Source organism: Pelophylax lessonae (genome assembly GCF_965119305.1).
Source record: "Pelophylax lessonae genome assembly, chromosome: 2".
In the NCBI taxonomy this organism is placed as follows: domain Eukaryota; kingdom Metazoa; phylum Chordata; class Amphibia; order Anura; family Ranidae; genus Pelophylax; species Pelophylax lessonae.
In genome coordinates this window covers 355,802,336-355,946,514 of record NC_138769.1, presented here as the reverse complement: position 1 = coordinate 355,946,514, position 144,179 = coordinate 355,802,336, and the positions used below count along the sequence as shown (strand labels likewise).

The 144,179-nt window shown below is 43.8% G+C and overlaps 2 protein-coding genes across 3 annotated transcripts in view; both read right to left on the bottom strand.

The window, feature by feature from the left end:
* The window catches only part of RCAN3 (RCAN family member 3), a 57,727-nt gene extending 8,180 nt beyond the window's left edge, over positions 1–49,547 (bottom strand). The window contains exons 1-4 of the mRNA XM_082244546.1: positions 49,434–49,547; positions 37,101–37,342; positions 34,063–34,236; positions 9,335–9,506 (exon numbers count right to left, since the gene is read on the bottom strand). Coding sequence (XP_082100672.1) covers positions 9,335–9,506; positions 34,063–34,236; positions 37,101–37,295 — 541 coding nt within the window. The 5' untranslated portion in view covers positions 37,296–37,342; positions 49,434–49,547. The remainder of the gene's footprint in view (positions 1–9,334; positions 9,507–34,062; positions 34,237–37,100; positions 37,343–49,433) is intronic.
* A 23,405-nt stretch (positions 49,548–72,952) lies between these two features.
* Positions 72,953–139,152, bottom strand: NIPAL3 (NIPA like domain containing 3). Of its 2 annotated transcripts, none has more exons than XM_082246519.1 (11): positions 138,928–139,152; positions 128,704–128,772; positions 122,825–122,996; positions 106,383–106,442; positions 104,518–104,663; positions 103,114–103,210; positions 98,241–98,376; positions 96,575–96,663; positions 91,736–91,799; positions 83,286–83,380; positions 72,953–73,209 (listed from the first exon to the last, which is right to left on the bottom strand). In XM_082246519.1, exons 1-11 carry the CDS (start codon positions 139,015–139,017, stop codon positions 73,016–73,018), a joined length of 1,212 nt encoding a protein of 403 aa, XP_082102645.1. In that variant the 5' UTR covers positions 139,018–139,152; the 3' UTR covers positions 72,953–73,015. The 2 variants fall into 2 exon arrangements, with proteins under 2 accessions (XP_082102645.1, XP_082102646.1); XM_082246520.1 differs by having other exon boundaries at positions 104,518–104,639.
* Between the last annotated feature and the right edge of the window lie 5,027 nt (positions 139,153–144,179).

Here is a 144,179-nt window from a genome sequence, read left to right as displayed (position 1 = left end):
GGTTTCATATCACTTTTAGCATTGTAGGAAACTTTAGGTCACTGCTCGAGGGCCCCACTAGCCCAGAAAAACTACAAGGTGGTAATCAAATCTCTACTTTACCAAAACAGTCAGAGATGGCCAATTACTGTACTTTACCACTGCCTGTATCTCTCAATTGACAGGGGGGGGGGGGGGGGGCAACTTACTGTGATAAAGCTATCATTGCACATGGCAAAGGGTTGGTGCCAACAAGTTAAGTTTGACTTTATCAACATAAGTCAAGATTAACATATTAGGAAGTCATGGATTTTAAGGCTCCAAGGTTACTCAATCAACTAAACATAATTAAAGGGGTTGCAAATTTCAGAAATGAAAAATAAACAAAGCACATCCCACTATTGTGTGTACAACCTGATGCCAAAGCACCGAATCTGGTTCCTCTCTGAACTCTCCTCTCTCTGCTATCTGAATGAATCATTCTACCTGTAAATAGATTAAGTTGGAAATACAGCCTCCTGGGAAACAGCGCAAACAGCTCCAGCACAAAGCAGATGGCTTATACCCTCACCTCTAGGTTTCTCTGAGCTTGTGAAGAGGGGTGTGTGTCACTTTCCTCTAATCAGCTCTCAGATTACATTCAGCTCTGTGCTCTAGGTCTGCAGTTTGTGTAAAGTCAGATCCCATGTCCTGTTTTCTGCTGCTGAAAAAATCCTTTCATCTATGTGTTGTAGAAAGCTTTACATGACCGATGACTGCAGATAAACAGGTACAACTTATGAAGGAGGATTTGTTTCATAAAATATATTTACTTACCTTAAAATCATCTATCTGTAATAAGATCCAAGAATGCAACTATAAGATATTCACAAGGTGGTACAGAACTCCACGCCAGAGCCATAAGTTTACACCCTTTATAACCGATAACCGACAAACATCTTAAAAGTTTGCCCAAGGCCTGCACCCCCCACCTGTTGGCAAAAAGATCTCCCTATCCATTCAGATGTGGCTTATTAAGGTAGAAAACATAAGGAGGTTGAAGGAATGACTCCACTCACAAAGAAACACCTTGCATACCTTTCATAAAACATGGCGACCAAGGCACATGTTCATATTCTCAGAGGAAGGGAAAGCTGGGGCTGAACGAGCAGGGATTGCCCATCCCAACAGCTGTCATAACCCTCCTATTATACTGTTATCAGCTAACGCTTACTCCTAATGTGAAAAAATGGGATCTTTGACTTACCGTAAAATCCATTTCTCTGATGTTCATTGACGGACATAGCTCCTAAATCTTCTTAAACATTGGGTTATACTGCCCCCTACAGGAGTAGGACACTTGGCAGGAAAAAGTTTGACTACGCCTTTGGGCAGTCCCAGAGGATATACACCCACTCTCATCTATAGGCATTCAGTTTTGTTACAAGCAGCGTCAGAAGAAAGCCAACTCCACAGATGGGTGGGTGCTGTATCCGTCAATGAACATCAGAGAAATGGATTTTACAGAAAGTCAAAAATCTAATTTTCTCTTTCGTTCATTGACGGACACAGCTCCTGATACTTCTTAACCATTGGGACATTCCAAAGTGTTAAGCATGAGGGTGGAGAAAAAAATTGGGAAAAAAAGCAGAAAAAAATTCCCAAGGCTAACCATAGCCAACCAGGTAACATAGGGCTCAACCATAAACCACTGGAGCTCACCTGAATAAAACAACACACCCTCAAAGAGGACCAGGTCCTCTAAAGAGCAGACAGCAAAACCTTGCAGCCAATAGAAGCATTTGTAGATGCGAACACATCCACTTTATGAAAATTTTGTAAAAGTGTGCACACACGACCAGGTGGCTGCCTTGCAAAATTGCATCACTGAAGCCGTAAGGAGAAGCCCAGGAGACACTAAGCGCCCTATTAGAGTGCTCCTTGACAGGGAAAGGAGGAACCTGACCCTTAATGCAATTGGCCTGAATGACCGTCTGTCTAAAACATCTGGAAATGGTCACAGAAGAAGCTCACAACCCGCTGCGAGGTTCGTCTGTGAGCACAAATAGAGAGTCTGACTTCCCAAAAGACTCGTAGCTGCCAGGTACACCCTAATTGCCCGGACCACATTCAAGGCAAGCAAGGTAATTTTCTTCAGATGTTTAGCCTGGGACACAGGTAAGGCAACACAATGTCTTCATTCAAATGACAGTCAGAGAACACCTTAGGAAGGAATGACCGACAGAAGCGAAGCACCACCTTATCCTTGTGAATCACCAATAAGGTGAACAACAGGATAACACCCTGCACGCAGGGCTAATAGCCACCAAAAAAAGGCCACCTTCCGGGCAGCGCAAGCAGGCAAACCTTCCGAATATTTTCAAAGGAAAGCTTCTGTAGAACTGAAAGCACCACATTAAGATCCCAGGGTGGCAACCGAGCCCGCACTGAAAGAACCAAATGTTAGACACCCTGAAGAAAGACACGCACCAGGGAGTGTGAGGACAAAGTTCGTTGGAAAAAGACCGCTAAAGCGGATACCTGGCCCTTGATGGTACTCAAGGACAATTTTTGTTCAACCCCCCTATTAAAGGAAGGTTAAAATCCGATCCACCGAGAAGGAGTGAGGATGAACCCCAAGAGACTCACACCACACAATTTACGTCTTCCATGTAATAAGGCAGATCTTCCTAGAAGTAGATTCCCTAGCTTTTAACAGCGTAGGAATCACCGACTCAGACAAACCTCCATCCTTCAGCACCTGGCGTTCAAAAGCCAAGCCGTCAAACCAGGCGACTGTAAATCAGAATAAAAGATCGGTCCTTGGGACCGCAGATCCTCCCCTGAGAGGAAGCCCCCAAGGAGCATCGGTGACTAGCTATACCTGATCAGCGTACCAAGACCGGAGAGGTCAGTCTGGACTGAATCCTTTCTGCTTTGATCCTGCACAGGAGTCGTGGCAGAAACTTGAGAGGGCTGGAACTAATTGGTCAGCCCACCTTAGAATGCCGTCTACTTACCGAGCCGCCAGGACACTACTTGTGACCCCTTGGTGACTGACATAGACTAAGGCCGTGGCATTGTCCAAATTAAATCATACTGGACACCCCTGAAGATGAATTGTCCAATGAGCCAGAAAAACCTTGATCGCTCTGAGTTCCAGGACATTAATCGTCCGTCTGGACTCTGCCAGAGTCCAGACCCCCTGAGCACATCTGTGCTGAGGACGTCCCCTGACCCGGACAGGCTGGCATCCATGGTGACAACTGTCCAGTACAGGGGGAGAAAGGATTCTCCCTATCGAAGTACCAGAGTACGAAGCCACCTCTAGAGACCATAGATTCTTGTCCCATTTCACCAGAATCTCTTTAGCAGAGATCTTGTGTGGAACTGTGCAAACAGACCACCTCGAGGGTGAACACCATTAAGCCCAGCACCCGCATGCAAGCCCCGGAGGGATGACTGTCTGCTGAACAATAGAAGCTGAATTGCCTCCTGCAATGTCTGGTGTTTTTCCAGAGGAAGAAACACTCTGGCCGAGTCCAGACTCAGACCCAGATAGTCCAGTTTTTATGGACAGAACCTAGGCAGACTCCTGAAGGTTCAGAATCCAACCGAACTCCCTCAGAAATCGCAGAGCAATCTCCAGTTGTCCATCAGAGTAGTCGGAGACTCCACTCGCAGAAGATCGTCCAGGTATCCCAGTACCGCAATCCCCGCTAACTCAAACAATGCAAGCACCGGGGGTCAACACTTTTGTGAAGACCTGAAAAGCGGAGGCGAGACCAAAGGTCCACACCACAAACCGATAATACTCCTCGCCCACCACAAAACGGAAGAAGGAAGCGTTGGTGATCGACACATTTTAGAATGTGCAGGTAGGCATCCTTGATGTCGACAGAAGCAAGAAGAAATCCCCCTGACATAGTGACGCCACTACCATGTGAATGGACTCCACGCGGAACTTCTGTACTCACACCAGCAGTTTAGCACCTTGAGGTCCAGAATTGCCTTCCTTCCTGGGAACTGTAAAGAGGTTTGAGTAAAAACCTCTGAAAATGTTCCAAAATCGGAACCGGCCCCTGAAGGCACAAGTCTTGCATTACCCCAAAGAGACTCATAAGTGATTTGGGGAACAGTGCTCCACTAGTGTAATAACGTTTGACTCCCTTTATTTCAGCACATAAAACAGATATTGCATACGTGATACAGTTACGCCGGGCGTGACCAGGCGGCATAACCTCAATCTTGTGTACGAGGAGTTTGGACACCCGGAAGGCGCGCGGTCCACGGCGTGGATTCTGGACACGAGTTCCGAAGGGTGAACACCTCCCCATTTTATGCGGATGTCTAATTGCGGATGTCTAACTGGATACATGTGAGTGCAATATCTGTTTTATGTGCTGAAATAAAGTGAGTCAAACGTTATTACACTAGTGGAGCACTGTTCTTTCCCCTACATGTTGCTGAGCCTGACCGATCATATACCAGTGTTCCTGTCTTGGATTCCTGAGTGGATGTGGTTTACATTTGGCTTGCTTGCTCAGTCACGAGAGTGACTGAGCCATTGGAGCTGGTGAGTGTGCATTGCTTCTCCCCCCTTCGAGCACGGTGGTGGCGGTCGTGGTGATCCAGTATATCTGCACATGCAATTTTCCCAGGAATTATCACTGTGGACTATTGATATTATTCCTGCTGCTTTGGTGGAATTTATATTGATTGCATTTAAACTGTCTATATATTAGCAATCACGATTATACTGATTGCACTCAGACTGTTTCTACATTAGCAGTCATGTTTACTGTTTGTTAGGTGGTGAGAGCTTGTCACCTCCTTTTGCGCTACTGGAAGATTTTATCATATGTTTTTGATTTACATGTATTTCGGTATTTACTATTGCTCTGGTGTCGCTAGCTCTGACCGAGTGGGGGTAAACTTTTATGTCAGGACCTGGAGGGGAAACGGCTTCCCCCTGTCTTTGCAGGGCTGGCCGATAAGTTGGTCCAGAGGCTACAGTTTATCTGTGATGCCTCTTGGATGCGGCTCCTTTGATTTCTAGGCTGTCTGTATCTGCAGCGGTCCTTCTGCGTATTATCTGTCTGAAATACTGGTCTGCAGACCAGACTTCTAAGAAGGCCTTATCTGATTTCCCCCTTGTAGGGGTTTGCCTGTTTTGAGCTTCCTTGGATGACATTGTTAAGGGTCTCACAGGGGGGTAGAGAACTCTTCTTCTGCAGGCTACCAAGGACAAGGAGCTCCGTCATAGACGTGGGCCATTCTCCTCAGCTCAGAAGAGTTTTTTTCGTCCCGCAGGGTTTCAAGACAAGGGATCAAAAGTCAGGGCCTCCACCGGAGGTTCCAAGAGGACCTGGTCTTGCAAGTCACGAGCGAGCTCCTCCAGACCTGTGGACAAGGCTGCCTCTACATCAAGGGGGGCCCCCATCCGTATCTGGGTGGGGGGACACCTTCGCTGGTTTCCGGATCCATGGACCTTCCTGGTATAGGACACTTGGGTCCACAAAGTTATTCTGTCAGGCTACGAGATCGAGTTTGGTCTTATCCTCCATAAAGATTCTTCCCTTCCAACCTGTTTCTACATTAGCAGTCATGTTTACTGTTTGTTAGGTGGTGAGAGGTTGTCACCTCCTTTTGCGCTACTGGAATATTTTATCATATGTTTTTGATTTACATGTATTTTGTTTTTTATATCATTACTTTTAAGTAGCAGCATTGTATATTATACAGCATTAGATACGTGTCCTCATTGAGCGCTTGGGTGCTTACTCTGGGTATCGCGCGTTTGTGTAAGCAGTTTATAAATAGTAAATACCGGTCTAAATGTCGAACCAGCCACAGCGAACATATGGCGGGCCAGGGCCTTCTCCCTCCTATCAGCTGGATATTTAAAGGCCGGGGACTCCTCAATCGGAATGAAGGTAGCTTTATTTAACCTGGAACCGGCGAGTCCACTACAGGTGGGACTGTCTACCTTTAACGCAGTTAATCCTCATAAGAACACTACAAGCAAAAAGTGATTAGGAACCACTATGTTTCGGACAACCCCACTGTTTTGTGACAATGTTGTCAAAGTAAGCAGAAAAGGCAACACCTCGCCGCTTTGGAGAGCCTGTGGGTGCCAAAAGGGACCGGCGCCTCCGATGTAGCATCAGCCGCAACCTCCATTTTTAAAGCGTCACGCACTGACACAAATTGGTAAATACAAACTAGGTCCACGCTGAATCAAAGTAGCATCAAAACGTATAACATCATGTGCTGTGGGGAATGCATTGTAAATTGCCATTTTACAATAGAGGGTAGTAGGAAGGGAAGGTAGGGGAGGGACATTAGATGGGAGCTTATACAAAACCCGCATTAATCCAATTCTTGAGATTAAAACCACAATAATGGTGAAGCAATAACATTTGAGTCGACAGAAAACAAACGGAAAAAAAAAAAAAAAAAGGGACACAAAAGAGAAGAGATCAAAAACAAAAATCTATTTTAAATTTCTGATTAACGTTGATTGGAGTTTGTACAGCAATGCGTCAGCTAGTTCAAGCAGCCACTAAACCCCGCTAATGACAGATTGCTTTGTAAAATCAAAAACAATAAACAACTATTCTATAGATGGATTTTTGAGTGAAGGGGCAGAGAAACCGTCTGATGAAGGACCTCTTACCTAGATGATGACTCTGGTCACCACTGACCATAGAGAGATGGAGCCAGGTACAAGCTCTACTTGATGCTATCAGCAACCCCCCACTATATACCTGACCTCCACCATAAAAATGTATCTACTCATCCTGTTTAGCTCTTAGGGGTACCATTTTCTCTATCATTCAACCTAGTATTTTGTGTTCTACCCACTGTTTATTATCATTTAAGACTGAGATCTGCTTAAGATTGTATTTAAAATGTATATAAAAAAAAAACGAAGAACTTATGTTCCACAGTATCACTTAGGAGTATGTCATGTACAGGATCTCACAAAAGCGGGCACGCCCTCACATTTTTGAAAATTTTGTATTATATCTTTTCATGTGACAACACTGAAGAAATGACACTTTGCTACAATGTAAAGTAGTGAGTGTACAGCTTGTATTACAGTGTAAATTTGCTGTCCCCTCAAAATAACTCAACACACAGCCATTAATGTCTAAACCGCTGGCAACAAAAGTGAGTACAGCCCTAAGATAACATTTATAAATTGGGTCCAAAGTGTCAATATTTTGTGTGGCCACCATTATTTTCCAGCACTACCTTAACCCTCTTGGGCATGGAGTTCACCAGAGCTTCACAGGTTGCCACTGGAGTCCTCTTCCACACCTCCATGGCAACATCACGGAGCTGGTGGATGTTAGAGACCTTGCGCTCCTCCACCTTCCATTTGAGGATGCCCCACAGATGCTCAATAGGGTTTAGGTCTGGGGACATGCTTGGCCAGTCCATCACCTTTACACTCAGCTTCTTTAGCAAGGCAGTGGTCGTCTTGGAGGTGTGTTTGGGGTCATTATCATGTTGGAATACTGCCCTGCGGCCCAGTCTCTGAAGGGAGGGGATCATGCTCTGCTTCAGTATGTCACAATATATGTTGGCATTCATGGTTCCCTCAATGAACTGTAACTCCCCAGTGCCGACAGCACTCATGCAGCCCCAGACCATGACACAGCCTTCACAATGCTTAACTGTAGCAAGACACACTGGTCTTTGTACTCCTCACCTGGTTGCCGCCACACACGCTTGACACCACCTGAACCAAATAAGTTTATCTTGGTCTCATCAGAGCACAGGACATGGTTCCAGTAAGCCATGTCCTTCGTCTGCTTGTCTTCAGCAAATAGTTTTCGGCTTTCTTGTGCATCAACTTTAGAAAAGGCTTCCTTCTGAGACGACAGCCATGTAGACCAATTTGATGCAGTGTGTGGCGTATGGTCTGAGCACTGACGGGCTGACCCCCCACCCCTTCAACCTCTGCAGCAATGCTGGAAGCATTCATACATGTATTTCCCAAAGACAAACTCTGGATATGACGCTGGGCACGTGCACCCAACTTCTTTGGTCCACCATGGCGAGGCCTGTTCTGAGTGGAACCTGTCCTGTTAAACCGCTGTATGGTCTTGGCCACCAAGCTGCAGGTCAGTTTCAGGGTCCTGGCAATCTTCTTATAGCCTAGGCTATCTTAATGTAGAGCAACAATTCTTTTTTTCAGATCCTCGGAGAGTTCTTTGCCATGAGGTGCCATGTTGAACTTCCAGTGATCAGTATGAGAGAGTGAGAGCGATAACAGCACATTTAACACACCTGCTCCCCATTTACACCTGAGACCTTGTAACACTAATGAGTCACATGACACCGGGGGGGGGGGATGGTTAAATGGGCCCAATTTGGACAGTTTCACTTAGGGGTGTACTCACTTCTGTTGCCTGCAATTTAGACATTAAAGCGGAGTTCCGGGCACAAAAACGATATTTTTTTTTTGTGCCCGTCCGCTAGTTCAGCCTAACCTGAAAAGGAATTGGATAGTTAGATTTTTTTTTTTTAAAAACTCACCTTGTAATTGACGATCGTAAATACTCACCTATGACAGCTTCCTCCTCCAGCGCCGAGGCTCACCCCGTCACTTCCTGCCTCGCAATGATTCCTGGGAGCTAAACGTCATAGCTCCCAGGAATCAATGCGCCGCACCGGCCCCGCTCGTCATTTCCTGGCGACGCCGCATTCCCCTGCTAAACAGCTTCTGGGCATGCCCAGAAGCTGTTTAGGAATGCGGCGCCGCACCGGAAGTGACGAGAGGGGCCGGTGCAGCGCATTCTGGGACACGAAGACGCGGAAGAAGACAGAGAAGAGGACCGCGCCGGCTTCAGCTGCCCACAACCGAGATGGAAACGCTGTGGAAGAAAACTTCTAAGTAAGTATTTCTTCTAAAAGGTAAGTGCGAACCGGGACAGATCAGAGGCTAGCCATTGTGGAATGTGCTAGCCCTGACTGTCCCGGGGGGTATGTTAAAAAAAAAAACGTTTCTCTGCCCGGAACTCCGCTTTAATGGCTGTGTGTTGAGTTATTTTGAGGGGATAACAAATTTACACTGTTATACACATTGTAGAAAAGTGTCATTTCTTCAGTGTTGTTACATGAAAAGATATAATAAAATATTTACAAAAATGTGAGGGGCGTACTCACTTTTGTGAGACACTGTATGTGCATACCCCTTCTACCTCTTTGAGGTATGTTTTTCAGTACCTTTACAATGTGAACATTTCCTTCAATAAAAAAAAAAATATGAAAGAAAAAATAAATAAATAAACAAACAAACAGCCACGCAGACCCCCAAAGTCTATGGATTGGTTTATATGTATTTTTTTCTAGAATGACTTACCTGGGCCCAACTTTGATACAGCACACAGAAGATCATAGTTGACCACTGGCGTTGGGTCTTCACTTTGCTTCCATCCTACTGGTGGAGATGCTGGAGGGGAGATTAGAAACTGCTTCACTGGCTGTGGAGGCAACAGATAAGACTTCTCTCCTTCCTCATTAGACACATGGGCCTGAAGGAAGGAAAAAAGAGTTGCTGACACATGAAATAATAATAATACAAGTTTATAATTAGTAAGCTTTTAAAGTGCATGCATAGTCAAAACTATTAGTTTTGGATAGTGAAGGGAAGGTTAAAACCCCTTTCATTTAAATTTTTGCTCGTGTCCCAGTGGGGAGATTCCCCTTTAGTTTCTGTCCTATACTGTAAATGCAACAGGATATTAGAGAGAATCTCCCAAAGTAAGGGGAATTCCCATCTTGGACAGTTGTCACCACTGGACGAATTACCCTCACCTTGTGCTGGGGACAACTGTAAAATTTTGAATTTCCCCTCACTTTCTATTCCTATGATAGAGGTCAGCAGGAGTGAATCTCCCCAATGGAGACACAGCATTAAAAACTTGACAAAGGGTCTAAACCTACTCTACCCTATCTAAAACTAAAAAAGGGTCTAAAAATATACTTTAAATTATTTTTTGCCCTTTGGGGCACTAAATTACAGAGTTTGAGCAGTTACCATTAACATTTTTATGTTTAAAAAATACCATTCTTATTGAAAAGATGGGTCAAAAGGGTTTTTATGGCATATACTCAACTTTGTTGTAATAGCTTGAAAGGTCTTTCAGTACTGGACTAGAGCATACTCTCCTCTTTGACAATGCCTGCATGTTAGGCAATGTTTTTTTCTGATGCATCTATGTACAATAAGGCAGCCGCGAACAGCTTCATTTATATATAATAGGCTACAGAGAATAGCATGGTATCTTAAAGCAAATTTGAGCTTTGACTAGGCAGGGTAAAGCAAAAGGCTTGCTTTAATGCTCCCCTTCCCAGCAAGAGGTGTCTACAGTATTCCTTTACTACAGAACCTTCAGGAAAAAAATACTTCGTACTTCCAGGTATGGAAGTAAATTAGCCCACTGCTTTTACATTGGGGGAGACATGGATAAGCTTTGACTGGAGAGACAGAGTGGAGGGACGAGGAGAAAATGAAAAGGGAGTATGTGCAGCTGGGGAGAGGAGCATTAAAGTGAACCTGTGCTTTTGAAAGACCAGTTTAATGTTTGCAAAAATTTCAATGCTGCTTTCCATTTGGCAAAATCAATGCATAGATTTTATCCAAATAAAATTCAACATGCAAAGCAATTTGTAGAAAATAAACATGCATACTTTTCCAGAATACATTTGCCAAACTGAAATTTCACATGTGGGTGGATGTTGGTGGCTCAAGAACTCACTGACGTTTACTTCTCCTCTGGCTTCCCCCCATGATACTTAGGAGAGGGTGGCATCCTTCTTCCGATGAGATCTGGGGAATGTAGAGTAGCCCAAATATTTCTGAGAAGATGCTACAAACACTGTGCTGCAGGATCATCTCACAAGGCTTGGAGTACTCACCATTCCCTGTAGAAAAAAGGAGTAATATATTTTTCTCTCCATACAGGAGTCTTTATTACAGTTACAGCCAGCACTTCTGCAATAGGGTTTACTTTTATTTTGACTTGGCCAGAAATCGAGGCTGCAGGCTGGGCCTAGGAATTCAAAGAGTAAAGGCTTTGGTTTAAAGACCAACACAAATACTTGCAGGGCACTGTTGGAAAGAATTTTGGCTAAGTCAAGTTCACTTTTAAAGGCAATTTCATGCTAATCGATTTAAAACTAGAAAAAGTAATAAAAAATAATACTTTTCCATTGTTTTTACAACATGAAAGAATTCACTCCAAGAAAAATAGCCAATACTTTAATATTGTGGCAGCCTCAGCAGTTGAATTGCTAATAAAGATTTTACAAGGTATACATGATCTATTTCCTGACAGACCCCATGGCAGCATACGGGTAACTCTGCTCCTACTGCATACAACATCACTCCCGTAAATTATAAGCCTGAGCCCTAGGCCATATTCCTTTTTTGTCCTCCACATAGGACCTGTATTATTGGTAGCGAATCCTGTGACATTTAAGAGGATTGAAGCTTCCAGGACGGCCCATTTGGTTAACGTAATCCCCAGCTATCAGCCGGGTGGTGGTTGGCACATACATGAAGAGAATTGTCACTGAAAGATCGGGCTCTGCCATTGGTGGGCTTTGTGCAGCTGGCCCGACGCCCTGCTATCAGCGAGTGGCCTTGAAAGTGCCCAGTTATAGATGCTGCAGCTGTATTGTAATGCTCACAGACCCTGGGTCGCATTACAATGAAGGAACCTGCTCAATTGCCATTCCATTGCCTCCACTTCCTGGGTCATGACCGATGCCAGCTTTACAGGATGGGCTGCTCATTGCCTTTCAGAGATAGCCCAGGGCAACTGTAGCTTTCCCGCTAGCAGGATTGTGTTGAACGTCCTGGAGTTGCGGGCGGCCTTCTGCGCTCTGCGGGCCTTTCATCATCTAAAGAGGGGAGCATCAATGCTCCTGAAGCTAGAGAACACCTACATAAGAAGGGAAGGAGAGAATTGCAGTCTTTCCTTCAGAAGGTGGAACCAATCATGTCATGGGCTCAAAAGAACCTAGCTAAAATCTTGGCAGTTTATGTACTCTGAGTTCTGAACATCCAAGCAGACTTCTTGTTTTGCTTCCAGTTGCACAATAACTAGTGGCTCTCCACTCGGAGGTCTTAAGGAGGATTCTCTCCTTGGGAGTCACCCTAGAAGTAGATCGATTTGCTTCCCTGCGCAACTACAAGCTGGAGAAGTATTACATGAGTGGCCTTTTATCCCCAGACCTTTGGGATAGATGCACTCAGTGGAAGATTTTCGCAGAGCTTATGCTTTTTCTCCAGTCTCGCACATAATCATATTCCTCCAGAGACTCAGATCAAAAGAAGTGAAGGTAGCGGCATTAATCCTGTACTGGTAGAACAGGCCATGGTTCCCTATAGTGGTGCAGCTCAGCTACCGGGACCCCGTATGCCTGCCTCTCAGGCCAGACCTTCTGTCACAGGGCATCCATGCCCGGCATGTCTCCTCCTGAGGGTCTGGTTTTTAAGAGAGAGAGGCTGGTTGCCTCGACTGCTCCTCTAGGGTTGTCTTCACCTTGATGAGTGCCAGAAGAATCAGCACTAACAGAGTCTATGGGAGGATCTGGTCGAAGTTTGCAGAGTATATGTCCGCTTCCGATGGATCGTGCAGTAATCCAAACATTCAAGATATTTTGGGCTTCCTCCAAACAGGCTTGGATCTCGTGATCAGCTCCCTCGGAGTACAGGAATCATCTTTGTCAGCTTTCACCAGTGTATGCTGGGCTAGACATCCTCTGGTTTGGCAGTTCTTGAAAGAAGCAGTCAGGCTTGGGCCTCAAAGAAAGTCGAGAATTCCTAGGTGAGATTTACCTCTTGTCCTTGACTTCCTTTCGAATACTGGACTGGAGTCTTCTCGGTCAGTCTCCATTAAACTTCTGTCAAGTCCTCATTCCTTGTTGCTGTCACATCAGCTAAGAGGGTCTCCGAGATTGGAGCCCTCAGGCATAAGGCGCCCTTCCTGACCTTTTTTTTTTTTTTTTTTTTTAGATCGAGTGGTTATGATACTAATGCTTGACTCCAATCCGAAGGTGACATCGGCCTTCCATGAGAACAAGGAGATTGTCCTGCCAAACTTTTTGACTGAGAATGACAGTATACTTTCTCTGGTTGTAGAGGAGACTCTGAAGATGTTCCTGCAAGCCAGGGCTTCATTCAGGCCCTCCGACTGCCTGTCTGACTGTTTGCTGGGAAGAACAGAGGGAAACGAGCTTCATCCTTACCCATTGCTTAAGTGTTCGGGCCATCTAACAAGCTTACATGGCTAAGGGCTTGTCCCCTCCGGAGGCGGTGAATGCACACTCAACCAGAAGTGTGTTTATATCTTGGTGGTTTCATGATCCTCGATCAAGACCTTCATGGCTCACTATTGTGTAGAAACTGCCTCTTTATCTTCTGTTAATTTTGGCCAAAAATCCTGTGTTAATGGTTCAAAATAGAGTATTTTTTTTTTTTTCTTATCCATGTCTTGTATGGCTAGTGTTTTCCCATATGTATGCTGCCATGGAATCTGTCAAGAAAACAGAACATTTTCTCTCAAATACTTACCATAATTTTCTTTTCCTGATGGATTCCATGGCAGAAGGAGTACCCACCCAGTGTCAAAATTTAAGAGAGTGGGGTCCTTTGGGGTAGGAGAGGAGGCGGAGTTACCCAAAACATATGCTGCCATGGAGTCCATCTGGAAAGGAAAATTAAAGGAGGTATGAGGTATTTGATAGGAAATTTTTGTTATTCACACTACTAAAACACACTAATCAATGAGCAAACATATACATTTACAGTTATAATCCAGCGGGTTCACAGTCAGATCTGCTGATAGGGGCATATCAATCCAGCAGTCCCCTACCCCCTTCTTTATGTTATTTCGCACTTAAGCATTTTATGCAATCTTAAATAAAAACACATTTTCAGTTTATGCTTCATAAGAGAATGATGATGCAACAATACTATGTCAATTTAAATTTGTAATCAATGTCATACAAATATGGAGCATTTTTCATGCAGTCAGAAATATCAAAAGGCTGAAAAAAAATATAACGGAAACTATGTTGAGTTCATGCCACAGTATAATTATCTAGGACAGTACATGCTGATCTGTGCCACAGCTTTGTGCATTATACATGATATGTAGACCACCTATAGTAAAACATTGCTCTATTTACATCACTGAATACAAAGCTAGTCAAATAAATATACAATCTTTCCTTTGTATAATTTTCTCACCATCACAAATCACTTCAAACAGTCAACATTTCCTAGTCATAGGCTGAATTTTACTACATATGTCCACCACATTGCACAGGTTATTAATACAAATGTACGTAAAGTAAAGCTGCAGTATAGGAGTAATTATAGGTAACAAGATCAATCTTCAATACCTACAATCACCACTTTTAGGCAAATGAAAAGACCCAAAAGCAAAGCCAAGCAATTTTCTGCTGCCATTGTTTTTGAAAAGTTCATAGCAAATGTCTGCCCAGCAAAGCTTTGATTTGTTTTGTGTGGTATTAGGGCTTTATGAATAGGCTCTAGCACATTAATGACATCCAGGTTCTGTTTGCTTGACATATGATGTAAGATTTACGTGCATTTATGTGTCTTACCTATCAGCTGTTTCTGTCCTCCCTGCAAGTAAAAATACACTAAAATGTTTACTGTATGTGCATGATGAGGTCACACATGTGCATGAAGATGTAGTTGTGCTTGCATGATTATAGAAGTTCAATCTATGATCAGACGGAGATTAGTCCCCTTAATTGTGTAGATGTAGTGCTGGATGCACTTGATCTAGCTTCATATTTTATCTAATGCCAATGTCTTTAACAGAGGTGAAAGATTTTTATTGCAGGCCATGTCCCGAATGGAACAATTCATTTGTCCTGGTGATCATTCCCATGTAATGGGAATTCCAAAATATTTTCATCAGAACAGAAGAAAAAGGAAAATCTTCCAATTGGGACATGTGTTCCAGTGACAACTAGTAGAGATTTTCTCACTTAAAGTGGAAGTAAACCATTCTGTAATTTTCAGCCAAGGAAGCTGCTATCTTGACCTTTTAATGTTCAACTTCAATGATGCTGCACATGTGATCAGTTATGACACCAGCTAGAGCTGCATGATTAATCGTAACAGAATCGAGATCGCGATTCACTCCCCCTGACGATCTTAACATGACACTTGCTCGATTCTTTATATAGCTGTGAGGGAGCGGCTGTCAAAAAAAAATAGCCTCCCGCAAAAGCCTATCAGCCTTAGTCTCCCACTGAACTGTAAACACAAATGATTACATTGTATCTTTTCTTTCCCTCTGCCGGAGGAAGGAAGTTTAACCTCTTAAAGACTATACTTGTTGCTTGCAAGTTAAATCAGTTTATTTTTCCTAGAAAAGTAGTTAGAACCCCCAAACATTTATATATTTTTTTTTTTTAGCAGAGACCCTGCAGAATAAAATGGTGATTGTTGTAAATTTGTATGTCACACTGTATTTGCGCAGCAGTCTTTCAAACGCAATTAATACACTTTAATGAATAAAAAATAAAACAAAACCGTAAAGTTATCCTAATTTTTTTTATAATGTAAAAGATGTTACACAGAGAATCGTGGTCTTTATTCCAAGCAAAAAAAATTGTGATTCTCATTTTGGCCAGAATCGTGCAGCTCTAACACCAGCCATTGGATAGTTTGACAGTTTGGTTGAGAGCACAACCAATGTGAAAGTTACATCCCCAGTACATGCCAGAGATGTAACTGTTTTTTGAAACTGTTAATTGATGGGTTTACTTCCACTTTAAAGCAATTTACTCTTACTTTGTGCACAGTCTAAGGGACTGGAAGTGAAGGGGAACCTCTCCAGATGGAAGAGATAAGTTCATTTTTAAAAATAAATACATAAATGCACACTTTTTTTGCAAGTAAAAAAAAAATGTGCATTTATTTTGGGGGCTTGTAAAGCATTGATCGCTGGTGCCATGCAGGTCTCCTGCAGAGCTGTCAGCGTATCTGTGTGAGCCCTTACATCCTGTACAAACAATCAGATACACTGACAGGAAGAATCAATGAACTACCATGGCATTCCAGTGCTGTGGTAGTTCATTAAGAGCTACAAGCCAACAGCCCCAAAGGATGTTGGGGCTTGTAGTTCATACACACATAGAGCCGTGTGAATAACGTGGCCGCGTGGACAAAGTCCTGCACGGCCACGCTGATTTCAAAAAGTGACAGCTTGTGACTGCAGCATTAGGAACATGTTACATGTTCCACCCTAAAAACCTCTGGAACATGTAATGTGTTCTCAAAGGTGATCTTATCCATTAAAGCAATTTTAACCCTTCACAATTCTACCAAAAATTAATAACCTGATATTCCACAAAAGCATCCCGATTTTATTCACTTAAAGTGGTTGTAAACCCTTACATATACCCAATGAAGTGACTGGCTTTAGGTGATACACAGAGATGAAACAAATCCTCCTATGCAAATTGTACCTGTGTATCTGCTGTCTTCTCTACATCTGCACAAAGTTCAGAATTTAAAAAGCTAGTCTACGCTGTCAGAAAAAGGGTGCAGAAAGCTGAAATTACACTCTGCAGAGTTTATGGACACACTTCCCTTTACACAGCACACATTAACAGAATTACTGTCAATTAGCTGGAGCTCCCTCCCTTGTCACCTTTTTTCCCTTGGTGTCAGGAAAACTTGTCAGAAGTGACCCCGCAGACAGCAGAGGAATGAAGCAGCAGACAGAAAGGACATATAGTGCTCTTAATTGAGACAAGTACACACTATACAAGGATATGCTTTGTTTATATTTCATGTCTGAGGTTTACAACCACCTTAAGATAAATTATTTTTTACAGAACACAAATTGGATTCCAGTGAGTATAATGTTGTAAAGAAGAAGCAAAGTGGCTCCTCTAGTGTGGAAGGACTTAGGATATATTAAGGGCATTTTTAAGTCCTGAGTGTCATGCCTTTACCTGTTACCATGGCAGCATTTGGAGCTTAGGATGAGTGACAATTGGGTATTACAAGTATAGCCATTATTTATCATCATACAGCTATGTTACAAGTGGCACCAATCTTTCAAACAATCTGTCCACCTCAGAGCTGCCACAAGAACATGGGGAAAGTAAAAAAAAAAATCCTCCTTTATGTTACAATGGGAAGGAACTAATATCACCTCACCTAAATATACTACTGCAAATACGTTGCTACATTCCTCAAGCGCACATCCACAGACTCTGAAAAAGAGTATACCTTATGGACAATATCTTAGACTTAAGAGAAATTGTAGCAAAGAGGAGGACTATCATCGCCAAGCTAAACTATTACAGCAACGCTTTTTGGAAAGAGGGTATAGCAAAAAATGCCTGAAAAAGGCGTTTAATAAAACCAAACTTAGATCACGAGATTCCCTTTTATATGATCAAAGAAAACAAACTAAAAAGGAACCCACCCGCATCATTACGCGCTACTCGAGCAGATACAAACAGGTTGAACGAATATTGGCACAACACTGGCACCTGCTAAGGGACGACTCCATTGTGGCCAAATATATAGGTGAGAGACCGCAGATCACGTATCGCAGAGCCAGGTCATTGAGGGACCATCTCACCCATAGCCATCTTTGGCCAGTGGGAACTGCCGAGGGGAATGGAAGCCCCAGAGGCAATACCAGATGTGGAGATTGTAACTTCTGTAGATGGATCTGGGTAGGAGAGAGTATTCGGCTGCCCAATGGCCAGAAATGGTCTCCACGAGAACTAATAAACTGCCGCACAGTTGGGGTAGTTTATTACATGAAATGTTCCCTATGTAGAGCTTTCGACATAGGGAAAACTAAAAGACCCTTTCACAACCGGATACGGGATTATGTATATGAGGTGAATACGGGGAAACTGGAGTCGGCCATTAGCAGGCATGTTGGCCTATATCATGGTTACAACTTGGATTGCATGAGCTTCTTTGCTCTCGAACATGTCAAGGAATCACCAAGAGGGGGGGACATAGACAGGAGACTCTTACAGTTAGAAACACAGTGGATCTTCTTGCTCGATGCGACGAGATCACCTGGTTTAAACGAATATATTAGTTACAAATGCTTTTTATAGAACCTGGTTTTCTGGATTCTGTCCTGTCTAACCCATTTTTGGGATTTACTACCCTGACTCATTATTCAAAGTATGTTCATTAGGTTTTCTGTTTTTGTTCTTTAGTGAGGGTACTCATAGCAATGTGTTCTTAATTAATGCCACACGAATATAAAATATATATGTATAAATAGTGAACTAGGATACCCTGTTATCACAAGTCAATGTCTGGGTCACACATCCAAGGGACTTTTGACCAAAAATTACGCTGGAAGTCATTTTAGAGTTAAAATATGTAGACAGTGAGATATGTATCTGAAGCTGTATGCTATTCATTTTTGATTCTTCCTATATGCTCTTAGTTTAACGATTCAATTGATACATTAATTCACACAGGGGGAAAAAAAATATATGACTGCCTAAATTTTGAGGGTGTAAGATGAAATGGGATCTTCTGTCTAGTTATTTTTGCCATAAACTCGGTATTAAGCATAATTTTAGGATTTCCATTCTTTATCTAAAATATATAGTCGATTGATAACCTAATAAGGAAGTATCTGTGTCTTTTTTATGCATGCTATAGCTCTATTTGACCACAAGGGACCGCTGGGGACCTATGGTGCATGTCCCCTTGCATTACAAATAGGCACTTCCGGTTTAGATAACACTGAGTCGCAAATCGATCTGGGGGGTATAGCCCTTATTGGGGCACCTCAGTCGGCCGACAGTACTCCCTTGTATCTTGTGGTGGGACGTGGCGATTGCCCTTTTCCTTCACTCTCTCTCCCCCTTACCAACGGGGAGTTCCTATGGAGTGGACGGTATATCGCACGTCCCGCCATTACTGCGCATGTGCGGCTTCTCGCGCATGCGCAGTAGCACCCTCCTGTCTGACGCTCTCCGGCTTCATGGCCGGAGATGTCAGCAATTAGGGGGATATGAGAGACAGCTGGCGGCGGCTGCCGATTTGGCGCCAAACCCAGTTATTCAAATAGCCTGAGGATCTGTGAGCACAGCGAGATTGCTGTGCAAGCGGACCAGACGGGCTCTTTGAAGTAAGTACATGTATGTGGGGCTTCCTCTGCCCTCCTGAATGGCTTTTTCAGAGGCGAGAGTGGGCACTTTTCACTAATGTGCTTCCCTAACATCATCTCCTCTAGAAATCTCATGTGTCGTTGGTCACTGGACTGGCTGGAATGAGTTGATGTATGGGACATTCCTATCCACATGAGCAATCCCATTACCCTATGACAGTTTGAACTGGTAGGCTATGCGCCCTTTTTTACATAATATTTAATTAGCAGTCTCTGCTGGCACCATATGGCCAATAGCAGTATTGCACTTAATGTTTTTCTTTTCTCAAACTTGTAGGGACCTTCCAGGGACATTGCTGTCTTCAGAAGGATTGGGGCTTTGCTTTATTTGAGGATCAATTTATTTGATCTAACCAACTCCGGCCATCTCTGTATATTTCCCCTCTCCATTTTGGGTAGTCATGGATTAAAATTGATTAGAATTCTGGCAACATGTATCAAGTCCCTCTGAGGCAATTGGACTCTATTTGTGGATGAGCTAATCTATAACCGTTTTTGGACGCCCCACGGGCCCTTGTATCTGTGTGACAACCTTTGAAATTGATTTGTGAGTATCCTTATATATTTCTGTAAATTCTGGGTGAACATCTGAATATGTAAACATGTGGGATTATTTCTTACAGAATATAAACAATATTTATGATCGATTTGATAGACGCATGTATTGTAAAAAGATTTTGAAACTGCAAGACAAAAAGGATTATGTTTATAATATATTGATTTTTTCTTTCTTTTTCTATGTTTTTCTTTGCATATCAGTACTAACAGCCCCATGAACCTCTGCGAGCTCTTGACACCTATTTTGCCCTGAAGAAGCCATACAGGCGAAATGCATTGGTAATCCGTACCCTGCACCACCATAGGTTAGCCCTAATTATATGTGGAGCTGGGTGTGGGTAAGGTGGTCTACAGAGGCTCACACTGAGGATCTGTTTGATATGTGATGGTGGTTGTATTTATATCCATCTGTTAGCTGTTATTTTAATTCTTGCTATTTGTAATAAAGTTATATATTTTTTAGAAAAACTATTGTCCTGCTATCCTTTGTCTCCAGGGACGGGGCATACAGCACCCCTATAGCCCCAATTACTAGTTTTTCAAACTAATTTTTGCACTTTCAATCCAGGGGTGATGGTGCTGGTGGTTGAGTGACTGAACGTTTATTTTTTACAATTAAATATACTACAACCTTTATAAATTATGTAGACAAAACCAGTATCTATTTCCTATCCCCAACTCCTTTGAAATACACAGTCATTTATGATGCAAAAACATATTTTAGGGTGTCAAACTAATGCCAATAGGGAATAGTTACAAAAAGGCTGATCTCAGGATATGAAGCAGAAAAAAAACAGGATCTCAGCATGCACAGGGCAAGGTTTAAGAAACAGTAATGCAAACTTATTGTTGAAGCTACTAGATAAAACCTTAATGGTTCTGGACAGGAGCCATTGTTGGGTGTGACTTTCCAGCTCTTAATTGACCAAAAGAGATATGCTATCATTACTTCAACATCAATGATAATGTATGATGGTTCTATGAGGGAATAAGGCAAAGTATGACAACCATGTAATATCACACCCAAAAATCGTACTAGCCATGCATATTCATGTGCAAGGAAGATAGGAGATAAAGTGCAATTCAAATGAATGCATTAAACTCACCTGGGGTGACAACAGCCACTTCACTCATTACCCATGTGTTTCCATATTGTTGTTCACCACCTGTACATGTACGGGCAGTGGTACTTAGTGGCAATATCCTAAAATCATACATTATTCAACAGATTTCATATACCTTGCATCCTTATGTCAAGATGTTATGATATCAAAAGTGAAAAAAAAAGGATCATTGTCGTTTAGAGTTTTGTAAATCACACATAAAACAAACTGTGTAATTTTACAACATCTGCAGATGTCTGTAGATTGGCCATTCTCAACAAGAGTTCCGTGGAACCCTAGAGTTGTCCAAAGGGTACTAGGTGTTCGTTGAGCTGTGGCTGACTGACCTCCAATTTGGTAGCGTCTACATAGTTCCAGGCCAATACAACTTGCCAAAGCCAACTGCATAACACCAATGGCCTTTTTAGCTGTTTGCAAGGGTAGAATTCTGACCACAACTGTAAGTGCAACAACTTTCCAACTAGTCACCAATGCATGGGGCATTTTTCCAACGGACGCCCAATGAATTCATTTTACAAGAGGCTCCCCGAAACAATAAAGTTATTTCTAGGTTTCCTCTGGGGTGAAGTTCGAGAAAGGCTGTTATAGAGCGACTGTACTGAGAGACAATGCTTACAACTTCTGGTGCTTTGGGGGGAACTATTTATTTCTTTAAACATGCAGTACTTTTTTTTATAGATCTCAATAAACCGACCCCTACCTTGCTTTTTAATTTTACAATGTACTAAAATTCTACCTTGAGACAAGAAAGCCTTTATAGTTTGTGGCTGCTGTAGAGGTCTAGTGCAGATGCAATGGCATTTTTAATGTATTGCGTGAAGTATACCAATATGTTATGGTAGGTATCGTTTGGTATCTTCTGTAGTCAAAGTTGGTGTTGCAGGACAGGTCTCCTTCATGCAAGGGTCAGCAAGGTTGTCTTTACGGTATAGCACTTACACTGAAATATAGATCAACCTGCCTATTAATGCAAGATCTTCAAAAAACCTTGTATACATAAAAGTAAATGACACTAGATCATATAAAAGTCTAAATAACATATAAAGAAGGCAGAAAACAAGTTGGCCTTGTGAGGGAGTTACAATTGTCCATTCACATCAAGTCACTGGACCTCAAATGGCGCTTTTCCACTGCATGAAACCGAACGGTTCGGCTCGGTTTTGTGCTTTTCCACTGCTGGTACCGCATGGTACGGTGTAGGAACGGTTCGGTACGGTACGGCGGCACTTTTCCACTGCATGGAACCGAACGGTACGGCTCTCAAAAACAGTACCACCTCGATTGTGGTTCCAAGAGGTACCATACCCAGTACCATATCCCACAATCCTTTGCATGCAGTCACTACTAGCCACTGATTGGTCAGAGAATCGTTGTTATCCCACCCACTTAACTTTAGTACTACTTTAGTGGAAAAGCAAACCATACCGTACCGTACCACACCGTTCCAACACCGTTCCATGCGGTACCAGCAGTGGAAAAGCAAACCGGCCAAGCAGGGCCGAGTAGAGCCGAGCCGGTACTTGCAGTGGAAAAGTGCCAAAACACATCTGGCTATGAACAGTTGTGGTTACATCCAACTGGTATGGAAGTTTAGTACCCATGCCAAATGTCTAACTCAAAAAACAACAGCTACAATGATCAATCAAGAGCTAAACCAACATGCCAAGGCAACCTATAGCGTTTTTCATTCTGCCTTTTCAAGATCTATTAAAATTTCTGTTTTTAATGTAAGTGATGGCTTATGATGTTGTCATGTCTAAAATAATATCATAGGTCTCATAATTAGCATGAATGTGTGCATATTGAAGGTCCAAATCCAGAGGTCAGGCTTGAACGCACAGGCTTTTAGCAAACTAGACCTTTAACAGAAACATACATATGGTAAATCTGCGATTTATACATTTAATGTCAAATAGAACAGGATTTCCAGTGACTACATACATACCATGTATACTCAATAATTCACCAGATTTTCTACATCTTTTGTTCATTACCCAAGTGCAAATAAACTTAGGGGGAGTTTTCAATAGCAAATACATGCTAGGTAGTCTGCTGTATTATTTGTCTATGCAAAAATTCCTTTTTAAAACTATGCCTCTATCAACTACTTCTTCACATAACCAGGCTGGCTGCACTTATCATGCAACCAGTTTTAATTGCTCAAGATCTGCCCACATGTTATCAAAATATTCCGCAGGCCACGATTACAAATAAACATATATGTTGGTGCATTTAGTTGCACAAAGCTGTTTAATGCTAGAATTTTTGTGTTTTGTGATTTTCAAGATGACATTTACTTTCACTGTTTAAAAAATGTTTTACTGATTTATAAACCCTACAAAGTTCAGAATGCAATTCTAATAAAATGATGCCACTTTTTGTAGTGATTGGCACAGGGGTTACCATGTCAGTAATTCCCTTGTTTCCTGTACTGGATACCTATACAAAATGAAAAAAAGCACATAGTTTAAATAAAAAAAAAATGCCACTTTCTGATATGCAACTTTCACAAGGTACTGAATTTTCTGCACACCGTGTTTTAAGAGAAGTGGAACACTTAAAATAACCCGATAATATGTAAAGTTGTATTCATAACTTGGTGCTGATTTGGGACTGTCTTCAAAACAAAAGAACGCTTAAATAAAGTAGCACCAAAGCCACCAGCAATATACAAAGTACATCCTAAGTAGGTTTGCATGAAACAGGCAGCAAAGGCAGTACCAACTATTGTTCCGAATTTATTTTTAGGTCCAACCTCACATAAATGTATTGGTTAAGGAAGCATAACTACGAATAAACTTTTTTTTTAAAACCATGAACAGCTGCCCTGAATGAATTTATGCTGCGCCAAAGGTTGAGCACCATGGAGAAACTGTGTTCTGCACCCTCTAGTGGTTAATCCACATAAAAGATTGAATAAAGGGAGAGGCTCAGCTAAAGGCCAGGTTTAAAGGGTCACTCAACGTTAAAGGAAAATTGTAACTATATGTATACACATATACAGTATCTCACAAATATGAGTACACCCCTAACATTTTTGTAAATATTTTATTATATCTTTTCATGTGATAACACTGAAGAAATGACACTTTGCTACAATGTAAAGTAGTGAGTGTACAGCTTGTATAACAGTGTAAATTTGTTGTCCCCCCCCCCCCCCAAATAACTCAACAAAGAGCCATTATTGTCTAAATTGCTGGGAACAAAAGGGAGTACACCCCTAAGTGAACATATCCAAATTGGGCCCAAAGTGTCAAAATTTTGTTTGGCCACCATTATTTTACAGCATTGCCTTAACCCTCTTGGGCATATTGTTCACCAGAGCTTCACAGGTCACCACTGGAGTCCTCCTTCACTTCTCCATGACAACATCACTGAGCTGGTGGATGTTAGAGACCTTGCGCTCCTCTACCTTCCATTTGAGGATGCCCCACAGATGCTCAATAGGGATTAGGTCTGAAGACATGCTAGGCCAGTCCATCACCTTTACCCTCAGCTTCTTTAGCAAGGCAGTGGTCATCTTGGAGGTGTGTTTGGGGGTCATTATCATGTTAGAATACTGACCTGTGGTCCAGTCTTCAAAGGGAGGGGATCATGCTCTGCTTCAGTATGTCACAGTACATGTTGGCATTCATGGTTCCCTCAATGAACTGTAGATTCCCAGTGTCGGCAGCAGTCATGCAGCCCCAGACCATAACACTCCCACCACCATGCTTAACTGTAGGCAAGATACACTTGACACCATCTGAACCAAATAAGTATATCTTGGTCTCACAAGACCACAGGACATGGTTCCAGTAATCCATGTCCTTAGTCTGATTGTCTTTAGCAAACTGTTTGAAGGCTTTCTTGTGCATCATCTTTAGAAGAGGCTTCCTTCTGGGACAACAGCCATGCAGATCAATTTGATGCAGTGTGCGCAGTATGAATTGAGCACTGACAGACTGACCCTCCACCCCTTAAACCTCTGCAGCAATGCTGGCAGCACTCATTCGTCTATTTCCCAAAGACAACTTCTGGATATGATGCTCAGCACGTGCACTCAACTTCTTTGGTTGACCATTGCGAGGCCTGTTCTGAGTGGAACATGTCCTGTTAAACCACTGTATGGTCTTGGCCACCATGCTGCAGCTCAGTTTCAGAGTCTTGCCAATCTTCTTATAGCCTGGGCCATCTTTATGTAGAGCAACAATTCTTTTTTTCAGATCCTCAGAGAGTTCTTTGCCATGAGGTGCCATGTTGAACTTCCAGTGACCAGTATGAGAGAGTGAGAGCGATAACACCATATTTACCACATCTGCTTCCCATTCCCACCTGAGACCTTGTAACACTAACGAGTCACATGACACAAGGGTGGGAAAATGGCTAAATGGGCCCAATTTGCACATTTTCACTTAGGGGTGTACTCACTTTTGTTGCCAGTGGTTTAGACATTAATGGCTGTGTGTTGAGTTATTTTGAGGGAACAGCAAATTTACACTGTTATACAAGCTGCGCACTCACTAATTTACATTGTAGCAAAGCTTCATTTCTTCAGCGTTGTCACATGAAAAAATATACTAAAAATATTTACAAAAATGTGAGGGGTGTACTCACTTTTGCGAGATACTGTATATATTACACACACACACAATATACATCTGTGTGTGTGTGTGTATGTATATATATGTACAGAACAGCTCCGAAAATGTAATTTCAGCTCTGACTAAATTCCAACAGTACAACAGTGTAATTAAAGAGTAACTCCACTTTTGTTGAGAAATAAAAATTCCCCTCTGGGTGATATTTGTACATTGCAAGGATTATAACAACCATTGCTGCAGATTTCTACCTTTTGTTATTCTGAATAAATTACTCTTTTCTTCTCTGTGCCCATGTACTGCGTAAGTCTAATGGGATTGGTTTCATAATTATCAACCAGCTGCTGCACTTGTAGAGCTCTGATGAGGAAAATCTGCATTCCTTTAGACATGATTTCCTATGGGGAGTATCTTCCCAAAAATTACATTTTAGTTGCAGGGGATGACAAAAATCGAACTTGTATCTTAGGCAGACTTTTGGGAAAATCAGTGAGCCAATCACACAAGCAGAAAATTATGTTTCCGGGGGTGTTCTGTACACATTCTGTATACAGAACACCTCCAGGTAGCCATATGGCATTGCATTTTACAGGATATTAAAGAGCTTCAGACTGAAAAGGAAAGGTAATTTTTACTGAAAGGAAACCCCCCACAGTTCCACTTAACATAACCATATCAGTCATACGATCGTTGATACCAGATGCACGTCTTCCGCCCATACTAATGGCCTCCTAAAGATCGCTAAGTGACCTTTATGTTAAGAGGAAATTCAAATCCTTCTCCAGTTTACAACAAGATCAAATATTATCCCCAACCGATCTGTTGCAATACTTGCAAATTAGCCACTGTCTAGCTAATGCCTCGTACACACGCAACGATTATCGGCCGACCGATCGTCCGACTTTTGTCCAGAGTGGTGTTTTGTTGGTTGAAATGTGCTCTAGACTGCACACGAATTTTCTCGGCCAACAAAAATCAACTTCAGAAGTGATGTCATGTGCTGTGTTTTTTCTTCTCTGAGCATGCCCAGTCTTGCTCATCAGATTTTTGTCTGCCGAAATCTATACTGACTGACGGAAAATCGGCCGTTGTGTTGACAGCCAACAAAAATTTTATAACCTGCACACCAGATTTTGTTCGCCCCGAAAAGTCACAGTCGGTTGTCGAAAGCATCATACTAACAAGCCGAAAATCGGCCAATCGGATTTTAGCCGAAAACTCCCGGCCAATAATCGATGCGTGTGTACGAGGCATAAAATGTCACATCTTACAAAGGAGATCCCAAACCAAGCATAGCTATACCTTAAATCCCTCTCCTCTAACAAAAAAGTGATTTCTCTTTTTTTATAATCTTCTACAGGGAAAACACGCATTTGTAAAGCCCCCCGCCCCCCAATTACCAAATGGGAAAGCTACCTAGGAACACAGTTCACCCCATCCCAGTGGCAACATGCACTGAAGTCGATCTACCGCACTTCATACAGCACCTCTCTCTGGGAATTGATCCAAAAAAATCTCCCAATGGTGGTACTTGAGGATGTAGGGGAAAAGGGTTCCTATTCCATATTCTATGGAACTGCCCTCTTCTAAACAGTTTCTGGAAATAAATCTTCAGTCTTATCTCAGACATTGCTCAATCCAGAATTCCTTTGACACCAGGTCAAGCCTTGTTTAACCTCTTTATAGAATCTACTACCCCACATTTGCGCACAACAGTAACCCATATCCTACTAGCCGCAAGATTATCAACTACCAGGCTTTTGAAATACAACACTCCCCCATCCATAGAGAACAAGGTCCAACTGATCCATACCCATTACACATATGAAACAATGCTGTCTCCAACCAGGGAAGCATACACCCACTCCCATAAAGCATGGGTCCCATGGGCGACCTGGTACACACACCAATTCCCTTATCATAATTATGCTACTGTATTCCAAAAATAAACCCACTAGGTGCATTTTTTTTCCTTGTTTGACCATATCTTTTTTATTTCCCTTTTCCTCACCTGAAATTCTGTTATTCTGAATGCTCCCCTGGGCAAATTCTGAGGTTTTACTTTATAGCATGCTCGATGTAACTTGCTTTTTTGTAAGTTAGCACCAATCGTTTTAGGTTATATGCTGATGGTATCATACCATTTGATTGCTCTGTATTTGCCATGTCATGTTGTTGTATGATATATATTCCTTTTATAAAAATTCAAAATAAATGTATTGAACAGAAAAGTAAATGTAATTTTGAATAACATTCAATTACAATATGACTTGTGTCGCAATTGTATATAAAATATATTATTCTTTTTTTTTTTTTTTTGCTATTTTTTTTTCCCCATGAAAGTGGAGTTACCCTTTAAGCAAAAATCTACCGGGCAGTACATTTTATTAATGGGATAAGATTATTTATAGATATTACATCCTCACAGAAATAGGTTCTAAATCCAACCATTATGTAAAGAAAGTGACTCAACGTTTATCTCAGAACAGTTTCCTGTTTGCAAGTTTATATTGTTTTACAATATGACATTCAGAAACTGCTTTATAAGAAAAAACAAACCGAGCAGATCAGCACTGTAGATGCTTGAACTAAGAAGAAATTTTATATTAAAGTGTATGTCAAGAAAAAACGTTTTTTTTGTTTTGTTTTAAGAGTGGGGATCATCTACTGTTTACTGCTATTCACTACTCCCAAAAAAAAAAAAAAAGGGGATTTTTGACTTACTGTAAAATCCATTTCTCTGATGTTCATTGACAGACACAACTCCTGATATTCATAACTATTGGGTTATACTGCCCCCTACAGGAGTAAGACACTAGGCAGAAAAGAATTCTAGCTACACCCATGGCAGTCCCAGGGGGTATACTCCCTCTGTCTGCTATAGCCACTCAGTTTTGTTACAAGCAGTGTGAAGAGAATTATAACTCTACAGAGGGGTGGGTGCTGTGTCCATCAATGAACATCAGAGAAATTAATATTACGGTAAGTCAAAAATCCCATTACCTCTTTCGTTCATTGACAGACACAGCTCCTGATATTCATAACTATTGGGACGTCCCAAAGCAGTGTTACACAGTGGTGGGAACAACAAAAAAATTCCCAAGGCTAAACATTAGCCAACCAGACAATAGGAGCTCAACCAAACAACTGGAGCCCACCTAAAAAAAAAAAAAAAAAAAAAAAAAAAAAAACACACCCTCAAAGAGGATCAGGTCCTCTTAAACAGCAGCCTGCAAAACCTTGTGGCCAAAAGAGGCATCCACAGATGCCAACACATCCACTTTATAAAACTTTGTGAAAGTGTGCACCGATGACCACGTGGCTGCCTTGCAAACCTGCGTCACTGACACCTGATGATGGTAAGCCCAGAAGGCACTAAGCGCCCTAGTAGAGTGCGCCTTGACAGGGAAGGGAGGAACCTGTCTGTCTGATCGATCTGGAAATGGTCGCAGAGGAAGCTGACAACCCTTTTCAAGGTCCATCCGTGAACACAAAGATAGAGTCTGACTTCCTGAAAGACTCTGAAGCTCCCAGGTATAACCTAATTGCCCCGACCACATCTAAGGCATGCAAGGCCATTTCCTTTGGATGTTTAGGCCTGGGACACGGGAAAGCAGCACATTGTCTACATTTAAATGAAAATCAGAGACAACCTTTGGAAGGAACGGCGGACAGGGGCGAAGAACCATTTTTTCCCTGTGAATCACCATGTAAGGTGAATGACAGGATAACACCGCCAGTTCTGACACCCTGTGCGCAGAAGTGCCATTAAAAAGGTCACCTTCTGGGACAATGTAAACAGGCGAATCTCCTGAATATTTTCAAAGGGAGGCTTCTGTGGAGCCAAAAGCACCAAATTAAGATCCCAAGGTGGCAATGGAGCACACACTGGAGGAACCAAATGTCGGACACCCTGAAGAAAGGTACACACCCAGGAGTGTGTGGCCAAAGGTCATTGGAAGAAGACTGCCAAAGCCAACACCTGGCCCTTGATGGTACTTAAGGCCAATTTCTGTTCGACCCCCCCCATCGAAGGAAGATCAAGATCCGAGCCACCAAGGAGGAACCGCAAGAGACTCACACCACGCAATGTATGTCTTCCACGTATGATGGTAGATCTTCCTAGAGGTATATTTCCTAGCTTTCAACAATGTCGGAATCACTGACTCAGATAAACCCCTATCCTTCAGTACCTGGTGTTTAACAGCCAAGCCTTCAAAGCCAGCGACTGTAAAGCAGGATGGAAGATCGGTCCTTGGGACAGCAGATCCTCCCTGAGAGAAAGCTGCCAAGGAACGTCGGCAACCAGCCGTACCAGATCTGCATACCAAGCCCGGTGAGGCCTGTCCGGAGTCACTAAGATGAGCCGAATCCCTTCTGTCTCGATCGAGCGTAGAAGTCTTGGCAGAAGCTTGAGGGGGGTAAGATGTCTGTGGCGCAGAAGGATCCCTTCACCGAGCCACAAACATCTGCACCTTTCTGTTGACCCGAGACGCCAACAGATACACTTCGGGGGTGCCCCACCAGAGACACAGCTGATGAAACACCTCCAGGGAAGGGATCACTTCCTGTGGTCCAACGCCTGCTGACTGCGGTAATCTGCCTGCCAATTTTCCACCCCGGGAATGTGTATGGAGGAAAGGGCTGAAACTGGACAACCCTGAAGATGATCCATCCAATGATCCAGACACAGTCTGATCGCTCAGAGTTCCAAGACATTGATCGGGAGTCTGGACTCTTCCAGTTTCCAGGTCCCCTGAGCAGAATGCTTGCCAAGGACGCCTCCCCAGACAGACAGGCTGGAATCCATGGTGACCACTGTCCAACACAAGGGGATGAAGGTATTTCCCAGCCGAAGTGCCAGAGAATGAAGCCACCATATCAGGGACTCCTTCGTGCCCCAACTCAGCCGGATCTGATTGTCCAAAGACTGCAGAGTCTTGTCCCATTTGGTCAGAATTTCCCTTTGCAGGGACCTCGTATGGAACTGTGCAAATTAAACCGCATTGAAGGTAGACACCATCAGGCCCAGCACCCGCATGCAAGTCTGGAGGAATGATCATTTGTTGGACAGCAGGATGCGAATTTTGAAGTTTGTCCAGAGAAAGGAGCACTCCAGCTAAGGGCGAGTCCAGAGACAGGCCCAGATAGTCCAGCTTTGTGGACGGAACCAGGGAAAACTTCTAAAAATTCAGAATTCAGCTGAACTCCCCCAGAGTTCGTACTGTGATCTCCAGGCTCTCCAGAGAAGATAGCATTGGGGCTAACACTTTGGTGAAGACCTGAGGAGCAGATGCGAGACCAAAGGATAACGCCACAAACTGATAATGCTCCTTTCCCACAGCAAAGCCAAGAAAATGCTGATGACTAGCACATATTGGAATGTAAAGGTAGGCATCCTTGATATCGATAGAGGCGAGGAAATCCCCCCTGACGCAGGGATGCCACCACCGTTTGAATAGACTCCATTCTGAACTTCTGTTCCCTGCACAAAGCAGTTTAGCGCCTTGAGATCCAGGATTGGACGCACTTTGCCTTCCTTCCTGGGAACTGTGAACCCTGAAAGTAAAAAAACCCTGAAAACGTTGCGAGGTCGGAACCGGGACAATCACCCCTTGAAGGAACAGATCCTGTACCGCTCCAAACAGGCCCTGTAACCAGTCTGGGGACAGGCACAAGTTGGAAGGAAAAAACCTTGCCGGGGAATAAGAGCGATACTCGATCTTGTAGCCGGAAGAATGACTTTGTGGACTGACTTGTCTTGCACCGGGGGAAGTCCACGGGTTCGGAAACCAGCGAAGATGTCCCCCACCCCTGATATGGGTGAGGGCGTACTTTCATGCAGAAGGAGCCTTGTCCGATCTTGGGTTGCCAGACCAGGTTCGTTTGGATCCTCTAGAAGAGGCCCTGAAAGGCTTTGAGCCCTTGTCAGTCGACCCTGAGGGACGAAAAACTTTTTATAAGCAGAGAAGCAAGGCCCACGTCTACGACGATGCTCCTTGTACTTAGTAGCTTGCGGAAGAAAAGTACTCCTCCCCCCTGTGAAACCTTTAATGATGTCATCCAGGGTAGCTCCAAACAGATGATCTCCTTGAAAATGAAGATCAGTCAAGGCCTTTTTTGAAGTCTGATCCGCAGACCAGCCCTTGAGCCAAAAAACACACCAAAGGACCACTGCCAAAACAGAGCGGTGAGTCATCAAGTGAGCCGCATCAAAAAAAGAATCACAGATAAACTGCAGCCCCTGGACCAGCTGGTCCGCCAGCTCAGCAAAGACAGGAGGGAGCTTAGCCCACACAGTCAGAGTTTGCGACACTGGGCCAATGGTGAATACTGGCCTCATTGCCGAACCAGCCAGAGTGTACACAGTAAGGGCCACAGCCTTAGCCTTCCAGTCAGCAAGGTCCTTAAAGGCCGGGGACTCTTCAACCAGAATCATGGTTGCCTTGTTTAATCTGGAAGCTAGAGGGTCCACCACCGGTGGCACAGTTCACTTCTTAAGATGGAACTCCTCACAGGGATAATGCCTAGTAAAGTGCTTAGGGACCCCACAGGGACACTTTGGTCTTCCCCACTCCTTAGCGACAATTCTATTAAAATAGTTGGGGAAAGGAAACACCTTTGTTGCTTTGGATGGCTTGTGAGTGCCAAAGGGCACCTGCGCCTCTGTCGCAGCTTCAGCTGTGTCCTCCATCTTCAGGGTCTCAGGCACAGATACAATCAGTGCATCCACCAGCGCCTTTTCATGCGCGGTCGCAGAAGTGGAGGAATCATACTCACTATCAGAGGATTCCAGGCGTGTGGTCTGAATTAGATTCAGGATCTGATGAGACAGAGGAGGCACGGGAAGGCGGGGGCGCTTTTTGCTAGCCCTTTGCCCGCAAGCCACCTCCACCCGGGACACAAGGGACTCCAGGACCGCCGTCATTGCATGGATGGATGGTAGGGCCCCGCAGCCACAGAGAGGGGATCAGGTGAGGAAATGTGCTCCAAAGACTCCATGAGTCACCAAGGGGACCCCACAAAAAGTATAAAAACCTCAAGGGTCAACCCCCACTGCGCTGGCAGCACCCCCAGGTCGCCAGGCACAAAGCACCAAGCGATCCTCAGCAAAGAGGGAGAGTACCCCACCAGACTCACCACCCACAAAAATAGGCACCTGCAGCCACCAGGAGAATCTGCACTACATGTGCGGTGATCAGGAAGTAAATTCATCCAGAAGTCCGCACCAGGGGATGAGGGGCTTCAACCGCCGAAAATTGGCAACCATAGGGATCCACCCCCACGTCATGGCCGCCGCTATTTCCAATGGCAAACCACAAGAAAACGGCCGCCGGACTACACAAACATGGCCACCGTGTATAGAAACACACAGGCTACAACAAAATGGCGGCACAACGAGACTTACAGGGACCCAGGAGGGAGACCAGGCCTCAAGGACAGATGCAGGCAGGACAGGGGGCCCTCGCAGGAGCCCCTACCAGGTACAACCCCCCTCGCACAATCGATCGTACGGTTGCTGGTGGCGCACCGCCCCCGGCCCCCATCGCCAGTTAGCGCCCTGTCCCCATCCCAGGAATGTGGCCAGACCACCCAAACAGCCCCAGCGTGGAGAGGGGAGGGGCAGGATGAGAGGCTTGGCAAAAGGGGTGGATGCCTGCGGGAAGGAGGGGAACCCGGGGGTCCCAAAGAGGGGCCCACGTCAACTCGAAAACCCTCCAGGGGGAGAGGGGGGACAGCTACTCACTATACCAGGAACCAGACGGGCACTGCCCCAGATAGAACCCCTCTCCATTGAAATGGGGTTGCTGTCGGCCAGGAGGAACTCTGCATCTCGGGCCGAAACCTGGTCGTATACAACCTCGTGAGGCATTTAACACTCAGGCCAGCCCTGTCCAGTGGGGCTATGTCGCGGCTGACCTAGTGCAGAGCTGTGGTCTGCGCGTGCTTGCTGGCAAGACTGAGGTGACCACTGGATCTAGATTACCCATTCCGTCGCCCTATTTTCTATCTAATAAATTTTGCCAGGACCAAAGATTCCAGCAAGGGCTTACTCCTGACAAGGCGGAAAAAAACTGAGTGATTATAGCAGAGAGAGGGAGTATACCCCCTGGGACTGCCCATGGGTGTAGCCAGAATTTTTCTGCCTAGTGTCCTACTCCTGAAGGGGGCAGTATAACCCAATGGTTATGAATATTAGGAGCTGTGTCCGTCAATAAACGAAAGAGCAAAAACATTTTTGCCCAGAGTTGAGCTTTAAATGGCTAAAATACCAAAACAAAGTTGCAACATCTTCATTCATAAATACCCAGTCAATTGATGGAGTTTAGAAATATAATAATAAAGTAGTTATACTTACAGAACATTACATTCTGAATGATTTGTATACTATAATTAAAACATACAGTAACATGGGGTTGTCAAAAGACTGACAAATAGAAAAGGAGTACTGTTTGTAGGCCTAGGTAACAGAGGGGTGGTAATCATACAGGAAGCTATTATTAAGAGGCTGAATTGTGGAAGACTTGCACTTGCCTTTAAAAAGCATGTTTCTATATATTAGTATATCTCTATATGTCAGTATAAGTTATATGCATTATGCTTTACCTGTGCAAAATATAACTTTAACTTCTTTCCATTGAAGTCAGATTCATGCAACTCAATTCTCGCTCTAGCTGCAGCTTCTGGGTTGCTGAAATTTAGTCTAACTCTTCTAAAGCTTTTGAACAGCTGAAAGGAGACCTCATTGTCATAGATAGTGAAGAGAGCTTTGAATCTTTCCTGTAAGGAAACAAAGAAACTGGGAATTAAATTACTTTCTTTAAAATAGCAGCATAAAAAAAACTCTAGTCTGGCATGTACTTTCTTTGCAATGGCTGTGGAGTGAGTATGCAGTCTATGAAAACCTGGGGGAGGGTTAGGGTAACAACAAAGGTTTATGTGCCAATGTAATGATACAGGAAATTAGCATTTGTGGTGTGTGCTACATTAAATAGCCAGATAGACCTATTTTAGGTTTTTTTGCCTCACCCACGTCAGTATTTGTTTCAGAGTCAAACAGAAACTGGCACAGGGTCCTCTCCTAAAGGATTGCAGCAGTTTTCAGTATATAGGTCAGGCCTATATGAACCTTCTGCAAACAACTCACACTACTCTCTATACTTGTGCAGTGAACCCACCTCCTCTCTCCCTCACTCAACTTAGCAGGGAGGTAAGGTAGTGGAGGGTGGTTTGAAGCATGCAGCTCCATCTGAACTGGTCTGTGCTGTGTCTGCAACAGACACAGCATAGAACAGGGAGCAGATTACTGGGCTTGCACCCCCAGAGCAGATATTCACTATGCACAACTCTTTATTAATAAAAAAAAAAAAAAAAAAAAAACAGAGCAGATCAAAGGAATTGACTAACAGTGATTTTTAGACCTAAAGTATATTCAGAAGGAGAAGTGGTCATATTCAGGAACAAATATTTTGTGCTTACTGATATATCACTCACAGATATGGGGACCTCATTAACAGTAAGTCACACGAAAAGCATGATACCTATATAAGGTGTAAACCATGCAAGATCAAGTGTGAGAATGATTACAAACTTTAAAAGTTTGCCATAGCTTTTTCACTATCACAATATCAAACGCATTCACAGAACATGAGGCTACATTACAGGCATCCTCAGCAATGTCCTTAGGCATACTGCACGGGAAGTTTCATCTTTGTTGATAAACTGTAGATCAAAACTACCGAAAGAAATCGTATTACAATAGAACAGACAGAGTGGGAAATTTGTCTTTGACACTCTCTAGAATTCTAGCGTGCCTCCACGTGAAAAATGCCGGTGCAGGTGACAGATTCATGTACCTTTTGTAAACAGGTATATGAATTTGGGGCAAGCATTGAGTGTGGAGGTGCACTGAGGTCACATTGTCCATACAAACCCTCAGATCTCAGTGCAACTGCACTCTCTCCCTGTCGCTGCAGTTGTCACACAGCGCAGTAGCGGAAAGTTTTGTATCTGGGTGGAGCCTGATCAATATTTACAGTTGCTCCCATCAGATCAGCTCCCTTTGTGACTGACAGAAGGAAGTGATCAGATCCTTAGCAAACAGACAGCTTGCTAGTGGCTATAGAATCTGACCACTGCCTGCTATCAATCACAAGGAGAGAGCACACCTGACGGAGAACAAGTGTCTTGGCTTCCCCATCAGGCTCACTGCAGAATCACTGGTTGCTAGGAAGCTGTCAGTTTTACCAACCAGAGACAAGAAGGGGGAAAGGGTAGCAAAAATGCCGCACTGCTACAGGGACAGCCACTCTTGTCACTGTATGCCAACTAAGTGTTGGTCTTTATTACCACCAGTTTCGTTATCGGTGAACTGGACACAATTATTTTTGAATTTGGTGCATTAATAGCTCCTCTTAGTAAAAGTGACACTATTAAGAACTACCTGAAACAACCAAAAGTCAATAAAATAACTAAAATGGGTGGCAGGAATTTTTAAAACTGGCGCAGGCCATATTAACCACTTCCCCACCAGGCCTATTTCGGACACTTCTTGTTTACAAGTTAAAATCAGTATTTTTTCCTTGAAAACTACTTAGAACCCCCAAACATTATATATATTTTTTTAGCAAAGACTCTGGAGAATAAAATGGCGGTCATTGCAATATTTTTTGTCACGCGGTATTTGCGCAGCGGTCTTTAAAACGCCATTTTTTTGGGAAAAATTAAATTTCACTGCATTTAAAAAATACTACACTGTAAAGTTAGCCCATTTTTTTTGTATATTGTGAAAGATGATGTCACGCCGAGTAAATAGATACCCAACATGTTACGGTTTAAAATTGCACCCCCCGTGGGATGGCGACCATTTCTGGCATTCATCGGGACTCCATCCAGCCGCGGAAGCGCCGGCTGGGTGCTCGGGGCTCCCGGTGGGACGGGAGCCCCGGTAAAAGCCGCGGAAGGCGGCGGGAGGGGGGGGGATGTCCCCTCCTGCCCCCCCTGGTAACGATCGAGCGGCTCCCGAGCCGCATCGATCGGTACCGACGGAAAGCCGACCGTCGGCTTCAAACAACGGTACCGGGATGATGCCTCTAGCTAGAGGCATCATCCCGGTATACCCCCGCAAAGTTTAGGACGTCATATGACGTCCACCCAGGGGGAAGTGGTTAATGGCGCAGGCCATAGCACCAGAAAAGTGTTGATGAGGATTTTTGATTTACCCCAGAAACCCTATAACCGATGGTAAAATGTGGACACAGCTGACATATAGTAAGCCTAGTACGGATCTTTTTTTTCAACAAAACTTGAATGTGTTTAACTTTAAGAGTCGGTTCACACTAGGTCGCTCCCTCGTGGTCCATTGACCACTACAGGACCCGTTCTAATAGGAGCGACAGAAGTCGCTCCGACTTAGAAAAAGGGTCCTGTACTACTTCGGGGCGACCTCGCAGCGACTTGCATAGACTTCCATTATGTGAAGTCCCTGCTGGTCGCTCCGAAGTCGTGGTGCATGGTAATGCACAAATCGCCCCCGAAGTGGTAAGGAGTCGTGTCGCCTCAGTGTGAACCAGCTCTTAAAGTACAAGCTGTTTTATTAGTTTATTTATTGTACATTCAAAACACAACAAATGGGTCTTACATACCTTCTGATCATCCACCTCAAAGACGGACTCATGAACGCTACATGCAAACAGAGATGTCGGAAGGTCACTAAAATCCATTAGTTCTTCAAGATCATCATCGTTTTCTCCAAAAATCATCTCTTCTTCCTCCTCTTCTTGGTCACTGCTGTATATATCGGAACTTTCATTCCACGCTTTCATGGTGTCTCTCAGCATCGTTACTGCTTGCTAACTCCTTAGATTCTCTTTGTGATCAAAATAATCTGTAAAACATTACCAAATTGATACAAATTACTTCTAACACAAAAATTAAAAGTACACCCGACCACAAATTGTAAACTAGATCAGGGGTTCTACCTCAATGATCTCCCCATTGATTCCAGGTCCCACGTCAAGGGGTTACTCTCCTGCATTGTGACGTCACCTCCCTGCATCTCCATCTCATCCAATTAGAGATGGCTTTGCATTCATTCAGAAAATGCAAAACATTCTCTGAATGGCACCCACGTCAAGAGGCTGGCCATTTGTAATCACAATTCATCAGGCCGGCCACTCAGCACGGGACCCAGAAGCAAGTGGAGATCACTGAAGCAGCAGTGTCTACTTTAATGATTTCCAGCTTCCCAGGGCATAAGCCAGACATGATTATATATATATATATATATATATATATATATATATATATATATATATACACACACACACACAGTATCTCACAAAAGTGTGTACACCCCCCTCACATTTTTGTAAAGATTTTATTATATCTTTTCATGTGACAATACTGAAGAAATGACACTTTGCTACAATGTTAAGTAGTGAGTGTACAGCTTGTATAACAGTGTAAATTTGCTTTACCCTTAAAATAACTCAACACACAGCCATTAATGTCTAAACCGCTGGCAACAAAAGTACACCCCTAAGTGAAAATGTCCAAATTGGGCCCAAAGTGTCAATATTTTGTGTGGCCACCATTATTTTCCAGCACTGCCTTAACCCTCTTGGGCATGAAGTTCACCAGAGATTCACAGGTTGCCACTGCAGTTCTCTTCCACTCCTCCATGACAACATCACGGAGCTGGTGGATATTAGAGACCTTGCGCTCCTCCCCCTTCTATTTGAGGATACCCCACAAATGCTCAATAAAGTTTAGGTATGGAGACATGCTTGGGCAGTTCATCACCTTTGCCTTTAGCTTCTTTAGCAAGGCAGATGTCATCTTGGAGGTGTATTTGGGGTTGTTATTTTGAAATACTGCCCTTCGGCCCAGTTTTCAAATGTAGGGGATCATGCTCTGCTTCAGTATGTCACAGTACATGTTGGCATTCATGGTTCCCTCAATGAACTGTAGCTTCCCAGTGGTGGCAGCACTCATGCAGCCCCAGACCATGACACTCCCACCACCATGCTTGACTGTAGACAAGACACACTTGTCTTTGTACTCCTCACCTGGTTGCCGCCACACACGTTTGACACCAACTGAACCAAATAAGTTTATCTTGGTCACATCAGACCACAGAACATGGTACCAGTAATTCAAGTCCATAATCTGCTTGTCTTCAGCAAACTGTTTACGGGCTTTCTTGTGCATCATTTTTAGAAGAGGCTTCCTTCTGGGATGACAGCCATGCAGACCAATTTGATGCAGTGTGCAGCGTATGGTCTAACACTGACAGGCTGACCCCCCCATCCCTTCAACCTCTGCAGCAATATTGGCAGCACTCATACATCTATTTCCCAAAGACAACCTCTGGATATGACGCTGAGCATGTGCACTCAACTCCTTTGGTCGACCATGGCGAGGCCTGTTCTGAGTGGTACCTGTCCTGTTGAACAGCTGTATAGTCTTGGCCCCCATGCTACAGCTCAGTTTCAGGGTCTTGGCAATCTTCTTATAGCCTAGGCCATCTTTATGTAGAGCATAAGATGCTTTATGTAGAGCAACAGTTGTTTGTTTCAGATCCTCAGAGAGTTCTTTGCCATAAGGAGCCATGTTGAACTTCCAGTGACCAGTAGGAGGGAGTGAGAGTGATAACATCAAATTTAACCCACATGCTCCCCATTCACACCTGGGACCTTGTAACTCTAACGAGTAACATGACATTGGGGAGGGAAAACGGCTAATTGGGCCCAATTTGGCCTTTTTAACTTAGGGGTGTACTCCCTTTTGTTGCCAGCAGTTTAGACATTAATGGCTGTGTGTTGAGTTATTTTGAGAGACAGCAGATGTACACTGTTATGCAAGCTGTACACTCACTACTTTACATTGTAGCAAAGTGTAATTTCTTCAGTGTTGTCACATGAAAAAATATAATAAAATATTTACAAAAATGTGAGGGGTGTACTCACTTTTGTGAGATACTGTATATATACAGTGGGGATCGAAAGTTTGGGCACCCTAGGTAGAAATTTGTATTAATGTGCATAAAGAAGCCAAGGAAAGATGGAAAAATCTCCAAAAGGCATCAAATTACAGATTAGACATTCTTATAATATGTCAACAAAAGTTAGATTTTATTTCCATCATTGACACTTTCAAAATTACAGAAAACAATGGCGTCTGCAAAAGTTTGGGCACCCTGCAGAATTTATAGCATGCACTACCCCTTTTGCAAGGCTGAGACCTGCCAGTGTCATGGATTGTTCTCAATCATCGTCTGGGAAGACCAGGTGATGTCAATCTCAAAGGTTTTAAATGCCCAGACTCATCTGACCTTGCCCCAACAATCAGCACAATGGGATCTTCTAAGCAGTTGTATCGAAAACTGAAACTGAAAATAGTTGACGCTCACAAAGCTGGAGAAGGCTATAAGAAGATAGCAAAGCATTTTCAGATGTCAATATCCTCTGTTGGGAATGTAATTAAGAAATGGCAGTCATCAGGAACAGTGGAAGTTAAAGCAAGATCTGGAAGACCAAGAAAAATATCAGACAGAACAGCTCGCAGGATTGTGAAAAAAACTATTCAAAACCCACGTTTGACTGCACGATCCCTCCAGAAAGATCCGGCAGACACTGGAGTTGTGGTACACTATTCCACTATAAAGAGATACTTGTACAAATATGGTCTTCATGGAAGAGTCATCAGAAGAAAACCTCTTCTACCGTCCTCAACACAAAAATCAGCGTTTGAACTTTGCAAATGAACATATAGACAAGCCTGATGCATTTTGGAAACAAGTTCTGTGGACCGATGAGGTTAAAATTTTACTTTTTGGCCGGAATGAGCAAAGGTACGTTTGGAGAAGAAGGGGCACAGAATATAATGAAAAGAACTTCTGTCCAACTGTTAAGCATGGGGGTGGATCAATCATGCTTTGGGGTTGTATTGCAGCCAGTGGCACAGGGAACATCTCACGAGTAGAAGGAAAAATGGATTCAATAAAATTTCAGCAAATTTTGGATAGTAACTTGATGCCATCTGTGAAAAAGCTGAAGTTAAAGAGAGGATGGCTTCTACAAATGGATAATGATAATAAACACACCTCGAAATCCACAGGGGATTACATCAAGAGGCGTAAACTGAAGGTTTTGCCATGGCCTTCACAATCTCCTGACCTCAACATAATTGAAAATCTATGGATAGACCTTAAAAGAGCAGTGCGTGACAGACAGCCCAGAAATCTCAAAGAACTGGAAGACTTTTGTAAGGAAGAATGGGCAAAGATACCTCAAACAAGAATTGAAAGACTCTTGGCTGGCTACAAAAAGCGTTTACAAGCTGTGATACTTGCCAAAGGGGGCAGTACAAGATATTAACTCTGCAGGGTGCCAGGGTGCCCAAACTTTTGCAGACGCCATTTTTTTGTTTTCTGTTATTTTGAAAGTGTAAATGATGGAAATAAAATCTAACTTTTGTTGACATATTATAAGAATGTCTAATCTGTAATTTGATGCCTTTTGGAGATTTTTCCATCTTTCCTTGGCTTCTCTATGCACATTAATACAATTTTTTACCTGGGGTGCCCGAACTTTCGATCCCCACTGTGTGTATATATATATATATATATATATATATATATATATATATATATATATATATATTATATACACCTATACACACACACACACACTCACTGGCCACTTCATTAGGTACACCTTGCTAGTACTGGGTTGGACCCCCTTTTTCCTTCAGAAAAGCCTTTTCCTTGTGGCATAGATTCAATTCAACAAGGTGTTGGAGACATTTCTCAGATATTTTGGTTCATATTGACATGAGAGCATCACGCAGTTGCTGCAGATTTGTCGGCTGCATGATGCAAATCTCTCGTTCCACCACATACCAAAGGTGCTCTATTGGATTGAGATCTGGTGACTGTGGAGGCCATTGGAGTACAGTGACCTCATTGTCATGTTCAAGAAACCAGTTTGAGATGATTTGAGCTTTGTGACTTGGTGCATTATCCTGCTGGAAGTAGCCATCAGAAGATGGGTACACTGTAGTCATAAAGGGATGGACGTAGTCAATGACAACACTCAGGCAGGCCGTTAAACAATGCTGAATTGGTACTAAGGAGCCCAAAGTAAGCCAAAAAATATCCCCCACACCATTACACCACCACCAGCCTGAACCATTGATACAAGGCAGGATGGATCCATGCTTTCATGTTGTTTACGCCAAATTCTGACCCTACCATCTGAATGTCGCAGCTGAAATCGAGACTCATCAGACCAGGCAATGTTTTTCCACATTTTTTTTTTTTTTTTTTGGTGAGCCTGTGCAAATTGTAACCTCAGTTTCTTGTTCTTAGTTGACAGGAGAGGCACCCGATGTGGTCTTCTGCTGCAGTAGCCCATCTGCTTTACCAAAAGAAAGCTCTAATTGTGGGAAAAAAGGGTAATACATGTTTTTAGGGTACAACGTCGCACAACCGCACAATTGCCAGTTATAACAAGGCCGTGCTGTATCGCAAAAAATGGCCTGGTTATTAAGGGGGTAAAACCTTCCAGAACTGAAGTGGTTAAACCCAGTATCTCCCTTCTATCAAATCTGGAGCAGTGCCATATTACACCCCTACCTTTCCCCCAAAAAACTCAAAGGTCCACATAGAGCAGGGGTCTGCAACCTTTAAGACAAAAAGAGCAACTTGGACCAGTTTCCGAAGGAAAAAAAAAAACTGGGAGCCGCAAAACAATTGCGACATTTAAAACAAATATAACACTGCATATATTGTTTCTTACCTTAATGCTATATACACCACACATACCCCCTTTGAATGTAGTGACCTTACAATGTAGTGACCAGCATACATGCCCCTTACAATGCAGAGACCAGCGTGCGTGCGTGCCCCCTTCAATGCTGTGTGTGCCCCCCCCCTGAGGCATCACTTCACTTACCACACACTGGTGCCTGGCGTGCTGCTGCTGCTGACGGGAGTCTGGACGGACGTCTTCTTCCTCCTCGACTAGACCTGCAGGCGCGCCGCTGCCCTCCTCTCTGACAGCAGGCGGGAAGGTGACGTCGGGACGGTGCGTGACTAACGCACGCACCGTCCCCCACGCGACGTCACAGCCAGTACAGCGCCACAGTGGGGAGTGTCGGGGCGCACAGTGCGCCTCCTCCCCGGAGCCGCGGTAAAGGTTCAAAAGAGCCGCATGCATAGCTATGTCCTCTTGCTGACTTTGAGAAAGAACACTTTACAATGACAGTGTGAGGTCATCCATACAAACTATATATTGTATGGATGAAAAGAGATGTCCAGTGGTTATTCTCCTACATTACGGCTATAATCATTTATTTTCGTGGAAGATCTGCACTTTCCTGCTCAGGAAACAGACAGGGTTTCTAATATGTCACAGAGCCATCTTGTGGTTAAAAGGAAGCATAGCCTAATGAAACGTGCCTAGGCCCTATGGCTACATTTATTTAATAGCAGTGTAACTGTGCATCATATAGTGGGGGCTGAAAGATTTTTTTTTTTCAGTGGGTCTTCTGCTGTTTACCAAGATGTGTTTCATCAGACCCCTTTACAAACAAGTTGTATATTGTTATTTAATAAACACATACACTATATTACCAAAAGTATTGGGACGCCTGCCTTTACATGCACATGAATTTTAATGGCATCCCAGTCTTAGTCCGTAGGGTTCTATATTAAGTTGGCCCACCCTTGCAGCTATAACAGCTTCAACTCTTCTATGAAGGCTGTGCACAAGGTTTAGGAGTGTGTCTATGGAAATGTTTCACAATTCTTCCAGAAGTGCCTTTGTGAGGTCAGGCACTGATGTTGGAGAGAAGGCCTGGCTCACAGTCTGCGCTCTAATTCATCCCAAAGGTGTTCTATGAGGTTGAGATCAGGACTCTGTGCAGGCCAGGCAAGTGCCTTCACTCCAAACTCACTCATCCATGTTTTTATGGACCTTGCTTTGTGCACAGGTGCGCAGTTATGTTTGAACAGGAAGGGGCCATCCCCACAAAGTTGGGAGTATGAAATTCTCCAAAATGTGTATGTAAGCTAACACCTTAAGGCTGCATTCACATGTCAGCGTATTGATTGCGGGCAGAATCACCGCGATTCCGCCCGCAATCCGGAAATCATTGCAAATCGCGGGACGCATGAGCGTTGGCCGTTAATTTGCAAAGGCACCCCAAACGCTGTGCGATGTTGCTGCGATTTTCGCCTGCCGAATCGCGGTAACATCGCGCAAAAAAATCGCGGGACGCATTACGCCCAAAAAAGTACAAGAGCTTCTTTGGAGCGTAATGCGTCCCACGATTTTTTTGCGCGATGTTACCGCGATTCGGCAGGCGGAAATCGCGGCAACATCGCACAGCGTTTGGGGTGCTATTGCAAATCACGGGCAACTGACATGCGTCCCGCGATTTGCAATGATTTCCGGATCGCGGGCGGAATCGCGGTGATTCTGCCCGCGATCAATACGCTGACATGTGAATGCAGCCTAAGAGTTCCCTTCACTGGAAGTAAAGGGCCCCGGCCCAACCCCTGAAAAACAACCCCACACCATAATCCCCCCTCCACCAAATGATTTGGACCAATGCACTTACTATTAACCCCAACCCCACCCCAGTCCTTTTTCACCTTGTCCAATTAAAGAACGCCTTGTGTTTTTTGCAAAAGATACAAATGTTCTCGGAGTGGTGAAGGTGTACATGATGCAGACAAATTTCTGCATCTCCAGCCTCCCATCTAATGTGACACCTGGATAATTACATGTAACTAAAGCTGGCTTTACACTATACAATTTTCTTTTCCATTCTTCCTTTAGATTTCCCAAAACCATATACTAAACATTTTCAATTTGTATACAGTCAGGCAGGCCCTTGCACTACATAGCTAAAGGTAACTCTAAAGGAAATTGAATAAGAAAATTGTAAAAATGTATGGCCAGCCTACGGTGCCCCCCCGTAACATTTACCCCCTTTCATGACCAGGCCATTTTTTGTGATACGGCACTGTGTTATTTTAACTGACAATTGCGCGGTCATGCAATGACGTACCCAAATAAAATTTATGTCCCTTTTTTCCCCTTAAATAGAAATTTCTTTTGGTGGTATTTAATTACCTCTGGGGTTTTTATTTTTTGCCCTATAAACAAAAACAGACCGACGATTTTGAAAAATAAAACATATCCAATAAAAAAAAAAAAATAGAAAAAAATAAAATGTCTTCATTAATTTAGGCCAATATGTATTCTGCTACATACATTTTCATTAAAAAAATCCTAATACAAATGTACCTTTTGTATCACTCTCCTTCTTAGATTGTAAGCTCCAACAAGCAGGGCACTCAGATTCCTCCTGTAATTAATTGTATTGTAGCTGTACTGTCTGCTCTAATGTTGTAAAGCCCCACGCAAACTGCTGGTGCTATATAAATCCTGTATTACAATAATTATAAGCGTATATTTACTGGTTTGCACAAAAGTTATAGTGTCTACAAACTATGGGATATTTTTATATTAGTAATGGTGGCAATCAGCGACTTATAGCAGGACTGTGATATTGTGGCGCACAATCGGACACTAACTGACACTTTTTTGGGACCAGTGACACCAATACAGTGATCAGTGCTAAAAAATATGCACGATCACAGTACTAATGACACTAGCTGGGAACATTAGGGGCAATCAAAGGGTTAAATGTGTGCCTAGCTAGTGATTTTGTATAGTGCGGGAGGAGCATTTACTACAGGAAGGCATGAATCCATGTTTCTGCTTTGCAGGAACACAGGATCAGTGGGTGCCAGCGGACATCGAATCCACCATACCCGCCGATTAGCTCCCGCTGTGGGAGCGGGCACGCCCTCTACTTGGAAGTGTTGGTTTACATACTAGGTACATGATCTGGCACACCAGTGCCACTTTACCACCGTATTTGTAAGTTATACAGTCGACAAGTGGTTAAAGACAAAGTTTAGTTATATATATATTTTTTTAAATAAATTAGCGAAATGGATGTTACTTACATTTAATGTGAAGTGTCCCTTGTGCTGGTGTTGGCTACTTACATTTAATGTGAAGTGTCCCTTGTGCTGATGTTGGCTATCAAAATGGAAATCTGAAGACCTCTGTCCCCTTCCCATACTCTGCAGCCATAAACTTCTAGTGCTGCAGAGGTAATAGCAGCTCTGGACCTGTGACTCTCACTCATCAAAATTGAATGAAAAGTGCTCTATGAATGTAAAACGAGCAAATAAATAACAGGTCCACCTCCCTCCATTCATAGATCGCTTTTCATTCCTAGAAGCTATAGTATGGCTTCTATGAATGGAGGAAGAAGGTGAAAAAGGCAGGCACAGTCGGCAATCGAGTGCCTGTCACAGGTCAAGTGCTTGTTTTAAGCCCCACAGCACCAGAAGATCAAGGCATCCGGATCCTGATCCGAGCGGCTGCCCAAATGTTTACCGAACACAGGAGGTCTCTCGTTCAGCATGGGTGCCAATCACACTTTGCTTTTTCTCAAATAATGCAAAGTGTTCTCTGATTGAGACAAGGTGAAGAGTGTGATGTCACTTCTCTACCTCCTATCAGAGAACACTTTGTATTCATTGGAAAAAGACATAATTGTGGCACCGGACCCAGAACACAGTGGCAATGAGTTTAGTAATGTTGCCTTTAATAATTATTTCCAGTTTCTACAAGGATCCGAGAGGTATGTCACATACAGTACTGTGCAGAAGTTTTAGGCGGGCGTTGAAGAAATGCTGTAAAGTAATCACGCTTACGAAAATATATTATTTCAATTGTTTATTTTTTAACAATTTAAAAATTGCAATGTGAGCAAACAGAAGAAAAATCTAAATCAAATCAGTATTTGGTGGGACTACCCTTTGGCTTAAAACCAACACCAATTCTTACAAGTGCACACTTTGTACACTTGCACAAAGTCAGGGATTTTGTAGGATTAGAGTCAGGTGTATGAATAACCAATTATACCACGCAGGTGTTAAATGATCATTTATTTCATATTTTAGGTTGAAACCGTTATTAACTGAAACAGAAATAGAAACAGCTGTGTAGAAGGCTTTAATCCTGGGTGAGGAACCGTCAAACTCTGCTACTAAGGAGAGCTTGCGGAAGACAGTTTCATGTCACAGCTCATACCCCATGGCAAGACTGAGCACAGCAACAAGACACAAGTTAGTTATACTACATCAGCAAGGTCTCTCCCAGGTAAAGATTTCAAAGCAGAGCGGGGTTTCAAGATGTGCTGTTCAAGCTCCTTTGAAGAAGCACAAAGAAACGGGCAATGGTGAGGATCATAGACGCAGTGCTTGGCCAAGGAAATTTGCTGCAGATAAAAGACACATCATGCTTACTTCCCTTCCATGTTGGAAGATGTCCAACAGTGTCATCAGCACAGGAATGGAAGAAACCAGTGGGACCTAGGTACACCCATCTACTGCCTGGCAATCGAAGAATTATGGCCAAAAATCCATGACTCCGATGTGGACTCAACTACGCATGATAACAGTAGTAACCACCTTCGTTTCTTGGGGTTACTTTGAATTATATCTCAATAAATATTTGGTTTTATTCCTACATATAGGTCTTATATCTTGTGGGTGCTAAAAAAGCCCCCCCCCCCCTTCTTCCCCTTTGTGGGTTTTAGTTATGCATGAAAACATAGGAACTGGGTGCAGAGAAATGGCAGCAGAATGTGAAATATTTGGAGGAAGCAGGTGGCAGTTTGTTTGCCAAAGGACTTGAGAGCGGTACAATAATGAGTGTCTGCAGGCAAAAGTTAATCATGGTGGAGGTTCCTTGCAAATATGGGGCTGTATTTCTACAAATGGAGTTGGAGATTTGGTCAGGATCAATGCTGAGACATACAGGCAGATACTTATCCATTATGCCATACAAACAGGGAGATGTGTAACTGGCCCCAATTTTATTCTGCAACAGGACACCGACCCCAAACAAACAGCCAATGTCATTAAGAACTATCTTCAGCATAAAAAAAGAACAAGGAGTCCTGGAAGTGATGGTTTGGCCTCCACAGAGCCTTGATCTCAACATCATGGAGTCTGCCTGGGATTACATGAAGAGACAGACGGATCAGGGGGTAATGATGGGCTCAGGCATGTTCAGATTGTACCAGCCAGGAAGCTGTCACTTCACAGCGCCATTTATAGGCAGCATGTGCAGCTGTGGGCCAGGAAATGCCTCACTGGCTATGATTGGCGGGGTGCAGTGACGGCTTCCTGGCAGGTAACTGTGTGCAAGTGTACCTAGAAGAGTTGATGCTGGCTTGAAGGCAAAGGGGTGTCACACCAAATATGGATTTGAATTTCTCTTCTGGTCATTTACTTTCCATTTTGTTAATTGATAAAAATAAAACTATGTGGTGTGCAGTGACGGATTACTGGCAGGTAGGATGCGAACATGCCTGACCACATCCCTAGATCTAAGGCAGCCTACATCTACAGAAGATCTCGGAGTCGGTTGTCGGAAGCATCATACTAACAAGCCGAAAATCGGCAGATCGGTCGTCGGATGAAAATTCCCGGCCAAATTTCGACTCGTGTGTACGGGCCTTAAAGCGGAGTTCCGGCCACAAAAACAAAATTTCAATGACCATCCCCCCGGGACAGTCAGGGCTAGTACTTTCCACAATGGCTAGCCTCTGATCTGTCCCGGGTCGCACTTACCTGCAAGAAGAAATACTCACTTTTAAAATTTCTTCTCCAGCGTTGCCATCTCGGATGTGGGCAGCTGAAGCCAGCGCGATCCTCTTCTGCGTCCTCTTCCGTGTCTTCTCCCAGAATGCCCTGCACTGGCCCCTCTCGTCACTTCTGGTGCGGTGCTGCATTCCTCCACAGCTTCTGGGCATGCCCAGAAGCTGTTTAGCAGGGAATGCGGCATCGCACCGGAAGTGATGAGCGGGGCCAGTGCAGGCGCATTGATTCCTGGGAGCGATGACGTTCAGCTCCCAGGAATCATTGCAAGCCGGAAGTGACGGCGCGGGCTGCGGCCGCCGGGGGAGGAAGTGGAAATAGGTGAGTATTTCTTTCTACAATAACAAGGTAAGTAAAAAAAAAATATATAAAAATCCTAACTATCCATTTCCTTTTCAGGTGAAGAAAAGCAAGCGGATGGCCACAAAATCGATTAGGTCGCTTTAAGGCAGCCTACGTCCACAGAAGATCCGTGGTTCTCCAAGATGTTTAGAACAACCTACCTGCTGAGTTCCTTCAAGAATTGGTTTGTAAGTACCTAGAAGAATTGATGCTGGTTTAACGGCAAAGGGTTGTCACACCAAATATGAATTTAAATTTATCTTCAGTTCATTTACTTTCCATTTTGTTACTTGATAAAAATAAAAACTATGAGCACTTCTATTTCTGAACAAATTTACAGCATTTTCACACCTGCCTAAAACTTCTGCACAGCGGTGTACTTATTGGTCCAGATTGGTAAAAATCACCATACCTAAACTTTCGCTTGATTAAAGTATCAAAAGTTACCAAAATTAAATTACAGCAGCAACCAAGTACTTTATGATTACTCTAAAAGGATATGAATTCCCTAAGTCATAAAAAAATGTAAAACAGTAAACTCAAATATAATCAGGATTTAAAAATATGACCTGCAATGTACCTTGGCAGTGCATAATTAGCTGCAGGCAAGGGCAGACTGGAGTGCAAATATTAGGAGAAGCACTAATGATGGATAAAGTGCTGACTAGAACTTCAGTCACAGATTGTGCATGAATATAGAACTGAATTAGTATCCCCCCTTAATACATACACCTCAGCATTACCACACTGAATTACACAGCATGTCAACGCAAAAATAAACAAGCCAATAACATGAAGACAGCATCCAGGACAAGCCAGCCACTTAGAGTCAGCCTGCACACATTCAGGGGAGAAGAAGCAGGGAGTAAACACCTACCTGGAGTACATGATCCCTCACAGCTGCCAAAGATACAGCTGATGATCGCAATCATCACATCCCGGGAACCAGAAGTGATGTCACAGGGCATGCGTTCCAAACACCGGAAGTGCTCTAAGCATGCATTCCAAGTACAGGAACTGCTCTACCTGCGCCAAATAAAAAAAAAAAAGAAAAAGAAAATTAAGATAGAAGAATTGCAGCATGCGAGGGATGAGGCAGTAGAGCAAAACACGTTATGCAATAATGAAAACTGTTCTGAAAAAATATATGTATAAAGTGTGTGATACTGACATCTAATGGTGAAAAAGTGACGCTGCAAGTAAATGCCTGATAAACAACTATCAATAACATTTGCTTTGAAATACTGCAGCTTTCTGTCATCTCTTTGTAGAAGCACTGGGGGAAGAATGGGCAGCACTAGAAGCTAGAAGGGCCTCCTTCACGCCATACTCATTGCTCCCAACTGTCCCTGATTTCAAACGACTGTCCCTGATTTGGAACAAAGTCCCTCTGTCTCTCTTTCGTCCCCATTTGTCCCTCACTTTGGTCTGATCTATATACATAGCTCCCAACGGTCCCTGATTTAGAGGGACTGTCCCTGATTTGGAACAAAAATCCCTCTGTCTCTCTTTCCTCCTCATATGTCCCTCATTTCGGTCTGATCTATATACATAGCTTCCAACTGTCCCTGATTTCAAAGGACTGTCCCTGATTTGGAACAAAGTCCCTCTGTCAAAGGACTGTCCCCGATTTCAAAGGACTGTCCCTGATTTGGAACAAAGTCCCTCTGTCAAAGGACTGTCCCTGATTTGGAACAAAGTCCCTTTGTCTCTCTTTCCTCCTCATTTGTCCCTCATTTTGGTCTGATCTATAGACATGGCTTCAAACTGTCCCTGATTTGGAGGGACTGTCCCTGATTTGGAACAAAGTCCCTCTGCCTCTCTTTCCTCCTCATTTGTCCCTCATTTTGGTCTGATCTATATACAGCTTCCAACTGTCCCTGATTTCAAAGGACTGTCTCTGATTTGGAGGGACTGTCCCTGATTTGGAACAAAGTCCCTCTGTCAAAGAACTGTCAAAGGACTGTCCCTGATTTTAAAGGACTGTCCCTGATTTGGAACAAAGTCCCTCTGTCAAAGGACTGTCCCTGATTTCAAAGGACTGTCCCTGATTTGGAACAAAGTCCCTTTGTCTCTCTTTCCTCCTCATTTGTCCCTCATTTTGGTCTGATCTATATACATAGCTTCTAACTGTCCGTGATTTGGAGGGACTGTCCCTGATTTGGAACAAAGTCCTTCTGCCTCTCTTTCCTCCTCATTTGTCCCTCATTTTGGTCTGATCTGTATACATAGCTTCCAACTGTCCCTGATTTGGAACGAAGTCCCCTTGTTCCTCTTTCTTCCTCATTTTGGTCTGATCTATATAGTTGTATATAAAATGCACTATTTATCTTTCAGAAAGTGTTTCCCACTGCTAAACCTTTCATCCAATTTCTAAATTGCTGCATTTGTAAATGTCAAAAGCCAATATAAATGAATAGTAGTGGTAAAAAAAAAACACTTATTGGTTTAAACACTTGCCGCCCGCCCGCTCGCCACAGATATACTGCGGCAGGCTGGCTTGGCTGCGCGAATCTCTGTACCTATATATTGCTCTGAGTGAGAGGGGTACCTGAACTGCGGGGCCGGCGGCCGCGATTGCCCCTGGGCACCCGAGATTACTCCCTGGGAAATCTGAATGGCAGTCGTCCGTTGTAAACACAGCAGACCGTTGTTCTGTCAGTTATCATCACAGGGCTCCTGTCTTCCTCCTATTGAGGAACACAGGTCTCTGTGTTGATCCATTAAGCCTATCCCCCTCACAGTTCGAAAACACCACCTAGGCTCACATTTAACCATTTGATCGGCCCTAGTGTTAACCCCTTCCCTGCCAGTGTCATTAGTACAGTAACAGTGCATATTTTTTGCACTGATTACTGTAGTAATGTCACTGGTCCCCCCCAAAAGCCTAAAAAATGTCAGTTAGGGTCCGATCTGTCCACCGCAATGTCGCAGTCCCGCTAAAAATGCCATTACTAGTAAATAAATAAAAATAAATAAAAATTACAAATCTTTCCCCTAGTTTGTAGACACGATAACTTTTGCGCAAACCAATAAAAATACGCTTATTGGGATTTTTTTTTTTACCAGAAATATGAAGCAGAATGCAAATTGGCCTAAAATGATGAAAACAGTTTGATTTTTAAAAATTTTTTGGGGAATGTTGTATAGCAGAAAGTGAAAAATATAATTTTTTCAGAATTGTCGCTATTTTTTTGTTTATAGCACAAAAAATTACAAATCACACAGGTGATCAAATACCACCAAAAGAAAGCGCTGTTTGTGGGAAAAAAAGGACATCAATTTTTTTTTGGGTACAGCGTCATATGACCGCGCAATTGTCAGTTAAAGTAACACAGTGCCAAATCGCAAAAATGGCCTGGTCATTAAGGGGGTATCTCCTTCCAGTCCTTAGGTGGTTAACTAATATTTTTTTGTATAATTCTCCTTTCAGGGGGCGTGGCAGGGTGTGTGTCCTATGCCTACATACTTATCCTAATAGCTGTCTCTTATTCCCATCTCAGAAAGTTGGGAGGTATGTATGTAGTTGTTTATAAAATGCACCGTTTATCTTTCAGAGGGTGTTTCCCAGTGCTAAACCTTTCATCCAATTTCTAAATTAGTGAATTTGTAAATTTCAAAAAGCCAGAATAAAAGAAGAGTAGTGGTAAAAAAAAAAATAAAAAAATAAAAACACTTGTGGATTTAACTAATTTTTTTTTTTTTTTTTTTAATATTTATCCTTTAAGGGGACGTGGCAGGGTGTGTGTCTTATGCCTACATACTAATAAGTGTCCCTCATCCTCATCTCAAAAAGTTGGAAGGTATGCAAACGTGCATGAAAACTGATAGGAAGACCACGCACATTTCACTGACAGTTTTGAATTTACATCAGTTTCACATCAGTTTTCATGCGTGTTTCAGTGAATTTTTTTTGCACGTTTTAATGAGTGTCAGTTATGTGCCCTGTTAACATCAATATTAATGTCATGTCAGTTTTTTCCCTGGGCAGAAAACTGCATACATGTCGCAGATTCCTGCGCAGAAAAAAATCTGCACATGATACCAGTGTTGTGGTGTGAACAGGGCACATAGAGAACCATTGTTTTTTTTTTTTTTTTGTGCCCTTGCAGAACACATGCAGAAAAACTGATGCCTTTGTCAGCACCATGGTGTGAATGAGGTCCGAGGCTCTGTTACATGTGCTGTCAGGAGGTAAAAGCAAAGCAAGCAGAGCTGATAACTTGTATTGCTGCTTCATTTTTCCTGCAATCAATAGGTTGTTGGCATCCAAATTTTTCTTCAAGTGACAAACAATATCCTTATTCTCCAAAAATATTCCATACGCATCCACTTCTTATTGGCCCTGTAATTTGCTGTATTTTTCTGCCTCCATGTATTTTCCTCCGTTAGCTTCTGAACCTCTCCGTTTCCCTCTCCCTTCTTTTTGTTTGGAATGGGCAGTGAATATTAGTTGTGGTCATGTGCAGTGCTCTAGGTACTCTACCATTCCCATAGTCTTTCTTTAGAGTGAAGAAGAGAGGGTGGATATGTTCCTACACAGGGCCGGCGCTACCTGCAAGGCGACCTAGGCAGCCGCCTAGGGCACAACTTAGCAGGGGGCGCCGGCATCCTGCACCCAGAATCAGTAATGGACCGGCCGTTGCAGCACTCCTCATGCTGTGCCACCTGAGCGCTACAGCAAGCCTAAGGCGGCACAGCACTGCTGTATGGAGGGTGGCCGCAGAAAGACGCGACCGCTCACGAGACCACGTGACAGTGAAGGTGGGCGCGCAGCAGACCTGAGAGGCTTAGACAGTGTCTTTAGAGGTCTGACTGAGCTTACCTTCCTGCTGGAGGCGGAGCTCTGCAGCCATGACCTCAAGTGCGCACGCTCTGCTCTGTGTGCCTGGTGGCCCGGAACTGACCCCTGCCTGACCCCTTCCACCCTTGAGCACAGAGAGGGGGCGGAGTTTAAAGTGGATGAAGGCCACTGAGCAGCCACCAGCAATTGCCTGCTGGGAGTCACAGTGAAGGAGGTGGCCTCCTCCTGGATGGTAGCTGCTTTCTGCTTCACCAGGGCATTGGTGTTTGCCTCCAGTCTCCAGGGCCTGTATTTTACTAAGAGCCAGACTGCAGCCAGAGACCTGAGAGACAGCCGGAGAGAGATCTTCTTGTCCTTATCTGGTGTGGTACGGGTTTGTGATGTCACCTCGTGGGCCGACGAGCATATGGGGGGGCAATTTTTATTTTGCCTAGGGCGGCAAAAATCCTTGCACCGTTCCTGTTCCTACATACAGCAGGATCATGGAGAATGAACGTAACCACCTGGTAACAGGAAGTCAAATTATAGCAGCAAAAAATAAATAATACAATTGGAGATAAGGAGGAGGCTAAGAGGAATAGAGGTCACTTTTTTGAGTCAAGAATACATGCTTGTATTGATTTGTTTTCAAACCAGTGTTTAGTAAATGATATAGGTAGACATGGAAATACAGTGCCTTGAAAAAGTATTCATTGAAATTTTCCACATTTTGTCATGTTGCAATCTAAAACGTAAATGTATTTATTGGGATTTTATGTGATAGACTAACACAAAGTGGCACATAATTGTGAAGTGGGAGGAAAACGATCAATGGTTTCCAAAATTGTTTCAAATAAATATGTGAAAAGTGTGCTGTGCATTTGTATTCACCCCCGAGTCAATACTTTGTAGAACCACTTTTCACTGCAATTACTGCTGCAAGTCTTTTTGGGGATGTCTCTACCAGCTTTGCACATCTAGAGAGTGACATTTTTGCCCAATTCTTCTTTGCAAAATAGCTCAAGCTCTGTCAGATTGGATGGAGAGTGTCCGTGAACATCAGTTTTTAAGTCTTGCCACAGATTCTCAGTTGGATTTAGGTCTGGACTTTGACTGGGCCATTCTAAGACATGAATATGCTTTGATCTATACCATTCTATTGAAGCTATGGCTGTATGTTTAGGTTTGTTGTCCTGCTGGAAGATGAACCTCTGCCCCAGTCTCAAGTCTTTTGCAGACTCTACAGGTTTTCTTCTAAGATTGCCCTGTATTTGGCTCCATTCATCTTCCCATTAACTCAGACCAGCTTCCCTGTCTCTGCTGAAGAAAATAATCCCCACAACATGATGCTACCACCACCATGTTTCACAGTGATGTGCAGTGTTAGTTTTCTGCCTCACATAGCGTTTTGCTTTTAGGCCTAAAAGTTCAATTTTGGTCTCATCTGACCAGAGTACCTTTTTCCACATGTTTGCTGTGTCTACCACATGGCTTCTCGCAAACGGGACTTCTCCATAAAGGCCAGATTTGTGCAGTGCCTGACTAATAGTTGTCCTGTGGACAGATTCTCCCACCTGAGCTGTGGATCTCTGCAGTTCCTCCAGAGTTACCATGGGCCTCTTGGCTGCTTCTCTGATTAATGCTCTTTCCTTGCCCGGACTGTTAGTTTAGGTGGACGGCCATGTCTTAGTAGGTTTGCAGTTGTGCCATACTCTTTCCATTTTCCAATGATGGATTGAACAGTGCTCCGTGAGATGTTCAAAGCTTGGGATATTTTTTTATAACCTAACCCTGATTTAAACTTCTCCACAACTTTATCCCTGACCTGTCTGGTGTGTTCCTTGGCCTTCACGATGCTGTTTGTTTACTAAGGAAATCTAAAAAACCTCTGAAGGCTTCAAGGACAGCTGTATTTATACTGAGATTAAATTGCACACAGGTATTTACTAATTAGGTGACTTCTAAAGGCAATTGGTTCCACTAGATTTTAGTTAGGGGTATCAGACTAAAGGGGGCTGAATACAAATGCACGCCACACTTTTCAGATATTTATTTGTAAGAAAATGTTGAAAACCATTTATCATTATGTGCAACTTTGTGTTGATCTATCACATAAAATCCCAATAAAACTGAATTTTTGTAAAATCTTACCTGTAAAATTCCTTTCTCTGAGTCCTCCGACAGTCGCCGCCTCTTCATATTCGTCACATATGGGGTATTAGACTTTTCTCCGAAGGAGTAGCTAGGCAACAGAATATGTTAACATTAAAGCTTTTAACATATCCCACCCTCAAGGGGTGGTCCCCTCAGTCAATACCCTCCTACTTCCTGCAACCATATCTCAGTTTTAGTGGAATAGCAGTAGAGTATACAACCAAACCCCAAAAGAGGGGCGGGGGCGGCGACTGTCGGAGGACTCAGAGAAAGGAATTTTACAGGTAAGATTTTACAAAAATTCCGTTTTCTCTTACGTCCTCTGACAGTCGCCGCCTCTTCATATTCGTCACATATGGGGACGTCCCAAAGCAGTGCAAGCATGAGGGGTGGGAAACGCATCCGCGCCGAAAAGGCAACGCAGTCTCCGCATCAAAGAAAGGAACCTTACCAAAGGAAGGAACCCAGCTGGGCAACAGGAAAAAACAGGTGCTCAACAGGAGCAACAACCCAGGAAAAGACAAATAACCAGGGGATAAAAAACTTATCCCAACAGCCAGAGGTCCCCACAAGGGACCCTAGGGAATCGCCGCACTAAGAACCTTGCGGCCAAAGGAAGCATCCGCAGATGCCTGAACATCTACTTTGTAGAATTTTGTGAAAGTGTGCACGGTCGACCAAGTCGCCGCCTTACACACCTGGGCTACAGAAGCCCCATGACGACAGGCCCAAGACGTACTCAAAGATCTAGTAGAGTGCGCCTTCACAGGCACAGGGGGAACCTTCCCCTGCAAAGCATAGGCCTGTTCAATGGTCTGCCTGATCCATTTTGCGATGGTAGAGGCCGACGCCGCCATGCCCTTCCGAGGACCCTCTGGAAGAACAAACAAGGAATCCGTCTTTCGAAAAGACTCAGTCGATTTAAGGTAAACCCTTACCGCCCGAACAACAACCAGAGAATGTAATCTCACCTCCTTTGGATGTTTAGGCTTCGCGCACAGCGAAGGCAAGACAATATCCTCATTAAGATGGAATTCCGAAACTCGTTTCGGAAGAAAAGAAGGATTAGGTCGCAAGACCACCTTATCCAAATGAACAACCAGATACGGAGACTTGCAGGACAAAGCTGCCAGCTCCGACACTCTGCGAGCCAAAGTGATCGCCACCAAAAAGGCGACCTTTTTGGACAACATGGACAATGAGATCTCCCTGATCTGTTCAAAAGGAGCACGTTGCAACACAGACAGAACGAGATTCAAGTCCCAAGGGGGCAAAGGATCCCTCCTAGGAGGAACCAGATGCCGCACACCCTGAACAAAAGTGCCAACCAAGGAGTTGGAATCCACGGGACGTTGAAACAGAACGGCCAGCGCAGACACCTGACCCTTTATCGTAGCCAGCGCCAAACGCTGATCGACACCCGTTTGAAGGAAGGACAGCACTCGGGAAACCGAGTACGTGCGGGGTGAAAACCCCCTGGACTCACACCAGGCAAAATAGGCCTTCCAAGTACGGTAATAAACCTTCCCCGAGGAAGAGTTCCTCGCGTTGATCAAAGTATGAACGACCTCTGGGGAGAGACCCTTCTCCTTCAGGACCTCGGTCTCAACAGCCAGGCCGTCAAAGCCAGCGACTGTAAAGCAGGATGGTATATCGGTCCTTGAGACAGGAGATCGTCTCGAAGAGGCAGACGCCACGGGGCGTCGACCGCCAGATTCACAAGGTCTGCGTACCAGGACCGGCGAGGCCAGTCCGGTGCCACAAAGAATCACCGTGCTGCGTTCCGAGTGTAACCTGCGAAGGAACCTGGACAGCAACTGAATCGGTGGAAACACGTACATCAGCCTGTACTGATGCCACGGGGCCACTAACGCGTCCGACGCGTCTGCCCGAGGGTAGCGCGTCCTTGCCACGAACCTTCTCACCTTGTTGTTGAGACGAGACGCGAATAGGTCCACATCTGGAAGACCCCACTTCGCGCACAACATCTGGAAGACAGCCGGGTGGAGAGACCATTCCCCCCGATCCAGGGTCTGGCGACTCAGATAGTCCGCCTGCCAGTTCTCCACTCCCGGAATGTGAACCGCCGTTATCGCCGGGACATGAGTCTCGGCCCAAGACAGGATGTTGGCCACTTCTCGAGCCGCTCGGGCACTCCTGGTGCCCCCTTGGTGGTTGATGTAGGCCACCGCCGTGGCATTGTCCGTCTGCACCCGAACCGGGCAGCCCTGCAGCCGGTCCGTCCAGCGATGAAGACAGAGACTTATCGCACGCAATTCCAGAATGTTGATCGGAAGGGAAGACTCCCCCTCCGACCAAGTTCCCTGGGTGGACAGAACGCCCAGAACACCACCCCAGCCCGACAGGCTGGCATCCGTGGTGATCACCGTCCACGAGATAGGACGAAACGACTTGCCCCCGGACACCATCGGGGACTGGAGCCACCACAGAAGGTCTCTTCTGGTGCGATGACTCAACGAGATTTGAAGATCCAGAGATTGAGGTCGCCCGTCCCACATAGACAGGATCTCCGCTTGGAGACCCCGCGTGTGAAACTGGGCGAAGGGAATCGCCTCGAAGGCCGAGACCATCAATCCCAGACATCTCATGCACGTCCGCAGAGACGAGTGCGGAACGTCCCTGAGGGACCTGACTTCCTCCTGAAGAGTCCTGAGTTTGTCTTCCGGCAGGAAGACCTTCGCCTGCACCGAGTCCAGAATCATTCCCAGGTAGGGAAGACGAACCGACGGACTCAGTGTCGACTTTGGAAAATTTATCGTCCAACCAAACTCCTGCAGAGTTTGCATCGTGACAGACAGGTCCTTCTCCAGACCCTGGCTGGTCGCAGACCGAACCAGAATGTCGTCCAGATACCCCAGGACAGAAATGCCCTGGGCCCTCAATAATGCCAGAACCGGTGCAAGCACCTTGGTGAAGACCCGCGGAGCCGAGGTGAGACCAAAAGGCAACGCCACGAACTGGTAGTGATCCTCCGCAATGGCAAATCGAAGGTACCTCTGGTGACCCTCGAAAATGGGGATGTGAAGATACGCATCCTTTAAATCGATGGAGGCCATGAATTCCCCCGGAACCAGGGCAGCCACCACCGACCGCAGGGATTCCATGCGGAACTTGCGAACCCGCACAGAGCGGTTCAGAGCCTTCAAGTCCAGAATTGGACGAACCTTGCCCTCCTTTCTGGGCACGGTGAACAGATTGGAATAAAACCCCCGAAATCTGTCCCGATGAGGCACCGGAACCACCACTCCCTGAGCCCTCAGGTCCCGCACCGCCAGGTGCAGGTCCCGCAAACGCTCTGGAGACTGTTGAAGATTCGAGGGAAAAAATCTGCTCTCCGGCCGAGAGAGAAACTCGATCTTGTAACCAGATCGAACGATCTCCTGAACCCATCTGTCCCGCACGCGGGCCAACCAAGAAGAAAACCGAGCAAGCGTCCCCCCACCCCAAAACTGGGTGAGGGCGCCCCTTTAGGCCGCACTGTTATGGGCTGTGGATCCGGATTGACCGGACTTCTGTTTTCCAGACCAGGGCTTCTTCTGAGAGCCTTGACCTTTGAACGGTTTGCCCTTGTAGTGCAACCGAAAGGCACGAAAGGACCCCTGAGGGGGCCGAAAATTAGCATGCTTCTTCCCAGAAGCCCCCTTAGCCTTGGGGAAATGGGGCAAGAGAGTGCTCTTACCTCCGGTGATCCCCTTAATCAACACATCCAAGGACTCCCCAAAAAGGCGAGACCCATCATAAGGCAGATTGGCTAAGGTCTTACGTGAAGACTGGTCCACCGACCAACATTTCAACCAAACCAGGCAGCGAGACAACACCACCACGCTGTGCACACGTGCAGCCAACGGGACTAGGTCCAAGTCCGCATCACACAGATACATGACACCCTGGTGGATTTGATCCACCATAACCAGGGTCGCCGGCGAGGCCGAATCGGCCACTAGGACGCGCCTAAGCATCTGCGTCCAACTTGCGACCGCCTGGGCCGCCATGAGAGAGGCAAACAGAGCCTTAAGCATAGAACCCGTAACAGAATAAGTATGATGGGCAAGAGACTCCAATCTCCTATCCGTGGCATCACGGAACACAGGGGAATCCACTGCAGGAATCGCAGTGGATTTGTTTAAAACCGCAATTGCGTGATCCACTGGGGGTGGCACACACCACCTTTCATCAGTGGAAGGCGAGAAAGGATAACGCAGCTTGAACCTACTTGGTACAGCAAAAGGTTTGCGCAGATTGCGCCATTGTTCCTTAACAGCGCGCTGAAAATAATCATTGCAGGGAAAAACCTGCGGCGCCCTGCGTTTTCTCTGCGTCCCATAAGCCGCCAAGGCAGCGGGGGGACACACTTCATCCTGCAAACGCGTTTGTTTTATGGAAGCAATCAATTCATCCATGATTGCAAGCTCTTCAGGCGAGCCAGGGGGAGAATTATCAACCCCTTCAACTTCAGCCTCCACCTCGGACCCCACTAGATCCAGGGAGGAGCGGGACCCCGATAAGGAGGCCCCCGCCATAACAACCCCATCACCTTCACCCTCAGAATCAGAGGAAAGAGCAACTCTGGGTCTTTTAGTAGATTGAGCAGCCACCAGCATCTGCACCTGAGCAGCAAGGCCAGCCACAATAGTGGCTAAATCCCCCCCTAGGGGGGAAACAGCGGTCCCCTGGCTTTCCACCAAGGCGGTAGGAAATTTGCCCTCCTGAGAATCCATTGCCCCTATAACAAATGCCGGATAATAAAGGGTTAACTGCCCCTTTAACACGCGCGGCGAGCGCAGCCCACCGCACCACACACAAGCACAATGAGACCCCCACAGGGACAATAAAACTGACACAGGCAATTGATAGGAAGGATATAACCTGAGGAGACCCTCGCCGCTGCTGCTGCCTCGATCGGTGTTCCTGGAGAAGAGGAAGTGATGCTGCCAGGGCGCTCTATGAAAGCCTATGGGAGGCTACAAGAAAATGGCCGCCATGCATGTAGAACATGCGGCCGGAGCGAGTGTAGGCAAAATGGCACCGTTTGGCGCCGAAACCGCCGCTCCACAGTACAGTAATGCACACATGTCTGTATATAAAAAAACATGTCAGATCGCCGCAGCGATCGCTGTATAATGCCCAAACATGCCACAAAACATGCCCCACAGCACACAGCTTCACACACTGACAAGGCTGACACACACAGTGTCGCACAGCTCCCCCCCCCCCCCCCTTGCAGCCCACAGCATGCAGCCGAGAGATAGGGAGACAAACAGTGTGAATAGAGGCAGGTTACACAGTCCCAGACTGACACCCCCCCAGACAGACAGGTCCCCACATAAATACACTTACCTCACAGTGGCGTGGGGGACCCGCACAGGCGAACAAGCCGCTGCACATGAGGCAGGGAGAGTCGCATACAAGACGCACAGAATGGGGGTTAAGAAACCGCACAGCGTCCAGTGAGGTAGCCACCTCACCAATCATCCCTGCACCGAACAGGGATGGGTCATTCACTGTGCCAGGAGCGTTACCTGGCTGAACGCTCGATGGCAGGCTGGGAAGCCACTGACCCACGACCTGCGACCAGGGGGATCAGCCCGAGACCCAGCCCGCATGATCCTCTTCATCCGAAGAACTAACTAAAGCTGACAAAAAGAACAGCTAAGTAAAGGTAGAGAGAAAACTCAAACAAAAAATCAAAAAAGAAGAAAGAGTCTGGGGCACAAAGCCCCAGCACAGAGAGAGCCAGCCACTCCTGACAAGCTAGACATTAAAACTGAGATATGGTTGCAGGAAGTAGGAGGGTATTGACTGAGGGGACCACCCCTTGAGGGTGGGATATGTTAAAAGCTTTAATGTTAACATATTCTGTTGCCTAGCTACTCCTACGGAGCAAAGTCTAATACCCCATATGTGACGAATATGAAGAGGCGGCGACTGTCGGAGGACGTAAGAGAAAATACATTTATGTTTTTGGTTGCACCCTGACAAACTGTGGAAAATTTCAAAGGGTATAAATACTTTTTTAAGGCACTGTATGATTAGTGTATACTGTATGTCTCTATAATGATAATAAACAATCTTCATATTAGGTCCCCTGTCATTTTTCAGGCGGATCTGATTGAGTATCTTCTATGAAACCTCGGATGTCCACTGACACCCCCTGCCATCCGATCCGATCCACCTAAACCAGATGGATGTGGGTCCTATTCCCCATCCATATGGCAGATCCGATTGCATCGGATGGAAATGGACAGGTGGAATGTTTCCATCTGATTTCCCCATAGGCAAGAGCAGGATGTGTCCGTGTCCTCTCTGCATAGTGGAACAAACACGGACCTGTCATCCTCCTGCTCAGCAGTGATCAGTGGAGAGATCCCTGGCTGAGCAAGCAAATTCCACTTCACAGAGGGGCTCGTGTAAAAGGGACCTAAGGTAAATAATACAAATAGCATGCTCAACCTGGAGGTTAATATTTTGGTACCGTATTTGATAGTGTCTGTAGAACAGTCAAACCCACCCTGCATAGCTGGAACAGTTTGAATCTGACAGTTTGCTGCACTCAGTTGTTCTGATTTTTTTTTTTTTTAAATCCCTATTTTATAGTGGTTGTAATCCTTTCTATATACCCAGTGTATAGATGATCTACAGAAATGAAACAAATCTTCCTACATAAATTGTACCTGTTTAACTGCAGTATTCTCTTCTCTACATCCCTTCAAATTGCTGAATTATAAAGCTTGTTAGGGAAACTTGTTAGAAGGGATTCATGCAGATAGCAGAGGAATGAAGCAGCAGACAAATTACACGTAGTGCTGTAAATTGAGACAAGTACACACTATAGAGGGATAAGGTTTATTCATATTTCATCTCTGAGGTTTACAACCACTTTAACCACTTCTGGACAGGAAGGATTTGCCCCACTTAATGACCAGGCCATTTGCGCAATCGTGCGACGCTGAACCTAAATAAAATTGATGTCCTTTTTTCCCCACAAATAGAGCTTTCTTTTGGTGGTATTTGATCACTTCTGCGATTTTTTTTTGCGCTATAAACAAAAAAAAGTGACAATTCTGAAAAAAAAAAACAATATTTTTCACATTCTGCTATATATAAGTTCCCCCAAAAAAAAAAAAAAAAAATCTAAATGTTTTAACATTTTAGGCCAATTTGTTTTCTGCTACATTTTTTTTTTTTACCAAAAATATGTAGCAGAAAACAAATTGGCCTAAAATGTTAAAACATTTAGATTTTTTTTTTTACCAAAAATATCACAATAGGTATTTTGATTGGTTTGCGCAAAAGTTATTGCGTCTACTAACTACGGGAAAGATTTATGTCATTTTTATTGTTTTTTTTTTTTTTTTTTTTTACTAGTAATGGCGGTGATCTGCGATTTTTAGCGGGACTAAGACATTGCGGCAGACAGATTGGACCCCAGCTGATATTTTTGAGGAAACCAGTGACAATACTACAGTAATCAGTGCTAAAAATATGCACTGTTGCTGTAATAATGACACTGGCAGGGAAGGGGTTAACACAGTGGGTGATCAAGGGGTTAAATGTAAACCTAGGGGAGTGTTTCTAACTGTATGGGGGTTGGGCTTTTGAAATTATCACAGAGACCTGTGATCCTACATAGAAGGATCACAGGCTATCTGTGATCATTCCAGAGAGAAGAACGGTCAGCTGTGTTTACAACAGCTGACTGTCCTTCACTCTCAGCGGGGAACAATCGCGGGTGTCCGACGGCAATCTGCATCGGAGTCCCCCCTGCCGAGTGGGGGCAGAAGCGCACGGAGCTTCCGGCGGCGCACACTCGCCCCCTAGCTGCAGACGCGCGACCAGCGTACAGCTACGTTGGTTCACGCAGGAGGGCCAGCCTGCCACAGTAAATCTGCGGCGGGGGGGTCCTTAAGTGGTTAAACAAATATGATTGAATCATATTATAAAAAAATATCATTGTTCAAATTACAGTAACCTTTAATGACCAATCAGAACTCTTCCTTCGATGTCGTGCCTGCCATATGCAATTAAAAACAAACTGATTGAATTGTTTCAAAGCTGCATTCTGCTACTTGGATGGCTATTGTGCTGACCACCGGCTTCAGTACTATTACTGACCCAGAAGAAGCAGACGCAATGGTACAAAAGTGAATATATCGGTGCAAAGAATTGGCTGTATGCAATCAACTAAATGTGCTAAAATAAGCTGCTATATCAACTGAGTTTACCACTACAAAGCAATTCAATAATCCAAAACAACGGTACAGCGCTAATAAGGTGCATTCAGTGATAATATGTAAAAATAAAAGAACATATATCTATGCAATATTAAGCTGCATATAATGGTAGCCTCCATGTTTCTCTCATAAAAAAGTGAAAGCACAGCCCGTTTAAAGTTATAGCTAAAGGCAATTTTTTTTAAGCTTTGGATAGAGTGGAGAGGGATTAATATTTGTCATGTTTACTATTATTACCAAGAGTGAAAGTAAAAGGAAATCACAAATGTTGGGTTGTCACCAGAACAGTATTACAGTAGAAATCTTTTAAGGGGACTCTAGATCTGGAAACTGGAAATCTTCCCAATGGGACACAGATGTCCAAAAAAAAAAGTTTGACAGGGGTTATAACTCTCTTGGGGCTGGTTTACACCAGAATGCAATTTGGGAAAAGCACAGGTTTTCTGCACCCTGCCCTTGTGACCTACTTCGGGTGTCAATGTAATGTTGAAGGATAAGTTCACCTTTACAAAATAAAAATAATAAATGCACATCTTTTTGCAGGTAAAAAAAATGTGCATTTATTTTTATTTTTTTGTGTTAGGAGCCTGTAAAGCATTGCCCCCGCGATCAGCAGATTGTGGGTGTCATGCCATGGTCCTGCAGACTGCCTACATAGCTGTCTGTTGATACCTCCTATACAGGCAAGGCAGTTACACAATGACAGGAAGCTCAATGAACTATTAGAGTAATCAACAGCACCCTGCTAGTTAATTTAGAACTACAAGTCCACAGCTGCAAAGGCTGTCGGTACTTATAGTTTTCACAATCACAGAACTTCGTGAATAAATTACGTGGCCAGGCAGATCCCCACACTGCCATTTTTTTAAGATTGTAACAGCGAGCTTACTGCGGAGGCTGGTGCATCTGTAACATATGGGTATAACATGTTACAAAAGGTGTCTACTGTATCCTTTAATGGCATCCCAAACACAAATTGCAAATGCAGTGTTTGCAGGCACCAAATAGCATGTTACTGCAGTGCCATGCGATTTGGTGATTGACATTTTTAAAAGGCGTGCATGCACTACTTTTTCTGCATTATGATGATATTTGCAGCCCATTCAAATGAATAGGCTGCAAAAATCGCACTGTATGGGAACACGCAGGAATGTGTGGGTTCTAATCCGCAGGCTCCAGTGTGATCCTGGTGTAAACTTACACAATCCAAAATTAAAAATAATGTTTTGCCTTTAGTGCTACTGTACATTCTTGGCCCATTATTGGTATAATCTTTTGTAAGTATAACTGCTTTTAATTTTACTTTATTATTAGTTATACTGTAAACACATTGCACCAAATCGTGGCCTCATCATACATACTGGCTCCCCAAGCTGTTGTTTATAAAAATACGATTTTTATAAGATCTTACCGTAAAATCTTTTTCTCTGAAGTCCATTGACAGACGCAGTCTCATCTTCATCAGCTGAATGGGTTATGATGTCCCCTGCAGTAGTAGTCTAGGCAGGAAAAAATTTACATGTACACGTCCACGGGGCTGTCCCCACAGGCATAACCCACACACACTCAGCTCAGCAAACCAGTTTAGTTGGAAGCAATGAATAAAAAAAACATCCCTAAATCAGAGGGGCAGGTGCTGCATCTGTCAATGGACTTCAGAGAAAAATATTTTACAGTAAGATCTTACAAAAATTTTATTTTCTCTTATCGTCCATTGACAGATGCAGCCTCATCTTCATCAGCTGATTGGGACGTCCCAAAGCAGTGTAGGCATGAGGGGTGGGAAGAACGCAACCAGAAGTAATGTAAACTCCAAAGGCTAAACTTAGCCAACTGGGTAACATGAAGCTCAACCAAACAACAGGAGCTCACCCAAATAAAAGGCCCCTAAGAGAAAAAAAATATTATCTTACGAAACAGCAGCCTGCAAAACCTTGCAGCCAAAAGAGACATCCGAAGATGCCAACAAATCCACCTTGTAGAACTTGGTAAAGGTGTGCACAGACGACCAAGTCGCTGCCTTACAAACTTGTACAACAGAGGCCTGATGGCAAAAAGCCCAAGAGGCACTCAGCGCTCTAGTAGAATGCGACTTCACAAGGAAAGGAGGAACCTGTCCCTTGATCGAATAAGCCTGAACCACCGTCTGCCTGATCCATCTGGATACGGTCACAGCAGACGCAGCCAAACCCTTTTGAGGACCGTCCGCAAGGACAAAGAGAGAGTCAGATTTTCTAAAGAACTCAGTAACCGTTAGATAAACTCTTATCGCCCGAACCACATCCAAAGAATGCAAAGCACTTTCCTTGGGATGCTTAGGCTTCGGACATAAGGAAGGCAACACAATGTCTTCATTAAGATGAAAATCTGACACCACCTTAGGAAGAAAAGATGGATTAGGATGGAGGACCACTTTATCCCTGTGGACCACCAAATAAGGTGAATGACAGGACAGCGCAGCAAACTCAGATACTCTGCGAGCAGAAGTAATAGCCACTAGAAAGGCAACCTTCAGCGACAAGGAAGGCAGAGGAATCTCTCTAAAATTCTCAAAAAGGAGGCTTTTGAAGAACAGACAAAACCAGATTGAGATCCCACAGAGGCAATGGGGATCTCCTAGGAGAAGCCAGATGACGCACCCCTTAAATAAAAGCGCGAATCAAGCTATTTGTAGCCAACAGACGGAAGTAAATAGCCAAGGCCGACACCTGACCTTTGATAGTGCCCAACGCCAAGTACTCTTCTGTTGCCCAAGTCCCCTGGGCACAGAGCTTCCCCCAGCACTCCACCCCAGCCAGACAGGCTGGCGTCCGTATTGACCACCATCCAGAACAGCGGTAGAAAGGCTTGCCCTGACACAGAACCGGTGACTGGATCCACCAGTAGAGAGCAGACTTCGTGAGATGGCTCAAATGAATCTTCTGGTCCAAAGAATGAGGATCCCTGTTCATTTTGCCAGAATCTCTTTCTGAGGCCTCGAGTGAGCATCAGCAAATGGGACTGCTTCGAAAGTAGATAGCATCAGACCCAGAGCCCTAATGCAAGCCTGCAAGGAGGACTGATCGGTTTCCATCAGCAACCTGATCGCCCTTTGCAACTTCTGAAGCTTTTCCAAGGGAAGAAAGACCCTCGCCAGAGCCGAGTCGAGAGTCAGCCTCAGATAAGTGAACCATACTGATGGCGTCAGAGCAGATTTCATGAAATTGATCATCCACCCGAATTCTTGAAGGGTCTGAACTGTAATAGAGATGTTGGTCAACAGACCCGAATGAAAGTCTGCTCGCAACAGTAGATCGTCCAGATATACCAAAATTGAGATGCCTCTCTGATGTAACAAGGCCAGCACAGGGGCCAGGACCTTGGTGAAAACTCTGGGAGTGGAGGCGAGACCAAAGGGTAACGCCACCAATTTAAAGTGCTCCTCTGCCACCGCAAAGCGGAGGAATCGCTGATGGCCCTCAAATATAGGGATCTGGAGATACACATGTTTGAGATCAATGGAGGCCAAATAATCCCCGATTCAGGGATGCCACCACTGACCGAATGGACTCCATTCGAAACTTCTGCACCCGCACAAAGCGGTTCAGAGCCTTGGGGTCCAGGATTGGACACACCTTTCTCTCTTTTCTGGGCACTGTGAACAGGTTTGAATAGAAATTCACGACCCTTTAAAAAGGTCCTATATATTAAAACTGCACCCCCAGATAAATACTTGCAGGTGGCAAGCCCCACCAGTGACCTGGATTGGAAAATGTAACTGTATGACATTTTATATTTATTTTATTTATTTAAGGTACTTGTATAGCATTGTCAATTTATGCAGCGCTTTACATATACATTGCACATTCACATCAGTCCCTGCCCTCAAGGAGCTTACAATCTAAGGTCCCAAACTCACATACATACACAGTAGGGCCAATTTTATACAGGATTGAATTAACCTACCAACATGTCTTTGGAGTGTGGGAGGAAACCGGAGTACCCGGAGGAAACCCACGCAAGCACAGGGAGAACATGCAAACTCAAGGCAGGTAGTGTCGTTGTTGGGATTCGAACCAGTGACCCTCTTGCTGCTAGGTGAAAGTGCTAACCACTACACCGCTGTGCTGCCCACATGGGTCGAATATTAAAGGTGATCACATAGGGTGCACAGGAGGACATTGCCTGACACAGTGGAGGATATGTCAAAAATAGTTCACACCGAATCAGACTTTAAAATCGTGTGACTTCACTTGAAATTGCACGACTTTAAAGCCGCATGTGACTTGGCTGACATCTGTGCAACTTCATGCACAGATGTCTATGCAAGTTGCACCTGAAATCGCCAAAAGTACTGCAGTAGCTACTTTTTTAAATCTGTGCGGCACCACAAATTCGGCGTTGCACTGGTTTGAACAGTTCCATTGTTGACAATAAAGTGTGACTTGTCGAATCACATGACAAGTCACACCAGTGTGAGCGGCGGCTGACCGGGACAGACAAACACATTTTCCTAATTTAGATTGAGAAACGGTTAGACCATCTGAAAATGTTTTTTTATTTTGTTTTATGTCTGTACCTTCTTCTTAGTGGCAACTACATCCCCGTTACTAGTACAGGTAAATTGGGGAAATCTCCCCAGTGGAAATATAGGCCAAAGTAAGAAGCTAAGCAGCTCTGTACCTCAGATGGCATATGTTTAACATTTAACCAGTAAAAAGACGCTCTAGAAAGGTAACCCATTTTTAAAAATGTAAATAATGAAAATATGAAGAAAGGGTTTTTAAAATGTAGGTCATCTATAGGTTAATTCTAGGAGCTTAAGTTATTGAGAACTTTCCAAAGGCAATTAAACAAAACCCCAAACTTCTTTCATTATTGTTTCCCAAAAAAGAAATAAAAACCTGTCAAAATTTAATTCTAATGAAATGTTGGTTGGAGTTACACTTAAAAGAGATATTAAATGCAAAAACAAACATGTATAATATTGCAGCTTAGTAATTGATGGTTATATTAGTTTTCTTTAAGGCTTTTTTTCACTTTATTTTCACCCAGTGATCCAGCCAGTAAGTTTGTTACTTTTCAACTCTCTTTAACAGACCAAGCTGTCCAAAAAAAGTGCCAGTTAGAAAGTTGAGACAAACCATTTAACACTGAAAGGGGTATTTACAATGGTTAACTTTTAGGCCCCATGCACACGGGGCGTTTTTAACGCCGCTGTAAGCAGCATCAGGCGTTTTCTTTTTGCAGCCTAAAAACGCCCCTCCATGTTATTCTATGGCCTCATGCACACTCAGACGTTTTTGAGCTGTAAGTGGCCTAGGCGTTTTTAAGCTGCAACAAGAACCCACGACCTGCGCGTACTGAGGACCAGCGTTAGAGCGTTAAAAACGTCTGACGCTGCTAAAAGCTGAATAATGTTCCTATAACGTTGCTTAACGTGCGTTAAGCCACGTTATACGTTTTTTTTCTTCCATTCAAAATCAATGGTTCCCTATAGGAGCCTATTGATTTGAATGGAGGTCGCATCGCAACACCCCAAGTCGGATCCGACTTGCGGGGCGAGTTGCGCTGTGACAATCTTAAGGGGGAACTCCACGCCAAAATGGGAAAAAAACGGCGTGGGGGTCCCCCCAAGGTTCCAAACCAAGCCCTTCGAGTCTGGTATGGAATTTGAGGGTAGCCCCATGACGAAAAAACGGCGTGGGGTTCCCCCCAAAATCCATACCAGACCCTTATCCGAGCATGCAGCCCGGCAGGCCAGGAAAGGGGAGGGGATGAGCGAGCGGCCCCACCCCCCCTGGACCACACCAGTCCACATGCCCTCAACATGGGGGGGTGTTGGTGCTTTGGGGCAGGGGGAGCTCTGCACCCCCCACCTCAAAGCACCTTGCCCCCATGTTGATGAGGACACGGGCCTCATCCCCACAACCCTGGCCGGTGGTTGTGGGGGTCTGCGGGCAGGGGGCTCATCGGAATCTGGAAGCCCCCTTTAACAAGGGGGCCCCCCAGATCCCGGACCCCCTCCCTATGTGAATGGGTATGGGGTACACTGTACCCCTACTCATTCACCACATAAAAGGCAGTGTATGGAAATAACGACAGGAGACGTTTTGGAAAGTTTATTAAAAATCTTCATCCGGCTCTTCTTGTCTTCTCCTCTCCGGGGTCTTCTGCTCTTTTGCTGTCCGCTCTTCTCGTCTTCTCCTCTCCGGGGTCTTCTACTCTTTTGCTGTCCCCTCTTCTGCTGTTCTCTTTTCTTCTCCTCTCCGGTCTTCTGCTCTTTTGCTGACGGCTCTTCTTCCTCCGGTCATCCTCCGACGATGTCTCCGCTGATTATGCCGGTCTCCGGTCTCTGCAGCTTATTATATAGCCATTAGGGGCGTGACCCCGATGACGTCATCGGGAGGCCCCGCCCCCTCGTGTCACAGAAGACGTCATCTGTGACACGAGGGGGCGGGGGCCTCCCAATGACGTCATCGGGGCCACACCCTAATGGCTATATAATAAGCTGCAGAGACCGGAGACCGGCATAATCAGCGGAGACATCGTCGGAGGAGGACCGGAGGAAGAAGAGCCGACAGCAAAAGAGCAGAAGACCGGAGAGGAGAAGAAAAGAAGAGAGGACAGCAGAAGAGGGGACAGCAAAAGAACAGAAGACCCCGGAGAGAAGACAAGAAGAGCGCACAGCAAAAGAGCAGAAGACCCCGGAGAGGAGAAGACCCCGGAGAGAAGACAAGAAGAGCCGGATGAAGATTTTTAATAAAAACTTTCCAAAACGTCTACTGTCGTTATTTCCATACACTGCCTTTTATGTGGTGAATGAGTAGGGGTACAGTGTACCCCATACCCATTCACATTAGGGAGGGGGTCGGGGATCTGGGGGGCCCCCTTGTTAAAGGGGGTTTCCAGATTCCGAAGAGCCCCCTGCCCACAGAATCCCACAACCACCGGCCAGGGTTGTGGGGATGAGGCCCTTGTCCTCATCAACATGGGGGCAAGGTGCTTTGAGGTGGGGGGTGCAGAGCTCCCCCTGCCCCAAAGCACCAACACCCCCCCATGTTGAGGGCATGTGGACTGGTGTGGTCCAGGGGGGGTGGGGCCGCTCGCTCATCCCCTCCCCTTTCCTGGCCTGCCGGGCTGCATGCTCGGATAAGGGTCTGGTATGGATTTTGGGGGGAACCCCACGCCGTTTTTTCGTCATGGGGCTACCCTCAAATTCCATACCAGACTCGAAGGGCTTGGTTTGGAACCTTGGGGGGACCCCCACACCGTTTTTTTCCCATTTTGGCGTGGAGTTCCCCCTCAAGATTGTCACAGCGCAACTCGCCCCGCAAGTCGGATCCGACTTGGGGTGTTGAGGTGCGACCTCCATTCAAATCAATAGGCTCCCATAGGGAACCATTGATTCTGAATGGAGGCAGAAAAAAACGCTGCTAAAAGCAACGTGGCAAAACGTGCGATAACGCCAATGGAAAAATCTACTGAAAGCACGTTTTTACAGCTGCTTTTTCCGGCGTCAGAACTAACTTTGACGTACGTTTTTTCTAACGCCCCGTGTGCATGGGGCCTTATTCATTTATGTAAAGCCTTTATTACAAAATTAAGAAAAACACTGCCATAAAAAGGGTTAGTAGGAGTTCAGCTTTAGTTTGAAAGTCACATCCATCTTGTTCTAGTACATCTAACACTCACCCTCTCCATGGGCTTACAATGCTACTGTCCAAAGGTGACACCCTAAGACAGGAGGCATGTTGCTAGTGTTACTAGCTAAACAGGTAAAAATTAAAGAGGAAAATAATGCTGCCTTCAAATCTAAGAATTGGTAAGCTGCAATATAGTTTTTTTTTTTTTGGGATTAACATTGCTTTACCTATTTGCTGATAAACGGATTGTTAGTGCATTTATCTCAGTGTAATGCAAATCAGATAACAGCAAAAAAAAAGTAGGAATACACATTACAGTGTGAAGAAGTTCCTAACTTGGTCGATGTAGAAACCTAAAATGCAGGTTACTTCTTTTAGGAAGTGTACTGGATTTTTACTCTCAACACATGAATGCCAATGGCCATGAACAGGCCTCCTGTTTTAGGTCATATACAATAAAATTTCGTTAGACATGATACAGAATATCTCCATGTCAAAATGTATCTGTGCAGTCTCAAAAGCACCAATCCAGTGCACACCAAATGGGCTGGTTTAGAACACCCTCGCTTCTTGCAGTTCAGAAGACTCCACAGGGATCCTCAAACTACGGCCCTCCAGCTGTTGCGGAACTATACATCCCATGAGGCATTGTAAAACTCTGACATTCACAGACATGACTAGGCATGATGGGAATTGTAGTTCCTGAACAGCTGGAGGACCACAGTTTGAAGACCCTTGCTCCACGACAAAGGTTCATCACGGTCAACAATCAGAACACGCAATGCTTTATGTCCAGGGAATATGACACACTCCGCTTTAAAAGAGGTATACTTTTATTGGAGAATTCTGCAACTGCCCTTTCTTTTCCCCAGCTCAGCATAGATAAGTTACTGCAAAGTATAGCTTCCCCTCTATGACTTACCCTGTTCAGTAGCACCTGCTCTTTAGAAATACTGGTAATCAGTGAGACAAACCAGCTATAGAAAATAATGGTATTCTGCATAACACATACAACAAAATGTGTTATGTTATGGTTGGACCATGCCTACAGTTCTACACATGCCCTGGGCTGTCTCACTGCTAGGCTGCCCTTATGGAAAGAAGGCTCTCTTATATGGGACCAGTGGAATTTCTACAGTTATCTCCTGTACATAAATGTAATGTGAGATGGGGGATATGTAGTTGGGTTTTCATATAAAAAAAAAAAAAAAAAAAAAAAAAAAAGAAGAAGAAGAAGAAGATGTAATAGCAGAATGGTGATGTACAGTAAAAAAAAAAAAAAAAAAAAAAAAAAAAAAAAAAAAACACAACACACAAATGTTCTTTTGTGTAATTATGGTGAATAAAACAGGTTTATAGCCAAGTATAGAATATAAGTTAATATTTTTTCATTTTCCGTTTCGGCCAGAATCACAATTACAACAGATGTTAACAGGGCAGATAAAAAAACAGTCCTTAAGAAGTGAACCAACAAAGCAGAGTAAACTGGACCTAAAAAACATCCATATAACTTCTGACTTAAAAAAAAATACACATTTTAAACTATGGTTTAAACTGTACAAGAAAAAACTAACAAAAAAAAAAAAAAACAGAGGAACACTTTGCTGCATAGGTTTCCCAGTCCAAACTTTCATTGCTAGCACGTCTATTCATTCTTGTTGTGTTCCAAAATCTTATATGGTGGAGATGATGATGATGATGCTTCTTCTGTTACAACAGGAAGTGTTGCTGGCATGTACATTTCTGATAAACTATCATTACTTTGCAGAGCTCCATAAGAGAAGGAATTCCCAAAATCAGGCTGAATATTACTGCCATTATCATGCATGTTGATCACACCTGCAAAAAAACAGTACAGTTTATTTTTGCTTAAATGGTAATTGGCATAGTATAAACTTCATACCATTAATGGATAATTGCAATCATGGAAGCGATTCATATACTGCGTACCCAGCCTAGTATAGTTTTAACACAATATAGATTATTTAACAATGCTAGTGATGCATATGCTTTATAAATGGTTTTGTATTGACATTATACCATTTAAAAGGATAACTAACAGTGGTAGTGACAAATATACTGTATACATTTTTGTAGTTAAATAATTACCTTTAGTTATGAGATCTTAAAGAGGAGCTCCAGTCTTCCCCCAAAAAATTAAAAGTCAGCAGTTAAAAATACTGTAGCTGCGGACTTTAAAATATAAGGTCGGGGTCAGAGGTGGATTTAAACAGATTTATGACTGTTCTGGGATCAAATGACTTCAATTTGAAGTTTACCATTCAATATGACACTAAGATTTTGCCGTTTTTGGACATACAGATTTTGAAGAATGAAGATGGTAAGATAGAAACTACACTTTATAGGAAACTAACGGCTGGAAATACAGTGTACTCCCTCTCTCTGCTATAGGTACTCAGTTTTATTACAAGCAGTGTCAGAAAAATTACAATTCCACAGAGGGGTGGGTGCTGTGTCTGTCAATAAACATTAGAGAAATGGATTTTACAGCAAGTCAAAAATCCCATTTGGTCTTTGAAAGCGAAATGGTGTCAACACAGGATGACACTGTGGACACTTGAATTAATACGTGCCACGTCCTAATCAAATGTTTATAGAGGGAGTAGGGACAATGGACTTTATTGGCACTGACAACCAGACAATTACGTCGTAAAAATAGAAATATTTTATTGAAAAATCATTAAAAGACATATATAAGTATGTGTACCACCACAGGTGCAAGACATGAAAAATAAATCAAAAGACATACACATTAAATTCAAAGAACACACATTTAAAAGGCATATATAACCTCAATAACCATAGCCTCTAAAACCCTCTACATAAACCAAAATATACCGTGATAGAGCTATACAAACTGGAAGTTGTGGAAGAGCCCTAGGGCTATTTCTGATATAGTAGTATGAAGCTTGTGAGCAAGTTCATCAACGGTAGAGGTAGAGAGGCTTGGTGTTTGGGTATTGAATTCGGTCAGAAAAAAACACTACATGTTTCGCGCGGTTAGCGCTTCTTCAGGAGTTTAAGTATTAGCTGAACAATTCTATAGAAATATAGAAAAGAACAAATTTCAGAACTATATATACATATGCCATTAAACAAATATGCACATACATATCTATGTTTTGTCGTCTTCCAAGGAGAGGGGAAAAGAAAGGAGAGGGGAAGAGAGGGGAAGGGGAGAGGGGGGGGGGGGAAGAAAAATAAAAAGGGGAGGGAGAGAAAAATATAGGGAATAAGGAGTGGAAAGAGGGAAAAAAAAAATGGGAGAAGACAAGACATACAATCTGGTAATATCCATAATTACAAAGACCTAACTGGGTGAATTGATTGTATTTTAACTTACCAATATAACAAAGTTGGTAGCATAGTGCACAAAAGGCACTGTTTTCTATGTTCTATAACATGAACACAGGTCAGTACTGGGCACTCCCTTTTGGGACTGTGCCAATTCCGAACCCCTCCTTTCTTTTCTTTGGCCCCCTTGTTGTAATATGGTTGTACCCTCTCTCTGTTCTTTGGTATATATCTATATACCTTGCCTTAAAGTTCCTTTTGTATATATTGTACCCTCAGGAGTTGGTGCCCTATTCACCAGTAAGGGCCCCTCTGACACACAGCAAGACATCATTATACAAGCTACCTAGGTATCCGGGGTGTTTACGCTCTACCATATACTTTGAGGTATGTTTGTGGTCTACTCCCCTATTTTCCCCCCTTTTTTTCTCCCTCCTGCCCTCTTTACATTGAACAAACAGGCTTTAGTACAGTACATTATGATATATGTACATTACATTAGCTGGTCTTTGTTGTACATTGCTTCCCCGTTGCTTTGCTGTTTTCCCTATTAATATTCTTTCATATTCTCTGGTTGCGATACTACCCTGGCGCATTGGCTCTGTTTACAGGAAATTTGAATTACTTTTTCTGGGACTTGTTTGTGACTGCACCTATGCAAAACAGCATCCAGCTATATATTTCGTGACCTTATCTACACTGCCTTACTTGATTGGGTAAGAGATTGGATATTAATATCCCTGTTCCCGTACATGTCTACCAATATACCTTCTAATAATTATTAGGAATCTTCTTTCCTTCCCCTTCCCCCCCCCCTTTTTTATTTAATTACCATTAACTATTACATTCGTGTTTCTTTCTTATCAGATCAAAGACCGTGTTCCTAAATATCCCCCCACCTCCTTTATACATACCTCTTTCCGTTGTGTCTGGGGTGTGGTTTTATACATACCTCTTTCCGTTGTGTCTGGGGTGTGGTTTGAGGCAATTTTCAGACAGCTGCTCCTCTTTGTCTGCTCTGCAGGCACAGGCATTTGAACCTTTTTAATAGAAAACAGTGCCTTTTGTGCACTATGCTACCAACTTTGTTATATTGGTAAGTTAAAATACAATCAATTCACCCAGTTAGGTCTTTGTAATTATGGATATTACCAGATTGTATGTCTTGTCTTCTCCCATTTTTTTTTCCCTCTTTCCACTCCTAATTCCCTATATTTTTTTCTCCTTCCCCTTTTTATTTTTCTTCCCCCCCCCCTCCCCTTCCCCTTCCCCTCTCCTTTCTTTTCCCCTCTCCTTGGAAGACGACAAAACATATATATGTATGTGCATATTTGTTTAATGGCATATGTATATATAAAATTCTGAAATTTGTTCTTTTCTATATTTCTATAGAATTGTTCAGCTAATACTTAAACTCCTGAAGAAGCGCTAACCGCACGAAACATGTAGAGTTTTTTTCTGACCGAATTCAATACCCAAACACCAAGCCTCTCTACCTCTACCGTTGATGAACTTGCTCACAAGCTTCATACTACTATATCAGAAATAGCCCTAGGGCTCTTCCACAACTTCCAGTTTGTATAGCTCTATCACGGTATATTTGGTTTATGTAGAGGGTTTTAGAGGCTATGGTTATTGAGGTTATATATGCCTTTTAAATGTGTGTTCTTTGAATTGAATGTGTATGTCTTTTGATTTATTTTTCATGTCTTGCACCTGTGGTGGTACACATACTTATATATGTCTTTTAATGATTTTTCAATAAAATATTTCTATTTTTACGACGTAACCATTTGGTCTCTGGTTCATGGACAGACACAGCTCCTGATCTTCTTAACCATTGGAACGTCCCAAAGCAGTATTAAACATAAGGGGTGGGAACAATGAAAAAAGTTCCCAAGGCTAACTATAGCCAACCAGGTAAACAGGGGCTCAACCAAAACAACTGGAGCTCACCTGAAAAAACAATACATCCTCAAAGAGGACCAGATCCTCTAAACCGCAGCCTGCAAAAACCTTGTGGCCAAAGGAAGTATCCGCAGAAACCAACACATCACTTTATAGAACTTTGTGAAAGTGTGCACCGAGGACAAGGAGGCCGCCTTGAAAAACTGCGTCACTAACGCCAGATGACCGAATGCCCAGGAGGCACTGAGCTCCCAAGTAGAATGCACCTTGACAGGGAAAGGAGGGACCTGACCCTGGATGGAATAGACCTGAACCACCGTCTGTCTGATACATCTGGAAATGGTCGCAGAGGAAATAGACAACCCTTTCCGAGGCTCATCCGTTAGCACAAACAGTGAGTCTGACTTCCTAAAAGACTCCGTAGCTGCCAGGTACACCCCAATTGCCGGTCCACATCCAAGGCATGCAAAGCAATTTCCTTCGGATGTGTTGGCCTGGGACACAGGGAAGGCAACACAATGTCTTCATTCAAATGAAAATCAGAGACAACCTGAGGAAGGAACGATGGACAGGGGCGAAGAGCTACCTAATCACTTTGAACCACCAGTAAGGTGGACGACAGGATAACGCCACCAATTCTGTTAGCCTGCGTGCAGAGGTGAAGCCACCAAAAAGGCCACCTTCTGGGACAGCGTAAGCAGGGGAATCTCCCGAAGATTCTCAAAAAGAGGCTTCTGGAGGGCTAGGAGCAACAAATCGAAGTCCCAAGGTGGCAACAGAGACCACACTGGGAGCTGTCAAGTGCCTAACTCCCTAAAGAAACTCACGCACCAGGGAGTATGTGGCCAAAGGCCGTTGAAATAAAACCAATAAGACCGATACTTGACCCTTGATAGTACTCAAGGCCAGTTTCTGCTCGACCCCAGTTGGAGGAAGGTCAAGATCCGTGCCACCGAACAAGAGCGAGGATGAACCCCAAGAGACTCACACCACACAAGAAGAAGTAGGTTTCTTAGCTTTTAACAGCGTTGGAAACACCGACTCATGACTGTAAAGCAGAATGGAACATTTGTCCTTGGGACAGCAGACCCTCCCTTAGAGCAAGCTTCCAAGGAATGTTGGTGACCAGCCGCACCATATCGTCAGAAGCACAAAGAAATGTAACCGCTCAGGTGTGAGCAATGAAGTCTTCAAGCATCGGGTGCACATCTGGTCCACAACCCAAACAAAATCCAATAATCAGGAAAAGTAGACTGCACTCCGACATAAAAACCAATGGACTTTTATTGATTAAATTAAAATCCAAACATCACAGGCATCAAGGATGAATGAACAAGGACAGTTGACACATTTCACTAATAAATTTGCTTAATCATAACTGAAACCAGCCGCACCAGATCGGCGTACCAAGCCCGGTGAGGCCAATCCGGGGCCCCTAAGATGACCGGAATCTCTTCTGCCTTGATCCTGCATAGAAGTCTTGGCAGAAGCTTGAGAGGTGGGAAGGCATAACTCAAGACAATACTGACCCCACGGGGGCCACCAGCGCATCTGTGGCATCCGCCAGAGGAACCTATGTCCAAGCCACAAACCTCTGCCCCTTTCTGATTAAATAAGCACTGGACATTCCTGAAGAAGATCCATCCAACGTTTCCAGCGTTTCAGGCACAGTCTGATCGCTTGTTGTTCTACGACATTGATCAGTAGCCTGGACTCTTCCAGTGTCCAGATCCCCTGACCAGAATATTTTCCCGAGGACACCACCCCAACCGGACAGGCTGGCATTCGTTGTGACCACTGTCCAATACAAGGAGAGGAAGGATATGCCCAGCCAAAGTGCCGAAGAACGAAGCCACCATATCATAATCAGGGACTCTTGTTCCCCGGCTCAGCTGGGTCCGATTGTCCAGAGACTGCAGATTCTTGTCCCATTTGGCCAGAATCTCCCTGGCAGGGACTTCGTATTGAACTGTGCAAATGGAACCGCCTTGAAGGTAGACACGATCAGGCCCAGCACCCGCATGCAAGTCCAGAGGGATGACCATCTGTTGGACAGCAGGAAACGAATTGCAGCCCATAGTTTCTGGAGTTTGTCCAGAGGAAGGAGCACTCTGGCTAAGGCCGAGTCCAGAGTATGACCCAGATAGTCAAGCTTGTGGACGGAACCAGAGCAAACTTCAACCAAACTCCCTCAAGCTCGTATGGGGATTTCCAGGTTTTCCACCAGAGCTTTAGGAGACCTTGCTCACAGAAGGACGACGTCCAAGTAGCCCAGTATCGCGATTCCCCCATTGGTATAACAATGCTGGCACTGGGGCCAACACTTTTGTGAAGACGCGAGGAGCAGAGGCGAGACCAAAAGGTAATGCCCCAAACTGATAATGCTGCTCTCCCAGGGCAAAGCGGAGGAAGCGCAGGAGACCGACACATATTGGAATGTGACGGTAAGCTTTCTTGATGTCGATGGAGGCAAGAAAATCCCCACCAGACTCACCACCCCGATGAAACCAGGCACTGTATTTACCAGGAGAATCTGTACCGCACGAGCGACAACCAGGAAATGAAAGGATCCAGGAGTTAGCACCAGGGGATGAGGAGGGGCTCCCACTGCCAAAATTGCCGCCCAGAGGGCTCAACTGTCATGGCCGCTGCTCTTTTCAATGGCAAACCACTGCAAAATGGCCACCGGACTATACAAACATGGCCGTCCTGCATTGAGCACACATGCTACAAGAAAATGGTGCCCCAACGGGGCTCCCAGGAGGAATTCCTAGACCTCAAGGACAGGCCCAGGCAGGACAAGAGGCCCTGGCAGGAACCCCCACCAGGTAGAAGCCCCACGCACAGTCGATCGTCTACACCCCCCCCACCCCCATCACAGCGCCCTGCCCCCACCCCGAGGAGGTGGATCAGACCACCCACACAGCTCCAGCATAAGTGAAGGGGGGGTAGGATGGGGGGAACCCGGGGGGTCTGACCATCCCAAGGAGGGGCCCACGTCCACCCCAAAAACCCTCCAGGGGGAGAAGGGGGACAGCTACTCACCATACCAGGAACCAGGCAGGCACCGCTCCAGACAGAATCCCTCGCCATCGAAATGGGGGGGGGGGGGATTTGTCAGCCAGGAGGAGACGCTGTGACTCAGGCTAAGACACGGTCTTATGTGGCCTCATGAGGCGTTTAACTCGCAGGCCAGCCCTGTGTTTTGTTTTTTTTTTGCTAAACCTTTGGAGATAACACAGGTGTGCAAAAGGCACAGGAAAGTTCTGAATTTCTAACAGATATAACAAAATGCATTCAATGATATATTTAGGAGGCCAAAATGGGGCCAAGTATATGGTTTGGGTTTCCATACACTTAAGGTCTGTCCATTATTGGTGCTACGCTTACTGTAGTGTCAACATATGACATAGAAACATGTCATCCACTTACCTAGCGATAATGAATAGATTAGATATAGTAAATTATTAAGAAATTCTAAATTATTGTGCTGCATTTTTGATAGATCATATGCCATAGAAAGATATAATCATAGGGAAAAATGCAAGTATTAATCTAGGCAACAAGAGAAACCAATAATGAAGCTACTAACATTATACAGTAAACACAGCAACAGTAAAAGCAACATTCAAAGAAAGCCAAGCAAGGTCACTGGAAGAAAACATACTGAGGCCTGATCTGAGCAACTTCCATTTCCTCTGCTTCCTATATTACAACATGCATTGACATTTCTAAGGTTGTTTTAAATTTGCTTCACAGCAGCAACAAACATTTATTACCGATTTTTTTTTTTTATGTACATAAGGCTTTCTGCATACGAGACAAGTAACCTATTGTGGGCATGTCTGGGAATTGCTCTTCTGCATCACAAGCAGAAGTTCACAAAATACCATATTACAAACACCCAGGACTTGTGTCGACTGACACACAACAGCAATGCTTGGATGAAAATTTTAGGCACTAAAAAAACCCGAGCCCCCTGCATGATTTCAAAATGTAATCAACATGTATAATAAATGTCACAACAGTACCAATGGCTGGAGAGTCAAGGCTCGGAAACATGCAATTTACAGGAAATGGGAAAATTAGATATGAAGAGCATGTTATGGTGTACAAAATACCATCCATCAGATTTTAAAACAGACAGATCTGTCATCAGTTACAACCTTTTTACTTCAAAACCGGGCCAATTCTGACATTTCTCACCTACATGTAAAAATCCTTTTTTTTTTGCTAGAAAATTACTAAGGGCCTCCAAACATTATATATTTTTAAGGGCCTTTGAGTATAAAATTGTGTTTTTTTGCAATTTTTTCATTACATTTTATTTGCACAGCTATTTTTAAAACACACATTTTCAGAAAAAAAAATGCAGATGTAATGAACTTTAGTGCACATAAACTCCATACAATACTCACATTTTTGGTAAAATATAAAAAAGATGATGTTATGCCGAGTAAATAGATAGCAAACATGTCAAAGCAAACATGTCAAGCGCAGGTCAGTTTACATTCTGGCACAGTGCCTGTGTGCAGGGATTCTATACTCCTGCACATGCACAGTAGTGACATCAACCTGCGCAAACCAATAAAGATGGCTGCAACCCGGCATCCAGGAAAAGCTATCATGCAGTTCAGATCCGCTTTAACCTGCTTCAAACTTCTACTTTCCTGTCCACTTTTCTGAACAGTCTGTGCTAGATTGAACATTTTCCAAGGGTTCTTGCAATTGGTAATGTGTGCTTTTGTGGCTTGTTTGTGCTATCTTCATTTCAGTATTGCTCTAAAACATTTAGTCTAGGTTCACACATCTATGTTGGCTGCGCTTGATGCATTTTTGCAGCACATTTTGCGTTTTTAAACCCTTTTTTTTTTAATGTTTTGCATGCAGTTTTCATGCGTTTTGCATTTTTTTTTCTCTCTTTAAACACACTGTATATAACGTGTTGCTAAGGAGCTTAGTCCCCCCCCCCCCCACCCCAAAGCACCAATGGCCTCTTCCCCACAACCCTGGGCTGTGTGGTTGTGGGGGTCTGCAGATGGGGGCTTATCCAAATCTTTAACAAGGGGGCCCCCAGATCCAGACCCCCCCTCCCCCATGTGAATGAGTATAACCCCTACACATTCACTAAAAAAGTGTAAAAGTGGATGAAAACAGTACAACCGTTTTCGACAAGACCTTAATTAAAAGGAAAAAAAAATCCCCTGATGTAGATCCATTTCCCACCGCACCTCCGAACCCGAAAAAAAAGAAAAAAAAAAAGCTCTGCTCACAATGAACACTCCCGTGGTCTGCCTTCTCCGCTCTGTGACATTTCTTAAATAGCTAAGGGGCAGGGCCACCCAGCAACGTCACCAGGTGGCACAGCCCCGTTACGTCGGTGGCCCAGCATGCATTGGTCGATGACTTCACAGGGGGCAGTGCTACTGAACCCACACCCTAGCTATTGAAGAAATGTCCCATGGTGGAGAAGGCAGGCCATGGGAGTGTTCGTTGCAAGCAGAGCTTTTCTTTTTTTGGGTTCAGTGGGCGTCGTGATTGACGATGGATCAGCATCAGGGGAAATTGTTTTTTATTTCTTAATGAAGGACTTGCCAAAAACTCTTGTACTGTCTGTATTCACTTTTACACTTTATTGGTGAAGGGGTAGGGATACTACCCCATCACATAAGGGGGGGAGGGGGCGAGATCTGGGCCCCCCATGTAATTTTCCCGATCTTTTTATTTATTTTTTGCCAGCAATTAATTTATTTTGTTTACATTTAGCGGTTAGTGGGGAACTCCGACAGCTGATGATTCATTGGTCGTTAAGGACGTGGCAGCCAGCCCGCTCCTTAGCAACCAGCTATACACAATGTGTTAAAGAAAAATATAAACAAAAAATGCGCCATGCAAAACGCATGTAAAAACGCAACATTTGCATTTCTAGTGCGGGTCCAATAAAGTCTATTAGATGCAAAAGGCAATCTGCTGCGGGAAAAAAAAGTCCCCGACCCTTTCCAAAAACGCACCAGCTTAAAATTGCATAGATGTGAATGTGTACCATAGGAAAGCATGTTAATCGGACTGTAGTGCGTTTCTGCAAAATGCAAAGGTGTAAACGTAGGGTTAGAATTGAGGCAAACCAAAACTAATGACTAAACCAGCATTTACCAAGCTAATTTAAAGTGGTTCTAAAGGCAAAAGGTTTTTTACTCCAACGTATTCTCTGCATTAAAGTAAAAAAAACCTTTAAATAGCAGCTCCCCCCAGCCCCCTTCTCCTTAAACACTTACTTGGGTCATTTTTTTGATCCAGCGCTGCCTTGTCTGTGGCAGCTTTTCTCCCATCTCTCTGTATTCTCAGAAGGCTTTGAGGACAGCAGGAGTCATTGGCTCCTGTTGCGGTCACTCAAACCCTGTGAGAAGGGAGTGTGGCTTAGTCATGCTGTCTGTGCGCCTATGTACACACACAACTCGACAGGCCCGCCAGAGTACCCCCCTAGCAAGCAGCTTGTTTTGGGGGCACTTGGAGAAAAAGAGGTGCAGACAGTTCTGGCAAGGGACCCCAGAAAAGGATATAAGGGACCGCTCTGTGTAAAACCATTGCACAGAGCAGACAAGTACATAACATTTTTTTTCTTATTTTAGGGGAAAACAAAACAAAAACAAACAACTTTACAACCCCTTTAATCTGTGCTAGTTTTAGTTTACCTGGCATGGAGTTAATGGCAACATAGGGTTCAAAAGCTTTTGTCTTTTTTCTGCTCCTTGTTATGAGGAATACACCCAAAAAGGCAATAAGGCACCTTGGGGAAAATTAAAGATTTTTTATTAGATTAACTATACCAAGACAAAATAAATACATTTTAAGAATGAATGCAGTTTAAGCACTGAGTAAAGGTGAAAAAGACTAAACAATATTGAGCATTTTCATAACTATATAGCTCACCAGCTTCTCCTACCATTCTAGGAGAAAAATGTTAAACGAGTTAACATTCTCAAAAAAGCAGAAAAACTGGATTTTTAGCTTACCGTAAAATCCTTTTCTCTGAAGTTCATTGATAGACGCAGCTCCATATTCTTCTTAACCATTGGGTTATGCTGCCCCCTACAGAAATTAGACACTAGGCAGGAAAAAAATGTACCCCGCCTATGGGGCAGTCTCTGAGGGCATACACCCACTCACTCTGCTATTCAGATACAGTTTTGGTTCAAGCAGTGTCAGAAGAAAAAAAAAAACCCAACCCACTCAGAATGAGAGAGCGGGTGCTGAGTCTTTTCAATTAACTTCAGAGAAAAGGATTTTATGGTATTTAAAAAAATCTAGTTCTCTCCATCGTACATTGACAGATCCAGCTCCATATTCTTCTTAACCATTGGGATGTTCCAAAGCAGTATTTGCATGAGGGGTGGGAAAATAATAAAAAAAAAAAAACGCAGAAAGGAACGTAATTCCCAAAGGCTAAACTTAGCCAACCAGGTAACATGGAGCTCACCTAAAAAAACAACATACCCCTTCAAAGAGGAAAACAAAAAAAAAAAAGAAATAATTTCTTTTAAAAACAGCAGCCTGTAAAACCTTGCGGTCAAAAGAAGCATCCGAGGATGCCAACACATCTACTTTGTAGAATTTTGTGAACATTTGCACAAACAACCAAGTTGCCGCTTTGCAAACTGGTATTATTGATGGCTAAAGGCAAAAAGCCCAAGAGGCACTCAGCCAATCCCTTCCAAGGTCCTTCCGTGAGGACAAAAAGAGTCAGTCAGACTTCCTGAAAGACTCAGCAACTGCTAATCACCCGAACCACATCCAAAGAATGCAAGGCAATTTCCTTGGGATGCTTGGGCTTAGGACAGAGTGAAGGCAGCACAGTGTCTTCATTCAAATGAAAATCAGAAACCACCTTTATCTCTGTGGACCACCAGGTAAGGTGAACGGCAGGATAGCGCCGCCAATTCAGACACTCTGCGAGCAGAGGCAATAGCCACCAAGAAGGCTACCTTCTGTGACAGTGTAAGCAGAGGAGTCACCCTAATGTTTTCAAAGGGAGGTTTTTGAAGAACAGACAGTACCAAGCTAAGGTCCCACGGAGGTAACGGGGACCATATCGGAGGAGCCATTTGGTGAACTCCTTGAATAAAAGAAAGATTTAGGGAATGCGTAGCTAAAGGGCGATGGAAAAACACCACAAAAGCTGACACCTGACCTTTAATAGCACTCTTTGGAGAAAAGCCTAAATCCTGGCCACTGAAAAAGAAGCATGGATGCACCTTAAGCTATTCACACCATGAGATGTACGATTTCCACGTACAATGATAAATCTTCCAGGAGGTAGATTTTTCTAGCCTTCAACAGTGTAAGAATCACTGAGTCAGAAAGACCCCTGTCCTTCAATACCTGGCTTTCAACAGGCACGCCGTTAACGCCAGCGACTGTAAGCAGGATGGAAGATCGGCCCATGAGACAGCAGATCTTCCCTGAGATGAAGTCTCCAAGGAGCATCAGCGACCAACCTTACCAGATCTGCGTACCAAGACCGGCGAGGCCACCAGAATGACCGGAATCATTCCACCTCTATTCTGCACAGAAGCCTCTGCAGAAGTTTCAGCGGAGGAAATGCATAGATCAGCCGATACTGACCCCAAGGAGCCACCAGTGCGTCTGTGGCGTCTGATAGATGATCCCGAGACCTGGCTACAAACCTCTGTACCTTCTCGTTGAGCCGAGAAACTTACAGGTCTACATCGGGTGTCCCCCACTGGACACACAGCAGGTGAAAACACCTCTGGGTGCAGGGAACATTCCCCCTGATCCAGCACCTGATGACTCAAGTAATCCGCCTGCCAGTTCTCCACTCCGGCTACACGCACATCGGAGAGGGCTGGAAACAAAAAGTTTCTGCCCATTTTAGGATCTCGGCCACCTCCCAGGCCGCCAGGACACTCTTGGTGCCCCCTTGATGATTGACGTAAACCACTGCCGTGGTATTGTCTGATTGAATCCAAACTGGACCACCCTGCAGAGGATTTGTCCAGTGACTCAAGCAAAGCTGTTCGCTCCGAGTTCCAGAATATTGATCGGAAGTCTGGACTCTTTCAGAGTCCCCTGGACACACAGCTTTCCAAGTATAACCCCCCCCCCCCCTGCCCGCCATCGAGCCAGACAGGCTGGCATCTGTGGTTATCGCGGTCCAATACAATGGAAGGAAGGACTTGCCCTGATGCAGGGCCAAGGAATGGAGCCACCACTGAAGAGCACTTCTTGCGTTTTTGACTCAAATAAATCAGATTGTACAAAGATTCTGGATCCTTGTTCCACTTGACAAGAATACCCCTTTGCAGAAGTCTTGTGTGGAACTGAGCAAACGGAACCGCCCCGAAGGTAGACACCATCAGGCCTAGAGCTTGCATGCTGGTCCACAAAGAGGACAGAGTGCTGGATAACAGCAACCGAATCGCCCTCTGCAACTTTTGCAGCTTTCCCAGGGGAAGAAAGTCCAGAGTCAGTCCCAGATAAACCAATTTGGAGGCTGGGACCAGGGCAGATTTTCTGAAATTGATGGTCCAAACACTCTTGCAGAGTCCGTACAGTGATTGACAGATCGCCCACCAGAACTGAATGGGAGTCAGCTCTCAAGAGGAGATAGTCCAGGTACCCTAGTACTGCAATCCCCCGTCACAGTAATGCCAATACCAGAGTCAACACGTTGGTGAAGACCCCGAGGGTGGAGGCGAAACCAAAGGTTAATGCCACAAATTGATAATGTTCCTCTCCTACAGTGAAGCAAAGAAAACGCTGGTATCTAGCGTAAATAGGGATGTGCAGATATGCATCCTCAATATCGATAGAGGCCAAAAAATCCCCTTGGTGTAGGAACACCACTACCGTGCGAATTGACTCCATTCTAAACCACTGTACCTGCACAAAATGGTTCAGAGCCTTGAGGTCCAGAATCGGATGCACTTTCCCTTCTTTTCTGGGAACAGTAAACAGGTTTGAACAAAACCCTTGAAAGCGTTCCCGAGAGGGAACCGGCAAAACTCACCCTTTGTGACGGCAGATCTTGTACCGCTTCTCGTAGATCCCTCAACCGATCTGAAGATAGATGTAGATTGGACGGGAAGATTCTGTCCGACGGTCGGGACCTGAATTCTATCTTGTAACCTGATCGGAGCAGCTCGTGGCCCATTTGTCCTGAATCAAGGAAGTTCCTGGTCCTGGACAGGAAACAAAGACGTCCCCCCACCCCAGATATGGGGGGAGGGCGTCCCTTCATGCAGACAGAGATTTGTCCGCAGATCTGGAGGGGCCTATTCTTGGCTTACCCAACCACATCTTCATGAAACCCTCAAATTACCTAAATGGCTTAGGTCCTCTCCGGTGTGCCGAGGCACAAAAGGGCCACCTGTGTTCTCAAAAATAAGGGCCCTGTCTATTACACGGTGACTTGCCCTAGCGGATAGAGGAAGAAGAGTATCCTTCCCACCTGTGAGTTCTTTGATCAGTTCATCCAACAAAGACCCAAAAAGGCAGTCCCCCGTAATGGGGAGATCTGTTAGAGCTTTTTTAGAAGCCTGGTCCGCAGACCAGCATTTTAGCAAAACCATGCGTGGTTACCATTATTGCGTTTAGAACAACTCCACTGACTCGCGACAATTGTATCACAGTAAGCGGGAAAAGGGAGTACCTTTGCCGATTTAAGGGGATCTGCAGGCCCCCATGTTAAAATTTTCTGCACCGATACAATCAGTGCACTCACCAGCACCTTTGTATGTGCATGTGCAGTAAAAAAGAAATCATCCTCACCACAGCGCACCCGAAGTGCGTGGACGCAGACCCAGTAGAGTCACTATATGCTAAGCTCACCCTGAGAACATAATAAGCAGGGGAGGTCGCCGACCACAGTCCCGCAAGGAGATGCCGGTTAAAGGTCCGCAAAAGGACCACCTAATAGACCTAAGGGTCGCCCACCATAAAAGACCTAAAAGGACATAGCCCCTTATAAAAGGGAGGGGGGGGCCCGCCATGACGCCGACGCGCAGGCAGAGTACCCCCCATGGCCCCCCCGGTTCAAGGGGAGCGCCAGGCAGTCCATATATCCCCCCCCCCCCAGAGGGCGGACGCCCATCCGCTGCTCTATCACCCTGGTAAGCAGCCTGGTCAACAGTTCGGTCAGCTTGGCCAGCAGCTCGGTCAGCCAGCCGCAAATAGGCCGCAACGCCGCGGCCTAAATTTGGGGACCGACCTGGTCGCGAGTCCACCGTCAGCTCCGCTAGCTTGATCAGCAACTTGGACAGCTCGGTTAGGAGCTCGGACAGCTTGGTCAGTCATTCGGACAGCCAGCTCCATCAACCGCGAGTAGGCTGCAACCTGTGGCCTCAATTTTTGGCCCAATCTGGCTGCGAGAGGTGATCCATTGGCATCCGCTCAGCTCGATCAGGCCTCAGTAAGCTTGGTAAGGCACTCAGACAGCTTAGTCCTCGGACAGCTTGGTCAGGTACCCGGAGTAGGCGAGTAGGCCACACATCTGCAGCTTCAAACTTCGGGCCAATCTGGCCGCGTATGGCGCGCATCCGTCAGCAGTACCGTCTGCTCAGTCAGCTTGTTCAGGCACTCAGTCAGCTTGGTAAGGTACCCGGACAGCCGCGAGTAGGCCGTAAAGCCGCAGACTAAATTTTCGGCCCAATCCAGCCACGTGGGGTGCAGACCCGCAGAAAAGAACAACAGCCTATAACCCTCGTAGGGAGCCCAAAGAACATCCCTGCCCCAGTCACTAATCCCCAGGGGTCCGGGAACTTGCTCAAAGACCCCCCGTGTGCGATCTGCACAGCCCAGTCAGCAACAACTACATCCACCAGCCAGCTCCTACCTCACCCCAGGGGGGCGCGTAGGGGTAGGTTGGTCCCAAAAGACCACCGTGACTGTTCGAGGGGCTGGGGGGAATAGAAAGGAACCCGGGAGTCCGAGCATACCAAGGAAGAGCCAACGTCCACCCGAGGGACCACAAAGGGGGAAACTACTTACCACTCCATGGATTGGATGGGCACCACCCTGGGCAGACGACCTCCCCATCTTGGAATAGGGGGTGCGGACGGCAAAGGGGTACACTGCGAATCAGGCTGAACCAGGTCGGAACAAACTGAATCCTATAGCAAGAGTGAGTGGGTGTATGCCCTCAGGGACTTCTCCATAGGCGTGGTAACGTTTTTCCTGCCTACTGTCCTACTCCTGTAGGGGGCAGCATAACCCCCTCCAGATCCTGGTGCAAAATCCTCGCCCACTCCATCAGAGTCTGGGACATCAAGGCTATGTTGAACCACGCGTTCGGCTGCTGGTGGCGCCCCCCTCCCCTAAACCCATCGCCTGCTCGACATCCCAAAGCGGGGTCCGACCGTCACAGGGAGGGGACCATGTCCACCCCAAAAGACCACCAGGGGAGAGGTGGGACACTACTTACCACAACATGGAACCGGGTGGGCACTGCTCCAGACAGACCACGGCTCTGCCAGAATAGGGCTGCTGTCGGCCAGGAGGCACACTGCGGCTCAGGCCGGGACCAGGTCGTATGCGCCCTCGCGAGATGTTTAACTCGCAGGCCAGCCCCCGTCCAGTGGGGCTATCTCATGGATGCACATTGGAAAATTCTGCTATAAGAATGCCCGTGATTGCCCTGTGATTATTTACTAGTGAGTGACACACATATGCAACAATGAAGTGTAGCATACAGTAGCAAATAAATCACCAGTAACACAATTATCTAAATTCAGACAATTGATAGCCATTACAATCAAAGGTTTGTGTAGCAATGGTTAGTGTTCACTCGCAATCATCACCTGTATGCGTGAGCCCTTATTCTGCACATAATGGAAACTAGTGAATTTATTAGCAAGGAGCAAAGGACAGCATCATTCTTAATTGCTTATCTAGCAACACTGATACAAATAATATGCAACACCCTCCTAGGTAGGTGCTAGTGAGAGAGTATAGTTTTTGGCTCTGCCTGCCTATCAGAGGAGCAGCAGGCACATCTATATTGCTCTCTGCTTATTGGAGAGCAAGATCTGTTAGTGAGGTCTGGTGGTCAGTAAGCGATTCATTATATCTAGAGAGTGTTTCACACTAGTCCAACAGGGAGGCATGTTGGACAGTGGGAGGAAACCTGACAAATGGATGCATAGTAGGCCTGCACGATATTGGAAAAAAAATATATTGCGATATTTTTTTTCCAACAATAAATATTGCGATATTGAGGGACCCGTCAATCCAGGCTAAAGTCAACAAGGGATTGGGAAGGATGCTGGGAATGGAAATCATGAAGCATGCAGGCAGCCTTCTAAATTTTAATTGCAGATACAGGGAACTGGGCAGGTCAGGGTTAATAATGGTACTCTCAAATCAATTACTCAGTCTCAGTGACAGTGTGGAATCGATCGGATTATTCAGTGACAGTCTTTCTCACAGTAAATAAAAACTAGAAAGATCCGCGCTTAGGATAGAAAATAAAGAACTAGGGAGATATATATATATATATATATATATATATATATATATATATATATATATATATATATATATATATATATATATATATATGGAGAAATATAAAGGAGGTTGGCTGCAGCCCACTTCAGAATATAAATTATTAATATATAAATATATAAATCACCTCTGAATTATTAATAATTTACTTTCCTCTACATATACATACATACATCTATCTACTTTTCCCTTTTTGTATACACACCATGTCAATATAGATTATTTATTGTATTTCACATATATACTGGCAGCGCCAATCACTTCCTCTTCCTTTTTACTTTCACACAGTGGTGGTAGGAGGCTGGAGCGGTGGACTAGGAGCCGGGAAGGGAGCACAGCCACATACACTGACTCACTCGTGCACTGCAGCCCGCCCCACACGTTCAGTGAGTCTCACTCTCCGCCCTAGTTTTCTCAATGGCACATTCAGGGAACCAATCACGCCGTGAGTAGCGGCACAGCGAACCAATCAGGTGTGCAGGCACGCGTGATTGGTTAGCTGTGCAGCTGCTCATGGCGTGATTGGTTCCCTGAATGTGCCATTGAGAAAACTAGGGCGGAGAGTGAATCTCACTGAACTAGTGGGGCGGGCTGCAGTGGGATGGATGTGTGAGTTCTCCTCCGAGTCCCTGCCTAACGGAAGTCTGTGAGTCCTCCTCCGAGTTCCTTCCCCCTGCCTATGCAAAATATCGTGACCTCGGCGATATGAATATCGCCTACGGCCGCAGAACGATAGTCGATATCATATCGACTATGGTTCAGCCCTAATGCATAGGCTTTCGTACATTCCTGGTGATTGGTAGGGGCAGGTCGCCTCGGTGCGTTCTGGGATACTGTATAAAAGCCAGGAGCACATGTGCTGCAAGACCTTTGGCTGGAGAGCAGAGTCCCGGAGGGAGGGAGGGGGTGGCTGCCTCCTCCTCTGTAGCAGTGGCATGTGGCCTCAGGAAGTCATTCTGAGGACCAGAGGAATGAAGCTGAACCCAGAGGTCAAGGAAAGCTGACTGAGGGGGAGACACTGGAGACCCTGGAAAAACAGTATCGTGAGTAAAGGAGATCGTGTCAAGGGACCTGACCTGAGGGGGGGGTCACCCCATGAGTAGGATGGTCAGTGGATGAGTGTCAGGAAGCAAGAAAGAGGATACTAAGGAGTGTGTCCTGAAGATAACCTTAGTCTTAGTTCATCAAGTCATCTGGAAAGAGACTTCAAGCTAAATTCACCATAGTGGCAAGGTGTACCAAGAGATAGAAGTCCTCAAATCTTGTGCATACCGTAGTTAATTCGGGAGTATCCCACCCCTAATTTATCAATAAAATATGAAAACTACATACTCCTGGATTGTTTATTGAATGAGCCAAGAAGAAAAGTGAGAGACTGTTAATGCTGAGGTTGCTAATGGTAACCCAGGGGGACCTGTAAATGTGAAATCCAGCAGTGCTACAAATATAATGCATTCAATATTCAGTAGTAACACAAATTCACAAATTGACTGTGCCAATTTAAACAGGACTAGTGTGTCTTCATGCTACAGGCAGGCATATGCGGTCATTTGTGTCCATAACTTCATAAGTTAAAATAAATAAATCTCCCAATTTCAAAAAGTTCCATCCCAGCACTTACCCTAAAGCAAACATACAAAGATGCAGAGCATTTTCATTTCGAAAGTCAATGTAAAATACTGCTCCTAAAATGTAAAGAATAAAATATTAGTACAAATGCAAAGAGTTAAACACAGTTCAGATTACGCAGATGGCTATGGGTATGCTATCATTTTACCTGGCAGGTACACCACGATTAATGGCACAATAAATATTTAGAAATCGGTGTTTATTTTTCCACACAAAGACAATTTCTTGCTTTTAAATAAATAAATATTGACTTAATGGCATTATCTGCATGTAAAGAATATGTGCTGTAGATAAAGTGGACATTTACTTTACAGTCAGAAAATCTTTTAGTGAGTGAACAAGAGCTTTGTAACCTTTACCTCTGCTCCCACATCACACTGTGCTTAACAAATATGTAAACCTAGCATTTTATATTCCTGATATGCGTCTGCTGTACCATGCACGTGTATAAGAAAGTATCCTGTTCTCTTTGTATTACTTCATTTATGTGAAACCACAGGTGTTCCTGTCAGTCCCTCTGCTTTACTATTAAAAACTGACCACACTACAGTGTTCATTTTGGCAGCAATTTTCATATAATAGTCTTTTGACTAAAATGCCATATTAGTTTTAGTTGCAATTTAGTCATCTGATAGGTTTTTGTTTTTGTTTTAGTCATATTTTAGTCAACTAAAATCTCCAGTACATTTTAGTCAACTACAAATCGAATAGGTTTAGGTTAATTGTAATGCATTATTTAAACATTTCTCTAGAATGTCCAAACAAATGATATACTCCTGGAGTAAAAATCTAATATGTCATTATCTATGGTACGCACTACAGACACAGATTTATTATTATTATTATTATTTATTATTTAGCCATTGTGATATAGATTGTCTTTATAAATAAAACAGTTTCCTAAACAAACAAAAATATTGCTTTTTGACAAACAGAAGTGCAACTTTAAAATACAAAAAACCCCAACACCTGTAAACTCTATTGGCTGTAATGTCATTGCACATATTACCTGAATACCAACATTAAATATTAAGAAAAAATATAAGAAAAGCCTTTTTTTATTTTTTTTCTCTTTTAGCAGCTTAGTAGATGCCCCTTACTTATGCTCATGTGGTGGTGCAATACATGTTTAAACTTTATTTAAACTTTAAAGTGCTATTATTACAGGCTCTGGATGATATTGTGTTGCCAATTTAGAAATGGCCAGCAGGAGAGTTATAATTTTGATGTAAATTTTCAAATTTAGTTTTAGTTATAGTCTTATGACTAAAATGCCATTTTAGTTTTAGTCATATTTTTATCATCTGAATTGTTTTAGTTTTAGTCGTATTTTAGTCGACTAAATTAACACTGCCACACTAAGCAGAAGAGCACACCATGGTCAATTTTCTAGCTATGCTGGGAACTCAGCCTGCTCTCTCTTCCAGAGTCTAGACTCCCTTAGCACAATTTGTGCTGAGGACGCCTCCCAACCCGGAGAGGCAGGCATCCGTGGCGACAACCGCCCAGTACAGGGGGAGAAGGATTTCCATGTCGAAGTGCCGGAGAACTAAGCCACCTCTAGAGACTCCCATTTCACCAGAATCTCTTTTTGGAGAGATCTTTTGTGGAACTGTGCAAATGGAACTGCATCGCAGGCAGACATCAGGCCCAGCACCCACATGCAAGCCCGGAGGGAGGATCGTCTGCCGGACAACCGAAGCTTTATTGCTTCCTGCAATTTCTGGAGTTTTTCCGGGGGAAGCAACACTATGGCTGAGGCCGAATTAACCTAGATAGTCCAGTTTTGTGGACGAAACCAGAGCAGCCTGCTGAAGGTTCAGAATCCAACCAAACTCCCTCAGAGATCGCAGAGTAATCTCCAAGGCATTCATTAGAACAGTCGGAGAAGACGATCGTCCAGGTACCCCAGTACCGCTATCCTCGCTGACGCAACAATGCTAGCACCAGGGCCAACACTTTGTGAAGACCCGAGGAGCAGAGGCAAGACCAAAGGTAAATGCCACAAACTGATAATGCTCCTCGCCCATGGCAAAATGGAGGAAGTGCTGGTAACTGGCACATATTGGAATGTGAATGTAGGTGTCCTTGAAGTCGATAGAAGTGAGAAAATCCCCCAGATGTAGGGACACCACTACAGTGCGGATGGACTCCATTCGGAACTTCTGTACCCACAAAAGGCAGTTTAGCGCCTTGAGTTCCAGAATTGGACGTACCTTGCCTTCATTCCAGGGAACTGTAAACCGGTTTGAGTAAAACCCCTGAAAACATCCTGAAGCCGGAACCAGGACAATCACCCCATGAAGTAACAGGTCTTGCACTTCCCAAAGTGACCCCATAAGCAATCTGGGGACAAGTGCAGGTTGAAAGGGAAGGACCTTTCCGGAGGAAAACACTGAAACCCGATCTTGTAGCCAGACCGAATGACTTTGTGGACCCACTTGACTTGTACCAGAGAGGTCCACGGATCTTAAAATCAGTGAAGATGTCCGCCCACCCCAGATAGGGATGAGGGTGCCCCTTCATGCAGAGGAAGCCTTGTCCCCAGGTCTGGAAGAGCCCCTTGCGGCTTGCCAGACCAGGTCCTCTTGGAACCTCCAGGGGAGGCCCTGAAGGACTTTTATCCCTTAGGGGACGAAAAAGCCTCTTATGAGCCCAGAAGAATCTACTAATGAAGTCATCCAAGGAAGCTCCAAACAGGCGATCCCCCACAAAGGGGAGATCAGATATGGCCTTCTTAGGAGTCTGGTCCGCAGACCAGCATTGTCAGCTAATCCCAACCAGGCTCACTGAGGCTGCCCCCCCCCTCCAACAGAGGCCGACTTGGCCGCATGGCCTAGTAGGTCGCAAGCTGCTGCCTAAATATTTGTGGATGCTCAGCCACCTGGGCGTGAGCCTCAGTGGAGCTGGCCACCCAGGGGGGGGGGGAGAGGGGAGGGCCAATGCCCAAACAGAGGGTAGTGGCTTCAACCATCCTCACTGGGGCCGCCCCACATAGCTCCCGATCAGTTGGCCTCAAAGTCGTGGTCTAAATTTGGGGTCGAATATGGCCGTGCGACCCGCGGATGTCAAACAATCTGCTCCCCCAGCCCAACAACTGCAGGATGGAGCCCAGAGGACATCACTGCCCTAGTCACCAACCCCCAGGATAGCAGGAAAAACCCGGTCAGCAGCAACTCCAAACAAGCCCCCCATGGGAGCATGTGGCAAAAGCCAAGCCAGCTCATAACCTAACCCAGGGAGGGGGGGGGGGGGCTATAGACCCAAAGTGACCATCGACATTTTTTGAGGGCTGGGGGGGTGTTAGGGGGAAGAGAACTGGGGGTCCCACCATCCCAGGGAGGGGCCCATGTCCACCCCAAAACCCTCCAGGGGTAGAGGGGGGGCCAGCTACTTACCATACCAGGAACAGGGTTGGCACCATTCCTGACAGACCACCGCTCCATCGGGATGTGGTTGGCTGTCGGCCAGGAGGAACGCTGTGACTCAGGCCGAGGCCAGGTTGTATGTACCTTTGTGCGACGTTCAACTCGTAGGCCAGCCCCCGTCCAGTGGGGCTATGTCGCGGCCGAACTAACGCAGAACTGAGGCCTGCGTGCGCTCGCTGGCCAGACTGGGGGGAGCCTCTGGATCTAGATTATCCAGTCCATCGCCCAGTCCGGCAGTTGATAGTAGATTCTCACAGAAACAAAATAACAAAGAAAGGAAAAAAATCCATTTAAAAGGAAAAAAATCCATTTAAAAGGAAAAAAATGCCAGGAACAGAGATCCCAGCAAGGAACTAGGCCCTTACTCCTGACTAGGCAGAAAAAAAATGAGTTCCTATAGCTGAGTGTGGGTGTATACCCCCTGGGACTGCCCATAGGCGTAGTCAAGCTTTTTCCTGCCTAGGGTCCTACTCCAGTAGGGGGCAGTATGACCCAATGGTTAAGGGCTCTTTCACACGGTGTTCCGATCAGATCCGCCTGTCAGTATTTTAGGCGGATCTGATCGGATACCCCATTCAGCCCTATGGAGTAGCGGATGTCAGCAGTGACATGTCCGCTGACACCCGCTGCCATCCGAATCCGATCCTGTCCATGAAATCCGGACGGATGGAAACCCTATTTTCCATCCGTCTTGGCGATCGGATGGGATCGGATGAGAGCGGACAAGCGGTCCGCTCTCATGTGATTCCCCATAGAGAGCAGCGGGGCTCTCACTCCTCCCTCTCTGCACACAGTGCAGAGACGGAGCTGTCATCCGCTGAGCAGAGCACGGTCCACAACGGAATGCGGACCGTGTGAAAGAGCCCTAAGAAGAATTCTGTGTAGCCAATTTTTTTATCTGAAATTGTCCTTCCAGGATTTAGTCTAGCGTTTGGAGACTGGAGTATCTCACCCCACCTGGCAACAGTCTGGCTCATCCTATTACAATGTACAGGATAGAATATGGTTTCAGCTGCCTGTGGAGTATCTGCCTGCGGTTTTCCACATTTCCCATCATTTGAGCTTGAATAAAGCAATTTTATAAGAACTAATATTTGTTTAAAGGTAACCTCAAATGGGTATCCTAAGGGGTCATTACCTAGCTGCACACCATTGCCTGCTGCCCAGTGCTGTAAAATAAACCATATCTTGCCAAGATTATATGTACTGTACATTGAACTTTTTTTTTTGCATGTTATCTACCTGTAAAAGCCTCCCTTGTATAGACATCCCAAAGCCCAGAGACTGCTATTTGGAGCCACCATTGTGGATTTTTTATCTATAGCTTTCCCTTTCTTTCTGCCCCACAGCCAATAGATGCAGATGATGCTGGACACATATACACCATACTGAACTTGTCTTACCTGCAGAAATAGCTAGGCTTGTAGACAAGATATAATTAACGCTTGCAATTAAGGCAGAGTCATAAAGCTGGGATGCCTGTGCCAAAAACCTAAAAACAACAACAAACGGTTCTGTTAGGTCGCTTTTAAAAAATACAAAATCTCCATGCCACAGACAATAGATTCTACAATAGTGTAGAATTGCAGAGGTATAATCACATCCTAAAGTGGACCTGAGCTCAAAAGTGAAGATTTGCCATGTTAAAGGAATCGTCTAGAAATGTTAAGAGTACCCAAGTCAGGGTTACCTTTTGTCTGGAATTCCTCCTGAAAAATAGCAATGCATTTCCAAGTATGTGAGAGTGTGTCTAGGCACTCCTGTGCCAACAGCCTAATAGATGTATATCTGAGGTGTGCGATAAAAGGCACTACTGCCTACGAGTGCTAGTTTAGGTTGAGTTAGAGTGAGTTTTGCCATTGTTACTACTGTGCTGCTCACTATTCTTGATGAAGACTTCATGAAGCAAAACCCTGCATTTCACAGTAATTCCATAATGGGGTAAATGATCAGCTGGCAAGAATGGGGACTGAGCCTCTTGCCTCTGCCTATCTTTTTTGACACAGCTTTCACAGTTTATTTCCATAAGACAGTTTTGGCTGTGTTTTACAAGTTAAAACATCAATTATTCCATTCTACTTTCTTATGAACAGTACAAAGTTTAGCATGTTATATAATTATTTTACTTCTTCTCAACAGACAGTATATCTGGAGAACTGTGGTGGATTTTTTTTTTTTTTTTTAAACCTGGCCACATATACACATTCAATGTAAAGGTGCTATGGATGTGAAATAGCTTATGCCTTATAAAACATGTTATTTTTTTTTATTTGAAGTATTCCAAATGAAATACCCAAAAGGATGATGAAGAAAGAAATTGGTCTTTTCATACAATTTAGATTTAATGTATTTTTACGTAAGGAATTTTATATACTTTTTGGATGCTTTTTCAGTATTAAAGAAGAGTTCCACCCTCAAAATCAACTTTCCCCCGTCCGCTTGCTCTAAATTACCTGAAAAAGAATTGGATAATTTCATTTTTTTTTTTGATTCACTTACCTCGTTTTTAAAGAAAATATACTTACCTTCCTTCCTCTCTCTGCGGCCGCGGCCTGCGCCGTTACTTCCTATTTGCATTGTCTCCTGGGAAATGAACGTCATCGATCCCAGGAGTCAATGCGCCTGCACCGGCCCTGCTCGTCACTTCCGGTGCAGGGATGTGACGACATCACCGAAGAGGACACCTAAGAGAACGCTCCGGCTTCAGCTGCCCACACCTGAGATGGCAGCGCTGGACAAGACATTTTCAAGGTAAGTATTTCTTCTAAAAAGGTAAGTGAAACAGGGGACAGTTCAGAAGCTATCGTTGCTTAAATGCACTAGCCCCGACTGTCCCGGGGGTATTTTTATCTAAATTTTTTCTTTCAGGGTGGAACTCCGCTTTAAATCTATACAACAATAGTCTGTTGTACAGCTTTAATACTGAAAAAGCATCCAAAAAGTATATAAAATTCCTTACGTAAAAATGCTTTCGGAAATTACAGTTTGATACAAAAAACTGCATAATTAAATGTAATAAAGTACAGTATCTAGAAAATATGTCATGTGTATGTGTAGAAGTATACTTACGATGCTTGAGCAATGGCTGTAGCCACCATGCACACAAACATGATGTAGAAGATGGGGTACCCCAGTTGCATGCTACCTTGTATAGAGACCATGATCATACCAGCTAGTGCTTTCACTGTGACCACTGTGGTAGAGCCTACAAACATTACAGAATAAAAATAAATAAATAATTTCAAAATTAAATTCCTAAGAAAAAGGGGAAGTAAAAACAAAAAAAACAATATTAGCACTTTTTCACCAGGTTTAAATTTTTCCTCCTTGTTTTATTCCTAATAACATTTGGGATAACATTTAGGTTCTTTATCGGGTTTGGATAGAAGAGTGCTTGGATACCAATTTACCTGCAACCTGTTTAAATGTTACTATTTATTTGGGACACTAAATAATTATACTTGGGTGTCCCAAATACATATGCATACTGTATGTGACCTTTTCTTAGACTGAAGAGGATCTTGTGGAAAGTGGTACAGCAGCTTTTCTGTTTATAAAAGAAGTCAACTTCACACACACATTTATATGAGGATATTTGTTGAAGTGGTACACTCAGCCAAGTCACCTGAGGCTGCAGAGTCCAGTACAGACACTCCGTTCTTGGTTATACAAGGGGGAGTACGGCGCTCAAACAAACCATATTCGTGAATCAATTGTGAAATGTGAAAATTAAAATACCATCAACTAAATCAAAAAAACTATGAATTTGCAAATAACCATGCAAAAAAGTGAATAGGTAAATATAGTGATTATATGAAAAAAAAAGTCTCTAGTGCAAGACGCCAGCAAGAGATATCCCAATCTCAATTTCAGCTGGTGAATGTCCCGAGGCTTGATAGAAGAATTTGTTTTCTTTACACCTCCACCTTCACTCAGTGAGTGCAAGATAAACTGCTTAAAGAACTAATAGATGGAGGACATCTATCCATCAGAATACATGTGCTCTCACTGTGGAGACTCTTTAAAGATATGTCATGGTCCTTATATATTATACGGCTTGATTATACATTTACCCTGAGAGAGAGTGTTCCCAGAAATCCATTGTCATATATACCGTGGAGGTTTATTGATGGGACATCTGTCCGTTTGATCAGCTGTTAAGAGGATTACGCGTATGTGACCCCCTATAACCAAGGGGTCCATTAGTTCTGGTAAGCCAGTTATCTTGCTCTCACTGGGTGAACGAGTGAAGGTGGAGGTGTAAAGAAAATTAAAATACCATCAACTAAATCAAATAAACTTATATGAATTTGCAAATAACCATGCAAAAAAGTGAATAGGTGAATATAGTAATTATATGAAAAAAAGTCTCTAGTGCAAGACACTAGCAAGAGATATCCCAATCTCAATTTCAGCTGGTGAATGTCCTGAGGCTTGATAGAAGAATTTTCTTTACACCTCTACCTTCACTCGTTCACCCAGTGAGAGCAAGATAACCGGCTTACCAGAACTAATGGACCCCTTGGTTATAGGGGGTCACATACGCGTTATCCTCTTAACAGCTGATCAAACGGACAGATGTCCCATCAATAAACCTCCACGGTATATATGACAATGGATTTCTGGGAACACTCTCTTGCAGGGTAAATGTATAATCAAGCCGTATAATATATAAGGACCATGACATATCTTTAAAGAGTCTCCACAGTGAGAGCACATGTATTCTGATGGATAGATGTCCTCCATATATTAGTTCTTTAAGCAGTTTATCTTGCACTCACTGAGTGAACGAGTGAAGGTGGAGGTGTAAAGAAAACAAATTCTTCTATCAAGCCTCAGGACATTCACCAGCTGAAACTGAGATTGGGATATCTCTTGCTGGCGTCTTGCACTAGAGACTTTTTTTCATATAATCACTATATTCACCTATTCACTTTTTTGCATGGTTATTTGAAAATTCATACAAGTTTATTTGATTTAGTTGATGGTATTTTAATTTTCACATTACACAATTGATTTACGAATATGGTTTGTTTGAGCGCCGTACCCCCCCTTGAATAAACATTATTCACGTATATTACGTTGCAGCTCACAGTTGGAAAGAAATTCCACACATTATCAATTATAAACACAAGAATCAATTTATATTTAATTTTATTCATTAGCTCAGGTTGTTTGGTGCCCCACACCAATGCCGTTTTCACTCCGTTCTTGGTGCCCCATCTACCCTGCATCCATGAGTGCCACCTGAGGCGGCTGACTCAATTGGTCTCATGGGTGGCACAGACTTAGGTGTACAATAAATATACAAATTGATATACCGGTATATCATTTACTGTATGGATGTGAATATTTTAATAACAAGTAATTTTTGAACTATGGAACTTTTTATACACTTTATGATTTATATAAAGTTATATGGGTCTCTCTGCACTAGAGTTGCGTGATTCTGGCAAAAATGAGGATCACGATTCTCAAAATCTTTTTTATTTATATATATATATATATATATATATATATATATATATATATATATATATATATATATATATATATATTTTTTTTTTATTAACCATTTGAAATAAAACTGTGACTAGGATTAAAGCCCCCCACCTCTGTCATGGATTACCCCTGGGTACTGCTGCGGTTACTGCTGGCTGGCTGGTGGGTACTGCTGTGGGTACTGTTGGTGGTGGGTACTGTTGGTGGTGGATACTGTTGTGGGTACTGTTGGTGGTAGGTACTGTTGGTTGGTGGGTACTGCTTACGAAGTGAGGAGCTGCGCAGAGCCCATGCCTCCTGTAGCTTCGCTGTCCTCGGTCTCCTCGCACAAACGGAGTTCATTTGATCTCACTCCGCCTGTGACAGAATGGAGCCGGAACTACACAGGAAGCATCAGCTCCGTTCTGTCAGCTCAGCTCTGACACAGACAGTTGCGATATCGCCCATGTCTCAGTCAGACATTCCAAGTCTCTGGCATGTGGGCTGCAGCTGTCTGTGTCATAGACACATAGAACACTGAGTGAGAATCGTCAAAGTTTGGGAGTGAGATTGTGGGGGGGGGGTGAATCGAGATTGCGACTCCTATAGGAATAATCTTCCAGCTCTACTCTGCACATAGTACTTTTTTTTTTTTTTTTTTAACCTTCGTTTTTATTCAAAATTTCCAGAAAACAAATTTTCAAAAAACAAATACAAGTTACAAACAATTAATAGAAACATTGTTTGAGTTCAGATTGAGAAGAAGGTGGAAACAAGGAAGTTTAGTTCAACATTGTCGATGGTTATAAAAACATATCCCATATAATCAGGTTATTCAACCATTCGGGGGGGAAATGACATAGTACTTTTTACGCACGTTCGGAATTATTCATCAAAATTATAATGGTGTTCTTCAGTAGTGAACATTATACGCCGATTTGCATTTCTATGAAGAGTGCCTTTATCATTATATTTCTTACTAGACTTCCCTAGCCGCAAGGATTCCAAGAGGGCCGCTTCATCATTATATTTCAAATAAAGCAGACTGAAGAGCTATCTGCTAAAATTATATCACAATATTTACTGCATGGAATCCAAGATGAATGGGGCTTGCTGAAGAGAGGTTTGCCTCTGGAATTACCTTTAAGTATTAGACTTTTAATAGAGAAGCTAGTGTGCTATAACAGAATGATATAGGCTTCACCTAATTCTTCTGTGTGGTGAAATAACAGAGAGCACAGGAACTAAAGTCAATCCTAAGTCCCAAAAGGTATGACGAACAGAGCATACCTTATACTACTCACTTGGGGACAGTCTCTGCGACCTTTCCTGCATCATACTGGTATAAGTAATGGCTCTTACAACATCCCCATGCCAACACTGCATAGCAGCAAGCTTTGCATTACAGCAGGGGTGGGGAACCTTTTTTCTGCCAAGGGCCATTTGGGTATTTATAAAATCATCCGGGGGCCGTACAAAATTATCAACCTAAAAATGTGCCTGTTATATTTGGTCAAAAATGTAATTACCTCACCCCTAATGTGATGGCTGCAACTATTTCTCTTTGGTGAGGTGTGTGATGTTAGCTGGTATTGATGATGTTGCTACTCGCAACTGGTTTTCCAGGTTTGCGTCGGTCAGTCGGGAGCGCAGTCGACTTTATGGTGGTAAGCTTTGAAAAGAACTGCTGGCGGGTAATGCTGGTGGGTATAGCTGGCTGGTACTGCTGGTGGGTACAGCTGGCTGGTACTGCTGTGGGTACTGCTGGCTGGTACTGCTGTGGGTATTGCTGATTCAGGCTGGTACTGCTGTGGGTATTGCTGATTCAGGCTGGTACTGTGCTGTAGGTATTGCTGGCTGGTACTGTTCTGTAGGTACTGCTGGCTGGTACTGTTGTGGGTAATGCTGACTCTGGCTGGTACTGCTGTGGGTAATGCTGACTCTGGCTGGTACTGCTGTGGGTACTACTGGCTCTGGCTGGTACTGCTGTGGGTACTGCTGGCACTGCTGTGGGTACTGCTGGCTCTGGCTGGTACTGCTGTGTGTTCTGTTGGTGGTAAATGCTGGCTAGCAGCGGCGCCGCACTGGAGGAAGAGGTGATGTTTACTGTATTGGTTGCAGGCGGAGTGCATTTGATATCACTCCGCCTGTGACTCACTTAGACTGTCAGAACGGAGCCGGAACTATACAGGAAGCATTGGCTCCGTTCTGACAGATCGGCTGAGAGACACAGACTCCGCTGCACGGGGGGCCGGACCAAATGACTTTGAGGGCCGCATACGGCCCCCGGGACATAGGTTCCCCACCCCTGCATTACAGAAATACATTTTGTGTCAATATGTTGCTAATGTAGGGGTAAACACAGCTCCAGAACTAAAGAGAAAATCTATGGAAATTCATGCAAATATCTGCACAATGGGTGCAATAACATGGGAGGACAGACTATAAATAAGTTACATACCTAATAATGCAACCAGCAACAGTATGATGAGCATGTAATTGGCATTCTTCTGTTTGTAGTAATACAGCAGGGAACAAAAGGCAAGGATTTCCACCAGCTGAAAAGACAACACACAAGGCATAAGAGAAGAACAAATGAGATGTAAAGTCCTAAGGCTTTGTTCACAATAGAGTACTTAAGCGTACACGCATGCAAGGGGCATGTTTACCTGCGGGGATGTTCAGGTGTTCCATGCATCAACATGTGGATATTCAAAATCATGTCAACTGGGACACAAAGCAGATGCATGGACAAAGCTTCTGCTACAAATTTGGCAGCTGTGTGGGTTTTCAAACACAACATGGATGTCAAATAGGGAGCAGAGTCTGTGGCAGAGGTCTTGCTCTATTCCAACTGACATGAATGGGCCTGCCTGCACAGGGGGGTGCACGGAACACCTGTGCATCCTCTTGTGGGCAAATATGGCCCTCAGACAGGCATACACTTATGTACACCCATGTGAATGAAGGATTAGATGAAGTGATCGGTTTTATGGGAACATTCATAAGACACAAAAAATGTTATATATATATTTGTTTTCCCTGTACCTAGACTTGACTAGTGTCCTTTAGAAAAATAAAGATAGCTTTGTGTAGAGACTGCACTCAGGATCACAGCTTTATTTTCATTTATTTTACTGCTGATTGGTCAGTATTAATAAAGTGGACCTTCCATGAAATGGTAGGACCACTTTCCTGCCAGTCCCTTTCTGCCCAAAATAATAAGCTGTAGCTAAAACTTTAAAAATAAAGCTTTTACAAAAAAAATAAATAAAACATTACCACCACTGTGCCTCAGGCCCTGCCTCCTGGCCACTGAAAATTTCACAAGAATGCATTTCTGCATTGTGCCACATTCTTAATGGATATTGAGTGCCCAACTATTCCGGGAGGCAGCAGTGAGGCACGATGACGACCTCACCCTCTCGGATGCCTTGGAAGTCAGGACTCCGAGCGCTCATTGGATGCTGTTTTTCCAGCATGCTCGTTCGACAGAAGCCAGTCATGAGACCAGCTTTTGTCGGATGGGGAGCTGTACACAGGCTGATGTTGGCCGGTAACTGCTGAACTGACTGTTTTCAGCCAATTTCCGTCCCGTGTGTACCTAGCTTTAGTAAAAGCTGCTACTGGGGTGTGAGCACAGATTCAATGGTCCTCAAGACCCATTGTACTCAAGCACATGGTCTTCACTTTCTTCTAGTGATGTTAGAGTAGAAAATATAACAGGGAAGACCCCCTGCATCTAACTTTCTTGCAAGCTCCTGTGTGGAGAATATAGCAACATTTGATATATTATTTTTAAAATAGTTATATTTTGCTGGAGTTAACATCTATTTTAGAAAATAGTCTAGAAAATGAAACTCACCATGTACAGCAGGAATGGCCAGCTTACTAAATGTTTGACAATATTCTCTCCAGTCATCTTCTCATGGCTATTTGGTCCAAAGGTTATCAGCAAGTATGTGCCAATGATTGCTAACCCACAGCCTATAAAGGACAAGATATAACGCCCTTGGGAGGTTGGAGAGAGAAGACATACACATATACATCAAAGGAAGCTTGGTTAGTCAACATGCAGTTTGAATGTTTGTAAGTGGAAAAATCATGTAGTAAGCAAACCATGATAAAAAGTGACTGATCTGTCCAAAGCAAGATTTAATATCTCAAAGTGTGATGGAAGAGAAATTTCAGAGATTGATTCATAGTACTGTACTTATAGTGAAAAGATATTTCTCAAATTTAAAAAAAAAAAAAAAAGCATTAAAAAGGTTTACATTCCTGTGCTAGCAGGGTAAGAAAAGTGACTATTGAAGAACTAGACTACAATCCCCCAATTCGAAACAGATAGCTTAGCACCAATTTTGCCATCAGTATCCTTATTACCTAAAAGAATGGATGAAACCAACCACAAAATGGCCTGTGTATGAGAGCTCAAATATGGAGAAATATGACATTTAAAGTACAAACGCTTTTAAACAGGTATTGTTAGTATATAAGGAGTTAAACACTCAAAATAAACTCACAGTACTAAAATACATAAGAAAAAACATAGAATACAGATTAAACTTTATTTTCTGCGTGTTTAAAATTATCTATTCCCGTTTCTTCTTTTTTAATTGGAGGAATCTCAATGTCTTGTGGACATTCAATAGCTCCGTATTTAGGACAATTGTGTCATGCAGATAGAGGTACAGCATTACTCACTCTCTAGACGACTTTCTGTGACATCATAGCATTCTATATCATACAACTAAAGTATTACAGGAGACCAATGAGGAATTATATCCACTCAAACTATACAGTGGTCATGAAGTCAACTTTTTTTTTATCATTAACGCATTCCCTGGATTAAGTTAAAGAAAATGTCCCAGTAGTAGTCCCCAACCCCCCCCCCCCCAATACTTACGTGAGCCCTGTCTTGATCCAGTGCTTTGCTCATCCGCAGAAGTGCAGGCCTCTGTTCCTCTTTTCACACAACAGCTGCTGCTTTAACTGCGGTCAGTCAAATCCCGTAAGGAGGGAGCAAGGGATGGGGCCGAGCCACAATGTGTGGGTCTATGGTTGCACACAGCCTGGTTTGGGAATGTGCCCACATATCTGCCCCCATAGCTTGCTATGGGGGCAGACACAGAATGAGAGAACGGAGAGGGCAGGCGGGGGAGTAGAGGAGGCAAAGGACTGCTCTGTGCAAAACTATTGCACAGAGCAGGTAAGTATAACATCTTTTTTGATTTTAGGGAAAGAAATGAGTTAATTTTGGAGCATCGTTCAAATGTTTAATTATAGGTAGAGCAGTGGCCAAAGTTCTCCTAAAAGCACTAACTAAAAATCGATAATTTAGATTACCGATGTACATTTTTCAGCTGTTGGAAGGACAATAGCTAAAGTTTGGAAATCCCCTATGCTGCCCTACATGGAAACCAAGTCTTCCAGACTCTTAATTCCATGTTAGAGAGCAGTGTGGTTTTTTAATGTGGTCCCTGACCCTAGAAGCAAGTTCTCTCCCACTAAGTTCTAGTAATATATATTCAACTTTATTTTTCATTAAAGCTACTGATATCACTGGCCCAAACCAAGCAAGTTACTCTGTAAGAATTTTATTTTTTTTTTAAATTGGCTTTGGAATTTACTGGACAAAATAAAGAATCTTCTGGCCCTTACTTACTGATCAGTCAACAGGGAATATGCAAGGGATGAAAACCATGTCAAAACTACAAAATATATACTCACTAAAGAAATCATTTGCTTTCCATTTTTCCTTAATAAATATAATGCCTATGATTGAGCTGGCTGAAGAGAGGAAAAAAAAAAAAAAAAAAGAAAAAAAGGTAAGCACGGTTCCTTTTAAAAACTGTACGCATTATAAGCCTTAAAAACTAAGAAATCTTTCCTTAATACGCTCAAATATTTTAGAAGGATTCTGCTTATTACAGTCAAATATTTTATATCTTCGGCATACTAAAAACAAAGTTCGCCTATGCCATTGTTGCTTTGCTATTATATCTGATGTTATAAAAAGTAAAGGGTTGCATTATCACAGCTGCCGATTGCATTGAAATGTTTAGAAAAAATACACTGCAGCACAGCAAGATAAAAAAATAATGTGCAAACCTTTAATAACTACTTGCATAGATTCCCATTTTACATTATGCAGTGTATAAAACATTGTTAGGAAATGCATTACCTTTAATAGGAATGGATATACAGCGGGTAAAATAAAGTATTGAACAAGTCACCATTTTTCTACATAAATATATTTCTAAAGGTGCTTCTGATATGAAATTTTCACCACATGTTGGTAACAACCCATGCAATCATACATACAAAGAAACCAAAACAAATACGTTTAGAAAAAGGTGAGGTTCAATAAAATGGAATGACAGGGGGAAAAAGTATTGAACACAAGAATAAAGGGAGGTGCAAAAAGGCATGGAAATCCAAGACACCAGATGAAATCTATAAGTACAGTAAAACCTTGGTTTGAGAGTAACTTGGTTTGAGAGCGCTTTGCAAGACAAGCAATTTTTTTAAATAAATTTTGACTTGATATAAAAGCGATGTCTTGATATACAAGTAGCATCATGTCACAACTGAGTATAAAAGAGAAGAGAGGCGCCTCTAAGTGTAGCAATATGGTTACATTTAATGAAGGTTCAATATTTAGCAGCTCACATGGTTGATGATTAAAACAGACACATCTAAGTATGCAGGTATCCGGGGTAAAGTTGTCCACATAGACCCAATCACAATTGCAGACTGACATCTGTGAGAGCCAGTGGTTCAGAGGATGGTCTATGTGGATACCTATTCCCCTGGATGCCTGCATACTTAGATGTGCCTGTTTAATCATCAACCATGTGAGTTGCTAAATGTTGTACCTTCATTAAATGTCCCCATACTGCTACACTTAGAGGCGCCCTTCTTCTCTTTTATACTCTGTAGCTCCTGCTGGATTTTGTTTCTAATCGCCTTGTGGAGGCGCCATTTGTGGATGGACATTTTATGATGACACAACCTATCACATTGCTATAATCTTTGTATATAGACTATAAACTGAAAGACTTATAAATAAATGTTTGTGGAACGAATCATCTGAGTTTCCATTATTTCTTATGGGAAAATTCGCTTTGATATAAGAGTGCTTTGGATTACAAGCAAGCTTCCGGGAACGAATTATGCTCGCAATCCAAGGTTTTACTGTAATTAGAAAGCAATCCGCCCCTTGTCAGTGCAAAATACTAATTAATATCAGCTGGTTCAGTCTCAACTGATAGCCTATAAAAAGGTGTCTCATTACCAAGGTGACACACAAGAAACCTCTCATTATGGGTAAAAGCAAAGAGTCTTTTGATAACGCTCTGATTGGCTGGATCGAAACGCGTCAAGCCGTTGCCCGCACGTCATGACGTCACATCCGTTGGTTGGAACGCAGGAAGCGGAAGCAGCGTCCACCACCAGGAAGGAGTATTGGCGTTCATGTTACTTCGTTTTTGTAAGTGTTAAATTGTCATTTATGTGAATAAAATCTATTTTACGGTATTTCACTATGGAGATATCCTCTTATGTTACTGGGGTGGATCGTTTGAAAGGTCATCTAAGAAATCCATAGCCACACATATACAACGATCTCAACTGCAATTGAAGTGTATAATAACCTCCACCATCTTTAATCTGTGAAAGGCGCTTCCCCCTCCTAATATCTGGTGAGTGGGGAACTGAGAGGGGAACACTGAGTGGAAGGATCGGAGCACAAAGCACTTTATAAGAAGTCACTGAAGAATATAAGAAGCACTTTTTTGCACTGAGCACTTTTTTCATAATAGACTGTTGTTTATTATAGACTATATATCTATATCTATATATATATATTCATAATTATGCTGGAATTTTTATTTGTGCAATGGTATATGGTTTATGAGTTTTTTTACTGTTTATAGATCACTTATGCACTTTAATGATATGATTAATAATCATATGGTTACACTATAAATATTTTCATAATTTAAGAGCAGCGTAGACACATATTGTATACAATTCATTTAATGACACCCCCTTTTTTGTCTAGCAGCAGCTCTAGACACATTATAGCACTATATATTAATTTATTTATTTAATTTTTAGACACTATTTTAGGCACTATTTATCTATTTTATAATTAATTTCCACCATAAGCGCTGGAGGACCTTTTTCAACTTTATTGTTGCAAAACATACTGATGGCATTGGTTACAGAAGGATTTCTAAAGTTCTGAATGTTCCACTGAGCACTGTTGTGGCCAAAACCTCTAAGTGGAAAGAATATCATCTCAACATGAAAAAAAGTAAATAATGCATACTCAAAACTGGTCTGAGGTGGTAAATGGGGTCCCCCAAGGCTCAGTTCTGGGTCCAATTTATTAATAAATAGCATTGAGGACGGGGTCAGTAGCTCGATCTCAGTGTTTGCAGAGGACACAAAATTGAGCAGGGCAATAACTTCACATCAGGAGGCAGAAATCCTGCAGAATGACCTGAACAAAATAACAGAGTGGGCAAATACATGGCAAATGAGGTTTAATGTGGATAAGTGCAAGGTATTGCACTTAGGGACTAATAACATAAAAGCAAAATACATGCTAGGGGGGGGGGGAACCTCTGGGGGTATCAAAAATGGAGAAAGATCTGGGGGTCTTAGTAGAATATAGACTTAGCAACAGTATACAATGTCAAGCTGCAGCTGCCAAAGCCAGCAGAATATTAGCATGCATAAGGAAGGGATGTATTCCAGAGATAAAACTATAATCCTAGCACTTTATAAAACTCTGGTCCGACCACATCTGGAGTATTCTGTCCAGTTCTGGTCACCAGTCCTCAGAAGGGATGTGTTTGAGCTGGAGAGAGTCCAGAGAAGGGCAACAAAACTTATTAGGGGATTAGAGGACCTTAATTACGAAGATGGTTTAGAAGTGCTCGATTTATTCTCCCTGGAGAAGAGACGCCTGAGAGGGGACATGTTAGCAATTTACAAATACCTCAACGGTGATCAGAGCATAGAAAAAAAAAACTATTCAGTCGCAAAGGAATGCATAAGGACACAAAGCTATACAATGCGATTAGAGGAGAAGTGTTTTAACCTCAGGCTATGCAGTGGGTTCTTTACAGTAAGGGCTACAAGACTGTGGAATTCTCTGACACAAATGGTAGTAACTGCGGGGAGTATGGCTACTTTTAAAAGACTCTTGGACATACATCTCAAGGATAAAAACATTCAGGGGTATGGGAAATGATTCACACCGACACAGGTTGAACTGGATGGACTATTGTCTTTATTCAACCTCAACTACTATGTAACTATGTAACATAAACCAGCCATGACCAGGTGTTTCTCATAAGATTTCTGACAGAGGAGTGAAAAGAATGAAAAAAATCATCAGAAGAGTTGTCCAAGAGCCAAGGATCACTTGTGTAGAGCTTAAGACCTGGAATTAGGGGGTACAATTGTTTCAAAGAAAACAAAAAGTAATGTACTGCAACTGCCATGGCCTGTACGCAGGCTCACCACGCAAGACTCCAGTGCTGAAGAAAAATCATGTTGAAGATTGATTAACGTTTGCTGCACAACAGTTAGACAAGCCTGTGAAATACTTGGAGAATATAGTCTGGTCAGGTGAGAACAAAATTTAACTCTATGGAGGCCATAATGCACACCATGTTTGGAGGTCAAATGGCACTGCACTTCACCCCAAAAACAGTTTGTAGGTGGGAACATCATGGTGTGGGGCTGTTTTTTTTTAGCATACAGTACTGGTAAACTTCATATCATTGAAGAAAGGATGAATAAAAAAATGTACCAAGGCATTCTTGATAGAAATCTGCTACCATCTATCAGGATGATGAAGGTGAAACGATTGTGGACATTTCAGCAAGACAGACAATGAAATTATCCCAAACTCAAAGCCAATGAAACTCTTAATTGGTTTCAAAGAAAGAGAAATAAAGCTGCAGAATGGCCCAGCCAATCACTGGACTTGAATCCAATAGAAAATCTATGGAAAGAACTAAAGATCAGAGTTCATAGAAGAGGCCCACTGAACCTTCAAGATTTGAAGACTGTTTATGTGGAAGAATGGGTCAAAATCACACCTGAGCAATGCATGCGACTAGATTCTCCATATAGGAGGCGTCTGGAAGCTGTCATTATCAACAAAGGACTTTGTACAAAGTATTAAATAGATTTCAGTTAGCGTGTTCAATACTTTTTCCCTGTGTCATTCCATTTTATTACACATACCTTAAAGTGATTGTAAAGTCTTGTTTTTTTTTTGTTAAAATTAACAAACAAGTTATACTTACCTGCTCTGTGTAATGGTTTTGCACAGAGAAGCCCCATTCCTCCTCTTCTTGGTTCCCCCGTCTGACCCCTCCCTCCTGTTTTGTGCCCCCACAGCAAGCAGCGTGCAATGGTGGCACATGAAGCCGAGCCACAGCTCCCTGTGTCCAGTCAAATACGGAGCCATGGCCCGGTCCCGCCTCCTTTCTCCCCTCCTTAGCTGACTGACTGATTGACAGCAGCGGGAGCCAATGGTGCCGCGCTGCTGTCTTAGCCAATGAGGAGGGCAGTCCCGGGCAAACAAGACACTCCTGCAACATCACTGGATCTAGATGGACCTCAGGTAAGCATTGGGGGGTGGAGCTGAGGAGGGCTGCTGCAGAAGGCTTCTTATTTTCATGTATAGAATGCATGCTAGAGCTGCAGGATTAAGCTATATAAAATGGCAATCTCGATTCACCCCCCCCCCCCCTTTTCCCTCACAATCTTAAAAACTGCATTTTCTCGATTTATAAAGAGCGGTTCTCTGCTCAGTTAGGCCCCGTTCACACTGGGGTGATCCGACTTCCCGGGGCGACCTCACAGGTCGCGGCGCGCTGCTCGTACCGCGACCTCGGAGCGGCCGGCACGGACTTCATAACATTGAAGTCAATGCAGGTCGCTCCAGGTCGCCCCAAAGAAGCTCCGGACCCTTTTTCTAAGTCGGAGCGACTTGTGTCGCTCCTATTAGAACGGGTCCACAGCTTCTCTATGCCAGGCGACCTACGGCGACCTGTCAGGCGACCAGGTCACCTGACAGGTCGCCCCAGTGTGAACGGGGGCTCAGTCCCCGTTCACACTAAGGCGACCTGTGAGGCGACCTGGTCGCCTCACAGGTCGCCGTAGGTCGCCTTCCATAGGGAAGCTGTGGACCAGTTCTAATAGGAGCGACACAAGTCGCTCCGACTTAGAAAAAGGGTCCGGAGCTTCTTTGGGGCGACCTGGAGCGACCGTCATAGACTTCAATGTTATGAAGTCCGTGCCGGCCGCTCCGAGGTCGCGGCGCGCTGCTCGCACCGCGACCTCGGAGGTCGCCCCCCCAAGTCGGATCGCCCCTGTGTGAACGGGGCCTCACAGCTGTAAAACATAAATAAATAAATAAAAAGAGCCTCTGGCAAATGTTTATCATATTGCTAAGCCTCGGTTCACATTAGGGCGACCTGTGAGGCGACCTGGTCACCTCACAGGTCGCCGCAGGTCGCCTCCCATAGGGAAGCTGCGGACCCGTTCTAATAGGAGCGACACAAGTCGCTCCGACCTAGAAAAAGGGTCCGGAGCTTCTTTGGGGCGACCAGGAGGCAACCGCCATAGACTTCAATGTTATGAAGTCCGTGGCGGCCGCTCCGAGGTCGCGGCGCTTTGCTCGCACCGCGATCTCGGAGGTCGTCCCGGGAAGTAGCGTCGCGGTAGTGTGAACCGGCGCTTAGGCTGCTAGATAACTATAAATACAATGGATTACAATGCATAATTTTGTTCTTTTATATCAAAAGGAATGAACTTCCGTTTGTAAAGAAGGGCAGTTTAACCCCTAAAGACTAAGCCTTTTTCGGACACTAGTTGCTTAAAAGTTAAAATCAGTATTTTTAGCTAGAAAATTACTTAGAACCCCCAAACATCATATATATTTTTTTTTTTCTAGCAGAGACCCTAGAGAATAAAATGGTGATCGTTGCAATCTTTTATGTCATACTGTTCTTGCGCAGAAGTCTTTGAAACGCATTTTTTTGGGGAAAAAAATACACTTTAATGAATTAAAAAAAAACTAAAACAGTAAAGTTAGCCCAATGTGGGGGATGATGTTACGCCGAGAATCATGAGAGAATTGTGATCTTTATTCTGAGCAAAAAAAAAAAATTGTGATTCTCATTTTATTCAGAATCGTGCAGCTCTAATGAATGAAGATAAAAAAAACCTTCTGCCTTTACAACCACTTTAATGTGTGAAGGTATTTGTTTCTTTGCATGTATGGATTGCATGGGTTGTTACGGATGTGGTGAAAATGTCATTTCAAAAGCACCTTTAGAAATACAAATACATTTACCTAGAAAAATGGTGACATGTTTAAGGCCTCGTGCACACTTTTTACAGCTGCTGTTTTTGGCGTTTTTTTCTGCAGCCAGTAAACTCCCCAGCATGTTATCCTGTGTGTCCATGCACACATAGGCTGTTATCGGCAGTTTTTGGCAGGGGTGTTTTCTGTCTGCAAAAAAACCCCCCAGAACTAGTGGGTTTTAAGAGGCATTTTTCAGCTGTAAAAAGTTGCCCAAACTCTGATAAAAGCTTAAAAACGCTGAAAACCACAAAAAAAACGCAGCTATTCAGCATTTATCAACATTTTGAGCCATAAGCTATTGTGGGGTATAGGTTTGTTAAAAAAAAAAATAAATAAATAATAAAAAAATAAATAAATAAAAAAAATCTATAAAACACTATAGCTGAAAAAAAAAAAAATGGATTTTTGTAAAATCTTACCGTAAAATCCTTTTCTCTTAGCTCATTGACAGACGTAGTCCTCGGTGATACAGCACCTTCGGGTTATGTTGCCTCCACAGGAGCAGGACTAGACAGGAAATAAAAATGCTCTGGCCACACCCCAGGGGCAGTCCCCGAGGGTATATCCTCTCTCTCTCCGCCACAGCAAATCAGTTATGTCACAAAAGCAGTGCTTAGAGAATTTAACCCAACCCAACTCAAAAACAGAGGGGCGGGGACTACGTCTGTCAATGAGCTAAGAGAAAAGGATTTTACGGTAAGATTTTACAAAAATCCATTTTTCTCTATCGCTCATTGACAGACGTAGTCCTCGGTGATACAGCACCTTCGGGAAGTCCCAGAGCAGTATCACAAATGAGGGGTGGGAAAATGGAAATCAAATCCCAATCTAGAAGGCCCAACCGGTGCCAACTAGAAGTTTACAATGCTCATCCTTAATGATGAGACTCAACAAAAATAAATTTTCCAAACAGAAAAAAACCCTCGAGGTAGACCACCGGTCTCCTCAAATTGCGGCCTGCAAAACCTTGCGGCCAAATGAGGCATCCGCCGATGCCATCACATCAATTTTATAGAATTTTGTAAAGGTATGTACCGACGACCAGGTGGCCGCCTTACATACCTGGACCACTGACGCCTGATGGCGAAAGGCCCAGGAAGTGGAGAAGATATTAGGGTAATTGGCGCTGCCAAATGCTAAATTAAAATGTAAAAGTGTGTCTCATAGATCTAGGTACATTAAAATGTTCCGAAACAGTTATTGCTGTAGGTGGTGGTCCCTATAATGTAACTAATGGTCTTGATGGTAAGCCACAATAAATATTTGAAGATGTCAATAAATTAATAATAAAAATTGACCATTCATCAATAAATATCACAAATAAATACTTGGTAGCAATACATTAATAAGGCAACCCAATCAATAAAAGCAGTGAAGTATCTCAAAGTTCAAAGGGTAGTGACTCTTAAAACAATTGGTGTGAACACTAGGTGGCAGTGTTGATCAAAATTAAGTAGAGATGTCTGAGTGACTGGAAAGTGCCAGGTGCTATAATTAAGTCACAAATCTAAGTGAAGTGCCAAAAAATGGGTGTCTAAGTGAAATCAAATAAATATAGAAACAAGCCAAGTAGTATAAAAATGCATATGATGTGCCAAGTGGATGATAAAAAACAATTAAATAGGTGAATTTATGGTGGTTGAATAAATATGAATATAAATAATAATAAATTAGTCCATATTAAAAATGAAAAAGAGTCCAAAGCAAAATATATGCTCAATATAATAGTCCAAAAACGTGCAATATGGTGATAGGACGTGCCAAAGAAAATCGCATGGATAGAGGGGGTGTCTCCTGGTGTGAATCAGGATGTGGGTGCTGGGTGAGGGAATTCCGTGCTCCCCTTCCTAAAAAGCCCGCACTCACCAGAGAGCGGCACCCCTACAGGGGTAACCAGCGTTGGATAATTGGGGTAAACCCCGATGAACCTCGGTGAGCCTCTCCTTTCCTGGTGGGACCAGTGGTATTTCCTCCCTCAAATGGTAGGTAATGGGGATGAGCGATGTACAAATAGGGTAATGAGCAGCGCTCCAGCAAGGATGATGTCCGGGATTATATGGGTAAAGAAACACTCATATAGTGAAGTACCGTAATGTATATTCTTTTATTAAACAGATAAAATCAAGTACTCACATTTAAAAACCGGATAAAACGTCTGTAAGAAAGTAGGGACCGCGAACCCCTCGTATAGCGGTATATCCGGACGCCGTGCGCCTCAACGGCCGGATGTGCGTCTCAAGGTGCGGAACTGACGTGCCTACGCTCTACGCGTTTCGTCATAAGACTGACGTCATCAGGAGCAGCTCCACGCTGCTCCTGATGACGTCAGTCTTATGACGAAACGCGTAGAGCGTAGGCACGTCAGTTCCGCACCTTGAGACGCACATCCGGCCGTTGAGGCGCACGGCGTCCGGATATACCGCTATACGAGGGGTTCGCGGTCCCTACTTTCTTACAGACGTTTTATCCGGTTTTTAAATGTGAGTACTTGATTTTATCTGTTTAATAAAAGAATATACATTACGGTACTTCACTATATGAGTGTTTCTTTACCCATATAATCCCGGACATCATCCTTGCTGGAGCGCTGCTCATTACCCTATTTGTACATCGCTCATCCCCATTACCTACCATTTGAGGGAGGAAATACCACTGGTCCCACCAGGAAAGGAGAGGCTCACCGAGGTTCATCGGGGTTTACCCCAATTATCCAACGCTGGTTACCCCTGTAGGGGTGCCGCTCTCTGGTGAGTGCGGGCTTTTTAGGAAGGGGAGCACGGAATTCCCTCACCCAGCACCCACATCCTGATTCACACCAGGAGACACCCCCTCTATCCATGCGATTTTCTTTGGCACGTCCTATCACCATATTGCACGTTTTTGGACTATTATATTGAGCATATATTTTGCTTTGGACTCTTTTTCATTTTTAATATGGACTAATTTATTATTATTTATATTCATATTTATTCAACCACCATAAATTCACCTATTTAATTGTTTTTTATCATCCACTTGGCACATCATATGCATTTTTATACTACTTGGCTTGTTTCTATATTTATTTGATTTCACTTAGACACCCATTTTTTGGCACTTCACTTAGATTTGTGACTTAATTATAGCACCTGGCACTTTCCAGTCACTCAGACATCTCTACTTAATTTTGATCAACACTGCCACCTAGTGTTCACACCAATTGTTTTAAGAGTCACTACCCTTTGAACTTTGAGATACTTCACTGCTTTTATTGATTGGGTTGCCTTATTAATGTATTGCTACCAAGTATTTATTTGTGATATTTATTGATGAATGGTCAATTTTTATTATTAATTTATTGACATCTTCAAATATTTATTGTGGCTTACCATCAAGACCATTAGTTACATTATAGGGACCACCACCTACAGCAATAACTGTTTCGGAACATTTTAATGTACCTAGATCTATGAGACACACTTTTACATTTTAATTTAGCATTTGGCAGCGCCAATTACCCTAATATCTTCTCCACTTTCAGATATAGTTTTACTATATTTTTGGGGTAGGCTGCAGCCAACCACACAATTAGATCCATTAGCGCGGAATTCTTTCTTCAAGAAAGGCCCAGGAAGTACTGAGCGCTCAAGTGGAGTGCGCCCTAACAGGGAACGGAGGACTCTGACCCTTAATAGAATAAGCCTGTACCACCGTCTGTCTAATCCATTTGGCAATGGTCGCGGCAGATGCAGGCAACCCCTTTCTGGGGCCATCCGTGATCACAAAAAGTGAATCAGTCTTACGGAATGATTCCGTAGCTTTCAGGTATACCCTGATTGCCCGAACCACATCCAAGGAATGCAACGCATGTTCCCGATGATGATTGGGCTGAGGACACAAGGAAGGTAGTACAATATCTTCATTCAGATGAAAATCTGAAACCACCTTAGGAAGAAAGGATGGCTTAGGATGAAGTACTACCTTATCCCTATGAATCACTAGGTATGGGGACTGGCATGATAATGCAGCCAGTTCTGACACCCTGCGAGCAGAAGTGATAGCCACCAAGAAGGCCACCTTCTGGGATAAAGTAAGCAAGGGAATCTCCCTGATGTTTTCAAAGGGAGGTTTCTGTAGAACCGACAAAACTAAATTAAGATCCCAGGGCGGTAAGGGCGCGCGGACTGGTGGAGCCAGGTGCCGCACCCCCTGGATGAAATTCCGCACCAAGGACTTGGTAGCTAAAGGTTTCTGAAAGAAGATTGCTAATGCTGAAACTTGACCCTTGATGGTGCTCAAGGCTAGTTTCTGCTCAACCCCTTTTTGCAAAAAAAAAAACAATATTCGAGTCACCGAATAGGTACGTGGAGGAAATCCTAAAGATTTGCACCACGCAATATAAGTCTTCCATGTGTGATAATAGACCTTGCTGGAAGTCGCTTTCCTTGCTTTAATAAGGGTAGGAATGACTGAAGCTGACAACCCTCTGTCCTTCAGTACTTGGGTCTCAATGGCCAGGCCATTAAAACCAGCGACTGTAAAGCACGAAGGTAAATTGGTCCTTGAGACCACAGACATTCCCTGAGACGAAGTTCCCACGGAACGTCTGCGACTAGCATGTCCAAGTCGGCCAGGCCGGCTTGGCGAGGCCAGCCTAGAATTTCTAGGACCACTGGCGCTGACTGGATCTGAACCAGGCGTCCCTAGAGCTATCTGGCCCTGACCATCCGAGAAAGTCTGGTCGTTTTCTGTTCCCACACATTTATCAGATACCTGATTCCTATCAGGAAGGGTGATCTTTTCTGGTTGAACCTCAGGGACCGAAGTCACCCGGCTAGAGGCTTCTTGGTCTGTCTGGTCAACCAGATCCGATTCCTGTGGAGAATAGAGACTAATCTTAGGAAAAGGTAAAGGAAAAGATCTATTCAGGGAACGGTGACTACCGCTCCTTGTAGTACTTAAATGTTGGAAGGGAAGAATCGCACCGGTAGTGGTAGTCGATGCTTGATCTAATATCCTGAATACCGGTGAAAACGTCCCCCCACCCTCAACCCGGGTGGGGGTGCACCTTCAGGCTGTGTAATCCTTTGCTTCGGGTTTGGCTGAGTCGGTCCTCTGTTTGTCCGACCAGCCTTTCTTGAACCCTCCTGGAGGAGTCTTGCCTTTCCCGCTTGTTCCAGCCGGGCGTACGTACCCTTTATGGGCGGTAAAGAAAGGTCCTCGCTTGTTGCGAGGTCCCTTAGCTTTAGCAGCCTGTGGCAAAAAAGTGCTCTTGCCCCCAGTGGCATCCTTAATAATTTCATCTAGGGTGGCCCCAAATAGACGATTCCCCTGAAAGGGGAGATTCGTCAAGGTCTTTTTGGAACCTAGGTCAGCTGACCAGCATTTTAACCACAGCACACGTCTGAGGATTACCGCTGACATAGATGCATGCCCTAATAGGGGAGAAGTGTCCAAGGCTGCGTCACAGATAAACTGTAGCCCTTGTATAATCTGTTCCATCAAATCAGATGTTTCCTGGGGAATATCTTTTCCCCTAAGGTCTTGGCGTACCAATCTCGCCCATTCCGTAAGTGTCTGGGAAACTAGACCAATAACAATTACTGGTCTAAATGCTGACCCTATCAGAGAAAAGATAGTGCGGGACTCTGCCTCCATCTTCCGATCCACCGGATCCTTAAAGGACGAAGTGTCCTCCACTGGGATAACCGTGGCTTTATTCAGCCTGGAAATAGGTGGATCCACTACTGGTGGTACCGTCCATTTCTTAATGAAGGATATCTCAAATGGATAGCGTCTAGCAATACGCTTGGAAATCGTAAAGGTACGCTTAGAATGCTCCCATTCTCCTTTAATTTTATTACCAAAACACTTGGGTACAGGAAAAACCTTCACCGTTTTGATGGGCTTGTTAGTACCAAAGGGAATCTCTGTTTCAGTTGCCTCTGCCGGTAAAACCTCAAGTCTTAAGGTTTCCCGCACTGCCACAACTAGTGCGTCCACCAATGCTTCTTCCTGAATTATAGCGGGAGAAGGAACGTCCTCCTCACTGTCTGAGGGAGTTTTACCTGAGGTAACAGCCCTTGCAGAGGGACCTGCAGCTGCAGTGACCATCTCTGAATCTGAGTCAGAGGTGTCAGATAATATAGGGGTAGGCGGGGGTCGCTTCCTTGACCCCCGTCCATGAAAGGCTGCCTCCACCCGAGCCACCAAAGACTCCAAAACTGCTGTAAATGCATCCATACTCTGTGCACCGGCGGGTCCCGTGGCCCCCTCGAGGGAAACAGGTGGGGGAATTTGTGTGGCAGGGTCCATGATTATTCCAGTAACTTCCCGGATAATACAATTCAATTAAATAAAAAACTTTTTTTTTTTTTTCAGACCCCCAGCGCCACAAAAGCCCCTTAGTGTTACCTGCTAGGGATCCCTATCGATCGAGAGAGAGAGAGATAGACCCCCAGGCTCACCACTTGATGCTCAGAGTTTAACTGCAACAGCGCTGTCTTCACAAACAGGAAGTCTTTTGGCTGGCTGCCCAGGAAGAAAGGAGGCGGCTCCGCCCCTCTGCACGCCTTCCGGCGCCTCCCCTAGCTCCGCGAGGTGTTTGGATCACCTCAAACATGGCCGCCCCCATGCTGGAGACACGAGGCTACGCCAAAATGGCGGCTCGTGCGATCCAGCAAAAAAAATGGCGGCGGCCTGTACCGAATAGCGGTGTGCTGCAGAGCACACAACACCTTCTCTGCATGGGGATTTGGCGTGGTTGGCGGTACCGGCCCTGGCGGACCGCATGGCCGTTTGGAAGGCCTGCTATAGCTGGAGATTTGACTAGGAAGGCAGTCTACATGTCCGTGGCTTCTGACTGGTAGGTACTTTATTATTATCATAGTAAGATTCCCAGACTGCCACTGATTACAATCTTTTTAACATGTATACAATTAGATTGTTAGCTCCCAAACCAAGCCTCCTGGCTTTTTGCACATAAAATCACAATCAAAGTAGGGGGATCTGTGCCATGTTATAGGATAGAGGGGGACTCTATCTTACCATACAGAGAGGGGCCCGCGTTCACCACAAGACCCGTCAGGGGAAAAGGGGGAACATACTACTCACCATACCGGAACCAGGCGGGCACCAACTCCTGACAGTACCCCTCTCCACCGGGGCGGGAGGGCTGTCGACCAATACGGACGCCGTGACTCATGGTCCTTGGCGTTTCAGCGAGACGTTTAACTCGCGGGGTCAGTCCCCCAGTGGGACTATGTCGCGGCCGACCCAGCGCGGAGCTATGGCCTGCACGCGCTCGTAGGCTGAACTGGGGTGACCACCGGATCTCAACATCCAGCCCGTCGCCCAGTTCAGCTTTCTTGCTTGAAGATCTCACAGGAACACTGGAGAAAAAAGCTGTCTAAAAAATCTTTTTAAGAAAAAAATCTTGCCAGGACCGAAGATCCCAGCAAGGTATCTAGGTCCTTACTCCTGACTAGACAGAAAAAAACTGATTTGCTGTGGCGGAGAGAGAGAGGATATACCCTCGGGGACTGCCCCTGGGGTGTGGCCAGAGCATTTTTATTTCCTGTCTAGTCCTGCTCCTGTGGAGGCAACATAACCCGAATGTGCTGTATCACCGAGGACTACGTCTGTCAATGAGCGATAGAGAAAGAAAAGTTAAAAGAACGCTGAAAAACGCTACTGCTAAAAACCACCTTCTACAGCTTTCTACCGACGTTTTGATAACGTCCAGTGTGCATGAGGCCTTATACTTAGTTTACCCACTGTAAAGTGTTTAGTAAATGTGCCCATATAGTTGTGGACAATGCGGTTTTATAAATAATTTCCTTAAAATTGTCATGTTTACGGGGTAAAAACAATTTCAGATTTCAGTGACTATTGGCAACAATTAGAGCATGTCAGTGAATACAGGCAATAATAACCAACTGCTCACTACTTATATATGTAACTTTTATGATCTGTTCTAATGCTTCCAGTTTATTACTACACATTTTGAACAGCTTTACCTACTAATGGATTTGTAATTCTGTGCAGCCAACCACCACTGTAGCAGCAACACAACATAGGCAAGAATAGCTCCCCAACCTGCTAAATTTACTATAAATTAGCAGCCATAAACTGTCAGGATTACAGCTTCTCTCTCCTTCTAACAGTACATGCACTGCAGAAGAGCCTAATCGTCTTTTAGTGCTTCCCCTCCTTCCCCCCAATCTGAACGCTGATATAGGAGGATCACCAGAGACGGATATCAAGACAAAAAGGTGATTACTCTAGTTGCATTTTACAATACATTTAAAGGAGAAGTAATATATATGATCCATGCTTGGAAACAAAAAATAATAAATTCAATTAAAGCAGCCAGCAAAAAATGTGTTTGATCATGAATTGAAACCAATATATAAATATACGTGCAGATGATGTTGATATTGTCCTAAAAAAGTCCACATAGACTTCAATAGCAGAGAGGAAGTCCCAACACTAGCTTCATTGAGAAATGATTGCACCACTGCGATATAACCAAAGTAGCTTACCAGAGGAGGTAGACCCTCAAATTATAGAGTGATCACAAAGCGCCCTATAGTTTTTAGGTCCCGAGTGAATATGGATAAGGGGCCAGGAACACCATCCACAAACCACATCAGCGGGGAATAACAGAACAGGTGTATCAGACTATTTATAGCAGATAAAAAGCATTTGTTTTAAACAAAATGGCCGCTGCGTGCAGCAAAAGTTCCCATCCTACGTGATTTGCCACAAATGGATGTCATCAGTTTGTGACAAAATGTGCAGGGCGGGAGCTGTGACGTATGACGTCAGCACGCTGGATGCCACAGCCATTTTGTTGGTCTGTAATCACTGGAGATTGAGATACCAGCAAGGCTGGGGGTGATTAACAGTTTTTGGATCTAACAACTATAAGGCGCTTTGTGACCACTCTATAAGTTGAGTGTCCTCCTCTGGTAAGCTGCTTGGCTATATCACGGTGGTGCGGAGCGTGATCATTTCACACTAGAACAATTTTGACATCATCTGTAACATTTAGCGCTGCATGTATATTGATATAAAAGGGAAATATAGCAAAGCTTTTTTATACATACTGCTATGGATCACAGGAGTGCAATTCGTTCTGTACTCATGTGACCCATGTTTAGCCATCAGCGGGCTAAAGCCTGCCGACGACTATAACAGAGCCAGTCCAGGCTCTGAAAGGATCCCAACCACATGGTTTGGATCCACCCAGGACCCTGGACTGGTGCCTGGCTCAGCCTCCCAACAATGTACCAAAAGCCTGAGCCAGCCCCTGCCATCCCCTCCACAGCCCAGTAAGTGCTGGAGGGGCAGAGCAGAGAGCCGCTGACTGACAGTCCCCGGTTACCTGCTCAGAGCGGAGGGGGAAAACTGACTGATCAGCTGTGTTTGATTGCTCAGTTCTCACTGCAGAGCCGGCAGGGGACAGATGCAGCATCGGATTGATGCTGTATCCACCACGGTGGGTATAATTTTTATTTTTTTTGCAAAGCCCATACTTCTCTTTTAGTGATTTTTTCCAAGAACATGCAAATGATTGGCTTTAAAATATGTTTCTAACTATGTTACATACCGGCAGTCAGCAATCTAAATCATTTTAGAAAAACAGATAAAATATTTTATCATTTTATATAAGTGAATGTACATTTTATCTTCAGTGGCTTTTCAAGTTGTTGTAATAAATTTCACGATAAACCTGCAATTTTGCAATTTTTTTTGTTAGAAAATTAACAGTTTAATATTTTATACTCACCTATGAGAGAAACAGCACTGAGAGGCACAATTAGAGACAGTGGAGCAAAAGCATAGGAAGAAAACACCCCCGTTTCTCCCAGTATCGCCAAAAAGAGACCGAGCCACCATGTCTTTGTCTTGAAGTAGACACGAGGGTCTTTGGAACTAGCCAAACGTATATGGCTGTATTTCTAAACATTGAAAAATATGGTCGTTAGCAACTGTCACGATAATAATGTAAGGAGTAGTATAAATGTCAAACAAGGCAATGCATCCTCAGTAATGACACTACTATTTAGTTAGGTGCAAACTAGATGAATTTCCTGCAAACTCAAATTCTCTCTTTCCTATGTCCATGCTTCGATATTGAGATTATTGGAGGGACAAAACAGCATGCTACTGCAGGCTACAGTGCGCCAGGGTCAAGATTATGGACAATAAACTATTTACACATTCTTAACAGACATAAACAAGCTCTTAGGTGAGTCATAACTCACCTCTAGCTGCTCTTAATATGAAGGTATTCTCTATCAAATGTCCTCAAAGATCACAACAGAGTATCTGAAGTTGGCTTTAGTCTAACAGCTTAGACCTCGTTCTCATGGGTGGCAGAGGGGCAGCAAAAACAGGCTGTTGCTCTGCATTTTTACCACACCTGACCACCTTACCCTTACATCCTAACTTTGCCAGCATACACATTGCCACGGTTGCATTGCGTTCATACAGCATGTCGCTTTTGGTAGGCAGTACTTCTGTCAAAAGCACAATATTCAAGTGAATGGGACCACCCCGCAATCCTGTCTAATGTACACTGTGGCAGAGGAGTTTCCACCCAAAAAATAAGCATTCAGGAGGAGGCATATATTCTTTAAGCTGCCTGTCAACCGGCTCTGAGAAGCAATCCATTGCAGATCGACGACCAAAAATGTTGGGCTTGTTAGCCTGCAAAGTCCTATTTAGGGCTTAGGTCTTAAGTCTTAAGCTTCCGCACCCCCCCCCCCCCCGATTCTCCAACACCTCTCCCCCTGCCGGGAGGACACAATGACTCCGCGGGAGGAATTCCTACATTAATACTGAATGTGTGGATGAGGGCATCGAGCAATTTTCTTTCTTGCAACATGTGATATGCAGCACTGATAAGCAGGGTACTGATAATCAGTGTGCTGATTTTCATTGTAAATGTCCCGTCACAAGATAGCCGGGTATCGCTCATGCCGTTCAACATTTATTTACATGTGATCAGCTTTGGTTGGACACAGCCGACGACATGGTAAAGGGCCATGGTGGTTGGCCCTTTACCGTGACCTGTGATCAGCTGTGTCTAAAAGGACACATCAATCACAGAGTGCGTCCCAAGGCGGGGTTCTGGGAGGACGTCAACAGGCGCCCTCCCAGAACTGGATGACTGTGCTGTAGCAGTCTTTCAGTTTTAGTGCAGAAGTCCAGGTGCCACGACGCAAGTTCTAGTCAAGTCATGACTACTGCATCAACAAGATCTTTGTGCTATCCAAGCGTTTCTGCACACAAAAAAGCACCGAGTACAGAAATCCAATTTGTCAGTGAAGAAAAAAAACATGCTAACTTCCCTTTGCATTGAGAAGATGCCTATTGACACCATCATTGAGGAAAGTGGAAAGATGGCACTGGACCCGAAGGGTTATCTTGCTGCTATTGTTATCTTAAGGTATGGATGTTGGTGTAAATGATCTGGTTCCTGGGCAGGCAGCTTCTACACTCCAGAGGATCTCCACAGTCTCCTTGGCTCGTAGCGTAGTATAATCAGAATTGATATGGAAGCTCCACACCACTGCTAGGAGGTCCAGATACAACTAGTCACGCGTACAATCCAAAAAAGTAGCCAGCGGGTTTTGGGGGTCCAGTTCACTTCTGGCTTGTTCACATTGTTGTCAGTCAAGCCCTGATGAAGGGGGCTCTTGGATTCCCCAAAAGGCGTTGGCTACTTTTTTGGATTGTACCCCTGACATTTAATGGAATAAAGTTGTATCTGGACCTCTTTGTAGTGGTGTGGCACTTCAATGTCAATTCTAGTGACACCACAGGGTTCGACAAATTCCAGGCACCAGCTCGCCATGGCGACTAGAAATTGCATCACGGCACCTTGGCTTTTGTCAGCCGCCCACGCTATAGCCAAAAGATGGCTACAGCACAGTCGTCCAATTCTGGGAGGGTGTCTATTGATGTCCTCCCAGAACCCCCCTCCCTGGGGCATGCATCGGGCGTATTCTTTTTTACCCCAAATTTTTGGCCTTTTTTTCATTCATTTAGCAAAAAATTAAAACCCAGCAGTGATCAAATACCACCAAAAGAAAGCTCTATTTGTGTGAGAAAAAAAAAAGACAAAGTTTCATATATTGGTACAGTGCTGTACAATCACGCAAAGTGCGACAGCACTAAAAAGGTGAACACTGGTCTGGGCAGGAAGGGGGTGAAAGTGATCAATAGGAGAGTGGTTAAAAAAAACTGTCTCCTAACTTTTGTAGCTGGCTTCTAAATTCACAGCAAATTTTTCAAGCCCTTTGACACCATCAGGTCAGACCCAACAGAAAACGGTGGGACCCTGGTAGACCCCTCTACAGTCCAGAGAAGTCCGGTAAGAAAGGTTCTTCATGGAAAACATGTGGCTAAAATGCTATACTTCAAGTGACTTGAATATACAAAAACTGGTTTGGGCCACAATGGCAGCAGGTGCTCTGGATTGGTAGGTTCCTTGCAGGAGTGGGGATGCATTTCTGCACACAGAGTTGGGGATTTGGTCAGAACTAATGGTTTCTTCAATGCAAGTACAGGCAGATACTTAATATGCAATACAATAAGCAAGGTGCTTGATCATTCTAAAATTAATTCTGTAGCAGGACAAGGACCCCAAACATACACCCCTCACATTTTTGTAAACATTTTATTATATCTTTTCATGTGACAACACTGAAGGAATGACACTTTGCTACAATGTAAAGTAGTAAGTGTACAGCTTGTATAACAGTGTAAATTTGCTGTCCCCTCAAAATAACTCAACACACAGCCATTAATGTCTAAACCACTGGCAACAAAAGTGAGTACACCCATAAGTGAAAATGTCCATATTGGGCCCAATTAGATATTTCCCCTCCCCTATGTCATGTGACTCGTTAGTGTAACAAGGTCTCAGGTGTGAATGGGGAGCAGGTGTGTTAAATTTGGCATTATCGCGCGATCTCTCTCATACCGGTCACTGGAAGTTCAACATGGCACCTCATGGCAAAGAACTCTCTGAGGATCTGAAAAAAATAATTGTTGCTCTACATAAAGATGGCCTAGGCTATAAGAACATTGCCAAGACCCTGAAACTGAGCTGCAGCATGGTGGCCAAGACCATACAGCGGTTTAATAGGATAGGTTCCACTCAGAACAGGCATCGCCATGGTCAACCAAAGTAGTTGAGTGCACATGCTCAGCGTCATATACCAGAGGTTGTCTGAGGGAAATAGAAGTATGAGTGCTGCCAGCATTTCTGCAGAGGTTCCAGGGGTGGGGGGAGGGGGTGGGGTCAGCCTGTCAGTGTTCAGATCACACACCGCAAACTGCATCAAACTGCATGGCTGTCATCCCAGAAGGAAGACTCTTCTAAAGATGATGCACAAGAAAGCTTGCAAACAGATTGCTGAAGACAAGCAAACTAAGGACGTGGATTACTGGAACCATGTCCTGTGGTAAGATGAGACCAAAATAAATGTATTTGGTTCAGATGGTGTCAAGCGTGTGTGGCGGCAACCAGGTGAGGAGTACAAAGACAAGTGTGTTTTGCCTACAGTTAAGAATAGTGGTGGGAGTGTCATGCTGGCACTGGGGAGCTACAGTTCATTGAGGTAACCATGAATGCCAACATGTACTGTGACATACTGAAGCAGAGCATGATCCCCCTCCCTTCGGAGACTGGGCCGCAGGACAGTATTCCAACATAACGACCCAAAACACACCTCCACTGCCTTGCTAAAGCAGCTCAGGGTAAAGGTAATGGACTGGCCAAGCATTTCTCCTCAAACTGAAGGTGTAGGAGTGCAAGGTCTCCAACATCCACCAGCTCCATGATATCATCATGGAGGAGTGGAAGAAGACTCCAGTGGCAACCTGTGAAGCTCTGGTGTACTCCATGCTCAAGAGGGTAAGGCAGTGCTGGAAAATAATGGTGGCAAAATATTGACTCTTTGGGCCAAATTTGGACATTTTGACTTAAGGGTATACTCACTTTTGTTGTCAGCGGTTTAGACATTAATGGCTGTGTGAGGGGACAACAAATGTACACTGTTATACAAGCTGTACACTCACTACTTTACATTGTAGCAAAGCATCATTTCTTCAGTGTTGTTACATGAAAATATATAATAAAAGTTTTACAAAAATGTGAGGGGTGTACTCAGTTTTGTGAGATACAATACAGCCAAAGCGCTAAGGAATTATTTTCAGCAAAAAGAAGAACAAGGCATCCTGGAAGAGATGGTTTGGCCCCCCATGAGCCCTGACTGCCACAATTTTGAGTCTGTCTGGGATCACATGAAGAGACGGAAACAAATGAGACAGCCTGAACCCACTGAAGAACTGTACAGTAAAACTTTGGATTGAGAGTAACTTGGTCTTGTTTTGCAAGACAGGCAAATTTTTTTAAATAAAATTTTGACTTGATAAACAAACAATGTCTTGATATACAAGTAGCATCATGTCACAACTAAGTATAGAAGAGAAGAGAGGTGCCTCTAAGTGTAGCAATGTGATAGGTTGTGTAACCATAAAATGTCCATCCACAAATGGCAGCCTCCACAAGGGGATTAGAAGCAAAATCCAGCAGGAGCTACAGAGTATAAAAGAGAAGAGAGGCGCCTCTAAGTGTAGCAATATGGTTACATTTAACCACTTCGGACTGGGAGGTTTTACCCCTTTAATGTCCAGGCCATTTTTTGCAATTTGGCACTGCGTGACTAACTGGTAATTGCACGGTCATGCAATGCTGTACCCAAACAAAATGTATGTCCTTTTTTTCCATGCAGCCTGTGAGCTGAACGAGAAAAAAAGAGAACCTAACAGATTTCGCCATTCACATCAAACTTCTAGACGTTTGGAAGAACCTACTTGTAAAATTCCTTAAAAATTGTGTGCAAGTGTACCTAGGAGAACTGATTCTGTTTAAAAGATTTGAATTATATTTTTTATTCGGTTTATGCACTTAGTAGGTTGTTACATGATAACTAAAAACTATTAAAGTGGTATTAAACCCAAAACCAAAAAAATGGATTATATACCCATCATTAGATGTGGTGGCTGCATCAGTTTTCATTTCTTAGGCTTTTTTCCCCTGGTGAACTGTCCAGTAACACACCTCCTGTATTAGAGTGGTTGAAGGAGCACAGGGGGCACCTTTGGACAGCAGCATTGTCAGTCTGAGGGAGGAGGAGAGTGTTGGATGGACTAGCAGATTTAGATACACTAACATATGCATGCCAAACTCCAGATCCCACTGCAGTTACAGCAAGTTTGAATAAATTAAAGCTGATCATTGTAAGCACCCCTGTCAGTGGTAAATGATTTGTCTTAACATTTGCACAGGAGCTTGTTCTGTTGAAAAAGAACAGATTTACTGACTGGATCACCAGAAAAAAATAAAAGAAAGAAAGCCTGAAAAAGAAAACAAATACTGTACAGCCATAACATTTAAAGATTGGTAAGCTGCAATATAATAAAAGGTTTCGTTTTTGGTTAAATACCACTTTAAGCACCTGAACAAAAATGAAATCTGTCAAGTAAATCAGGTTCTAGGAGGCGATGTAGGAAAAAAAAGCTAAGAAAACCAGCTATTTTCTGCTTGCTCTAGCCACCCTTTTAACGTGACAATTTTGAATAATTTCTTACCTGAAGATTGAGTGCAATACTGATAACAAGATGTCCAAATATGGCCAGCAGAGATCCAATAAGGTTGTCCTGAAAATACATTTTGCAATGAATTAATGCATATTGTATTACTAAGTTTTGTTACTATCAACAGTCAAAAGGGAAGGTGGAAGTGCTCACTGGCAGACCACCTGGTCACATGATTGAACAGTATGACGTGTGTGGGTGAAACGCATTAGAAAGGCATGGCTTAGGAGGGGACAAGCTAAAGCCGATCGTCATATTATCTGAGTCAGCCGGTGTGCGCTTCCGCGCTCTCTTTTAAATGCCCCATTATGTCTTTTGAAATATGTTATAAAAGTACAACTCATATTATGATAAGGCTTCGCACAAATAGGTGCTTGTGTAAGGATTCCCAACACAACCCCGGGAATAGATGTTTATACAGTCATTCAACTACATGAAGATTGTAAAACATTACTGCAAACTGCAGTTCACTTAGGTAAAAAATGTAAATGTTACTTATCAATGGAAAACCTGAGCCCGGGACAATGCACACAACCACCTTGATAAAATTAACTTCATATTAGAACCCCTCCTTTTTGACATCAGAGGTCATCCTACCTAGTGATCGACCGATATCGGTTTTTCGTTGCCGATACCGATATTTTGGTCAATGCATATCGGTATCGGACGATATTTTTGTACATTTAAACATTTTTTTATTTTTTTTTACTTTACAGGTACTCTTTATGGAGGGATCTGGGGGTGTAAAAGACCCCAAACCCCTCCTCTGCACTTAAAAGCATTCAAAACCCAAAGTTTGGCTGTTTTGAATGCTGTAATTTTTTTAAATCTGGCACCAGACAGTACCCGGAAGTGATGTCACTCATGACATCACTTCCGGGTTTTTGCATGGAGACCTGATTAGAGCCAAATGCGGCTTTGACCGGGTCTTTGGCGGCCGGGCAGGCTGGTTGCCCGGGTCTCCCGGGAGACCAGGGCGAGCCAGGAAAGGTGGCGTCCCCTCCCGCTCCTTGTAATGACAGCCGAGCGGCTTCTCAGCCGCATTGGTTGTCATTACAAGACAGCCGACCATTGGCTATGGACGCCGGTACCGGGTGATGCCTCTAGCTGCAGGCATCACTCTGGTACAAGCACTTTCCCGAAATATCGGTAACCTCCCGGGCCGATTCCGAAATATCGGGGAAAGTGCATATCGGCCCCTGATATAACGGCTTTGCCTATAATCAGTCAATCTCTAATCCTATCACATCAGTGTTCCCCTCTATATGTCAGAGGCCCCCCCATCAGAAATTCCCATATACATGAGAACCCCCCATGACATCAGAGTCCCTCCCTTGGATCACAGGGTAATCTCATTCGGCTCTGATCCAGGGCAAACTGGGTCTCGTGCAATGTATGTAGCACAAATGTATCACTTAATATCTTTTTTTTTTACATCCAAGTACCCAGGTAAACAAGCCCTAATGTAGTGTTCAAAGAAAGAGCAAGAGAGGAGCCATTTTTAGATGGCTAAAAAAGCCAGGAAAGTCACCTGGCTATTATACACATCTAGCTGTGAGTCAAATTGAAAGGAGTTGTATAGCCAGGAAGGTTTTTTATCTTATTGCATTAAGATGAAAAGCCTTCTGTGTGTAGCACCCCCCCCCCCCCAGTACCCCTAATACACACCTGTGCCCCCTCTCTGTCCAGTGATGTCCACCAGTCCCTCGGCCATCATGGGACTCTCCCTTCTTATTGGCTGAGATACAGCCGTGGCGCCACTGGCACCCTGCGGCTGTCAAAGCCAATCAGGAGAGAGAGAGGGTGGGGCCAAAGGGCAGCTCTGTGTCTGAGTGGACACATGGAGCTGCAGCTCAGCTTGGGCGCCCCCCTAGCAAGCTGCTTGCTGTGGGGGCACTCAATAGGAGGGAGGGGCCAGGTGCAGGAATGAGGGACCTGAGAAGAGAAGGATCCGGGTTGCTCTGTGCAAAACCACAGAGGAGGCAAGTACAGTAAAACCTTGGATTGCGAGCATAATTTGTTCCGGAAGCATGCTTGTAATCCAAAGCACTCTTATATCAAAGCTAATTTCCCCATAAGAAATAATGGAAACTCAGATGATTCGTTCCACAGCCATTTATTCATAAGTCCTTCAGTTTATAGTCCATATAAAAAGATTATAGCATTGCGATAGGTTATATAACCATAAAAAGTCCATCCACAAATAGCCACTTCCACAAGGGGATAAGAAGCAAAATCCAGTAGGAGCTACAGAGTATCAAAGAGAAGAAAGGCGCCTCTAAGTGTAGCAATATGGTTCCATTTAATGAAGGTACAACATTTAGCAACTCACATGGTTGATGAATAAAACAGGCACATCTAAGTATGCAGGCATCCGGGGTAAAACTGTCCAGATGGACTATCTTCTGCACCGCCGGCTGCCAGTCTGTAATCCTGACCGGGAAGACCACCCTGCAGTAAAGGGATCTAAAAGCGAGGGGCAGCATGGAAGGGATGACGTAGATGGCGGTGCGGAGGATGGTCTATGTGGACAGCTTTAGCCTGGATGCCTGCATACTTAGATGTGCCTGTTCCAATCATCAACCATGTGAGTTGCTAAATGTTGTACCTTCATTAAATGTAACCATATTGCTACACTTAGAGGCGCCTCTCTTCTCTTTTATACTCAGCTGTGACTTGAAGCTACTTGTATATCAAGACATCGCTTGTAAACCAAGTCAAAATTTATTTGAAAATTTTGCTTGTCTTGCAAAGCGCTCTTAAACCAAGTTACTCTCAAACCAAGGTTTTACTGTATAACATGTTTGCTGTTATTTTTTATTTATTTTTTTTTAAATGAGATTTTACAATCACTTTAACTACTTTTACTAAAATAATGCAGGAGGAGACATTCTCTTACCCATGTCACTTTAGCTTTTACTTCATGGCATCTGCCCATTCTCTTTTGCAACTTCTTTGCACAGAGACCTACCGCAACCTTCCTTCTAACCACCTTGTAGCACACATCTGAAGTTTCTCCTTTTTTAAGCATCTCTCAATTACATGGTTGGTGAATATCTGTGTCCGATAACAAGCACTTCCAAAACTCAAAAGAGCTCATTGCTAACCCTTAATAAATTATTTTATGGAAAAACAGGTAACCAAATTCTAGCTGCAGTTTTGTAGCACAAATTAAAAGTGGTTGTAAACCCTCACATATACCCAGTGAAGTGGCTGGCCTCAGGTGATACACAGAGATGAAACAAATCCTCCTACATGAGTTGTACCTGTTTGACTACAGCAGGGGTCTCCATACTTTCCAAGCAAGGGGCTGGTTTACTGTTCTTTAGGCTTTAGGGGGGGCCAGACAGTGGCCATTGGGAGTAGAAAACGCCCCAGCATCAGTGCCCCATCATTGGTTTTATTGGAAGGAATACAGCCTTATTGATGGTTTTACTGCGGCAGGTCGGCTCTGTTACGCGAAACTACGTACCTGCACGTTGCTTCGTGTAACAGATTGTGGGGGGCGCGCGCACCCGCCAATTGGCCAGACGGGGAGCCAATGAGCGGGATCAGCGGACACGATGTCTGCCGGGCACCAGCGATCGCTCCCCATGGAAACAGAACAGCAGTCTGCCCATGTAATGAAGGCAGACCGCTGTTCAATCAGTGATGAACACAGGGATCCTATGTTCATCCTATTTAGGAACACACAGGCCTCTGTGTTCATCCAGTGAATAGAACTTCCACACACAGTTAGAAGGCACTCCCTAGGAACACACTTGATTACCCCTGGTGTTAACCCCTTCCCTGCCAGTGTCATTAGTACAGTAACAGTGCATTTTCTTTAGCACGGATTACTTGTAGTAATGTCACTGGTCCCCTCAAAGGTGTCAAATCTATCCGCCGCAATGTCGCAGTTCTGCTAAAAATTTGCTGATCGCCGCCATTACTAGTAAAAAAAATAAATAAATAAAAATGACATAAATCTATCCCATAGATTGTAGACGCAATAACTTTTGCGCAAACCAATCAATATACACTTATTGGGATTTTTTTACCAAAAATATGTGGCAGAATACATATTGGCCTAAACTGATGAAAAAAGTAGTTTTTATTGGGAACGTTTTATAGCAGAAAGTAAAAAATATATATTTTTTTTCCGTTTATAGCGCAAAAAATAAAAAACTGCAGAGGTGATCAATAACTCACCAAAAGAAAGCTCCATTTGTGGGGGGGAAAAAAAAAAAAAAAAGGAAATTAATTTTATTTGGGTACAGCATCGCACGACCGCGTAATTGTCAGTTAAAGTAACGCAGTGCCATATCGCAAAAATGGCCTGGTCGTTAAGGGGGAAAATCTTCTGGTCCAGAAGTGAAATTATTTAAAACAAGACTTGTAACCAACAGCAGTTATGTGCTCAATGGCTTAAGTAATTTGTACTTGTTTTATAAAAATTACAGTAAAATAAAACATTGGAAGCAGATACCGCATTCTTTTACATTTTAAACTACTAACAGAATCATTTTTCAGGAATGTTATCAGTGCAAATGATAGCTTAGCAGAAATAAATCAAAAAGTTTGTACCGGTGTTCCGTGAGAATTACCTACCCGTGAGAAAAACCTACCCTCGTCACTTCCGGTTCACGGCAGTCTGTGTAACGCGAGCAGTTACATTAAAACAGCTGTGCTGCACTATGAGTCATCTCCGCTCCTGTCCCGGTCACTTCCCTGCTCTCGGCTACTAAATATAAAAGCGGCGGCGGCTGTATGAAAAGATAAATCACGGAGCCGCCAGCCATTTTTATATTTACTAGCCAAGATCAGGGAAGTGACCGGGACAGGAGCGGAGATGACTCATAGTGCAGCACAGCTATTTTATGTCACCGCCGAGTCGGTAGATTTTTTTAACGGACACCGAGATCGTTTCAGACTAGTGCGCATGCGCACTAGTCTGATCCTCAGCTCTTCCATTAGGTATCCGGGGCTGTGAGCATGCGCACTGCTGCGCTGCTCAGCTGTTCCTGGCCGGAAGTGACGAGGGGTAGGTTTTTCTCACGGGGTAGGTAATTCTCACGTTACACCGGTTCAAAAAGCGATTACCCAGAAATCCTACAAGTAGCACCAAATGCTCACAAAACATTTTCTCTGATGGACCATGACTTGCCTGCCAATTTATCACAGTTCACTTCTGCTTTTCAACTGTTGCCACGATTTGCTGCAACATGGGAGCCATCTGCAGCACATTTATCATCCTTTACAGCAAGGTTTCTCAACCGGGGTTCAGTGGAACCCTAGGGTTCCTCCTGAGGGTGCTAGGGGTTCCTTGAGCAATGTGCAACTTCTGCTTCTCAGATAGATTCCCAATGACACCATTGTTCCTTTAAGCTATCTGTAAGGAGGTAATTCTTCCCAATACCTCTCACACTAATGTATCATGAGTTGATAGATGTTAATTTTTTAGCAGGGGTTCCCCGAGACCAGAAATTTCAAGGGTTCCTCTGTGTTGAAAAGGTTGAAAGCCTGCCTTACAGAGAACTTTTAGACCCTTCACCTCTTTTAAGGCCTAGAATTATCTGGCAACACAGAGTCCACTGCCTCCATAATTCCAAGGGGTACTTCTACTTTTTATGCTTAGTTCAGTATAACAGTTTGAAATGTATGTAAATACATAACAGGAATAGCAGATAGCAGGTGCAGAGGTGAAACCGGGGATGGGGCATGTGAGAGTATGGTGGGGGAAGGCAATTGCAGTGGTGAAAGTGGAGCGGTCAAGCACTGTCAAGAGTGGGTGACTGTGCAAGCTCAGTGTTGAGGGAGGATGCCATGCAGGGGTGGCGATCAGAAGGTTGGAGCTGCAGGTGTGTTGATATATTGAAGGGTGGGGGTCATATATGTTATGTGATAAACAACTGGGGAAGGTCCCTTTATTGCATGGCAACATATTGCTAGATGACACTACACATGTGTAGAAAAAAAAAAAAAAAAACAGTTGTTAGTAAAATGGCAGCGGTTTTCTGTGCTTACACAGTAACATCCAGTTTTGAGATTGTTCTTCACATGCACAAACTATCACCATCATCTTACAGGCGACAAATTGTTCTCTGCTTACAGACAGCCCCCCTAACACTGTATGTGTATAAAAAAAATGGCGCCTCCTAGTGTTAAAAATGATCTAAAAGTACAAAGAAAACAGCAGCCATCAATTTTGGTGAAACCAAAACAAAATAATTACATTTATTTTGAGGCGCTGTGTAATGGTCTAATAAAATGTAAATCACAAAGTACTGAGTGCTGTATGATGGTGTAATAAAATAGAAATCACAAAGTGCTGAGTACTGGATGGAAGATTGTGCATATGAATAAATACAACGATGCAATCAAAAAAACAAGTAATAAAAATCAATGTAAAAAAGCCCATTACAATATCCGGATCATCAAATCACCAAAAAGTGCCAGGTGCTCAGTAATCTTCTCAAAAAGCGCTAGTGCTTGGTGCTCCTCCACCCATTGATATAAAGGGCCACTCACCAGAAGACTACGCGACTCTAGGACAAAACTCGCTTGTCTATTGATCCAGTTGAGAAAACCTCCATAATAATGCGACAAAATCACTGGGTTGCCCCCTTTGGCTGCAATAGAGGGTAAAGTGCTTGTTCCACAATAGGTAGTATAGATAGCAAAACGTCCCCAGAAAATATAAGAAACGGATAATTGCGCAATACCATTTTATTAAGTAAAATTGATTAAAACTAGTACATAGTATTCACATGTAAATGTGCCAACAAGCGGCACCCACTGCAACAGCTGTATGTATCCGGAACGCCACTCAGTCACGGCGTGCATTCCAATGATTGGAACGCACGCCGTGACTGAGCAGCGTTCCGGATACATACAGCAATATGAGTGCTTTACATGTGAATACTATGTACTAGTTTTAACCAATTTTACTTAATAAAACGGTATTGTGCAATTATCCATGTCTTATATTTTCGGGGGAAGTTTTGCCATCTATACCATCCATTGTGGAACAAGCACTTTACCCTCTATTGCCAGCCCAAGGGGGCAACCCAGTGATTTTGTCGCATTGTTATGGAGGTTTTCTCAACTGGATCAATAGACAAGCGAGTTGGGTCCCAGAGTCCCGTAGTCTTCTGGTGAGTGGCCCTTTATATCAATGGGTGGAGGAGCACCAAGCACTAGCGCTTTTTGAAAAGATTACTGAGCACCTGGCACTTTTTGGTGATTTGATGATCCGGATACTGTTATGGACTTTTATACATTGATTTTTATTAACTGTTTTTTTGATTGCACCGTTGTATTTATTCATATACACCATCTCCCATCCAGTACTCAGCACTTTGTGATTTACATTTTATTACAGCATCATACAGCACTCAATACTTTGTGATTTACACTTTATTACACCATTACACAGCGCCTCAAAATAAATGTAATCCTCTAACACTGTGCATGTTTTAAAACCAGTTACCCCAGTGGATGCATGGGGGGTTGCCGCCATATTGCTGACAACATTGTGTGTGCATGAGAGTTTTGCGTCACCCCCTACTCAAAAGACTGCTGCTGGTTGCTACTGCACTTGCAGGAGATTTTAGTGCTTTCCTAAAAATGGCTTTGCTACGGCTGCCATCCCTCACCAGATTTCACCCCAGAAAAGTCCAGGGCTAAACTGATTATTTAAAATAAATGCCTACTTCAGGTGCCTGAACATTAGTTCTTGTAAACAGCTTTATTTTTATTCTAGATCTCCATTTTGATCATTTTATCTCAATTTCAACCTGAAAACTAAAATGGCTTTACTTCCTGTATTCTTCTTCTACATACTTCTAGGATTATAAACACAAACTGAGGTGACCTCCAGAATGTTGTATAAACAGACGATACAATCTTCAACATTTATAAAGCAATGGGGGATAGGTATATAAAAAAAAAATGTCCATTAAAAGTGAACTATAATCTTAAAGTAACACTAAACTCTGGTAAAGAAAAAAAAAAAAAAAAAAATCTATTCAAAACTAATTCTTAGAAAGTTAGGTTCACCATTTAAAAAAAAAAAACAAATGCATTTTTTGGCAGGTAAATGTTTATTTACAATTTAATTTTTTTATTTTTCGGGAGCCTGGAAAGCATTGGACCAGCGACCAGCAGGTGCAGACTGTCAGTGTAAGCTGTCTGCCCCTTTACCAGGCAGTTTTAACCAACTACCACAACGCTCAACAGTGCCGTGGTAATTAATTGAGAACTACAACTTGTAGTTCATTCATTCATTAATTTTCATCAGTACCTTTTATTGCTCTCAGGCTCCTCCAAGTTACTTTTTTTTTGCTGCTGTTATCGGACTTCCTATTAGAGGATGGCTACATTCATTCTTCATTGTCACTTTAAGCAAGCAGTGTAACATTAAATTTTTAACCACTTGCCTACTGTGCACTTATACCCCCCTTCCCATCCAGACCAATTTTTAGCTTTCAGCGCTCTCACACTTTGAATGACAATTGCGCGGTCATGCTACACTGTACCCATATGACATTTTTATCATTTTTTTCACACAAATAGAGCTTTCTTTGGTGGTATTTAATCACCTCTGGGTTATTTTTTACAAAAAAAAAGAAAAAAGACAGAAAATGTTGAAAAAAAAAAGTTTTTCTTATTTTCTGCGAGTAAATTTTGAAAATAAATAAATTTTTCTCCTTCACTGATGTGCACTGATGAGGTGGCACTTATGGGCACTGATGAGGTGGCACTTATGGGCACTGATGAGGTGGCACTTATGGGCACTGATGAGGTGGCACTTATGGGCACTGATGAGGAGGTACTAATATGCCGCACTGATGAGCACTGATAGGCGGCACTGATAGGCGGCACTGATGGACACTGACGGGTGGCACTGATGAGCACTGATGGGCAGCACCATCAGTGCCCACACTCAGTGCCTATAGTGCTGCCAGTCAGTGCTCATCAGTGCCTAGATGAGCAGGCACTGATGGGCACTGACTGGCAGCACTATGGGCACTGATTGTGGACACTGATGGGGGGCACTGATGGGGGGCACTGTGGGCACTGATGGTGGGCACTTTGTGTATGTTTTTTACTTTGTGTAATCAGGGCACTGGTGATCAGTGCCCTGATTACATTCTTCTATGTCCCCGGCGGCTGATCGGCTCTCCTCCTTCCTCACACTGCAGTCTCTGTGTGAGGAAGGAGCGCTGACGATGAGAGATGATCTCATATGTTTACATATGAGATCATCTCTCATTGCATGGGCCGATCACGTGGTAAATGGCGGCTGTGATTGGCCATTTACCACGATCTGTGATTGGCTGTGTCCAAGTGACACGGCCGACACAGATTTTTCCCGATGCGCGCTCGCGGGATCGCACGGGGAGACTGTTTCTGGGAGGCCGTTTAAAGACGGCCTCCCGAAAATTAGAGTCCGCGCTGCAGCCGTCTTTCGGCTATAGCGAGGACCGGAAGTAGTTAAAACTGTACTATACTATGATCATATGTTTTCTCAAGATAACCGCATGCTTGTCTTGAACTCTGTTCGTGAGGATTATGTGGATTACAAAAATATAACATTTCCACATCCATTTTGCCTTTAAATAAACTTCAGTACAATAGATTTAAATGAAAACTGTCATGAAAGCAACATGGAGGATGCCATTGCTATACTCCCCACCTAAAAATTCTAGTTTTCTGGCCAGTGTGCTTCAATACTCTGACCACTGATCTGGGACAAGTCTCCAACTTTCCTGATGTCCATACTTGTTTCAGGTCAGTGATGCAGAAACTACTGAATGGGTTCATATAAAAGCCAGTCAAGTAGCATTTTAAGAAATATGTCAACAATAGCAGCACCAACAATCTCCAACATGATAATGCAGCTGTAGTATTGACCTGCTGCCTCATCTGGATGTTAACACCTGGGCCTAAAACACAACCATGTAATTATAAGAAATGTTTAAACCTCAGGACATTTCAGAGGTAGACTTTCTGGTTACACACAGATTGTGCAATCACCTTTAGATTTGTCAGCAACTTTGTAGTGCAAGGGTCTGCCTGACTGGTTACAAACTGAATGAACGGTTTAGAAAACCCCCCACAATACATGGTTCGGGCATCTCTTGAGCTCTGATGAAAGCAACCCAGTGTTACCATATGTATGCTGGATTAGCTGAAATATAATTATCCAATGATTACAAGTCAAAGATGTGGTACCTTGTAGGAAAAATAACTGTCTCCAGGGGATAGGGTAGTGGTGGCATCCAATTTCTCTATTTGCACAGCGGGAATGCCCGTTTTCTCCATTTTCCTTTCAGTTGGTGATACTTCTACAGCATCCTCAAATCCAGTCTTAAGACATGATCACCAGCTCTCATACACAGTAAACAGTCCTGCTTTGTCATCATAGGCGTCTCTTCATCTGTGCGAATATACAGGTAAAATAGCGTCCTGGCCTAAAATATGAAGGGACAAGAAAAACACATTAAGGCTACATTAAAACTTCACAAGAACATATTGTCATGAATTCAATCAAAATAATCATTCGGTGTAAATATCTCTTCATAATAAATAACTAGAAAAATATCAGCACTTTAATGGCCCGTACACACGATCCGAAAATCGGATGAAAAATAACGCTTGTGAAAGGATCGGACGATAATCTGATCGTTAGTACACAGCTTATGAGAGGCGATCACGACAGTTCGCCCGATATTATCCGGTCGTGCAAGCATAAAAATTTTGATCGTATTATAACACATCGTACGATAATCGTATTATCAGTATGTTGTTCGTCCGAAAAAAATGGTGAGCAGTAGACAGCGCATGAGCAGTAGACATCATTTCCCCTCACACGATACAGCGTGGTTACGCATACCGGAAGCTTTTGAATCATCGTCCGAGAAAATTCGTATCGTAAGTAACCTCTCCCGTTTGCGAATATAATTGAGAGTTCCTAGCAACCAAACAAAAACGGACGGAGAGTCGTCCGATTTTCGGATCGTGTGTACTGGGCATAAAGCTTATCACAAACATTAGATTTTATATAGATACCTGCCAAAAAATGTGTTCACAAGGGACTGTTGCATAAACATGCATGCTAAAATGACCCTAAACATCCATGTTTATTGTGAAGAAGACTTTGCTGACACACCCAGAATCAGTTTGATCTCAGGGGGAAACAAAAACAATCAGCCAGAGAAGAAAACAAATTGGCTGAGCAAGTGGTCAGCCAGGGGTGTCCACTGAAACCCAAACAGATGTTATAATGGTCACCCAACCAGAATAGTTTACTGTGCAAACTTTTGGGTACCTTTGGGTAACAGGGTTTGTTTCTGAAAATGTCAGCATTGATTCCCTTATGCTCTTTGACAGCCAGTTTATACATGCGCAGTTCTCCTGCAACGCGTGTTAACATTCAATGTGATGTGAGTACATGACCACAACACACTTGTACAGTAGATACCACACACTTGCAATATACTTTGTGGTGTGATACTTTGCCAAAAAAGCTGCACATGCATTATTCATGTGTTAAAGTGAACCTGAGCCCAGACTATGCACAATAAAGTAATTACATATTCTGAAAAAGTAAAGGCACGTTAAAACAAGCCATCATTTGCCTCTGTAGCTATAGGCATTGTGGATAAATGAATCTCCAAAATTGACAACAAAAGCACAGAAATCACAACTCTTAACCCTTTTCTCTATAAAAAACATAAGTACTGTCGGTAATCCTTTTTTTTTTTTTTTTTTTTTGCACTAACATTTCATTTTTAATGCAAATAAAGTTTAACTGACAGTACTCCGTTTTGTTACAAGTGCACTAACATGGCTACAAACACCTCAAACCTCTATTTCAATAGAAGCAGAATCTGGGCAGTGACAGCCTTCTAATGTTAATGGACAGCTGGGGTTTCTGAGCTGGTAGGCTTCATTTACATGGGGCATATCAATGTGTAACCTGTGGAGGGCTGAGTTTACACCCAAGGGGATATACAGGTGTTCCGTGCAAACCCATGCAGGCAGTCCCATTGATGTCTATTGGGACACAAGAGTTGTATGGACACAGACACTGCTACCATTCAACTGCAATGCCTGCACTGAACATCTGTGCATCCCTGTGTGGTAAGCACGGCCTTCGCAAGGGCAGGGCATGCACTTTGAAATGTCCCCATGTGAATGAGGCCTTACAAGTTGAATGAAACCTGGCCCACTGGGTTCATTACTGTTTCAGTCACTGACTTGCAACAAGTTTGCAAATCAGTCAGATGTACTATTTTGCATACTTGTTCCCGGTAAGTTACAAAGTAGTGAAAAAAAGGGGTAAACATGACAGCTTTTGCAGAATGAAATGAGGCAGTTGCAGGCTTCATACAGTAATACCTTGGTTTGCGAGCATAATTTGTTCCAAAAACGGGTTTGTAATCCAAAGCGCTTGTATATCAAAGTGAAATGGCAATATTGGAAACTGATATAATTAGTTCCACAACCATTTGATTTCTATAAAATGACTGTACAGTACCTCTGTGGTGATAAAAAAAAAGGATCAGAGTTTTTATGTAAAAAAACAAAACTACACTCACAATGTTAAGGAGCCGTTGTATACAGTAAAGTAAAGCCGCTGGTGTACAGTATACAGTACTGTATGTGGCCAGAGGTCCGGGGGCGCTGGTAGCTCTTCTTGGAGAACTCAGAGACACTCAGGAACTGTTGACACTTCCGGGTGCGCCGAACACACGTTACGCCTGCCCCAACCAGCTGGGAGTGTCTCCGAGCTGGAAGCCACCAGTGCCCTTGGACCTCTGGCCACATATAATACTGTACACTAGTGGCTTTACATAGCTGAGCACCAGACTCCTCAACATTGTGAGTGTAATTCTTTTTTTTTTTTTACATTAAAACTGGCTGTATATCAAGACGGTGCTTGCATATCAAGTCAAAATTGTAAAAAAATGTTTGCTCGTCTTGCAAAACACTCGTATACTGCATCACTTGCAAACCAAGGTATTACTGTATATTAAAGTGGTTGTAAATCCTTTCATGTACACAGTGAAGTGACTGGCCTCAGATGATGCACAGAGATTAAACAAATCCTCCTACATAAGTTGTATCCGTCTATCTGCAGTTCTCTCTTCAGCCATTCAAAGTGCAGATTTTATAAGCTTGTCTGACAGTTCAGAAAAAAAAGGAAGCTAAAATTACACTCTGCAGAGCTCAGTGGGGAGAGTGTGAGATCTGATTGGAGGGAAGGGACACACCCTCCTTCACAGAGCACACAGGAAAAGGACTGAGGCTGCAATCCGCTGGAGGTACCTCCCCGTCACCTTTTTTTCTCTTGGTGTCAGGAAAATTTGTAAGAAGGAATTTATGCAGATAGAAGAGGAACGAAGCAGCAGACAAGAGCGACACTAAAGGGCCATACACACTATAAGATTTTCTGAAGACTTTTTCCTTCAGATTTACCTTTTTTATGTAGTGCAAGGGCCTGCCAGACTGCATACAAATTGAAAGTGTTTAGGTTTGACCTCATATTATATGGTTTTGGTAAATCTAAAGGAAAAAGTCTTCAGAAAATCTTATTGTGTGTATGGCCCTTTAGTACTCTGGATAGAGTCAATTACACATTATAGAGGGATAGGCTTTGTTCATATTTCATGTCTGAGGTTTACAATCACTTTAAGTAAGTTTGTCCAGGCACATAAACTTGTGGACATGCAGACATTAGAGTGGCCAGGCCATAGATCCCACACGTTTTCACAATACAGTAAAAGCATCAGATGGCATGTGGATTTTAGCAAGTGGTTCTAATGCCTCGTACACACGCAACGATTGTTGGCCGACCGATCGGCCGTCTTTTGTCCAGTGTTGTTGTGTTGGTTGAAATGTGCTCTAGACTGCACACAAATTTTCTCGGCCAACAAAAACCAACTTCAGAAGTGATGTCATGTTCTGGTTTACTTTCCGTGTGTTTTTTCTTCTCTGAGCATGCCCAGTCTTGCTCATCACATTTTTGTCTGCCGAAATCTGTACTGACTGACGAACAATCGGCCGTTCTGGTGACGGCCAACAAAAATTTTATAGCATGCACACCAGATTTTGTTCGGTCGAAAAGTCGCAGTCGGTTGTCGGAAGCATCATACTAACAAGCCGTCAATCGGCCGATCGGACGTTGGCCGAAAATTCACGGCCAACAATCGGTGCGTGTGTACGAGGCTTTAGACACATGGCCAAGACATGTTTTACCTTATGCATTCCCTGCATTACAGCAAAAAATTTCCCAGTAGCAGTATCGCCCCCCTTACCCCTCTTAATACTTATCACAAGTCCTCGTTCAATCCAGCGCTGTACCTGTCTGTAGCGGCTCTCTCCCGGCATTCACAGAGACACAGAGGTAGCAGCAGGAGCTATTGGCTCCTGCTGCCGTTAATAAACTCTTGTGAGGAGGAAAAAAAACGAAAGGGAATTGTGGGCCTTTTAAGGTGCTTCAATAAATGTACCAAGTACACAATATATACCTATTGATTTAAACATATGAATATTTATGTTTAGAGAGACAATTACGTTCTTTACATTTGTGTGTGTATATTTATATATATATGTACATTTTCATATTGATTAACCACTTGCCTTCTGTGCACTTATACCCCCTTCCCATCCAGACCAATTTTTAGCTTTCAGCGCTCTCACACTTTGAATGACAATTGCGCGGTCATGCTACACTGTACCCATATGAAATTTTTATCATTTTTTTCACACAAATAGAGCTTTCTTTTGGTGGTATTTAATCATCTCTGGGTTTTTTATTTTTTACAAAAAAAAAAGAAAAAAGACAGAAAATTTTGAAAAAAAAAAAAAAGTTTTTCTTATTTTCTGCGAGTAAATTTTGAAAATAAAATAAATTTTTCTCCTTCACTGATGTGCGCTGATGAGGCGGCACTGATAGGCTGCACTGATGGGCACTGATGAGGTGGCACTTATGGGCACTGATGAGGTGGCACTGATGAGGAGGTACTAATATGCCGCACTGATGAGCACTGATAGGCGGCACTGATGAGCACTGATAGGCAGCACTGCTGGGCACTGAGAGGTGGCACTGCTGGGCACTGAGAGGTGGCACTGATGGGCACTGACGGGCGGCACTGATGGGCACTGACGGGCAGCATTGACGGGCGGCACTGATGAGCACTGATGGGCGGCACCATCAGTGCCCACACTCAGTGCCCATAGTGCTGCCAGTCAGTGCTCATCAGTGCCTAGATGAGCAGGCACTGATGGGCACTGACTGGCAGCACTTTGGGCACTGATTGTGTGCACTGATGGGGGGCACTGATAACGGGCACTGTGGGCATTGATGGTGGGCAGTTAGTGTGTTTTGGTGTACCTTGTGTAATCAGGGAACTGGTGATCAGTGCCCTGATGACTTTTTTCTGTGTCCCCGACGGCTGATCTGCTCTCTCCTTCCTCAC

Bases quoted from the DNA above. Each gene is read 5' to 3' on its own strand.
- NIPAL3 (XM_082246519.1), bottom strand. From the start codon at position 139,017: ATGGAGAAAACGGGCATTCCCGCTGTGCAAATAGAGAAATTGGATGCC. The intron at 103,211-104,517 runs GTGAGTTTCATT...TTGTCTTTTCAG, and splicing joins GGCCATTCCTGCTGTACATG to CTGGTGGAAATCCTTGCCTT. The intron at 91,800-96,574 runs GTAAGACAAGTT...TTTACATTTTAG, and splicing joins AAGCCTAGCTATTTCTGCAG to GAGCAGTATTTTACATTGAC.